The sequence below is a fragment of the Wolffia australiana genome, chromosome 19 (assembly GCF_029677425.1).
Source record: "Wolffia australiana isolate 7733 chromosome 19, ASM2967742v1".
In the NCBI taxonomy this organism is placed as follows: Eukaryota; Viridiplantae; Streptophyta; class Magnoliopsida; order Alismatales; family Araceae; genus Wolffia; species Wolffia australiana.
The window spans coordinates 4,383,539-4,527,717 of NC_135853.1; the positions used below are offsets into that span (position 1 = coordinate 4,383,539).

The 144,179-nt window shown below is 38.0% G+C and overlaps 7 protein-coding genes across 9 annotated transcripts; 4 read left to right on the top strand and 3 right to left on the bottom strand.

Moving 5' to 3' along the window:
- The first annotated feature begins 28,189 nt into the window (after window positions 1-28,189).
- Window positions 28,190-31,753, top strand: LOC144715408 (tubulin beta-5 chain). The gene is made up of 4 exons (XM_078590314.1): window positions 28,190-28,346; window positions 28,848-29,246; window positions 29,926-30,195; window positions 30,950-31,753. The coding sequence occupies exons 2-4, from the start codon at window positions 28,853-28,855 to the stop codon at window positions 31,627-31,629; spliced, it is 1,344 nt and encodes a 447-aa protein (XP_078446440.1). The 5' UTR covers window positions 28,190-28,346; window positions 28,848-28,852; the 3' UTR covers window positions 31,630-31,753.
- Window positions 31,754-41,834: 10,081 nt separating this feature from the next.
- On the top strand, window positions 41,835-49,717 carry LOC144715682 (CDPK-related kinase 1-like). 3 transcript variants are annotated; one of them, XM_078590646.1, is made up of 12 exons: window positions 41,835-42,848; window positions 43,653-43,783; window positions 43,857-43,898; window positions 43,989-44,097; window positions 44,171-44,249; window positions 44,802-45,098; window positions 45,164-45,276; window positions 45,907-46,014; window positions 47,287-47,349; window positions 47,416-47,583; window positions 47,819-47,950; window positions 49,486-49,717. In XM_078590646.1, the coding sequence occupies exons 1-12, from the start codon at window positions 42,372-42,374 to the stop codon at window positions 49,501-49,503; spliced, it is 1,737 nt and encodes a 578-aa protein (XP_078446772.1). In that variant the 5' UTR covers window positions 41,835-42,371; the 3' UTR covers window positions 49,504-49,717. The 3 variants fall into 3 exon arrangements, with proteins under 3 accessions (XP_078446772.1, XP_078446773.1, XP_078446774.1); XM_078590647.1 differs by lacking the exon at window positions 49,486-49,717 and adding an exon at window positions 48,664-48,687; XM_078590648.1 differs by lacking the exon at window positions 49,486-49,717 and adding an exon at window positions 48,015-48,240 and having other exon boundaries at window positions 41,836-42,848.
- A 1,019-nt stretch (window positions 49,718-50,736) lies between these two features.
- Window positions 50,737-56,215, bottom strand: LOC144715683 (Ubiquitin-associated (UBA) protein). Its single transcript, XM_078590649.1, has 8 exons — window positions 55,931-56,215; window positions 55,726-55,826; window positions 54,688-54,828; window positions 54,463-54,529; window positions 53,588-53,739; window positions 53,012-53,113; window positions 51,873-51,992; window positions 50,737-51,074 (listed from the first exon to the last, which is right to left on the bottom strand). Exons 1-8 carry the CDS (start codon window positions 55,953-55,955, stop codon window positions 50,913-50,915), a joined length of 870 nt encoding a protein of 289 aa, XP_078446775.1. The 5' UTR covers window positions 55,956-56,215; the 3' UTR covers window positions 50,737-50,912.
- A 2,164-nt stretch (window positions 56,216-58,379) lies between these two features.
- On the bottom strand, window positions 58,380-69,210 carry LOC144715741 (ATP12 protein-like protein). The gene is made up of 4 exons (XM_078590714.1): window positions 68,761-69,210; window positions 67,993-68,167; window positions 58,825-59,102; window positions 58,380-58,740 (listed from the first exon to the last, which is right to left on the bottom strand). The coding sequence occupies exons 1-4, from the start codon at window positions 69,133-69,135 to the stop codon at window positions 58,633-58,635; spliced, it is 936 nt and encodes a 311-aa protein (XP_078446840.1). The 5' UTR covers window positions 69,136-69,210; the 3' UTR covers window positions 58,380-58,632.
- An 11,721-nt stretch (window positions 69,211-80,931) lies between these two features.
- LOC144715688 (pectinesterase inhibitor-like) lies at window positions 80,932-81,955 on the top strand. Its single transcript, XM_078590653.1, has one exon. The coding sequence runs from the start codon at window positions 80,964-80,966 to the stop codon at window positions 81,630-81,632; it is 669 nt and encodes a 222-aa protein (XP_078446779.1). The 5' UTR covers window positions 80,932-80,963; the 3' UTR covers window positions 81,633-81,955.
- Window positions 81,956-100,865: 18,910 nt separating this feature from the next.
- LOC144715715 (protein YIP4a-like) lies at window positions 100,866-104,576 on the top strand. The gene is made up of 3 exons (XM_078590684.1): window positions 100,866-101,456; window positions 102,714-102,788; window positions 104,221-104,576. Exons 1-3 carry the CDS (start codon window positions 100,971-100,973, stop codon window positions 104,476-104,478), a joined length of 819 nt encoding a protein of 272 aa, XP_078446810.1. The 5' UTR covers window positions 100,866-100,970; the 3' UTR covers window positions 104,479-104,576.
- Window positions 104,577-108,707: 4,131 nt separating this feature from the next.
- On the bottom strand, window positions 108,708-110,828 carry LOC144715777 (putative WRKY transcription factor 29). The gene is made up of 4 exons (XM_078590758.1): window positions 110,508-110,828; window positions 110,317-110,436; window positions 109,949-110,222; window positions 108,708-108,827 (listed from the first exon to the last, which is right to left on the bottom strand). Exons 1-4 carry the CDS (start codon window positions 110,555-110,557, stop codon window positions 108,759-108,761), a joined length of 513 nt encoding a protein of 170 aa, XP_078446884.1. The 5' UTR covers window positions 110,558-110,828; the 3' UTR covers window positions 108,708-108,758.
- Between the last annotated feature and the right edge of the window lie 33,351 nt (window positions 110,829-144,179).

Genomic DNA, 144,179 nt, shown 5'->3' on the forward strand with positions numbered 1-144,179 from the left:
TTACATGCAATCTTTAAAATGATATTTTTAAAACCCATTTGAATACTTTTCCACCAATTAAAAAATCTCCAAAAATATGTAATAAAATTTGGAAAGATATGCTTCGTATTACAAATCCATCTTGAAGTGAAATGCAGTGAAATTCAATCTCGTTCCTTATAAAACAAATCATAAAAATCTGGAATCCTCTTTTAGACATTTCATCAAACACTTAAATTCCAGAATTTTCCCCTGCATTTTCTCTTATAATTCGATCTCTAAAAATTATACAAAAATTTGCTAAAATCACTAATCTGCTTCCCATACCTTTATATAAAGTCCGAGGTCGAAATAAAATCAGTAAGGATATTTTCCTTTATAAATCACCATTAAATCCTTCCTTACTTTCACTTAGAGATTAAAAAAAAAACACCTAGTTGTGTTTGTTAGCCATCCTACTCATTAGTTAAGTCTAACTCTAAGAGCCAATCCCTGTGGAGACGACCTTACTCACCTCTATACATATCTGAGTAAGTTTACTATTACAAATTTTTATTTGATTGAAGCGAAAATAACAACGACAATTTACACCCCATTTTCGCCTCCATCAATTAACATGTAATTTTACTGAAAATTTTGGACCAAAATGAAAAGATTTACACATTTAACATTGAGGAAAATAAAGATAAATATTCCAATAACACTTTTTTGACTACGAATAATTCATTTATTCATTTATTTACCCATCTACATGGTTTGGAAATAATCCGATGATTAACATGGTTTTTCAAAAAAAAATTCATTGGACAAGGGATTTCTGTACAAAAGATATATTTATGAATTTTGGATATCCATTTAAAAACTATGGCGTTCTCAATCAAATTTATTGGCCTGAAATATTAAAATATGTACTTGTGATATATGGCCCTGAACTTGGCCTAAAATCAATATTTGAAATCAACCCTGACTAACACAATTTACATAATTTTTTTATATATGAAGGTCATAGAAATATTTTTACAAGGCTGAATTGTACCCTAACTGGATATTATCTTGGAACACTAAAGAATTCAAATTTTGGAGTGTTAAATTTTCTTTAATGATTGAGTTAATCAATAAAATTTATAAGACCTAGATACAAAATATCTGACTATATTCTGTTGATTAAGGGTCATCTCCAGTGGGAATGGCGATTTGGTAATTTTTAAGAGTAAAAAAATACCCTTTCAATTTCTATTTTTACGTATTACTGTTTGTACCATTTTGTTTCCTTTTTATTTGACTATTACTAGGAATATCGAGTTTGGGTTATATAAAATTTTATGCTTTAATTTAGATAGGCATATGATGACCTAAATGGAATCATGGGTTTTCAACCTAATTGTTAGCTCTCGACATCTCCTCCTCTTTACTTCTCTCATTGAGACTGTTATGAGATAAAAAATTAGGCTACTGTAACTGTCTTCTACAAGTTTGCTTTGCCTCTGTTCCTAAATCTTTCTGAGTCTCTATTCCTAAATGTTATGTTCACAATCTCTAAGTATTCCTACATGAATTAATAAATTTTTAAGTGGTGATTAAAGGTGTATAAGATATATTTTATAAAACACAAAATATGGTGAGATAAAAATGTGATAATCAGGGATTTATTTGTAATAATAAATATATGGAATAAGGGAGATGGTGGATGATTATGATGACGTATGATACGAATTAGATATGGATGAGTACATAATGACAGATGGATGTGGTTGGATGGATATGTATAGAAGGGTGTTGAGAACATATTGACGATGTGAGTCCAAGGAAATCACTATAGATCCTTTGCTCGGACCAAAGCGATTTGTTGTTCCAGGAGTCCCTCCACTTCTATTGCCTTCCAACTTGAAAAATATGTTTTGCACCTAGAAGTCTTGGTGGGTCATGAAATCACATTCTATTTCATTAGACATGCAAATTCAAGATTAAGTTGAAGATAATATTTAGATGGGATTGGGGGTCTATTTAAAATCCAAGGGTATGTATGGATAGAGGAGAGAGAGACTAGCATATCCTTGATAACATGCTAATTATTGAGCATATGTTTAGTTTCATAAAAAAGATTATATTATGTGTGTCATCAAGCATAAAATGAGTAAATTTATTTTTAGGGTAATGTTCTTATGTTTCTATATTTTTATTTTTATAAAATTTTCTAACATCATTTTCATGAAGAGAATATTTTTTTAGGTTGGAATATTTTTTGGACTGATATTACATTGGTTGAGATATTCTATTTCTAAGGCAGAATATATTTGTCTAGTTTTATGGATTTTATGGGAAAATATTAATGGGTTTTTAGTTTTTAGTTATATTTTTCCACCTTGAACATGTCACCGTTCTATTTGATGGAACTGTGACCAATCACATTTATTTTTGATGATTAGTACAGCTAGTCATTAAGCAAAGATGTAACTATGGTTATTAGGTCCATCTTCATCATCATTATTAGGTTATAACCATCTCACCCTATCATCACATCTTGTCATAAAATTCCCATCACTTCTTATACCCTTCATATCACCTTGTTTTGTCATCATACCGTTATCCCACTTAGATTAAATATTAATACCACAAGTACTTATCAATCCCCTTTTCCACGTTCTGATCTCATCATCATTATTTCACACCGCCTCTCTTAATCCTATTTTGCTTCTCTATCTCTACATCCCTAACTTATATCTTTCATATTGATATTATTTATATCTTTATAAATGTTGTCTATAACCTTCAAACTCCACCAATTTAGTCGCCTCTTTATATCATATTTTGTATGTATCCTATCTCACCTCTTTAATAATCATTTAAAGGTTATTAAATTTTTCTAACCATATTTCCTGTGGACATGATCTTAATCATCACTAACTATATATATTTATGTTGAGCAAAAATTTTTATATAATTTCAGTGGTTAAACTAAAATAAACCAATGACATATTATTAGTATCTTTATAAATAGTATGTCACCTTCATGACTCAACATTTTACTCATCTCTATATATCATATTTTGTATGTATCCTTTCTCACATATTTAATCATCATTAAAAGGGTATTCAATTCTTAATCACCATTCCTTGTAGAGACAATCTTTAATCATAACTAATTAATGATATTACTGTTGATTAAATGTTTCTTATGGAATTTCAGAGATTAAACCCTAATTTATCAACCCTCAAAACTTCATCCCAAATCCCTTATGAATGGTTGAATACCAAATTATGCAGTTAGATCATTGTACACCATTGTTTTTTTCTCTCTAATCCTCAATCCATCTGTTGGTTTGAGAGTTCATATATAGAGCGGTAGGATTTTAATAGGATTCTTTTCAAATTTGTGAGTTAATAATCACAACCTGTCGTTTGTCAATCTTCATCCATGAAATATCCCAAAAATAGCCTCATATTCCGTCACATGTCCACGCATTTTCTGTCATTGATGCATTTAATGCCATTTTAATAACAAAATATTGTCCAGTCGACACAAGTTCTGTTTTTCCTGTTACATTTATCACAATTTAAATGACCATGATTCGTAAAGCTGACATGTGTGTGACCCATAAATTTCATTTATTTCAAATAAAAGGGAATCATTTTTTCTGCCACCATGTCCTGTGCATTAAAAGGCAGTTATTAGCTCATGATTGGCCCATTATGAAATTGTAAATTGCGATGCCATATTGAACCTTTTCACAATGTGATACTTCTAAAATGAAGGTATCATTTTATATAAATTTCATAATAAAGTGCGGTTAGGCTCAATAAAATGCTCACTAACTTAAATGAATAAGTGAATATTCTTTAGTAATATTTTACTCACTATTTATGATTTTATCACTTAATTTTTGTAAAAATTAGACTCATATGAAGGTATTTATTTTACAGTTCCTCAAAAATTGATAATATTTATGAATACTGTCCTCTTTAGGGTTTGAACAATGTCAGAATTAAGTTTTGACCAATAAAAGCTATTTTAGATGAGGGAATAAATTTAAAATTGTGTTGATCTGATTAAAGTACTTTTGTTTCATATATTTTAATTCATGGGCTATAATAAAAGCACCTTTTTTTATGAAACTCTAAAAAGTAAAATATCTTAGGCGATAAAATCACGTGAGAGATATATGCATGCCATTATCAACAGACTTTAATTTAGTATCAATATTATTAATCATTTTACAACTGTAGAGAATCTTTGGACCTGAAGGGTTAGACAAAAAAATTAGGTTTAGGCAGCACTCATAATGATGTTATCTGATTTTATAATAAAATATTGAATAGCCGTTTAATTGTGACCTCATAGAGACCAAAATACTATTGGCCTCACTTGATTTAATCTGTCACCATTAATTTCCTCAGAAAGTGCCTTTTGTGCTTACAATGTCCATAATTTTATGAAATAAAATTTGTTAAATCACTAAATTTAATATTCATTTTTTATAAATATTTTTATTTAAATTTTAATATATATATATATATATAACGTAAGATACTATTAGTTTGTTTGTGATTTTTATAAGAATGGGTGTAATATAAAATAATTATAGAATACTAACCAATAAGTAATACTGAAAACAAAAAATCATTTATTGACATCAATGTTATTATGTATCCCACTCTATATTTACTATTTAGAATTATATTTATTTATTCCCCATTTTGTCTGGAACCAGCATAAAATTCAAAAACAAGCATAAGGAACATATGTACTTCCCTTGTTGCCAATTATTTCTGGCGTAATTTTTTTTAATAAATGAATAATTTTAATGATGTGTAATAACAAATTACAAGTTGATTCTTGGGGTAAAGATGATGGCCAATAATCGAAGCACTTTGATACGCTTCCCAATTTAATGAGGAAGCAACCTATATAGAAATCATATACTTGAATGTTGAACAATGAATAAATTTCATAGTGCTTAAGGACATCTGATAAAATAATATCTCAAAAAAATTTCTATTTTTTGTAACAATGATTTTTGAAGAAACCTCAACAGGGATGAGCCTCTTTTATTAAAAGAGACTCACGAATTGCTTCTTCATTTAGGGTGGTCACATATGGTCAAGAAATATGGGTCCTGGTGGATTAAAAAATAACAGAAAAAAACATGATAAACCTGGGAGATTATAAGGGATCAGTCAAATCATGGCCTTAGTTCGTAACCTAGTATTAATTTTCTTTTTTATATTCACTACGAAAATATAGAAATTATGAAAAGTAAAAATAAAAAATATTCTTGAGAAAAATGTACTCCAAAATGAGTGAATCAATAATAATAGCCATGCAAACTAATCCGCCATCCTAAGCATTATATATTTGCAACGGACTTAACTCATTCATCCATAAATCACATTAATTTTTCTCGAGTATATTTGTATTTTTATAAATATATTTAAATATGAATATTTTGTTTAAAAACTATGTCGTACTCTGTTGAGTCACATACCTTTGGGTCATATATCCGATTATATTTTAGATTTACTCATATTATTAATTTAAATTAAGAGTCTCGCTCATAATGGATCAAATAGAAAAATCTTTGAATATTGGTTAATTCTGCGCGGACTCATGTTCTCAATTGATTCTTATTTGAAACTCACTTTGCCCCAAAATTTTGTATTGTTTCAGAATTTTTCATAGAGAAAACATGGCTTAGCATAGTTTCCATAGAAAGCAATCACTTTTCTTTATATTATCAAGAAGAAATCACCATATACTTTGAGAGAGGTACTTCGTCCTTACTTTTGAATCCACTGTTTTCAGGTTGAATGAAAGTTCTAGGGGGTATCATATGGTCTATCCCCCGTTCTAGGACTACAATAGCAATTCCTGACAATGTGAATAATCATCTGAATAACCAGAAATCAAATGGAAATTGAAGACAAATTATGTTACATGAGATTTCGGCTGAGTTAGAATGGTTTTGCTTAAAACATATTTACGTATATATCATATTCTCTCTCTCTCACCTCCTTATCATAAAAACCATTAAAAATTGCTGATTTATTGCAATAAAACTCTGTGACTATTTAAATAAAATATTACGCCTGCACGCACAACTGAGAGCTGTTTTTAAGGGCATAATTGCAATATTAATTTAAGAAAACTCCCCGAAGTTTGAAAATTACTTTCACACTCTCTTTCCCTTATAAATATATCCTTTTCCTCATTAAAAATTCATTTCTTCCTAAAATAAATTTCAGAAAAATCCAATAAAATTCTAAAATCCTGGAAAATTCTGGAAAATTCTTGAAAATTCAGAAATTCATCCCCATACTAATTAACCTCAAAATTAAATATTAAACCTGCCATTTTCATTTTAAAATAATTATTTCAAGCTCAAATAAATCCCTAAAAATTCATAAAATTAACAGAAAACTAGGGAAAAATCAGAAATCACTTGAAAACATTAATTTTATGTAAATATATGATAACAACCCTGTTTAGTCTTGTTAAATGCATAAAATTGTGCAAAATTTCTTGAAATAAAGACCAAATTTAGGGTTTTATCATTGAGCATAGGGTGAGTAAGGGTCAAATCTACAGGTAGCAAGAATAGAATAAGAAAATTTTATCTTTAATTTATATTTTTGTATTTTTATATTTATTTTATGAATTGAATTAAATTATAACTATAGGAAAGTTGGAAAATATCAATCCTATTTAACTTAATTTATTCAGATTTTATAGAATGATTCTTAATTTGGAGAAATCTGAGAAATATGAGCAATCTATCTATCTATCTATCTTTCTTTTCTATCTATCTGTATGTCTATCTTTTCTTTAATAACAAATGTTTTTATTGATACGAACGTGAAAATACATTGTATTACAGTGCCCTTTAGGCATAAACACAATAGGTGTTACATTACTTATGCTGGTGTACATTGACTTGAGAATTCTGCACTTTTTTTTGCCCAAATCTTCAGTTCAATGGTGCGGCGTTTATCCTTCCTGCCAGTATCTGTCATATCATGTCACTTTGTTTTTCTGGCTGTATTGCTCTTATGTTGAATTTGCTTCTGCTCCATATCTTCTTCCTGGATATCTCTTCATTTGGCTTTAACTCTTTCTCCATCTCTTCGGCTTTATTTTTCAATTTGAAATTTGCGCGGATGTCCCTTCCGCATGCTTTGTGTGATATTCCACTCTAGACAGTTATCTGCATCAAAAACACCAGACTGAAATAGAGAGTTACTCTTAAGCAGATGAGAATAACAACTTCTACCAGACGTTTGTAAAATCAAATTGTGTTTATGATATTAATTCATACCCTGAAGAAGTTTGTGGAATAATAGCTCTATGAATATTGAAATTAAGATAGAAACATGTTTCTCCTATGATCTCTCCGGTAGAAGCCTGTATTTTCTCAACTAGTTACTAGAGCATGATTTGAACCAAAGAAAACTCATTTTGTACTCCTATTCCCCCAACTTTAGTTCCAAAATCAAATGTCTTTCAAGAAGGTTAGCTTAGATCTTTGATGAACTGGGAATCTTGGTGATACTGATTAAAGACCCTCTGCACCTAGGTATTTGGTTCCTCCCTTGTCCTTGTAAGCTTCTTCTCCTTGTCCATAGCATCTTTATGGTGTTTCTTTTGCTCTTTGGAAAAAAAAATTCCTTCTTCTTCTTTGCGCCATACTTCTGTGCTCCTCTTATCTGAAATATCTTTATGACTTTCTTTCTTTTTATCCTCCTTTGTGTGCCATACCTTGTTGAGGGTCCCTCATTTACCTCTGTTAAGCTCCTCCTAGTTTTCCATCTCTGATTTTGGTTCCCTCATTCGTGGACTATTGTTCTGGTCAGATAAGTCATTGGTGCAAGCTTACACCATGAGTAATCTTTGGTTCAGACCATGCTCCAGCTTCTTGATTGATGCATACCTGGCACTTCCAGATTGAACACAGTATACTGTAGCTTCTATCTTATTTCATATGCAATTTATCGCTGACTAACTAATATGGTGATACCATATAACCATGATGTAGTGTGAAGGAATAGTATATGATAGTTTTGAAAACTTTGATGTTGAAAAACATATGCTATTTTTGATAGTTATATTTAAATGTTGAAATAGATGTAATTAATATGAGCATGGATCAAACGTGTAATAGATCGGCTCAAAACCTTAAAGCACTACTTAAAAGGATAGATTTCACCTGGCGAAAATACTCCCATGCCGATTTTGTCGTAAAATTCCCACGCGATGTACGACTCCAAATCCCACTGTTTAAGTGATTATTAAGTTGCATATTTGTATTTCTAATTTTTCCTATGAATATTTCTGGTATGTTAGATAGTCGCAAATAGTTTTCTCAATCCTGATCTAGGAGTTGTTGGACTGTGAGATTTGGTTCTCTAATATCCATATTGGGTAGTTTTCAAATGCACCCTAGACCCGTCCAGCTTGTCTTCCAGGCGTTTACTTTGCCTTCTCCAATATTTTTATGAATAATTTCCAGCATGTCCTGCCATATATCTTTGAGTTTTTGTATTATCTGGGGTAAATGTCTATAATTTACTTCTAAATCCCAATGTTTAAATTTGGCTCTAACTAACTTGGGCCAAGGTGAGGCATTTTTGTGAAAATTCCATGCTCTCTTCATTCTTAGAGTTTTCATGGTATCCTCTAATTTTCTAATTCCTAAGCCATTTTTATCCGTGGGAAAACATATATTTTCCCATGACACCCAGTGTCTCCTTTTTTGGTCGCCCTCGCTATTGGACCATAAGAATCTGGCTAAAGTTTGATTGATAACATTCATTATTTTTTTCTGGCATATCATATGCTGATAAAGTATGCACCCGAATGCTATTAAGCACGTGCTTAATTAAGACAATACGTCCACTCGGTGACAACATCTTTCCTTTCCATCTTTCCAATTTGCAACGCAACCTTATCCACAACTCATCAAAATATTTGGATTTGGATTTTCCAACAAAAATTGGGCACCCCAAGTAAGCGTGATGAAATGTGCCTGCAGTGAATGAAGTCTGTACTTCAATTGCTACTTTCTTATTTGATGCCATCTTTTCCGAGACATAAAAAAACTCTTATTCCTATTTATTTTTTGGCGTGAAATACTTTCATACAGAGATAGCAGGAGCATCAAGTTTTCCACGGATTTTTTCTTTCCATTCAGGAAAATAATTACATCATATGTGAAGAAACAATGGGATATAAGCGGTGCCCAAGGTTTAATGTGATAGTTACCTATTCTGTTTGTCAACATGCTTTGCGTTTTATTCCTGCCCGACACCTCTTCTGCAATGATGAGTAAGCTAGGTGAAATGGGATCTCCCTGGCGGAGCCCTCTTGTCCCTTGGAAAAAGGATGTAGAATAGAAAAGTAATATGAAACACATCCATTTATCATTTCTATCCACCCGTTTGTGAACCAAACTCTTTGAAAGACTAGACTTAGGAAAGACCATTCTACTCGATCATATGGGTTTTCCATGTCCAGTTTGACAATCATCCGGTGTTACTTTGGCATCTGGGATACTGCATCTGGGATACTGCATAACATTATATTATCATCCGGTGTTACTTTGGATGGGATTACTTCCAGTAATGCTGGATCTTTACGCACCGTCTGAGAAGTAAATGTTTGTAATACTCCAAAGCCCCATTCTCCATTTGCCTTTGGTCATTCTTATAATTTTTATGTATTTGTGCATAATGATCCTTTCTAGTTCTATGATTGACTATTGAATGGAAGTTTTTTGTATTCCTGTCTCATTCTTTTTGCCAGTTTATATTTGCCCTCTGCTTCAAAAACATTTCATATTGTTCTTCCCTTCCCGCCAATTCCTTTTTCAGCTTGTTCCATAATGCATTTTTTTATTCATCCCAACACAATTCTATTTCCTTGTCTAAGTGGTCTATTTGTGCTTTTAGTTTCTCCTTCTCAGGATGTATATTTCCAAATGTTGTTTGATTCCAATAACGTAAGGTTCTTTTCAAATTGCCCAGTTTGGAAAAGAGGTTGGTCATGGGGTCTGAATCTTGAGTTGTGCTCCAATTGTTTCCTATAAACTCCATGAAATAATGATGTTTAGTCAACATCACTTGGAATCTGAATGGAGTTTTTCGAATTTTGGGTTCCCCTTGTTTTTAAGTTAGCAACATGGGAGCATGATCTGATAGTCTTTTAGGTAGTATGAGCAGATGAGTTGATTAAAATTCAATCTAATCTTTCATATATTCTGTCTGCACCTTGTCGACCATTACACCATGATAAAATATTTCCCTCGTGCATAGGTTCAATCAGATCCAGAGATGTAATCAGTGTATTAAATGCCTCCATCACTATTGGATTAGGATAATTCCCCCCTCGTTTCTCTCGACTATTCCAGATAATATTAAAGTTCCCCCCTATGATCCAAGGGTTAAGTATGTTACTGAAGCGACAAACGAGATGATTCCATAGGTTTTGTCTCACCTCCATATGATAAGATGCATAGACAAAGTGGCAGTTAGTACACAGGTTCCCTTGGTGAGTTCCATAGTAATACTTTGTTGACACTCTTCTAAAAAATTAACATTCAAGTTATTCTCCCAGAAAATCCATATCTTTCCTCTCTCTTGAGCACGGTATTTTCCTAAACCAATTTTCCTGCTATATTTATCTATTTGTTCCTTCTGTACTATTGGTTCTAGTAAACCTAGGATCTGAATTTTATGTGTTCTAATTAATTGCTTTAATCTAAGGCTAGTTTCTGCTTCGGCTATTCCTCTATAGTTCCATATCAAGACATTAAACATTCATATTTGCAATATCTAGGCCTTTCTTCTATAAGGGGCTCTTGTTTTTTGGTGATATGTGAATAGATACGTTTGTTGTGTCCTTTCCCATCGGTAATTTCTGCTAACAATGGGGTTTTGTATTAAGCTTGTGTGGAACAGAAGTATCTCTTTTGTGGTGTGACATTCTCCAACTAATCTTCTATATTTATGAATTGTGTAGACCACAGATTATTTAGGGAACTAGATTTCATTGATGGTGTATTGACTTTGGATGAAACTCCTTGTTGATCTCTGTATTTCTTTCCTTCACTATGTACCTTCCTAAATTCTGAGCTAGCTGGCTCTCTAATGACTTCCTCGTGCGAATCTGTTAAGATCTCAAATCTATTGCTCCTGTTTATGTTTTCTTGACTATCTAATATTTTTGTTTCCCGTGTCTGTATGACTTTTTCAGGGTTCGTTACATTCTTGGGGGAACTGCCGTACTAGATTTTTCTTTCCATTCAAAGCGTGGTTTTTCTCTCATCCCATTCGCATCAATCTTGTTGGTATATGTTTTCTGCACCCACTTTAGATGTATATTTTGGGGTGTCCGCTTCCCTTTTGTCTTCCTACATCTTTGTGATGAGTGACCTACTATCTGGCAGTGTGTGCCTAACAATGTTTGTTGTTCTATGATAACTCTTTGTTTGATGAGTTATTTAGACCCATTTTGGATTAATATAAATTTTGGTATTTTCTATGTGATATCGATTTCTATGCATGTCCGTGCATAACCTATGATGGATATTATGTGGCCATCAAGCCAATCATACTACCATGTTTATTTAAGTTTATTGAATAAAATATTTTCATTCATTATTATTCCATGTGATGTTTATAATGAATTTCATGAATACGTGCAATGACTTAGTGAATTATGATGAGATCATAATATAGTGATCAATAGTGTTTAAACATGTATTCTAAATATTCTTATTCGATGGATAGTCGAGACGGACATCAATTTATCCTTATAGAATAACACTAGCTGATCCTACTTATACGATAATTGTAACCAATCGTGTAGCTATTATTGTGGTAACACTAAGGACAGATAGTGGGTGCTCTTTGGAGAAACGTCAATCTCTAAATCTCTGAATGGTATTATACCTAAACGTCAATCTCTGAATGGTATTCCATGACACGCTTCCACATCCATGGAATGTGTTTTCCTATGTCGAACCAAGGCACAGAACCCAACAACCTGGGCGACTGAAATTCCTAACACCTTCATCTGTGGTTATGAAAGCACCTAGCATGGATACAATAGAACGAAAAGGACCTGGGTTAAAGAAGTGTGATCTTAATCCTGGAAAACCAATCCAAATGGGTGTTTTTGAGGATTCCTTCTCTGAGGAGAATTTTGGGGTCCATCTAAGCGATCTCATTGTGTATATCCCTAGTTTACATATAGTACGACTCCAAGCAATTTCAAAGTCTTTACTTACTTCACACCTGATTAGGATATGTCTTCCATAAAGGGCATAAACCGTAAATGTCCCCCTTAAATATATTTAGTTTCTTTAGTTCCCTATGGATTAGCTTTTTGTCTGGTCTGCCAAACGAATGTGAATTTTCCAACTACAGTGTCCTCAAAAGGTTTGGCCATTAACGCAATCTCTTCATCTGAGAAGCTAATCATTCACATTCCATCACGCATTGAGTGTGCTCTTTGGGGGATCAGATTATTAAATGTTGGTATAATTGGCATATTATGATTAGCTATCTCAGGTTGTGTTGGTTCTCCTTGAGTCTTCATATGACATTGTTCATCTAGAAGTGCTTCCTTATAGCTCTTAAAGTCCGTGTTGGTATATGTGTTGATGTTTTCTCACTCATTTCTAGATGTTTGCCCATTATCTTCAGCTTCTATATCATCTGAATAATTTTTTCCCTTCTCTCCAACTCTCATGCTTTGTGTGGAATATTTCCTTGAATTTTTATGTCGATATGTTTTTATCCAATTCCTGGCCATGTTTTTGAATTTAAATGGGAGATGAATTGTTGGCCTATGTGCCACATAACACTTTTTGTCTTTCTTTTGGAATGTTTCATTTTGTTCATGTATTGTTCTCCTCAGCTGTGTTTGGGTATCCATTTGGTTTACTACTTTTGCCTTTAGGTTCCCCTCCTCCCTTCCAAGTTCTTCCATTTTTTCAATTTTTTTGAGAACTATGTCATGTTTATCTTATTTTCCTTGGAATTCCTTGATCCTTTTTCCTTCCCTTTGTTCACTTTACTTTCTTGCTTTGTATTCTTCTGTTCATGCATGTCCTTGATGATTGCTTCAAGCCACTATTCTCATATTCATTTTCCAGTAAATGTTCTTTTCTTTTTCTTCCAGCTATTCCAATATTTTTTCCTGGGTGTTGGTTGTCATTTGATCCAACTCTAGGGTCCCTTGAATGTGTCTTGAACCCTTAAACCTTCTCTCCTTTTGGCATTTGGTTCCACCTAGAAGTTGAGGTTTTTGTGTTTATATTAACAATTGCCACAATCGGCCTAGGTAACATTTCCCTGTTTCTTGAGCATGTGCAATATCCCCTTCCATCATATGCCATAAAATTTCTGTCCATTCTATTCATACTAGACATCTTTCAGTTATCCATTTCAGCGCCATATTATTAATTCCTCCTCCTTTATTTTGAAACTCTCCTCCTAGGACATGCCAATGTTCAATCAATTCCTACAACATCGGCAGAACTTCCTGCATTCTAATGCTAAGACACTCATTTTTTTCTGATTCATTGTTAGAAATTTTTTCCTTTTCCATTCAATCTCCAATGCTCTAGCCAAGTCAGGTCCACTCAACGAGATTCTCATACCATTGACCCAGCTTTGACTTTGTTGAACATTGTAATTTGACAATAATTCAATGAAAATTTCTTTTGTCATCAAATTCTCCTTTTCTTTTTCCACTATATGCAGAATCTTTAAAATCCCAAATTCCTTTAGTACGTCATAAAATTGAGTTAGCTCAAGGCCTTTGTCTAGATTCGTCTTTAAATAATTGGTCACTTTATCCTTCTCATCTATCTGCTTCCCAGATCGAAGACTCCTTATCGTTCCTGAATATACTGGTGATGAGAATCCCAGTACCATCATAACTATTGGCACGTCTAAATCCGCTTCTCGTTTAGAACTAAGCTTAATCGATACCGCCCTACTATTCTCTCACTCACAAGTATACTATATGTCAATAGGTCTCTCTATAGTAATTCTAATGCATGTTTTGTCTGATTTTGTGTCTAACGCCAATGCGTGGGAAGTTCTTAGGCTCTAGTTGATATGTTATCAGATAAATAGATAATCCTACTTGCTATCCATTGAGCGAAAATCAAACAAAATCACCAATATATTGCTTCGACACTTAAATCATCGATTTTAAATCAAAATCACACAAAAATGAATCTCTTTGTTTTGTTAGGACATACCTTGGCATTTACGTGATTTGCTTTTGTCTCAATCTTATAAATATGTAACCCTCTTTGGTTTCCTTCTTCCACTTGGATACTCTTCTCAACTTCTGATATGTGTGGCTTCGTCAGATTTCCTTTTCTTCCCCTTGTTGTATTCCGCATTAGCTCTGCCGTTCAGCCTCCCTCCCACTCCTCTCCCTCATCCTCGACCCTCCCTCTCCCTCACCCTCACCTCTCCTCCCTTCTCCCTCCTCCTTCATCCTCGTCCCTCCCTCCACCCTCCACCCTCCCTCCTCCCTCCCTCCTCCCTCCCTCCTCCCTCCTCCCTCTCCCTCGCTTACCCTCTCCGCCCTCCTCCCTCACCCTCGTCCTCACCCTCCCTCCTCCCTCTCCCTCTGTCACCCTCGGCCCTCCCTCCGTCCTCCCTCAACCGCACCCTCCTTCGACCGTTCTGCGCCCTCGCCCCTTCCTCTCTCCTTTCTCTCCCTCCGTCACCCTCGCCCCTTCCTCTCTACTCTCTCTCCCTCTGTCACCCTCACCCCTCCCTCCTCCTCCCTCAACCCTTCCCTTCCATGACCTCGCCCCTTCCTCTCTCCTCTCTCTCTCTCCTATCTATCTATTCATCTATCTATCTATCTAACTTATCTATCCATCTATTTTCCTGTGCAGCCTTCAATATGGACACGAACCACTCGGTGTACAGACTTACAACCAGACCACTTACTGGCAGTGCAACATTGCAGACGCAGAGGAAGAGGACACCACAATTTGGGTCACTAATGGGCCAGGCTTATCCATTGAGCCCATTTCAGTGGCCGTCCCCCTCACAAAAGAAGGAATGAACTATTTCTTCTCCAGTCTATATGAGGGTGGCCAATGCATGCATGGACAGAGATTTGAGATTGATGTAGCCCATGGCGTCGGCTCGCCACTGGTGGAGGCAGCAGCGCCGAGTCCCGACGATGGTGGCGCTGTGCCAGACAATGTTGTGCCTTATGACTTTAGCCACCCTAAGAAATTGCCACCAGCAATAGTGGTGTCTGATGGCGATAAGATTGTGTTTGCTGGCCTTGGAAGGTTGTTTGCTGCAACAATGTCATGCATACAGACGTACATGCATACATCTGAGTATATGCAGACATACATGCGTGCATATATACACACATGCACACATTCATACATACATCCATCCATCCATCCAAACAGACATACATCTGCACACATGCATACATACATCTGCACATACATTCAGACATCTATGCATGCATAGATGCATACATGCATGCATACAGATGTACATGTGTACATCTGAGTGTATGCAGACATACATGTGTGCATATATACACACATACATGTACACATTCATACATCCATCCATCCATCCAAACAGATGTACATCTGCATGCATACATATATACATATGCACGCATGCATACATACATGCGCACATGCATGCATGCGTACATACATATATACAAGCAGACATACATGTGTGCATACATATGCACATGCATGCCTACATCTGAATGCATAGGTACATACACACATACAAACATACATGCATACATGCATGTGTGCATACATACACGAGATGGTTGTATTTTCTCTTGCTTTCATGGACTTGGAATGTTTTCCTCATATCCCTCAGGTGTGGGTGTTGTCGCATATTTCTAGCCCTGTACATGCAAAACCATGCATGCATCCATACCTTGATGCATCCATCCATGCGTGCATATATTCTTACATTTATGCATGCATAGATGCATACGGGCATGCATGCATATAGACATGCGTGCGTAAATCTGCATGCATACAAATATACATCTCTATGCATGCATACATGCATACATACATGTGTGCATATATACACGCATACATGCAAACATTCATACATCCATACATCCATCCATCCAAACAGACATACATCTGCATGCATATCTATATACATTTGCATGCATACTTTATACATCTGCATGCATACATACATACGTACGTACGTACATACATACATGCATGCACACATCCATGCATACACATACACGCATGCAGACATACATGTGTGCATACATACACACATATATGCATGCATTCATATATCCATACATACATACATGTACATGCATAGATACATACACACATACAAACATCCATGCATACATGCATGAGAGTATACATACACGCATATACACATGTGTGCATACATACACGCATACACACATGCACACATCTGCATGCATACATACATACATACGCACATACATACACACATATGTACACACACACATACATACATGCATGCATACATTCATACATACATACATATGTATGCACACATACATACAAACATACGCACATACATACATGCATACATACATACATACATGCATCCATGCCCCATACTTTATAATTATCTCATCTCATTTTACTACTCATGATTTAAAGAATAAAAAATCCTTGAATAAAGTTCCATAAGGAGACGATCCGCATACATGCATACACGCATACATACACACATACATACATACTTACAAACATACACACATACATACATGCATACATCTGCATGCACACATACATACATGCATACATCTGCATGCACACATACATACATGCATACATCTGCATTCGCACATACATACAAACATACACACATACATACATGCATACATCTGCATGCACACATACATACAAACATATATATATATGCATACATTTGCATGCACATACATACAAACATACACACATACATAAATGCATAAAAACATACATACATACATGCATGTATGTATGCATACTGATAACATGAATTTTTAGCACCTTAATCTGATCATATGTACATGTTTATTTGAATTAAACTACTTATATTTGCATGTTATCAAGCTTAATATGATAAAGTCTATTTTTAGAATGATGTTCTAAAATTTCTACATCTTTATGTATTTTTTGGGGATTTTTATGATAATAGATTCTAAAAGAATATAATTTTTTGAGACACACTATAACTTTTCAGGAATTTTTTGACATTAAATTTGGAATTTTATTTAATATGAATTTTAGAAGATTTTTTAGCATTTATTTTATCTCACGTCGTTCAATTCGTCGAATGACAACGAATGACATCTATCGATGACGATTGGAAACAGCTAATCATTTAACCAAGCAAACATCGTGAAGCCATGATTTCATTTATAACGAATTGATTTCTCAATTTTTCAGGGGAAGGGCGATGTGGACGAATGAAAAAAGGAAGCCTTTTTTTGAATAACTGTGCACGTGGGCCAAGGAAAAACATGACAAAAATAAAATTTTCCTTTTCTCTTTCTTTGAAGTAACAGCGGGCAACATGGCTTGATGATAAGTCCAAATTTAGGGGTTTTATGTCGTTTTTTGATTCAAACTTAGCCAACAATATTTATGAAAATTTTCCACTCAAATACTCTATAATTAATATAGGGCAAGTAAGGGGTCGATCCACAAAGAGGCAGAAATTCAATTTCAGATTTTTTTTCTCAAGGTTGGGATGAAGAAAATGATTTTAAACGTGAAAAATACAATTTTTTGGGATTTTTCTAGATTTTTAGGTAATTTTTATAATTCCCTATGATTTAAGTTCAGCCAAAATACGAGAAACAAAATCATATTTTTAAACTAATTTTTCTATTTTCTCTTAGCAAATAATCAGAAATAAATATTCTTAGAATTTTTTGCAATTAATTTACGTAAAAAAACAACTATAAATATTAAAAACGAGAGATAGAGAATTTTTTAGAATTTTTTTAGGTGTTAAAATGACTTTAAATAGATTATATGAATTTTCTAGATTTGCTCCTAATTTTTTCGGATTTTTTCAATGCAGAAAATAATTTTTCTGATTTTTTCTATTTTTTAATAATTTTTAAATACTAAAAATATGAAATTTACCTACTCCGGCGATCGCCAGAGCGGCGGTGGCGGAGCGACGGCGGCGGTGGCGGAGCAGCAGCAGTAGCGGCAGAGGCGGAGTGGCGGCGGCGGCGCAGCGGCGGCGACAGCGGCGGAGCGGCAGCGGCGGCAAGCCAAATGGGCCGGCGGGCCTGGGTTGGCCCGTAGAGGGCTGGCCTAGTGGGTCAGCCCACTAAGGTTAGCCCAATTTGGCTAAGTGAAGACTTAACCAAATTGGGCTTAAGTCTTATTGGGCTTAACCCAATGGCAAGGACTTAGCCCATTTGGCTAAGTCCTGCACAGGGCTACCCTGTGCCCTATGGTCGTGTGCGCTGGCTGCGCATGGACCGGCGGGCAGAGGGCTGTCTCTGCTGCATGGGCACCGCACGGCACCGCAAGGTGGTGGCTAGAAGACAGAAACTTGTGTTTTGAAAAGATAAAAAAAATGATATTTTAATACTATTTTTTTGAGGTTCGAAGTAGGGAATGCTTGAGGATATAGAGAGACATAGGGAGATATTTCAGAGTGAGAAACAAATGTTTTTAGAGATATAAAATATCGAAATGAGAGGATAGAGAGAGAAAATGAAGAGATAGTGTAGGAGAGTTTGAGAGGGAATTTGAAGGTGTAGATGAAGGAGATTTTTTATGAAAATTTGAGGTGATAAACTGTGGATATGGATGAAGGTCTAGAGAGAGAAATAACAGATTCTAGAGAGATAAAGGGCCAAAATGAGGAGATAGAGAGAGAAAATGAAGAGAGAGTGTAGGAGTTTGAGATAGAATTTGGATGTGCAAATGAAGAAGATTTTTTATGAAATTTTAGGGGAGTAAATATTTATATAGATGAAGGTCTAGAGAGATAAATAACAGATTCTAGAGAGATAAAGTAGAGAAAATGAGTGTTTAGAGTGGGAAAGTGATGGATTTTAAGGGTAAATGGATGGGAAGTGATGGAGAAGGTAGAAATCTAAGATCCTAAAGCCTCAATGCAAGTTTACTGAGCCCTAAATGCTTCCTCTCAAGTATGTATCCTTATATTTTGCCAGGATTAGGCATTTTTCAATGCAAACAAGAGACGAGATTAAGAGAAAACTTCAATAAACTTACATTAAGCAGGTTGAACAACCTGGATTCTGAAAAATGCCTTGTCCTGCTGGCCAGCCACTTGCTAGAGCACATCCAGAATGAGGGAAAATGAGGGAGAAAAAGTCTATTTATACATTGTGAGAATTACTAAAATACCCCTTTGGGCATTATCTATTCTCTTTTCTTACCATTTTGACTTTTTTTCTCCATTGGTTGAGAGCTTTGCCTTGTAATTTCCAGTTTATCTCTTTTGTAAGGTTTTTTCAGGCCCAATAGGTAGGTCAGGTCGTGGCCCAGGCCCCTCTGATCTCTCCTTTAAAAGCCCACAATACCGTTTCATCATTTGCAGCCCATTTATATAATCACTAAGCTCCCAAAAATCCTCCAATTTCCTAAGAATAATATCTTCTAAATCCTTTAAATTTCTGCACATTTGGAACTATAAAAATACTCATCAGTAATCAAAATGATTGACTTCATAGAAGTCAATGAAGTTAGTGAAAAATAATCATAATGTGCAAAAGTTGGAATTTCTAGCTAATGCATAAATATTTGGCTAATTCAAATAATAACATGATAAATTATAAATTAATAATACTAAAACATCTAAAATGTATAAAAATATAGGTTCATTTATCATGTTATCACTAGACGACACACCGCCACGTGTACATGTGGCCCATGCTTGTACACGTGTCACTTGCATGTCATTTGCTGATTGGAACAAAAGAGGAAAAAAGATGACATGGCGTACAATGATGCACCACCACGTCAGCTACGGGCTAGTATCTTATTTAATAAATAATAAAGTCATATTACTTACTTTTGTCTTTTTCTTAATGCAGGTACACGTGGCGCGGAAGATGAGAAGCTCTAGCGTGGAAGACAAGAATTCTGAGTACAGAAGACGAGAAGTCTGAGCATGGAAGATGAGAAGATGCAGAATTTTGAACAACGTGAGTGTTCAATCAAAAACAGAAAATGAGGAAGCGTTAGAGACAATGACAAGGAGAGAGAAAAATCAAAGATTAGGATTGATCCAACTTCAAACGGCAATATCTAATGATGCTCTGATTGAGCTGAAATTTTCAGCTCTGCTTCGTCTCCGCCCTCCTCTTTCCATCCATACCCTCTGGTCTATAAATAAAGGCCTGGATCACTGTGAAATTCATCTTGAACTTTCTTCCTACTTGTGTGGGCTGATTGAAAATAGTGTGTTTTGAGATCCATCAAGTGTGTTCTTGGTGTCCTGTGTGTGTGGGGAGAAGCATTGGAGAAGAGGGGGAGCTTAATATCACTCTAAAATCAATGTGATCATGACGGAACGTAAGGATATAAGGTAAGTGTCCTTCGCCTTACATTGCTCTTTTCCCGACATCACAGTTTGCTTAGTTAGGGTTTACTATCATATTACCTCCTTACATTTCTCTTATCTCATCTATATCTTTTCCATCACAACGTTCTTTGTTTAATCACTCTAGTATTCTTCACATTCTTAATCACACAAAATTCTATTTGCTTCCTCTTTTCTAACTAATGTAAGCTGAATTATAGCTATATACAACATATTACTCGATATTACTTTCTAGCCTACTCTAGTATTATCTTTTCTCATATCATTGATAACTTGCAAATTAACATGATTAATTGATGAATTTTACATTGTATTTATGTGTTTTAATGACCATATTTGTATGTTATCATATAAAAATGAAGATAAATGTCTTACACTTTGATTTTACTATTATTTCAAATTTTTATCATTTTTGACATGGTATTTAACCTCATTTCATTGAAGAAATATTTTTTAGGGGGCCTTAAATAGTTGGCCAAAGGTTGTTAAGGGCTTTCCTAATTTTTATGGAATTTTTCCATATTTTTATATAATTTTCTGACCAATATTTAGTTAAGAAATGATTTTTTTCATATTTGAATAATACATATTCTATTTATTTGGCATTTTATAATATATATATATATATCGAGGGGCATCCACGTCATTCGCCCAAAATTTGGGTGAATGAGTGGATGGATATTATTAAAATAATATTAAGAGAGAGAAAGAGCATTATTCCCTCATTATGGCATCGCAAATCGTGATGCCATAATGAGCAAATCATTAGATAGAAAGTACTTATGACGTCGCGCAGTCGGCGAGAAAATACATGGTCGGTTAGCCGCATGCATTAAATGCACCTACCGACACACGTATATTTTAAAAATATTCTTTTTGGCACACGTAATTGATTCGCCACGTGCATTTAGTGTACGCAGCGGTCAAAAGACGTGTGCGTTAATGATTAACGAAAAGTGGTTTTTGTCTTTTTCTTTTTAAAAAATACAGGGTGGCGTGGCTTCTTTTTAGCCGTTTAAAGAGAGCATAATTTCTCTAATGATTGTGTGCTGTGGACGCAGACAACGACATGTCAGAAAGTAATCCGATAAGGGGGAAAACGAGAAAAATTGCGGCAACCAATCAGAAAATGCCATTTCCTAGCTTCTTGGAGGAGAGATAAATTAATCCAACAGCTAGGATTAATCCTCAGTAAAACCTTGATATCTTGAGATCTAGATGTCTGATTGGGCTAAAATCTTGAGAGCATGTTTGTCTTTTCCCCCTCTACAATCCAGATGGTTGGATCTTTAAATAGAGGTCTGGAAAAAGTCAAAATTCACTTTTTGAAGCTCTCCCCAAGGATTTGGCTAGGAAGGACACAAGATTTTCTTTGGAAGTCGACAGTTCTTGATTCTGCATTCAAATTTTTAAGTTTTTGATTTGTATTTTTAACTTCTTCTTGAGAGATTCTAAAACGCCTTGGCATGGGCGAAATGTACATACCCTAGAAGTTGTTTTGAATGAAGTTAGCATTGCATTTTGAGTCTGATTCAAGATCTGATTTTAAATCTTTAGTTTTAAATAGATTTGGAACAATTCTGTAGTTTTAGATTTTTTAATTAGGGTTGGATTTCACATTTTCCCCAAATTCTTCACTTTCTCTCTCTAGGTTAATTTGTCTATTTTATCTCTCAACATTTCAAAATTTATTGTTTGTAAATTTAATTCAATATATAAAAAATCTAAATATAAAATTTCATCTAAAAATTCGTCCATCTTGAAGTCCAATTTCAAAAACCCCTTCTTGATTATTAATTCCCAATTTTAATTCATAAAAATTGTCTCAAAATTTTATAATAATTGGGAAATTAATAATTCGAATTAATCTGATCTTATAATTAAAATTATCTTATCTTGAGTGTTTTGACCAAAAAATTTTAAAATCAAAATTAAGTTTTTACTTACTTTTGATTAATTAAAAAACATCATTAAGTATAATTAAGGTTTATTAATTGCAAGATTAGTTATTCTTGAATTAATTTATTAAAAATTGGATAAAATTCTTGCTTTCTGCCTCCCTGTGGTTCGACCCCTTGCTTGCTCTGTACTTTGTATTTAGTGATTATGGGTATTTATAAAGTTTATTGTATAAGTCTAAACACTCAATCAACGACATATTTACACACCATTTTTTAGGCTTATCAATCATTAAATCCTTAATCATCATTCCATGTGGAGATGATCCATACTCATCACTAGCTAAATACTCCTAAGTACAGTTAAATATATTTTTATTGAATAATCTCAATTACCAAGGACAAATTAAATTCCCTAAATTTGAGATTATCACATACATACTACTCACAAGCATGCATGCATGCCCCATATTTTATATGTATCTCATCTCATCTCACTACTCACGAGTCACTATTTTAATAATAATAAATTCATAATTATAGTAGCATAAGGAGACGATCCATACTCCTAACTAGCTAAATTTACTTGAGAACATGTTAATGTTTTTATTGATTAAACTCAAAAACCCTAATTTTTTAGTTTAACAGTCTTACTGAGATAGGAAGCAACGATGGCATGGGCAGTGACTGGTAGGGGCGGTGATCACGGCAGTGGAGGATGGAGAGGAACAAAGAGGGACTTCTCTATCTCTACGTATAATATTGTTTTAGAATGAGTATCATCTTCAGTCTTCAGTCCCGCTTGACATGCAAACTTGAACCAGACTGAAAGTTGGGTCCACCCTAAAAAGGCTAACTCCGTGTTCGGTTCAGTCCAGTCTTACTGAACTTTGGTCGGATCATGACCTTCTGGAAGTATAATAAAGTATATTGGTAAATAAGGAGAGAGGAATAAATGATTGATATATAAGTGTTCAAAATAGTTCAGATGATAGAAAATGGGTTTAAAATGGACGATGAAGAACTCACCTCCTACCCTTATCCATATTCATTATAAGGTAATGTCCTCCGAAAATATGTTCTCTTTTGCTTTTTATCAAATTTTACACCTATAAGATATCCTCACCTCAATACGTATAATAAGTTGTTTCACTCGCCGTGATGAACAACTGTAAGAGCGATCAAGTGATTTTTTTGCACCCATTTAGGGTCCATTCAAATACATGAGAGCTTGGATATGTAGCAGAGAGGGAGACCCAATCCACTCAGATTTAGTAATTCCAGATGTGTTTCTTCAGTATTGGGGATCATCAAAATAAGCAAGAATACTACTTCTTCATCCAACAAAGTTTGAGCTAAAAATTCCTTATGTATCTCAACATATATTGCATCCAGAAGTCAAGTGGTTCTGAATTATTGTGTCAAACTTTCCAAGAATATCAGATGCAAAATTGTAAAACTCATACAATGTTCCCTGCTCACTGAAAACAAGGTTATTGGGATGTGGGTGGTACAATGATATGGCCGCCTTTTCACCATATGTCAAACATTTTCATAACCAAATATAATGAAAAAGAATATAGGAAATGTGTTGGGGATGAGATTTACTTTGAAGATTCTACCATTAGGCAAGATATTTCTGTTTGAAATAATTTTATGGCAAATTTTTTAGAACCTTTTAATATACAAATGCATGTTCATTTCATTATAAGTTTCCATAAAATGCCTCAAAATCCATGTCCCCAAAAGAATTAGAATGTTACTAAAAAATTATCCATTTTAACCTTGTAAATATTTGAAAATTGTGTATTTGATACCTAAAATAGGATAAATTATTTTTAATATATGGTACTTCTGTAATAAAATTTATGGAGAAGAGAGAAAGAGAGGGAGAGAGAGCAGTTTGAAAATGATTCAAACATGGATGATGAATGATAACATGCAAATAGAAGCTAATAAAGAGCTAATTTCATCATATTTTTAGGGCTTTTAACGCATAAAACATGGAATTTTAATGCATGTTATCATCATTTTGGGCAAAAATAATAAATTCCTTGAATTTCAAGTTAAATAATACCTTTTATCAATATTTAGGTCAATTTACACATTTAAATGATTTAATTGGCCTATTTCTATAAAAAAAAAGAAGCTAAAAATTAAAGGTCTTTTCGAAATGAATAAAATAGTTTTTTTATGCATTTAGAATGATGTTTACAATTTATTTTATTTGTTCTTTTCATAAAAAAATAAAATAAAAACCTTTTTTATTTAAACCGGCCCTTAGTGGGCCGGTTTGAGAGCTAACTGTTTCTTTTAAAACCCGTAGAACGCACGAAAAAGCGCACCGCACGCAGCGGTACATAGGCGTATCATAAGGACCGCTAGCCCCTTCGGTGCGCAACACGCACGCACGCGATTTCGTGTGTGTCGCGCACGACAGGGAGACACACGAAGGCCTGCAGAACCAATCCCGTCACGATGTACGCTCTGCTCTGTATACAACGTGAAACGGACGGCAGTTCTAACAGAATCGGAAGACCTTGCTCTTCCAATTCCGCGGCGATAAAAGGGAGAAGACGACGATTATTTTCTTCGTTCTTGATTTCTGAAGCTTTAGGAAGGATTGCCTAACTTCCTAGAAGACTCAAGACCCTTCCTAGAGAAACTTGGAGCTCAATTTGAAGATGAAATCGACGATCCGGCCGCCGTCCTTCTCACGCCTCAACCTTCAAATCCAAGGATATTCGATGTTGCTCGTTGCGCGGATTTTCCTCAAACAAAGTTCTAATCTCCTCCTGGTAATCCTAGGCACAACATAGATTCAATCAGCAGTTAATTTTGCACTCGAATTTCTCAAATTTGAATGTCCGTTCATGTTCGCCGTTCGTTTTTTAATTTCCGATCTTAGTCGTTTAATTTCGTAGATTTGAGTTCGTTTTTCGAATCATTTACTCTTAGTTCAGTATAAATTTCCTATTTCGAATCTTATCTGTAATTCGAATCACATAAATCGTGAATTAGATTCACGATTCCGCTCTTGAATAAGCAAATCGTGAATCGTATTAACGATTTGCTATTTTAGAATATATATACAATTTCGTATTAATTGGGATAAAATAAAAATATAAAAAATACTATTAAAACTAGCATAAAACTTAGTTTACTGATTATTTAGAAATAGTCAAACTCCCCTTTGAAAAATAAAACAAATTAAAGAAATAAAGAAAAAAACATAGAGTTACATCTATTTTGGAAATCAATCTCAAATTAAAAAGAACAAAAATATATATATTTCAAAAACAATAAAGATTTTAAATCAACTATAAAGATAAACTTAAGTGATTTTATATCTTTGTTATTTAATAACAGAGAATCATTAAAATTACTTAAGTTCAAAAGGATAAAATGTTAGTTAAATTTTACAAGTATTAGCTTTTGAATAAGAAATTAAAACATCTAGTCATTTAGATTTCAAGTTCAAAACCCTAATTAGAGAGAAAATTGAATATTTCCTATCGCCTCCCTAGGGTTCGACCCCTTACTTACACATTAAGGGACATAAAATTTTTAGTGGTTAAGCTTGAAACATCCCTAAATAATGACAAATAAACGTATATTTTCGAGCTTATCAATGAATTCTTGTTTTCTCTATTAATATAAAAATTTTCTATCACCTTCACTATTTTAGAACAATTGAAATATACTCAACTATAAAGCACAAATCATATGTTATCATCAATATTTTCCTGAGGTAGAGAAGACTAATAATGTTTTTAAATTCTAAACAGTTTTACGGGATATCATAGTGAAGATATTTTACTTTTCGAGGCAGTATGACGGCATAAACAAATACATGTGCATTATTAGATTTTTTAGCATGTAAGTGTAAGAGAGTGAAATCTAAGAGTATTGCATACTTAAAGCCCATGTTTTAATTCCAGTATAATGGATATTGAATTATATTTATAGTTTGTTTATCTATTACGATTCTTGATGTATTCCTAAAAACTTGATGAACATTAATGATTTTACATCATAATAGCTCTTAAAGTTTTAGAATTAGAAAAACATACATCTAATTTTAAATTATTAATCCTAAAATGATATTTTAAAAACTTATGTTGCTTAAGTTTGAAACTTTTCACTCAACATTAAATTGTAGTAATATACATGTTCCATATCAGGTTGGAAATGAACATGTCGACTTTAATGATGTTGACTAGTTTTAATATAACACTTGAGTCCTCTGGTAAAGCCAAAGATTCTGTACAATCTCTTCCAACATAAAAAAGTTTCACTACTTCCTGTTGAAGAATCTATAATATAGATGCTTACACGGTCTGAGAAAATACACATTAATATACCAGAAACTCAAACTTATATAAATTTAGCGAGCCTACCATGACTTAAAGTAATGAACCATCTAATATTTAGTGTATTGGTGCTGAATATATGCTTCCAAGATGATTTCAATGATGTACACTTATACTAGGGTCAGACAAGAATCAGATTAAAGTGAAGCTCCACTACAATATGGGACACTTAAAAAACTTTAGGCACCAATTCACACTTCCATATTCTTCGTCCAACGAAAAAATATTATACTACAAAATATAAAATTACAACTCCATTCACTAGAAGGAATGGCACATTAAAAGTGCCCATATTTTAGAATAGTCATATTTTCTTTGTCTTTATTCACACATTTAATACTGGGAAATAATGTAGACCTGCCTCAGATCTCAGTATTACAACACGTGTTGGGAACAGGTGTATCTCTGGGAGTCTAGTGTTAGGATAAAATATCACTGTGAAACATTACAATAATCTAAGCCTATAATTAGGATAAAATTAAAATTGTGCAATATTCCCTACCTGTGTAGGCCTAGTATTAAGATAAAAATATCATTTTAAAACATTACCTATTATTGTAAGCATATTATTATGAAAGATTACATATCTACATGAGCCTAGTATTAAGATAAAAATGCCTGCGAACTTAACAGTAAGATAAAATGCAACTGTGAAACATTACTGTTTTCTGTGAAGCTTCTATTTAAGATGAAAAATAAAATGATATAACATTAACCATCATAGTGAACCCAATATTATGTAAAAAATACCATTGCGAAACATTACCTGTATCTGCATTTGGATAAAAATATTAGGGTAAGAGTACTTCTTTAACTGAAAATTAATTTGTCCATCTGCCTAGATTTCTATGAATAATCTTTATTTAATTATTTCCACGTGCCATTTTGGAGATCTTCCAATCACATCTTGTCGGTGATGTTACCTATCTTAGAGTGGGACCCACATATTTCCTCGTCACGTGATGGGGCCTACGCCGAGAGTGTGATCACCGCCCTTTTTTCTTTTCTATTTTCCACCTCTCAAGGCTTTTCCTGCTCGCCCCTTTGTTACTCTGGCGGTCACCGGTGTGCCGCCCTCACCGGCGGTGACCCGACTCCTCCAATAAACCCGCTTAAATGCCTTCTAACTTGGCCCTCACGTGGAGGTCCACTTTATTGCAATTAACCAAGACTATTTCTTTTATTACAAAATCGCCCTAGCTTGAATCAACGGCTCAGATTTCCCGAGGGGGATCCGAATCTCAACCGTTGGATGGATGGGCTTCTCTTGATGGCCGTCGACGCGGATCGGGGGAAGGTGGACCGTTGGATGTTTAATGACGAGAAATCTGGATCGTCGAATCGGTGCTCCCTGGACGTTCACGTGGTCGTCGGTCTATTAAAGTGGTCTATCGCTGTCCTCAACCGCCAAACTTAGTATCTTCAGTAGGCGGTAGAGCTACCACACTGCCAGATCTCGTACTCTACTGCGGATCTCTCGCTGGTAATTTCTTGTTGTTATGATTGTTGTTGTTGTTGTTGTTGTTTGCTAGCTGTAGTCTGTTATTTGGATTGTAGCTTCTAGGTGACGTTTGAATTGTTCTAACGATGATTTTTCTGTTCTGGTGCTGACGAGAGTGTGTGAATCTGCATGATCGAGGTTGTAATCACTTAGATTGGGAGATTCCAGCTCCTTGAGCTGATGATCGCGAATTTAAAGTTCAAATTTAAATGTTATCGGCTTGATTTCGGTTGTTTTGATTTTTTAAGAATTATTTGTTTCCACTTTCGGTGCTTTAAACGGAGATCTGTGTTTTTTATGGTTTTTAGTGACTGCATTGTGACGGCGTGTTAGTTTTTTTATTATGTTTTGAGGATTTTACGTTCCTTTGGTTTTCTCTTGGTTCTTGTGGATGTGCAAGATCAATGCCTTCTGATTTGATTTAAATGTCTGGCGATCTCTTAATTTATCTACTCTAAAAGTGAAAATGCTTTGTGATTTCAGCCAGGATGAGGGAAATTCTTCACATTCAAGGTGGCCAGTGTGGTAACCAGATCGGTTCCAAGTTCTGGGAGGTGGTATGCGATGAACACGGCATAGATCCCACTGGAAGATACGTTGGAAATTCCGATCTGCAGCTTGACCGTGTCAATGTCTATTACAACGAGGCGTCCTGCGGTCGGTTCGTTCCAAGAGCAGTGCTCATGGATCTGGAGCCTGGGACAATGGACAGTGTCCGTACAGGCCCATATGGCCAGATTTTCAGGCCCGATAACTTCGTCTTCGGTCAATCTGGCGCCGGTAATAACTGGGCAAAAGGTCACTACACTGAGGGAGCTGAATTGATTGACTCTGTACTTGATGTTGTCCGGAAAGAGGCTGAGAACTGTGACTGCCTTCAAGGTATCTTTTGATAAATCTTTTCTTTATTGCATTAGAGCAATCTTTTAATCGGTTGCGCAGCTCTTTTATTTACTATGGTCATAGATTCGATTTTATGAATCTTCTTCCCAGACTCATTAAAAGAAACGAATCGAAATTGTGAATGTGGTTCCCCTGTAGTTGGGATTGGTGATCGGATCGTCCAGAATGACATCGGATCTGATCAGATTGGCTGAGTGGATAAATCAACTCGGCCAGATGGAAATTGGACCGAATGGACCATTTGGTCAAGACAGCTGATTGATTATTGATCAACGGATTGGGCTGATCGGCTTGGCCTATTGATCCAATGCGCTCAGTAAGTTATAGAGAGTGAGAGCGCGCAAAGCATTTTATTTAATTGACAGATCATATGATATATTGAAATCCCGGTTGCAGGAAGAATCAAAATCACGATCGACATATAGGTAGACGTTAAGATTGGATCGGATCCCTTTGATTGATTTTGATCGAACCAACTCCTACTCGAGAGTCTTGAAGTAGACAATGCGCTCTGTCTCTATCTCTTATGAACACACACATGCAATTTCATATTTTTCTTTCCATGGGATTTTGGGAGCTTATTGCTCACTGTCCCCAGATTGAATTCCTCTGTGCATATTGTGTTTTCCTAACGATATTTTCTGTTTAACGATTGCAGGATTTCAAGTCTGCCACTCTCTGGGAGGAGGAACCGGTTCAGGAATGGGAACTTTGCTCATTTCAAAGATCCGAGAAGAGTACCCTGACAGGATGATGCTCACCTTCTCCGTCTTTCCCTCTCCCAAGGTCTCTGACACCGTCGTTGAGCCGTACAATGCAACTCTCTCTGTCCATCAGCTCGTCGAGAACGCAGACGAGTGCATGGTCTTGGACAATGAGGCCCTTTATGACATCTGCTTCCGGACCTTGAAGCTCACCACCCCAAGCTGTAAGTTTTTTTTTTTCTGTTGACTAATCGTTCTTTTTTAAAATAAAAAAAACCTTTTAGCAGTAGATTTCCTCCGTTTTTTTCTGGTCGAGCTTTTTGGGCGATCATTTATGGGTATTAAGGATTATCTTTGAGAAGAATCTAGCCGATTTGGTGAAATAAATAATTGGGTTTAATTATGTTGATCATGGGTTTCTCCAGTTTTTTTTTTTTTCAGAATAAAGAAGCCATTCCCTGCATTAGGAGAAGGAACACATTATTAAAAATTTCCCCAAACTTCGGGTCTTTATTAATCAAACGAAGACCCCCAAATTCCATAATAACAGTTAAATAGTAGAATAAATCTAGACAGTGGGGAAAATAAATAAATCGGACAGAATTCTTATCATAGATGACCTAGAAGTTGTTTCTTTTACAGGGGGGGGGGGAATCTGTATCCCCCGATCATTAATATTATTTCCCCCATTTTTTGTGCTTTCGAGTAGACCATAGGTATAGTTTGTCAATCTTACGATCATCTTAGATATTACTTTTTTATTCTGGATGGACATCTCCAAATGGGTAGATACAGTGGGGAACTTAATCACTTGACCTTGAATCAAGATTTCCTCCGTTTTTTTTCCCCATGTCCGTTGTTTAATGATCATCTGGGAGGATAATTTATTGCATTTAGTCCATCAAATAAACTATCATCTACAAGAAAAAAAAACTCAAAATTATGATTGATGAAGATTACGAAACGGTTGGTTTTCAGTTGGGGACCTGAACCACCTGATCTCGGCGACGATGAGCGGGGTGACGTGCTGCCTGCGGTTCCCGGGGCAGCTTAACTCAGACCTGCGGAAGCTGGCGGTTAACCTGATCCCCTTCCCCCGGCTGCACTTCTTCATGGTTGGCTTCGCCCCGTTGACTTCCCGCGGGTCCCAACAGTACCGGGCGTTGACCGTCCCAGAGTTGACCCAGCAAATGTGGGATGCCAAGAACATGATGTGCGCCGCGGACCCGCGCCACGGCCGTTACCTGACGGCGTCGGCCATGTTCAGAGGGAAGATGAGCACCAAGGAGGTAGACGAGCAGATGATCAACGTGCAGAACAAGAACTCGTCCTACTTCGTGGAGTGGATCCCCAACAACGTCAAGTCCAGCGTGTGCGACATCCCGCCGAGGGGGCTGTCGATGGCGTCGACCTTCGTGGGGAATTCGACGTCAATTCAGGAGATGTTCCACAGGGTGAGCGAGCAATTCACTGCCATGTTCAGGAGGAAGGCCTTCTTGCACTGGTACACCGGGGAGGGCATGGACGAGATGGAATTCACCGAGGCCGAGAGCAACATGAACGACCTTGTCTCCGAGTACCAGCAGTACCAGGACGCCACCGCCGAGGACGACGCCGACTACGAAGAGGATGAAGTCGGCGAGGCCGACGCCATCTGAGGTCCGTGCTCTCTCTCTCTCTCTATCTATCCTTCGTCTTCGTTGGCTTGGGTTTTTTTTTCTTGTTCTTCGTTTTCGCTTGCATGTGTTTCCGATCATGGTGATGGGATGGACTGACTATAAATGATGCTGCTTAGATTTAGGGGGGGGGGATGGGGAATTCATAGATTTGATAAGTTGTAGAAAACAGATTTGGAGAGAGAGATGAGGTTTTAATCCAGGTTAGAGAGATGGCATTTCGTCACGTGCGAAGATGCCTCTCTCTAACTATTACTTTGCGCTTGAGACGTACATCTCTAGAGAGAGAGGGAGGGATAGAGAGAGAGATTCATATTGATGCTCCCCCAACCATGTCTGTTTGATGACTGTTTATGCTTTGAAACAAAAAAAAAGTGTTTCAAAACAGTATTTTGAAGATTAAATAGAAGCTGAACAAGATTTATTCTGAGACAACGTCGAGATTTGATGTTGCTGATTTTCTTAATCTAATCTCGGTAGGTTAGTGAATGTATGGTGCCATATTGATTCATGTTTTATTTATCTCCTTTTAATTATCGAAATTAACAATAATATTAGGAAATCACTGGAATTTCTAAAAACATGTATCCTCTAAAAGCTTTTTACCAACTTAGTAATAGACCAGCCATGGCTTATCAAGAGTGTAGCAAATGAGTTTCATAATTAGTAAATCAAAGAATTAAATGAGTTCTTAGAACTAAAATTTCACCGGAAGATGATATGATTTATCAAATATTAATCTAGAACTAAAATTTTATTAAATATCCCATGGTGCCTCATCTAATCTCCTTGACCAATTTTCTCTTTAAGATTTAATTTTGTTTTTTGAGAATCTTCTTGATTTTCCTACTGCATAGCTCAACCTCATCTGGTAGGTCATGGTGACCCTATTTTGCACACCAAATGCGGTAAATATATTTAAAAATGAAATTAGTTTTAGTGGTTATAGCTTCACCTCTCTGGAAACATAATCAACAGCCATTAGAATGTATTAAAAACCAATTGAATTATTGAAGGGTCACACTAACTTAATATTTCATACATAAAAATGTTATGCTCTTATGATGGGTTTTTAAGGCATATGGTCTTTCTTACTCATCTTTAAAGATGCAAATAAAAGTCAAATAAAGGCAAATAAAAGTTAAAGCATATTTAAAGAATGAAGGTCAATAGAATCCACTGCCAGTACCTGAGCAGAGTGACTTTTGGTGAGAAGTGGTCTTCACCTGGACGCGAGCTACAGAAGTCAAGGACAATAACTCAAGGACCTTCATTTGCTCTTCTTCTGGAACACATTTCTTGAGAATCTGGTCAAGTATGTTTGATTTGTTGGGCATTTTTGCCATGACAAGGAAGTTGACAATATATACATCCCAATGACAATTCCTAGTACTTAGGATATTCTTCTCTCATAGGAATATAATCAGTGGTGCTTATCCAAGATATGTGATAGGCTAAAAAAAATTTTTGCATTCCTTTTTATATCTTATTTGTATGTCTAATTCTTTCAACAATAGAATTGTGTCTTTTCAGCCTACATTTGCCGTTTTTTCTTTTCAAGCAAAAAATTTAGACAAGCACAATAAAAAAGTAATCACTTTATTATCTAGCAAATAAAGTTAGTTTTTTCTACAGCAAAAAATAGCCAGTAATTCCTTGTCTGTAGTTCAATAATTTGTGCATAGATTAAGGTCAATAATTCATTTGTGCAAAAAATAGCTAGTAATAGCTAGTAGTTCAATAATTCATTTGTGCATCGATTAAGGTCTTACTAGCACAATTAAGTTCTACATGATTCTTGTCCTTCATCTTCCCAAGACTCCATCAATAGAAAAATTAAATGCATCACAGATTAGCTAAAAAGGTAGACTCTAATCTGGATCTTGTCAAATATGTCCGAATTAGAGCATGATAATCACAAATAACATGTCATTTTTACTAGTAATTTTATATATTAATGTCTTTATTCTCATAAAATTATCATAAATGCAATGTTATTAAGCTTAAAACAAACTATTAGATGTGTATCATAAAGTTATGATTTTTCTTGATTTATGATATTTTAATAAAAAATGTAAACATTAACATCATTAAGAAATAATTTATCATTCAGTTTAATTAATTTTGATACTTATTTTTTTATGAATTTATCATATTTTATAATAATAATATAATCTTCGCACTTTTATATCATTTTAAAAGATATATATTTCAGTAAAGTGATAAAGAAAATAATTTTCTAAGTCAAAATAATTTGGAATCAGTTTAATAATTCTAGGGGTTTAAAATATTATTTAATTTGATTTCAGCGTCCAATGATTATGGTGCATATTTATTTATCACTCTTAACCTAACTGAAAATTTTAGCCAGCACAAAAAAGAAGCCTTTTCGAAATAAACGCGCTGACAATTTTTTAAGAATTCAGGACACGCGGTGGTATGCAAATAGTTGGCAAAAAAGTTACATTAACTGGACATTTGTTTTCTCTATTTTCTCCTTATCGCAGGTACAAGTGGCATTTTCTGATTGGGCACACCAATTCAAGCACAAAAAGCAGTGCAATAATTGGCTTTTTTGCAAAAAATGAGGCACATCTCAGTTCATCATTGGAGGGCATTCGAAAGTGTGGATTAGGATGAAAAATCTTTGTAAAATCTGAAGATTTTGCTCCACAATGGTGATCCATGATGAGGAGAGAAAAATATGATGAGCCTAGATTGCTCCAAATTCAACAGGAGATGTCTAACAATCTAGGAGTTTTAGGATGAAATCTTGCGTGTAATTTCTCCCCTCAATCCATCCATCATCTCAAAGATATAAATAGAATTCCGATCCATGCATAAAGTAAAACTTGAACTTTATTCATAGTTAAAATTAATGGAGTTATTTACTCATTCAAATTTTTTTTTGAGCCTGTTCTTTCATTACAATAGCAAAGGATTCAAAGAGTGTCATTCAGATCAAGACTCTTGAAGATAAAGTGACACTCATCCTTTTGGGCACATGCCATCAGGGTTAATCTCTTTTTACCATCCACATTATTGTCGTTTTCTTATTCACATTATTGTCTTTTTTCTTAGGTTAGCATCGGCAATAGCCTAAATTTTTATCATCACACATGCCACCTCCAACTTCGTCCCTCGTCAGAATATATGCATCCGCTATGCCTGTTGCCACCAGTGACAGTAAAATTACCATCACTTTCCCCCTCTCCTCTGCTTGTTGATGCCTACCCCCCACCATCTCCATCGCAATCAGTGGCGGTATTATATCCGGTCCACTCCACTTACTTCCATCGCTGTCAATTTTCATCGATAGCCCAGGAGTGCAGACTAAGATATTTAAGTAATATTTCTTATTAGAGGATTGAATTAAAATTCCCATAATTTATTTTATAAAAATTTTAATAAATTAGGTTGATTAATAAAATTATTCTATAATTACATTATAGTTATTTTGAACTATATATTTTTATTAATTTAGATTTTAATAGCGAAGATATCTATAATAACAACAGAAATCAAATGTGAAATTCATTTTTCAATTCATTCTCCTTGTCGATTCAACCCTTACATGCCATGTGATCGTAAGGAAAACTATACACATTTATGTGTAAACAAGAATATTTAAAAAATATAATAACCCTACTTTATTGTACATCAGTGCATCTTTGATATTTTGAAAAGCAAACTTTGCATTTAATTAATGACAAATTCAATATCCTAAGATAGAAGATTAGTAAGAGGTTTAGAAAAATTGGCAAAATATTTAATGAACCTCTTGTAGAAGCCAAAGTTGCCAAGGAACCCTGTAAGGTTCCTTGGGAAGAAGTAGGTTCTTGATATCTGGTTGAGTTGGGAAACAATATGTTTAGGATTTTATCTTGTTCTTGAAAGGTTTTTGGGTTATGCATCTTCTCAGAATTTTCAAGACTCTTCATTGATTCCTGAATCTTTTGCTGTTCACGTGTCATCTTTAAAATCAAATCATTGGAATTTTAAGTTTTTGCTTCTTGAAAATGACTAGAAAATGAAGTTGGAAAGTTGAGGTTTCTGATGGAAAGGAAATCTTTAATTCTTTATTTATTTTATGTTTCACTTGCCCTCCCTTTGAGTTACATTACTGCTGACTTTGATTGAAATGTATGGCATTAAACTCTTCTAATTCTTGGCAAGCTCCATCTTGGAGACCCTCTCATGACAAAGATTATAATTTTTTCCTTCGTGAGAGGATAATTATTGTTAAGAAAATTTTAAAACTCTTTCGTAATTCATCCATCTCTTTATTTCTCTTTTCATCTTGATTTGTTTCCATCCCCTTAAACGTTTCCCTCATTTAGATATATAACACCGCGTTATCTTTATTCATAATCCTCCCCTTATGTCTTAGGCCTGAATGTTGTAGGTCATTTTGTGATTGTTTCAATTATATAGAAATAACTTCATTCTCACAAGAATTAAAATCATCCTCCTCCCGCCAATGTACTTGTAGGAGCATCCAGTATAACATCGTAATAACTTGACCTAATTAACAAGATTTGATTATATTACTTGGGAATTTTATTATCTCTATCCTTTAAATATTACCCATGCTTCACTGAATGGTTCATCATGCATTTCACAGAAAATTTGAATGTCTTTCCTAGACGTATTTGTTTTCCCTAAAGGATAAAATAAATGCAGAAATAAATTTTCTGTCTCGATCGAGGAACCATAAGTTATGCTGAAGCTTCTCTACCAATATCTAGCTTTTTCTCTTAACATCAAAGAAAATAATCCATTTTAAAAATTAGGCAGATAATTTAGGAATCTGTTGAGCTGAAAACACATGAAAATTATCTAACATCCAAAGGCTCTTTATTAGACAGCCATGGAAAGTAGTAAGAGAATTAACCATATTATATTCATATTTGAATGTTAGCCCTTCCTGTAAAGTAATGTTGACCTCGGTTTTCCTTGAGCTCCTTGCCAGATTATATCATTCAAGAATGTAACTATTCTAATATTATTGAGAATGAGTTTTATCTTCTTGATGGGCCATTTCTTCAAATTTTACTTCAAATGTAGCGTCATTAAAATGAGATCAATTCTTTGCTTTGTGTTTACCATAAAACTTTTAAAGAGCCCTTTAGCCTTCTTGGTTAAAACACTCTATTAAACTACTTCTTCAAACTGAAGGGCCGTTCAAATCCCTTAATTTATTTCCATAATGGGTTTCAACTAAATCCATCAAATAAATTTATTGATAGATAATTAAAACCCTTAATTAATTAGTAATAAAATCTCTTGACTGCAAACATGTGAAGGAGGGCCAGAGATAAATCACTCATAATATGGTTCAATGTTAGGAATTCCAATAAGACGTTTAGGCATAACATGAAATTTATACTTCTCATTAATAATTTAAATGAATAATTATTATGGTATCAAAAGGCATTTCCCATGAAATGGAGACTATTATTAATCTACTGTTAAATTATTAAAAAAGATGATAAGCCTGGATATTGATAATTTATTATTAAAGAGATGATATTGCTGAAATTTAAAGACTCGGTGCATGTAAAATTATAAAAACCATTTAGTTAATTTATCATGTCATCCGTGGACTATATATTTTAGGGCTATTATGTTTATTTCCATGATCAATGATAGGAAAAAGTTCAGAGTACTCTTATGAAATATACCAAACCTATATAAAACAGGATATCAACCCCCCTACGGTTGGATTAGATTGACTTAGATGATATTTACTTGGGACCTAAACGTTGTTTCTAATTTACCTATTCGCCCCCCCTACGGTTCCTGTAGACTTTAAAAACTGAAAGTGAGGCTATGCAGAAAGTTGCCACAAGTTGAGAGTATTTAGACTATGTAGAATAATCACACAACTTACAAATTATAAGTTCATGTATCACTAGATAATCATGGATTTCTCAAGTCTGGTTTTGAGTTTTATTGGATTTCAACTCTTATAATTCTAATATGATCTTGTAACATTTTAAAGTTTAAACTCCTCCCCTTGTCATCAAATCTACTTCTGAATTATAGTTCAGTAATTTGAGATATGGAGCAACTTGAATCATTTTTTTTCTGTTAGCTTCACTTTAAATTTAACAAAGGCATGTCTAAGATTGATATAACTTTTGTGACGGGGACATTACTCTAAAAAATTCTCCCACATTATATTCAACTTCAAGTACCCAAAAGAAGCTCATCTGCTGCCAAAAAATGTGGTTGGTGGCAAGTAGCTAAAGTTGATTTAAAAATGTTGTAAATGAGAATCCCTTTCTCCACAACAATGGTAAACACAAATTTAATAAGAGCTTGCCAAAAAGTTATCCTGAAATTGAATCTATTTACTCAATCATTTTGTCCTACTATTTATCAAATATTTTTAATTATTGAGGACTTTAGGTTGAAATAGGTATACGAGACAATTCTAAACCAATAAAATATTTTTTCCCTCATGGATAAATTTCAGTTAAAAATGGCTATAACTTAAGTTTAAGTTGAGAAATACGTGACCGAAGATAATACTTGTAAATCACATAATATTATTTTTACGATGTAACATATTAAAATTCAGAATAAAGTTGAATATAACAATATTCCATATTTTCTTAGTTAAGAGTGCTTAAGTATGAAATCGAGTTATCAATATTATCAACATAGAAAGAGTGAATATGGACAGCTGATATGATGGACTCTTTGATTATATGCAAAATCGAACAGAAGAATTATATTTCAATTTTACCTGATGATTTCAGATACAACTAATTAAGTCTTGATTAATGATCCCACGAGGTACTGAAAACTAAAGCAAAAAACATTTGGAATGTGAAGTTTGAAAGACTGATGCTAAAGCTTTAAATACACATGAGTTATTCAATTATGACATGCTAAGGATCTTTATCGATCGTCAAACATGTTCCACAAAACCAAATTTAATTTTTTAAAAGTACTGAACATTGTCATTAATACTGCAAGATATTATTCACCACTATTATGAGAATGTCAATGTCTTCTTGTTGTTCCACAAATATTTGAAAGAAATCTTTGAAATATTGCATTATATGCAAAAAATAACTGAATGATTATATTTTAATCTTACATGATAATTTCAAATACAATTAATTGAGTCTTGATTAACGATCCCACATGGGAATTATAAATAAAGAAAAAAACATTTTTCAGTACTTTGATTGTAAAGTTTGAAAGACTGATGCTAATGCTTTTAATAATCATGAGTTCTTCAATTATTACACAAGAACGATCTTCATCGATCATCAAACATGTTCCATAAAACCGAATTTAATTTCCACAAAATACTGAACATTGTCATCGATGAGCTAGAACTGGGATGATATCTAATAGTCCATTCATTACCTTCATATCCATTCCCATTACATAAAACGCAAAAATCAGGCAATTAAGGAATTATCTTACCAACCATGATTTCCTAATCAATCAAAATGATATTTATCTTTTTGGCATAAAATATTAAACTCTTACCATATATTCATAAGCACATGGCCTTCTTTATTGAAAGTCAACGTTCTTGACTTGAATAAATGCTTATCTTGGTTGTAGGTGCAAGGAAACTTCCAACAAATGAGATATGTGGGGTCTTACTCCTATTGTCATCCTTGGTTTTGAAGTAATTTGATTCACACAAGCAACAATCTACATGGCTGTCCCTTGCTCCGATCTTTATTTGCTAAAATTATGTGAAACTTACATCTATCAACGACATCGGGGTCAATAAAATAAATAAAACAATTCAAATTAAGAGATTTTTACCACAGTATTTTTCCCAAACCATTAACTAATCATTACCTATAACTAACTACCAATTTCCTGTCATCTTATTTGTTTTTCTGCAACAATTCTCATTAAATCCAACGTGTTACCTCGTCCTGGCACCGTAATTACATCAGTTTGGTGCAATTTTTGCTGTTTGGGGGTGAAAAGTTAATTAGTTGCATTTTTTAATCCGTATGATTAGTCAAACTTGTAGATGCAAATATAATATATTTTCTTTATAGCGCTGCTGACGCGCATGATTATTTAATTGCTCTAAAGAAGTAAAAAAATATTAATTAATTCAGCGGTGAAGCTATCTCACGCGTCTTTGACAAATTGGCTGGCCCGTCTTATAATCTCTTTATCTCTCTCTCTAGCTTCTCTCTCCTAAAACCCAGATTCTCTCTCTAGAAGATCGGCAGGTGATCTGTCCTATCTCCTCTCTCTCACTAGCTTCTCTCTCTACATCTCTTTCAGTCTCTCTCTAAGTCCCTGATTCTCGCTCTAGCTTCTGCCTAAATCATTGACTAGATATCTATATCCTCTCTCTAACTCTTCTCTCTAAACCTCACATTCTCTCTCCAGACACTGATCTTTCTCTCTCTAGCCCCTTCTGTCCTTAACCATTGTCCTTTCTCTCTCTCTTTCTCTATTTTCTCTCTCTATCGCTCTAGACCCCTCCTTTTTCTCTCTCCATATCCTTAGTTCTCACTCGAGACGTCTTTCTCTCTCTTGTTTCTCCCTCTTCGTCGCAGTAAATCATTGGTTTTTTCTCTCTGCCCTCTGACTTCTCTCTATACAGTTGTCTCTCTCTAGTCTCTACTTCCCCCTCTCTCGTCGTTTTTTCTCCCTCTACTTTCTCCCTCTCTCGCTCCAAATCCCTGTTTCTAGCACTTTCTCTCTCTATTTTCTTTCTCCCCATTCTCCCCCTCTGAATCCCTGATTCTCTCTCTCTATATGGCTCCTTTTCTCTCTCTACTTTCTTTCTCTACATCCTTGATTCTCCGTATATGCCTTCCCTCTCTTTCTCTAAATCCTCTTCTCTCTCTATATGCCTCCTCTCTCTACTTTCTTTTTCCCCCCCTCTCTAAACCCTAGATCTCTTTATACACACTTCCCTCTTTCTCTCTCTACTTTCTTTTCCCCCTTTCTCTCTAAACACTAGACTCTCTATAGTCTATACACACCTCCCTCTTTCTCTCTCTACTTTCTTTTCCCTCTCTCTCTAAATCCTAAATATCTTTATACACACTTCCCTCTTTCTCTCTCTACTTTCTTTTCCCCCCCTCTCTCTAAATCCTAGATCTCTTTATGTTCGATCAGATCGGGCATTCGAACGATCGTATCCGAACACCGATCTGTTCAGTTCAGATCTGATCCAAACACGATCTGCACGTCTGTTCGGATCGGATTGTCTGAACAAGATGCTTGTTCGGATCGAATGTTCGAATACGATCCGATTCGAACACGTTTGAATCGGATCAAATCGAATGTTCGAATCCAGCAGCCACCAGCGGCGCCCAGCAGCGACCGCCAGAGAGAAAGTCGCTGGCGGTCGCCGGCGCCACTGGCCATTTGTTCGAACTTGTTCGAACAAGTTCGAACAAATGGCAATCGAATTCGAACGAACCAAATTGTTCGTTCGAAACTTTCGATCGAACACAAACAAAGGCTCTGTTCGATCGAAATATTCAAACAGATAGTTCGAATCAGCGTTTGTTAGTTCGAATCTTTCGATCAAGGTTCGAACGATTTGATCCGATCCGATCCCCGATGCCTACCTCCCTGTCTCTCTCTACTTTCTTTCTTCCCTTCTATCTCTCTAAATCTTTGACTCTCTCTATACTCACCTCCCTGTTTCTCTTTCTAATTTCTTTCTCCTCTCTCTCTCTCTAAATCCCTAATTCTCTCTCTATATACCTCCCTGTTTCTCTTTCTAATTTCTTTCTCCCCTCTCTCTAAATCCCTAATTCTCTCTCTATCTGCCTCCCTGTTTCTCTTTCTAATTTCTTCCTCCCCTCTCTCTCTAAATCCCTAGTTCTCTTTCTACATGCCTCCCCTTTCTCTCTCTACTTTCTTTCTCCCCTCTCTCAAAATCCATAATTCTCTCCCTCTATATGCCTCCCCTTTCTCTAATTTGTTTCCCCCCCTCTCTCTAAATCTTTGCTTGTCTCTATACATAGCTCTCCCTTTCTCTCTCTACTCTCTTTCCCCTCCCTCTCTCTAAATCTTTGATTGTCTCTATACATAGCTCTCCCTTTCTCTCTCTACTTTCTTTCTCTCATCTCTCTCTCTCTAAATCTTTGATTGTCTCGACACTTAGCTCTCCCTTTCTCTCTCCACTTTCTTTCTCTTCTCTCGCTCTACATCCTTGATTCTCACTCCACTGCCCACATCTAAAGTCTAAACAACCCACTCTCTCTTTCTCTCTCTCTCTACTTTCTCTCTCTCTCTCCTCTCTCTAAATCCTAACGGATTACGTCTTTTTCTCTCTTCAGAACTGTATTTCTCTCTCTTCTTTCTCCCTCTTCCCCAAAATCCCTGACTCTCTCTCTCTATATAAACTCTCTCTCTCTCCCTCTCTCTAACTCTCTCTCTCTTCCTTCGTCGCTCCGCCATCTCGTAACGGAGTAAACGAACAAAGCCAGGCTTCAATTGGGCGTAGATTTCCATTTTTTGAATTTTTCTCAGCAATCTTCTCGCAGGAATCGTCCGGATTTCGTCTCGATCGGTCGATTGGGCGGCGATTGATCTCCGATTGTCCCCTTCCCGATCGGGAATGGCGGTTCCTAGTCCCGATCTGAAGTTTTCCGCCGAGGATCACCTTCGATCTGCCGTCGAATTCACCGGTGCAAGTTTCCTCGTGTTCTTCGATTTGATCCCTTGCTGCTGATCTTTTTCCTCCGCGGAGATCGAATTCCATGGGAATCTGCCATGGAAAACCAGTTGAGAGCGCCGTCCGAGAAGAAGAAGACGCTGAGGTCTCGGTTTCGGTGTCGATTCCGTCCAGTGGAACGCCGAAGCCGCCGAAATCGCCGTTCTACAGCCCGAGCCCTCTCCCGAGCTCCTACAAAAGCTCGCCAGGCCACGTCGGGACGCCATTGCGGAAGATCTTCAAAGGACCGTTCCCGCCGCCGTCTCCGGCGAAGCACATCAAGGCGTTTCTCGCTCGAAGGCACGGATCGGTGAAGCCTAACGCGGCTTCGATCTCCGAGGGATCTGAGGCGAACGGAATCGGATTGGATAAGAGCTTCGGATTCTCCAGGCAGTTTCGATCGAGGTATGAGATCGGAGAGGAGGTTGGCCGGGGGCACTTTGGTTACACCAGCAGCGCGAAGGCGATCAGAGGGGATTTGAAGGGGCAGGAGGTGGCCGTCAAGGTCATCACCAAATCTAAGGTTAGATAGATCTCTGCAGTCTGCCTGCTTCTTCTGGCTGAAAATTTAGGGTTTCGCGACTGTCGCAGAGATCATCGGAAGATTACTGTCTGAAATAAATTCTCTTCTTCGACTGTTCTTCAGACCTCAATCAATGTCTCCTCTTTAATTGTTCTTCATACCATGATTTCTCTTCGTTAATTGTTCTTCAAACCTTGATTTCTCCTCTATAACTGTTTTTTGGCCCCCATTTTCTCCTCTTGAACTGTTCTTCAGGCCAAAATTTATCCTCTTTAACTGTTGTCCAGGCCGAAATTTCTCCTCTTTTACTGTTCTTTCGCTCTCTAACTGTTATTCAGACAAAAAATTCTCAATAATTATGCTTTTGTCTTCAATGTCTCCTCTTTAACCGTTCTTCCGACCGACACTTCTCGTCCATAATTGTTCTTCAATTCGAAATCTCTCCTGTATAACTGTCCTTTGGACCTGAATTTCTCCTCTTTAACTGCTCTTCAGACCTAAATTTCTCCTCTCTGTTCTTCAAACCGAAATTTCTCTTGTTTAATTGTTTTTTCGCCCCATTAACTATTCTTCAGCGCTAAATTTCTTCTCTATAACAGTTCTTCGGACCAAAATTTCTCCTCTTAATCTGTTCTTCGAACCGATATTTCCTTCCACAGTTATTCTTCACGCCGAAATTTCTCATCTTTTACTCATCTTCGGACCACAATTTCTACTCTTTATTTATTCTTCGGACTGGAAGTCTCCCTTTCGATTTTCTTCTTGGTTGAGATAACGACTGATAGCCTTGAAATTTACTGATAGATGACAACGGCGATCGCCATTGAAGATGTTAGAAGAGAAGTGCGAATACTGAGAACTCTGTCTGGACACAAGAACCTGGTCCAGTTCTACGATGCCTTTGAAGATGACGAAAACGTCTACATAGTCATGGAGTAAGGAGAAAAACCATGAACCGACATTCATGATTGAGCAGACTTGCTCACCTGAAAAATCTCTGATTTGCAGGTTATGCAGAGGTGGCGAACTCCTCGACAGGATTTTAGCTAGGTACATTTTTAACATATTTTTTGTCAGTTTCTGAAAATTAAACGGTGATTTTCACAAATTGATGGGGTTGGATTGTTTTATCATTTTTAGGGGAGGAAAATACACTGAAGAAGATGCGAAAGCTGTACTTGTCCAAATTCTTAACGTTGTTGCCTACTGCCATCTACAGGGAGTGGTACACAGAGATCTTAAGCCGGAGGTACTAAATTTAAATGATTTTTTTTTTTGGTATAAATTGGATCTTTTACAATATGGGTTAGTGTTTTCTGTAGAATTTTCTCTTCACCTCGAAAGATGAGACGGCTCCATTGAAGGTGATCGACTTTGGTCTGTCAGACTTTGTGAAGCCTGGTTAGTGAGGAAACTCATGCGTTTGGTCTTTTTTTTAAACGTAGTAATGATTAGACATCAGTTCTAATTAGGGTCGGATAGATTTTTTTATCAGATCAATCGGGTCAACCGGCAGATGTGATGATGATCAATCAACTGTAAATTTTGAAGGATCAATCTTATAACGACGTAGCAGAATGTTACTGGATGAAATTTTGTATCAGATGATGATACAAAATGATCATGAATAATTTAAATTTTTTTAATAAATGGCAGCACAGGCGGATCCCGTGGGAAAAGTCCCGTGCTGCAGCCTGCTCCCTCCATCAGAAAAACAACACCGCAGCATTGGCTGGGAGGGAGAGAGAGATTAATCAAATCTGCCACGTGGCGGGGCTTGATTGGACTAGGTGGCCTATTCTAATTGGACTGATCAATTGTGATCCAGATATTCGATGGATTGGATTGAAAAGATCAGATCACGACCAGGGCAATCTGATCAATCAAATTTTTATCTGATCTGGGTCATACTATTGTGGGCCTCTAGTTCTTATTAGTCACTCTGGAATGCAGATGAAAGGCTCAACGACATAGTTGGAAGTGCATATTACGTAGCACCAGAGGTTCTTCGTAGATCTTATGGGACTGAAGCAGATATGTGGAGCATTGGCGTGATCGCTTATATCCTGCTTTGTGGGAGTCGCCCTTTTTGGGCAAGAACAGAATCTGGAATATTCCGCGCCGTTCTTAAAGCTGAACCAAACTTTGAGGAGCCGCCGTGGCCGACATTGTCTCCAGAGGCGAAGGACTTCGTTAAGAGGCTGCTGAACAAAGATTACCGAAAGAGAATGACTGCTGCTCAGGCACAATGTGAGTGCGATTAAATATCTTTATTCCAAAAAAAAAAATTTAAATTTTAATTCTGTCACCTTCAGGCCATCCCTGGATTCGAGATCATCCAGATGTCGTTGTTCCGATGGATATGGTCATCTGCAGGCTCATCAAAACATACATTTGTTCATCCTCTTTGCGAAAATCAGCGTTGACGGTATGTCTTTCTATCGTGTGCCCTTAATGTAGTGTTGATTAGCTTTCAAATCTTGATAGGTACTCTGGTCAGTGGTTAGAATCTCTCTTCAATCTTTCATGAAAAAAAAAGTGGATCATTTTATCGGATTGGATTCAGTTTATACGATGGGTTGGTAATATAGTTTCTTGGCTGTTTCCCGTATGCCAGCTTTGTGGCGCAAAATTTATGTATTAATGGTCTTTTCTTTAATTCAGAGAAATGTTCAAATTTGAATAAGTTCTGGTGTAATCCACTTGGTCTGAACTTAGAAACTTGAAATCTAGATTGTTTGGATTAAATTATTGTATTGAGGGATTATATTGGGTTATTATTTTGACAAGTTTTGTGTTTAAGCGTCTTTGGTTTGTAGCTAGACTTTATCTTTCAGAATAAGCTCTGTTCTATGGAATTATTATTTTGTCATGAATTTGCAAATTTTTATCGAGTTTTTTATTCCATCCAACGAATTTCCAGTGGTTAGAAACGTTTACTCAAACCCATTTTCAAGTTTTCCATCATCACTTCTTGTCATGAGCATTGATCAAGTTTCTATGGTCATTGAAAATATTAAAAATCTTAAAATTTGTGATTTGACTTTTACGACACCAGGCCCTCGCCCGGTCATTGACCGTGAACCAGCTCTTCTACTTGCAAGAACAGTTTTCCATCTTGGGTCCCAATAAGAGCGGCTACATTGGCCTTCAGAATTTGAAAACGGTCTGTGGCATCTTGCTTCGTCTCTCTCTCTCTCTCTCTATCACCCTCACACATGCTCTCTCTCTCCCTCTCTCTCTCTTTCACAAATGCTCTCTCTTTCGCACATGCTCTCTCTCTGTTTTACCCATGCTCTCTATCTCTCTCTGTCTCTCTCTTTCACCCATGCTCTCTCTCTCTCTCTGTCTCTCTCTTTCACCCATGCTCTCTCTCTCTCTCTGTCTCTCTCTCTTCACACATGCTCTCTATCTCTATCTCTCTCTCTCACTTTCACACATGCTCTCTATCTCTATCTCTCTGTCTCTCTTTCACACATGCTCTCTATCTCTCTCTCTCTTTCACCCATGCTCTCTCTCTCTTTCACACATGCTCTCTATCTCTCTCTCTCTTTCACCCATGCTCTCTCTCTCTTTCTCTTTCACACATGCTCTCTATCTCTATCTCTCTTTCACCCATGCTCTCTCTCTCTTTCACACATGCTCTCTATCTCTATCTCTCTCTCTCTTTCACACGCTCTCTATCTCTTTCTCTCTCTTTCACACATGCTCTCTATCTCTTTCTCTCTCTTTCACACATGCTCTCTATCTCTCTCTCTCTCTCTCTCTCTCCTTCACTCATGCTATCTCTTCTCTCTCTCTCTCTCTCCTTCACTCATGCTCGCTCTTCTCTCTACCCTCTCTCTCTCTTTCACACATGCTCTCTATCTCTATCTCTCTCTCTCTCTCTCCTTCACTCATGCTATCTCTTCTCTCTCTCTCTCTCTCCTTCACTCATGCTCGCTCTTCTCTCTACCCCTCTCTCTCTTTCTTCACATCTGCTCTCTCTCTCTCTCTCTCTCTCTCTCTCTCTCTTTCACACATGCTCTCTATCTCTCTCTCTCTCTCCTTCACTCATGCTCTCTCTTCTCTCTCTTTCCTTCACTCATGCTCGCTCTTCTCTCTACCCCTCTCTCTCTCTCTCTCTCTCTCTCTCTCTCTCTTTCACACATGCTCTCTCTCTCTTTCATTCATGCTCTCTTCTCGCTACCACTCTCTTTCTTTCACACGCATGGCCTCTCTTCTCTCTGCCTCTCTCTCTCTCTCTCTCTCTCTCTCTCTCTCTCCTCTCTCTCTCTCTCTCTCTTTCACACATGCTCTCTCTCATACATGCTATCTCTCTCTTTCAAACATGCTCTCTCTCTCTCTCTCTTTCACAAATGCTCTCTCCCTCCTCTTTCTCCATCTCTCTCGATCTTTCTCTATGCCAAGCAGCCTCTGAAAAGGTTAAGTTTGGCAGGTCCTACTAAAGCATGCTACAGAGGCGGTCAAAGACTCCAGGGTCGTTGACTTTGTCAACACGGTGAGTTGACCAATTGACTTATCTTAAACGGATATCCATTTGACCTGGAGTCATGAACTGGGCCAGGTCAGCTCTCTCCAGTACAGGAAACTGGACTTTCAGGAGTTTGTGGCGGCGGCGGTCAGCGTTTACCAGCTCGAAGCCGATGACAACTGGGAGCAGCTCACCAGCTCGGCGTATGAAATATTCGACAAGGACGGAAACAGGCCCATTATGATCGAAGAACTCGCCTCGGTAAATCTCTTGCCGTCGCCCAAAATTTTATTTATTTAATTAATATTATTAATCTTGACACTCTAAACTTACATGAATTTGTACCAACTGATTCAGTGGTCTAGGGCGAATCTTATTAATTTATCAATGGAGATGTAGAAATTTTCTATTAAAAAAAAAACTAAAATTGTATAACTAGTTGAATTATGAATTTAAATAATCTTAGGAAACAATTAAAATTTAAAACATGTTTCAGGAGCTGGGGCTCAGTCCCTCTGTGCCGATGCACGTTGTTCTCCAGGACTGGATCCGGCATGCAGACGGGAAGCTCAGCTTCGTCGGCTTCGTCAAGCTCCTGCACGGGCCCTCGTCCCGGACGATGCCCAAGGTTTGATCCCTCTTTCTCTCTCTAGGTTTGGAATCTTTTCTGTTTTCTGAAATGACGCGATCAGTCATAGAATCTCTGGGTGGAGGGGAGAAGCAAGGAATGGAGAGAGAAATAGAGGTAGAAAGATGGGGGGATAGAAGCTTCCCTTCCTGGCCTTCCATTTTTAAGCTGATGATGTAGAGAGAGAGAGATGTTCAGAAGGGCTGTACAGGATATTAACTGGGGCAGCCATACATTGATGTGCATGTCACTTGAATTATCATGACATCTTAGAGAGGATGGTGATGTAATCTTTCTTCCAATATTTTAGAGAGAGATAGATAGATATATATAGAGAGAGATGACTGTCAGGAGAAGTTATGGATATAGTTCCGGATTGTCCCAGACGTGGACGATGGATGGGACGGGACGAATTTCGTGCCGTTCGACATCCAGAGTAAGTTCAGGGACGAAGGACGGGACGGTTTATCGTCCAACGATAAAAAAACCGTCCCGTCCAATCATACCGGGACGGTTTTTCGTCCCGTCCAGTCCTCCCGGGACAGATTTTCATCCCGAAATTCGTCCGAGACGAAAAACCCCTTTTATATATTTAATATATTAATGTAAATTTTTCTAAGTTTTAAGGGAAATATGGAGTAGAGAGAATGCAAATAGACATAAGTACAATTAATTCTGAGCAGCGTCAGTTTGAACTTGCGAAAAAAATACAGGGACCTTGATGCAAATTGTCATAGCGAGGCCACGTGGCGAGATCTCAACCGTCGGATGTGAATTCGACAGTTTTTTGTCCACATCCGTCCCGGGACGAAAAATGTGATGAGAGAATGCATGAACTTTAGAGGTTATGGGAGGGGAAGAGAGTCAGATTAAGCTATTAATAGCAGCCGTTCAGAAATTTGGTGAGATGGAGAGAGAAAGATAGGCTAATCTATTAAGAGTTGTTTTTAATGCATGAATTTAATAAGTTTGGCAGGGGAGAGAGAGAGATAGATATCTGCGAGTAGCTGTCAATTAATGAGTTTTAAAGGGTACAGTAGTTGCTGAGATGCATTTATTTAAGAATTTTTGGTAGGTAACCAGATTAGTATGTCACATAATTGAAATTAGAAGGGTATGAGAGAGAGAAGTTAAGAGCAGGGACAAATAAATGATCTTTTATCCTATTTGGGAGATGGTTTGTATTTTTCTTCAATCTGTAGAAAGTTATGAAGTGAAAACTGAATTTTAACTGACAACAGCAGATTAAAAGAAAACAAGTTTGCTACTTGAATGAGTGAAATTTCCAAGTTTGGGATGCGGTTTAAACTTTCTTAAATCTCTAGTGATGGGGTTGTTGGATACAGAAATGACTGACAGATGACAAGTGGGTAAAAATAAAAAATGAGGATGACGGATGACGGATGATGGACTAATAGTAGTGTTCTAAAATATATAATACATTGAAAACTTCAAACTTATATATCTACAATTATTTTATCTTACAATGACGACAATGGAGAATGGAGATTGATGGAAGCTAACAACATCAACAGAATGGTTATCGACAATGACCACGCATATTGTTGAAGACAAATAAGACTATTGTTGACAACATTCCCCGTTGAAGAGGATGATGAATGTCAGAGGATGGCGAATGTCGCAACGAATGATGATTGACAAAGATGATATTTTTTGTCGGCGACGTTGATGGCTACTAGTTTATGATGATGCCAATTGAAGTGTTGTTAATGAGGATGAGAAATGTCATTGATGATTAAATTTTTATGGATGTAACTGTATTTTATTACAATGTGGATGATGTTGTGAGAAACATTATAGATGAGGACATTGTGTCATTGATGAGGACAACAACAATCGATGCCATGTAAGGATGTCAACTATCATTGATGATAAACTTTTCTAGATGACTACTGTGGTGACTATTTTCACAATGAGGGTAGAGAAACTTAGTTGACAAGGATGAATACTGTCATTGACAAAGACAAACTGTTGTGGATGACGATGCTCATCAATGATGGCAGTGGCGATCGTCAACGTGATGAGAATGTCAATGAAGAATACAATTGCCATAGCCGATGAATTTTTATTGATGATGACTGTAGTCAACGTAGACATCTGATGTTGACCAGAATGATAAATGTTGTCAATAATAATGTTTGTCAACAATAATGTTTGTCAACAATAATGTTTGTCAACAATAATGTTTGTCAACAATACAATGACTACTATTTCTACAATGGCAATGTCAATGGACATCGTCTACAAGAACATTGAATGTCATTATTACTATTAATGGCAATGTCTTCTGGACGTGGAAGTTCAGTCCTGTCTGGTATGTCCAATAATGCCATATATCATGTCTTCCTTGCTCTCACATTCTCTCTCTCTCTCTGTCTTTCTCACTTTCACACACTCCCTTTTCTTTGTCAGTCTTTCTCACTCTCTATGTCTGTCTATCTCAATCTCCTTCCCTACCTTTCTCTCTCTCTCTCTCAGAGTCTTTCTCGATCTTTATATGTTTATTTCATCATCTGTTCAGTTCTTCGTCATGGACGAATGATGGAGCGAGACTGATGATGGAATCGTGATAATGACTGATGATGAAAAATGAACCCCACGAACGGGCCACTGAATGAACGGTCATTCAGTCCTGTACCATCTGTCCAAATCCATCATTTGTCCAACAAGCCTATCTTGAGGGTTACAAGGGCACAGAAGTTTAACTGACAATAACAGCTTTTAATGAATGAAGTTGGACATTTAGAGAGAGAGAGAGACTAAACTTTCAGAACCAGCAGATCAATGAATCAATTTTTCAACTTTGCTTGATGGTTTACACCTCGGGCAGTCTTAGCAAGAATTAGTTTTAAAAGAACTATGTGCGGGCATATAACTGAACGCAGATTCTTGAGACAGATAATTCATCAAAGAATTATCATGCTGTCTTATCTATCATGGGTTAATGGGAATGAGCTTCTAAAAGGATGTTTGTGGCGGCGTTAAGGTCGTTCCTGGCCTGCATCAAAGCTTGCCTGGCAGCGTTTGTGTCGAAGCCCATGGACACGAGCATGGCAATCGATTCCTCTGGTGGGTCCGAGATCGGCGCAGAGGGTTGACTTACCTAAAGGATAGAAATATTTTATTTTCAGATGAAAATGAAGCATGGGTAACAAAGTGAAAACGCGCAAAGCAGCAAGATAGATAAATTTTTTTGAAGGGGAGAGAGAAACAGGGAGAGTTGACTTCCCTAAAAATGGAAAGAAAGTTTTTTCCCAGTAAAAAGAAAAAAAGGGTTAACTATTGAATGGGAGCACAGTAGGAAGAGATGATAAGTGGAGGGTTGACTTCCTTAAACTAGGAAGAAAAAATTTCGTATAAATAACCAATGTGTAAAAAAACTTGCGTATGAACAAAACAGGAAGAAAGATAAAGTGCTCTGCAAAGGAGAGATGAACAGAAAAGGGTTACCTTATCTAAAATAAAAAGAAAGCATTTTTTAGATAAAAGCTTGAATATGAGCGAAAACAGAAAGAGAGACAAAATCCTCTGCAGAGGAGTGATAAACATAGCGAGAGATGAAAAGCAGAGGGTTAACTTCCCTAAAATAGATACAACAGTATTTCAGAAAAAAATAACCCATCGTAAAAAACTTGAATTTTTTTAAGATAAAAATAACCCAGGGATAAAAAAGAACTTGAATATGAGCAAAGCAGGAAGGGAGCTAAAATCCTCTGCAGAAGAGAAAGAAAGAGGGAGAGGGATAAAAGGCAGATGTTTGAATTTGCTATAATAGAGAGGAAGTATTTTTTATAGATAAAATAATCCAAGTGAGATGAAATCCTGTAGAGGAGAGAGAAGCAGGAAGAGAGATTATGTGAGCTTGGCATCTACAATGGACGTTGGAGAGAGGAAGGCTTGCCTCTGTTCGTCTGTTAGAATGAGAAGGGATGCTCCCCACTATGCTCCTGCCTGATGCTGGAGGAGTGGCCCCAGAAGACAACGTCAACCGAGAAAAGAACGAGGCAACAGATTTTGGGAACTGAAAAATAAATGGAAGATAAGATGTGTTAAGTTAGATTAAATTTTAAAAAATAGGCGAGTGAAAAATTTGACAAATATTTTTAAAAAATTATTATTTCATTGATTAGCATCACCCTATGTTTATTTTGTATAATTCATTTTGTTTATTAAATTTATTTGATTCATTTTAACCTGTTAACCTTCTGTTGTGAAACAAAGAACAGAAGAAAGAAAATTCAAATGAAAGAAAGAATCTGAAAATTAGGATGGACTCAAGGACTTCAGATATTCAAGGAATGTGAAAATTACATATTTCCTTGTTTATTTTCAACTCCAAGATGCTTCTGCAAAAGCATCCGGCGAAAATAAACTGGACAGTTCTTTTGGTAAGAATGTGAAAATTATGATGGACTCAAGTTTCAAATTAAATAAAAAGTGGGATGTTTGACGAATGGAGGGGTGTGATACATTTTCTTATGACAATTCTTTTCGCACAGAAAATTATACTTGAATCTTCACTAGGAAGTAGGATTCAACGGCTTGGTTGGGATGGCCAACCTGACCCTTGGGTTGACTAACCCAACTTAGCCAAGGGAGAGGCCTGGGGTTGGGTCAACAGGTCGGGTTGAGTTACCAACCCCAGTCTACCCTGCCTTTTTTTGCCTGGGTTGGTAGGTTGGGTCAGGCGACCAGATCTAGCTGGATAATTAAGAATTGATGTAGTACACATAATACTATATATTGATGTAGCTGGATATAGTATACATAATACAACATATATTTCAGAATTGATGCAAATAAAAAGGAAGAATTCTTTGCATCGCAGAGCCCTCACGCAAATACATGACAAGATCACTTGACCTGACCTGACCCATTGAGTGAGGAACCGACCCAACTGAAATGCCTGGTTAATGGTTGGGTCGACTTTGGGTCAAGTCTACAGGCCGACCCCGCCCAACCAACTGATTCCGACCCTTTTGTGCAGAACCACTAATGGAGATCATAAAAATAGAAAACAAAAGAAAATTTTAGTTAAACCTTGATCCTCCGGATCCCAAACAAATTGAAACGGTAGATGGCGCCGGCAATGATTCCACATAAACCAGGCAGAAGTGAATGCTTCCAGGAAAATAATAGGAGCTGCGAGCATGATCTTGTTAAAACAGAAAAATAAATGTATATAGATGAGGTAGGGTCGAGATGAATATCAGAAATTGGGTTTGGAGTCATGATGACAATAGTGAGTGGATGATGCTATGTCAAATCGTCATTATCAAAAATATTCGTCCAAGCTCAAACATGGATGATGATGATCATGACAAGATTTGGGGATGACGATGTTGAATCCATCATCATCTGCAAACCATGGTGGATGATAACGACAAAGTTGTCATCAACATCGTCACTTGTGCAAGCCCAAATATCGTCGACGATGGTGAATTCATTATCATTGACCAACAATTGTAAACGATGACAATGACAAATTGTCATCATCTTTGTCATTCGTCCAATCCCAAACATGGATGGTGATGACAATGACAAATTCATCATCGTCTGCCAACCCTAGTTCAGTAGCAGCAATGATATCAAAGAATTAGAAGAAAGTAAACTAACCTGAGCACCAGCCAAATATACGAATGACTTGTCAGTCAGCTGAACACCAAAGATGCGAAATCTTGATGAAACCGGAATATCAAAGTAAAAAGGGACAAAGGAAGCGAATATAACACCATAGGGCCCAGATGCCAAAGTAGATAAATTGGGGTCTGCAAAAATCAATATTCGGTATTATAAGTTTCTGGATAATAAATTTTCAGTGTTTTATTTTTCTAATAGATAGATGGAAATGATTAATATCTTGGCTTTTTTTCCAAGAAATTGATAAATATTTCATCCCATGCCAAAATAGTTAACATCATGGAGGAAAACACGAATATATTTAAGGAAAGAGAGAAGGATTTTGAACACAAAAGAATAGCGATGCATCAAAAGAAAGAAGAGAACTAACATCTTCTACTAGTTTGTAATCATTGAAAAGAAAGGCAGCATTTTCCGTTTGAAAAAAGAATTGATTTCTACGACGATATTGAAGAGATAGTAGTAAATTAGTCAATTGAAGTTCATTATCAATCGGCAACTAGATGAATAACGCCTCCTGGGTTAAAAGTAACCCTGGAAAACAAAAGAAGAAAATAAACCACTCGGAATAATTGACAACGCAATTCCAACAATGAGTTATCCTTCAATCCAGATTCTCCTTTAATATTAAAAGGAAACCACATTCTCTCTCCACAAACATAAAAGAAACAATTTTTTTATAAGACTATAGAATCATATGATGTCACATTTTCTAGCATCATAAGAAGCCTCTTATAAAAAAATAAAATAATCATCTTACGGAATTTTACAACAATTACCGAGATAAAGTATTGGCAAAAATACAAAAATAAATATTGAAGAATCAAAATTGACATGACCGTTTCCTTTACCTTTTAGCACAGATAGAGTGATAATCTGAAATAACGACGAAACTGTGACAGAGAATATGGCAAACACCTGCACAACAATATACTGTATTTGAACATCCAGGTCTGAGTATAAGATAGATTTGATCAGAATATTAAACCAAGATCTTCAACAGTCTAAGGAAAAAAACCAAGTTCTTAATTTTCTAGCAACATATTGATAACATGGAAAAATACACATTGACTTACGGAATACTTATTGGAGCCAATCTGTCGCTCGAATACCCTGAAGTAGTAGAGTAAGCAAAGTCCGAAGACCAGTTCAGGAGTTGACGAGAAGCCAAGAATGGATGCGAACAACTTCCATAAATAAAAGTTTTTGAAGACATCCTGCAAAATTAAATTCAACAATAACTCAATTCCTCAAAAGCAAAAAACGCATAAACTTCATACTTCCTTCATTGAGATTAACATTTCTAGAACGAGAATTAGGATGGCCGTCAACGCCACATTTTGTTATCACCATTTTCATCCACGATCGGCTTTTTTTTGGAAGAAAAATTGGGGAGATCGCACAAAATCAGTGACCTTCCCAATGTGATAAATAAATATGATCCCATGGGTGACTCTGATGAATTTTATGACAGTGTGGAAATAGTCATCAATGGATGCCGATGAAATTATCATCTGCTCATCGTTATCATCATTGATGACGAACAGGGGTTGATGGCCAATGACCAATTCTTCCTCATCATCCTTGAATCTTGTCGCATATGCGAAAGACGAGACATCATCAACTAATTGATGCGACCAAGATTTGATGATTAGTCATCTTTGATGTCAAAACCTACTGAGATTCATGGCAAAAAACTTAAATAAATGACCGACATTCACAGCAAAAAAGGAACACCCAAACATTTCAATAAGGTTAAATTTGAATTAATTCAAACTAATAAAACATATTAGTTTAAGCTAACTAGGACATAAGATAGTTTTGGCGGTGAAGAATCTGTACGCAACTTTGTCAGCCTAGATGCGCGAAGAGCAACACAAAACGATAAGTGTGCGCTACTGCGAGCAAATTAATATATGAAACTAAAGTCAGGGATCATAATGCGACCTCCATAGAGACATGGAAAATTTTTCATACATGGATCCTCAATTTAATCAACAAAGAAATAAAAAACATGCAACAACTAGCGTTGCAGAATAAAATATAGAAAGAAAAAACAGAGAACAAATCAAAGGAAAAAAAAAACGAGACAGCAATCCAGGACATGAGAAAACCTGATACGAAAGCCCAATTGTCGAAGAACGCCCTTGAACCCCAAACAGAACAGTGGTGACAGCGCAGGCGAAGACTACCGCCCGCGTGAAAGGAGCATTATCTATGAAATTCACAGATCCCCATGAACGAGAATCATTAAAAGATGACAGATTTATTCAGAAGTAAATCCAAATTAACAAGTTTCTCGAAAGAATTGGCACTTACGGAAACCAGAAGTCCCCCCACTCATCCTCAAATTTGATGGGTAGGCCGATTTCGCCAAAGAAATCTCGCCCTTACCCACGAACACCGGTCTTTGAACGATCGATCGAAACGCGGAGAAACTCACCAGAATCCCTCTGCAAGTCCTCTCGGTCAACGGGTTTCGAGGGTTGGCGACGAGGTGAATTTCTAGAAGGAAAGTGTCGATCTTTCTACAGGTTATGCCCAGAAATCGGCATCCCTCCGGATTTCACCGGCGATCAAAGCTTTCTCCAAGGAGAACAGTTACATCGAATATGAAGGGGCTAATAACTACAGTTTAAAGCATAATTAAACAAACAACTTGATTTCTTTAAAAAAAAACAAATTTGATAAATTTTGTACTTGGATAATTTAATTCTGAAGCATTTAGAATGTAAATTCTTTTTATTGAAAGTTAAAAAAAATTACTTGACTTCTGGGTATGTTAAAGTATAAATTAACCACATTCAGAGTTTTACACTCACATGTTTTGACTTATTTATTTTTTGTGATTACGCTTGAACCTAGCAGAGATCATAAATATGATAGGGTGAATTTTGGAAAGTGTAAAATATTAGCCACACTACATTATTTCTGAAATTTTGACTGTTTTAATTATCTGACAATATCATATCATAGGAACTTAAGTTTTCATTGTCATTTTTAGCTATGTAGAAAAAGAGGATTCATTTTTTCCTTAATTTGTAAGTTGTGAGGTTTTATCATCCTGCCATAACACTTGGGGGTCAATAAATATTAATTTACCGCAGGGATTTGTCTGCCTATTGAGGATTAAATGTGATATCATGTTATATAACTCATATTAGTTTTGCTGGTCTATTTAAATTAGGATCTGCATAAGCATATCAGAGAGACAGAGACTTCTAAAAGATGAACATGAAAAACTCTAGAAATTAAAGCAATACTTTTGTAAACTAAAAATCACAATGGTGTATTGCTTTTGAGAGTGATGTTTAGAATTAATGGCCTTCGTATGATGATGTTGACTATGCCTTGATGATTGTCTGACCTTTTCTTACTCGATTTAGCTCTTGGAGAGTTCATGGTCTGCATAAATATTCATTAAGTGAAATTTAATTCTATCACCAAAGACGAATACACTAGAAACTGAGTTCATCTTGAGTATATATAAAATGAGAAAATGGGAGATGACCCATTGATATGATTTTCTGTTGGGTACAGAGTTTATGATAATGTAAGACATTGACAAGGTAGGAAAGAAATTCAGTGTAAGATAGAAGTAGATGATACAAAAATATATCCTTTCATAAAATTATCAACCTGAAAATATATCTACTTTTAGGTAGTACATGAAAAAGTCAAAGGTTAAGCATGCTTTTGTAATTATATTATCTTTCTTTTCTAGAGAACGAGTATCCATCAACTTAGAGGCATAACTCGCTGTTGATTAAGGTAATATCACCTATTTTACCAAAAATCAAATAACAAGAAAATAAATTCTTCAATTTGGTTTCATGAGATCTTATACCTCCCATGGTACTCCATGTCGTTCATTGATAAGCTACTCCACTTGATATCATCAACTGATCCTTGCTCAAGTATTGCCTAACTTCCAATGATCTATGTTGGTTAGTAATATTTTTAATCATTTACAAACGATTTTCTGAAAATTGTTCCACCAAAAAAATTAACATTTAATGGAATATCGCAGCAAAATTCACACACGTTTGTAAATATAAATGTTACCAAACCTCAGCATACATAAGAAACTAACTTAAACTAGAGAATAAGTATATTAGGCATCCCATTTTGAATCAAGAGGAATTTCTAATAAAATTATATCCAATTTTTAAAATTGACAAATACTACCCTTTGATTTAGGTAGCTAGAAAATAAAACATTATAGTTTTCCTATGTTTTGTTCATCTTATGAAGCCATCAAACTGAGACGCTGATATGATATTTTCAATAACTGAGAACACAAGAGAAGGGGTGAGCTTGTTTATGTGGAAATCCTTTTAATAAAGCACAGGAGAGAAAGAGGAGGCAGGGATTGGTCGAGATCGGTCAAGACAACAGAGAGGACGGAGCAGCAGGAGAGATCGCGTCCAAAGGGCTCCATAGAGGGGATCCTCAGTTCTCCTTTTCGATTAGTATCTACCTGTGTTATGTATGAGATACATTGGGAATTACCCAATTTAGTATTCTTTTGAAGTCGATTTACCCAATTCAGTATTCTTTTCCCTACTGAAGATCTTGATCTAACTGAGATCATATCCCGCATTCAAAGATGCTCCAAAGTCAAGAGGCCAATAAAAGATGACAACAAAAATAAACGTAGAGATCAATAAATAAATCAAGAAATATTCTTGATCAACAAAATAATATTTTGAGGATCAAATAGATAATAAAAGCAGACAATACAAGAAAACCAGTAGTTGCATAAAACTTCAAATCAGAAGTAAGATATATTTATTCCCATAATCATCATAACTAGTTAATCACAATATTATCAAAAAGAAAATGTGAGTACCGCCTAAGGGTATACATCCTGACCAATGAAAATGACCGGCAGATATTATTTTGAGGATGGATCCTTGTAGGGAATTAATCAAAGTCCACAGCAACAAACAAAGCTAGACATGGTTTTCGAACAGATTTGGCAAATTGCTAGAGAGGTTCGTAGAACAAAGGAAGACTGCTCATTGTCTCTGCGAAAGAGATAGAAATACTGCTGCAGAAGATATCTGAACATGAAGATCAGCAATATCAACATCATGCCCCCCTTCCACAAGACCCCATTTGTCAACCTGAAATTGAATCGCCAAAGAAGCTCAAGAACAGTAATCAAACCCAAAAAACCATCAAGCTGAAATTCAAAGTTCTATTAAAACCTGCAAATCTTCTTCAAGTCGAATCAGTTTAATAGCCTGCTGGATGTCCAATTTTCCATGAACAACGCCAAGAGGGATGATGAGAGAATGAGCAGCCGCTGCCATGGCATCAACAGCAGCAAGTTCACAGTCTTTGGCCGCCTTCAGCACATTAGTGACAGCTTCCACAAGACCATCAGCCTGTTTTCCGCCGAAGAAGTCTGAATATACCACTGGCTTAAAGCCAAACTCAGACTCTACCCAATCGAGAATAGGGTCTAGACTCTCAATTTGTTTTTCTGCCCAAAGTTAAAAGGCGCAAGTGAGCATGATAATGATACTGTTAGATACCTTTAAGCAGGTCTCTATCGAAGATATTGGAAGGGAAGAGAGAATAATAGAAAAAAATGGTTGAAGATGACAGTGTCTATAGGTCCAGAGGGACTTATCAGGAAAAGGCAATGGATGTTTAAAGGGGAACTACTCAAAAGGTGAAGAACGAAAAATACCCCAGACAGAAATTGGGGATCCTGTGGTAAACTATCCCAAGACCCCCAATCTGCGCTCGTGATGAATTGATTCCAATCTAATAACTTTTTGTCTGTCCTCCTTTGAGAATGGCTAAAATCATTTAAAGGGAAGTAATCTAACAGCAAATGGTAAAAGTATCCTGTCGAGGATCCTAACATATACTATCCCCAGAGCGAAGGATCTAACTGATAGTTTCTTTGTTGGGTTCAGCTCAAAGAGCTCAAAACAAAGCAATTGGAACTCACTAAAAACTGAGTTTGCAGCCGAAACAGAGTTTGCGTCTACAATAGTTGTTTCCTAATTCTATCTTAGAAATCCAATGCAAATGTCACGTGCTTTACCTTCTGCAGTATCGGAAACCTTTTTCGGGAGAAGCTCTGAGACTGGATTAGCCACAGTTGTGGATGGATGTGCAAGAGAAACACTCGACCAACATGACTGATAAACCGGTGACATTATTCATTCGGGATAACATGCACTTTATAGTGCATAATGGGTTTTGATCCTAAGATCCAAATCTCAGTTATTACAACAGTAAAATCACTAGACATAACATGGGTATAAAAAGGAGTAATAAACAACCAGGGTTATGATAGAACCCCCTTCTTGGTCAGCAATGAGCGCACCGGGATGCCACAATCAAGCAATGTCAACGGTTGGCGATATGTTATACAGAAATGGGAGGATAGAAGGTAGGGAATGGAAATCTCTGGGAGGTTGCAGTGGCTCACTTGTGTCGCTGTGAATGCCTACGTCCCCGCCATCAGATGGAGGTGGCCACAGGGTGATAAGTTCTTTTCAAAGAAATATAAACGACGGAGACTTAAACATACAGTCAGGTCCACATCAGCTCGAGGTGACTAATAGGGTCAACGACCCTATGAATAAAGACAGGGACAAGTTCACAGCAGGAAATTCTTTTCAAGAAGCATCTGGTCCTGTCAAGGAGCGCAGGAAGGGCTGGAGAGCAGGAGAAGCCTGCGTCTAGAAGAGGGGTCGCGAGATCCTGGTTTGATATTCTTTTCTTTCTCTGTTGCAAGCTACATTGTCTTCATTGTAGGAACTCAATCTCGATCTAACTGGGAATTGAATCAATCTGATATATTTCTGACTCTCGCAAATACAAGGAGAGCCCTATTTGATTTGTTTTTATGGATCATATCACAGGGGAAAAGAGGGAAGAGGATTAGGGTGGAGCCGGCAGAGAAGAATGCTAAGGGGGAGGAACGCAGAGACTTATGAGGGTTTTTCCCCCCTGTTCGATCAGTCTCCCCCTTCTCTTATGACTCATGATGCACCCCCTTGTTTTTATGGATCATATCACAGGGGAAAAGAGGGAAGAGGATTAGGGTGGAGCCGGCAGAGAAGAATGCTAAGGGGGAGGAACGCAGAGACTTATGAGGGTTTTTCCCCCCTGTTCGATCAGTCTCCCCCTTCTCTTATGACTCATGATGCACCGTGAGGCATAACACTTAACGGGCTGGGCTAGGTTTGTGTTACGCTCCATAAAAATGAGAGATAATACTGAACAGACCTTGAACCAAGAATTCAAGATTATTGCTCCAAATGGTAACAACTTGATCAATGAGTCAGGGAATAGAGTTCTTGGAAGAAAGATACAGTGTAGAAGGGAAAAATACAACCAGACCAGATGGGAAGGGGAGGATCTCTGCTAATGATAAGCACCTCATGAAGACTTACCAAAGAAGAAGGGGCGTCACACGTACGGGTCACTAGAGGCACGTGCGAAGATTTGAATAAATTGACGGGAAGGAAGGTTATAAATAAAGAGGAAGCGAAGAGAAGAGGCATCGAGCAGAGTATTCTATCGCAAGGGCGAGGGGCTGGCGGGAGATCCTCCGTGCCAGAGGGAAGGGCCGATCCGGCCTCGATCCATTGTGTTCTTCTTCTTGATTCTGTTTCATTCTATTCTTCACTACCTATTCCAAGACGTTCTCCCTTCTATCCTACTCCCTCTCTCTATAACACGAATTTGGGAGGGATTTTCTTGAGCGCAACCACTATTTCATGAGTTGATCTAATTCTTGGGAAATTCTTGATTGCTGATTCTTTGAGATCTTCGGCGGGATCCTATCAGCTAACCAGCCAAACTGGAGCTTCAGATCTCCGCCAGCTCCCTCCAAGAAAGTCTGTTTTGTTCCCCTTGTTCCATCTTCCCACCTTATTTACAGCATCGAATCTTGTCTATAATCATCTCCCGTGCGCAGCTCCGCACGAGTGGGCCTGGCATATTTCTTCCGTCGCATGGATGTGCGTGGAAGAACCGTATCAGTTTAGCCCCCTTCAGGGGCCGAAAATTCAGAGGGGCGTTTGGCCCCTTGCTGCCTTTGATACAGGTAAAAAAAAAAGAGTGAATTTTCTGGATTCTAATATTCCCCTCAACATGGGAATGAAGACAAGCTGCTTCAGCGAAGGTCTGTGGATTCCCTTTGTGAGAAGATCATCACATTGTTCTCCAGAGTTGACGTGATAGGTACAAATCATGCCACCCTTCAGTTTCTACTTGATTAAGTGTCACTCAACTTCTACATGATTCAACTGTCTAAGTGAATTATTGTCACAAATCAGCATGATTGGCTTGGTATAAGTTATCTGGAGTTCCTCGAGCAGATGCTTGATCCACAAAGATTCACAGATGCCAAGAGCTAGCACCCGAAGCTCTGCCTCCGTACTACATCACAATATCACAGTCTGCTTCTTCCTCTTCCACGAAACGAGATTACCCAAAGAACTGCACAGTACCCTGAAGTGGTTTAAAAAAATCAGTACACTGAAGTGGGACTGTTGCTCAACAATATTATCTGCATAAAAAGCATTAGTGTAAACTTCCGGGTTATTATTATCTATCGGTTTAAAAACTATTCAATTCACTATGTTCCCTACAGATATGAGTAGACATGGTCGTTCTGTTCTGTTCGTTTTAAACGAACAAAAAATTCACACAAAAGAACCGCACAGGGCCTTGTTCTTTGTTCTGTTCTTTTTTTTTGCCAAAAACGAACAAAATTCGCACATTCTGATAAGTTCTTTCCAAGAACTTATAAAAGGAGAAGGGGCAACCGCTCTAGTCATGCCACGCTATAAATAAAGGAGGACGCCAGCAAAAGGGGTATCGAGATTCAAGAAAAGTCAAAGGCCCGTCAGCGCGCGGGAGGGCTGGAGAGCAGGAGAGGCCTGCGTCCAGATTTCGGATCGAGAGATCCTGGTTTGATATCTTCTCATTTCTCAATTGTATCAGACAATTCCCACCTCTGGTGGAACACTATCCCATTCTGTGGTTTTCTTGATTCTACATTTCCATATCTGGCTATCTTGGACCGAACGGCGTTTTGTCCGAATCAATATTGCTCTCGGATCCTATCACATTCACACAAATTCGCACAAAACTAGAACAAAATTCGCACAACGCAAACAAAAGAATTGCACACAGGTCTGTGCGATGTTCTGTTCGAATTTGTTTTTGTTCTGTTCAGAAAACCGAACAGAACGAACGATTCGCACAAAAAGAACAGAACGACCATGTCTAGATATGAGACATACTGCACATTCATGTACTTCACTGGGATTCTGCATGAATGGACTAGCCAATCCAACAGTGTAGGAAATATATGGCCAAGTGTGAGTTAGGTATATCAATTAACATATCAATAGTTGATGATTCCCTTTATCAACTGGGCCGCTTTCCAGCCCAAGGCCTAGATTATGGTTTGGATCAATTGGCGTCAGCGGTGGTTTACACTAGCTAACCTGTTTCCTTTAACAAGTCCGAAGTATGCTTCAGCTGGGAGAGAACTATGCCTTGAGGTAAGTAGGCCACTTCTAAGCATAAACAATACCCAGCTATTTGATTTAAAACTCCTTAGCGAGTTGTTCATCCACCAGAATTTCCTATTGACAGTCCCTTGTAAAAATCATATTGTCAACATATAATAGTAATAAGCCTATTCCTTTGAAAGTATGATCTAAAATCAAATTGTGGTCCCCATTACTATGCATATAGTCCATTGACATTATAGTTTTGGTCAACTCTCCAAACCAAGCCCTCGGAGATTTTTTGAGAGCATATAAAACCTTGTTTAATCTGCAGGCCAAGTGGCTGTTTAGGCCATTTTTGAATCTAGGGGGAATATGCATATAGATTTCTTCCTCCGAAAGTCAATGTGGGAAAGCAATATTGACGTCCAATTGGCATAGATATCGCATCTAGATAGCGGCAAGGGAAATAATTATCCTTATCATATTCATCTTTGCCACTGGGCCAAAGGTATTCATCATAGTCAAAATCAACTATGCCAAAAACTAGTCAATACCCTTGAAGTATATGAGATCCCAGTTTCCTCTACAGGTGCTATCTCTCTGACTCTGTTACCTACAAGGTGTTTGTTTCTGCTCTGCATCTGTGATCTTGGCTTTTGTCGCAATTTTTTCCTTCTTGAGGGAGAGCTTGTCTATACAGCCATAACCCTTTCTGTGGCTAGGTGTAAGGTCCCAAAGTATGTGGCATTCTCGCATGGAGGCCAGTGCGCCAACTGCATGGAGTGCGCGGGCGGTCTGCCATGGACTTGCCCAAGGGGAAACCCAGGATACTTGGACTCAGGATCACGGAAACCAAGTTTGTCCTGTAACCACAACACGCACCATGGGTGGTGAAGCCCATCCCTGATCTCTAAAGCCAAGGCCGACATGGTGCTCGTGCTCAACAACGTGCACACGTGGCGGATTAAGGGGAAGTCAGGCACGGGCTGCCGGTGCCCACACTGCACCCACTAGCTTCTACCCACATGAGGGCGGAGCCGGACACCATTAACGCCAAGGTGCGTGGGCTCTGTAGTGACTGAGGCCGTGGCGCGCGGAAGGGCCGAGATGGATACAGGAACTGTGGTGTGTCCCTGCGGGTGATGTTGCGGCACACGGGTGCCATTGTTTGAGGCACCGAGCTGGGTGCCGCTGGCAAGTACAAAAGTGGAAGATGTGACATCATGTGTGCTGGAGGTGTGTGGACTGTTAAGGATGGGCTCTGAGCACGAGGTGCTGCATGGTGGACGTCAGGGCATGTGGTACGACTGACCGGCAGGTGCGCTGAGGGTGCACACCTTGAAGACAAGGCTGCTCAACAAAGAGAGTACTACCCCCGTTGTAGAAGCTGTGAAGATGAACATAATAGAGGAAAGCTGATTAAACTCTCTGAGCGGTCCTGACTTCACCCGGGTGACCACCAGTTTCAGCTCCAAATCCATTAGTCACAAACCCTCCTCACAGGGCCAGACTTCTTCTCAACCACGGGAGTTGTCAACCCCATGGACAACCCCAAGGCCAAACTGTGGAGCTCTTATCAGAAAAATAGTCATGTTCAAAAACATGCAGGAAACTACATGATAAACCTCAACTTGGGCAGAGGAAAGCCTTCATTAGGCAAAATGGAGAAGGGTCTGTCTGGACGTTTGTTCAGTCACAAGGTATGCCCAGGGATTTCTCAAAGGTGATGGCCCATCCTTTTATGGCACCTCCACAGGCCCATCCATCTCTGGACCCTCCTTGATTGCTCTTCGGCTGAGGACGTGGCAAAGCTGCATGAGGAACTGGACCACCTACAACAGCTCCTGACTGCTACCTCCATAGGTGCCCCTTCTCAAGCTCTTACAAGCTCACTACTCAACTTACTAAATTGATGTCTCCTCATACTGTCCAGAAGGGCGATCTGTGGTCCCTACCAATGGGACCCACAGACAACCTCACCACAGAAAAGGGAAAATATTGTGGTTCTTACAATTCTAAAATTTACTCCTCAAATGCCACAGACCATATGACTCCTACCAAGAAACTTTTTATTCATTATACTCCCTCCTCTCAGGATAAGAATGTACTCACAGCTGATAGAAACTTGGTTCCTATTACTGGTTTTGGTACAACTCTGATTCATTGAATTGAGAGGTTTGAACACGTCCCTCATGTCCCACATCTATCAGCTAATTTAATTTCTTTTGGTTGATTAAGAAAGTCACTAAGACTGGCTCTCTTTTTGGAACCAGAAAACGTGACAGCAAACTGTGCTCCTCATTGAAGAGAGGCTGGGTCTGTATTATCTGGTGGAACGGCAGGCCATGGAAGAGCTGCCACAGAACCCAGCAGCTCTCTGCAGTACTGTTCCCAGAACTTAGAAGCCAATTTTATAACACCATCAGCCTGGGAACTGGGCATTTCCTACCTTGCCATGTTTAGTTCCTTAGCTGTCTCATGTACTTAAAAACTTTGATTTTCTTGTGACACTTGTCAGAGAGCAGTGTACCTGTTTTAGGTGCCCCCATGGATTTCATCAATCTCTTTCTCATTTTATGTAGATTTGTGGATTTCATCAAGCTCACAGTGAAGTCTAGGGTCCTCCCTCCTAGAAGGGCACGGTATATTTCCTTTATCCATGATTGTTTGCGGATGACTTGGGTCAAATTAATGACCCACAAACCAGTCTACCCAAACCATAGTTAGTTTCTTCAAAATGATCTTATAATGATTCGACTAAGGGATCAAGCACTTTGGATCGAACAATGAAAAATTTTACATGAATGACATTAAAACTTTTTTTGAGGATCAAGGGGTAATCCATGAGACATCCTGCGTCAACACAGCGAACAAAACGGGGTGGCTGAAAGAAAAAAACAGACGGCTACCTGAAGTTACTGCGGCATTAACGATTCGCCATCATGGACTTCCTCTGGGTGAGGCCTTGTTAATTGGTACTCATTTAATTAACCAGTGATCCCAAAGGTCCTAAATGGGGCAAGTCCTGTTGAGGAAATGGAAAAACATATCCCATCAGTAAGGTTGCAATCCAATCTACCAGTAACGGTCATTGACTGTATAGCATAAGACCATTGCTACACTGTAAAGAAATTGTCCGTATGTTCCCTAGAGTGACTGTTCCTTGGCTACTCGATGACACAGAAAGGCTGCAGTGTTATGATCCCCTTGACAAGATGTACTATGTCACCAAAAACATCACATTTGATGAGAAGGCATGCTACTATGGATCTACAGACTTGCAAGGAAAGTCATTAGCCACAGGGACAAAGGGAATGGGGATTCTGAGCTGATAGACTGTGAGGCAGACACAACTTCTTGTCCAGAGAACTTGGTCAGGGCAATCTCTGACTTCCCAGACAATGGGCATACCTTAACCTCCACTTATCCACCACCCATTATGGGGGAGCGCTGCTATACTGTGGTGGATTGACCATCAGAACAACCTTCCAATAGGGAGGGCAGCATCATGCTAATTACTGAGGCTACCAGGACTCTTGCATCAAAGGCATATCAATGCAAGGTTGATGTGATCCGACATCGCATCTACGAACGTCGGCCCAGGCCCACGTTGGAGGGCCCATTAGCGGAGTCTACTTAACCCTACCGGCGGAGGAAGAACGGGACTTTTGACTCTGGTAAGTGCCTATGCACCCTCCCCAATTCGAAGGTCCCAATCTGATCTCCCTCGTTGCAGTCTATCACTCCTGCACGAGGGCAGCTCACCAGGCCGAGCCAGGCGTCGTCAACCCCGTCTGCTCGGAGGCGTTGTCAACCCTGCTTCTCGTCCTCCCTATTCCTCTACCTCCCTATCTTCTTCTATCTTCCTCAGACACGTGAACTGTTGGACTTGTTAAGTTCTATTAATATTGGAGTTATTATTAGAGTTACAAGGAGCTTAACAAAGGTATAACTGAAGCATTAGAAAAATTCAAAGGAAACTACACAGTAACCTCTCCTTACCCAACTTGAGGGCGAGGGAAGGAAGTCTCACTATCCACTTCAGAACTATGTTTCTCCAAGTAACTTGTCCGTCCAGTATCAGGCATTTATATCAAAAGTAGGATCCATTCCAATTTTAACAAATGTGTTGAAGAGCTCACATATTTTGATTGGAAGACCAGCAAAGATACGGGAGTACATGCTTTGAGTAAGAATCACGCCTGGACACTAGTCCCCTACCCCTAAGGAAAGAAAACTGTAATTTGTCGTTGGTTTTTAACTGTTAAGTATCAACCTAATGAAGATAAAGAGAGACATAAGGCGCGCTTGATAGCAAAACGGAATAAGCAGCAATATGGCCTCAGGGCCAAGGTTGCAGGTTCAAATACCAGAAACAACACACTGCGTGCATGGTTCCTGAAGGAGACTTAACTATAGCTTTTAGCATAGTATCAGAGCTCTAGCTGATCATTCAAAAAGAAAAAAATTCAGAGCTCTAGCCGATAGCTCAGTTGCTATTTTCCCTCTTAAACAGCGAGTTCTTCAACATTGTTGAAGACAAACTCCACCTTAATTTAGAAAAGATATCCAGCCTTCAACATAAAGATGCTAATAATGGAAAGGGAAAAAAATGAGCTCATTGTCCAATAGAGCCCATACATCTTTTCTTGCCAACCATACCATTATGCGCGAATGTTCACAACATAGTAAAAAATTACCTCATTTTATGAACTTCAGACTCTTGGTTTCTCACTAAAAAATTAGACCATCTAATGCTGCCAATATTTTCCAAGAAGGAATGCAATAAGATCACCAGTCCCCACATGAGTATGTACTATATGGATCCAATAAGGTTGAAGAAATGTCTAGAAAAGAGACGAGATAAGTCGGAAGGCTTACCAAGAATTCCCCGGTTCAAGTCACTATCCCCAGGAGACCGACAAAAAACCAAGTCCTGGTGGAATTTCCTCATCAAATTCTCCACAATCTTTGCACGTGTGAGAGGAACTCTCTCAAGAGCAGTACAAGCGAGCTTCATTAGAGGCATCGTAAACGGCCTGATCCCATCTGCATGCTACCCATCAAACAAAACAATCATCATAATCCCCCACCATCTTCAGCACCCCGTTAAACAAAAAAATCCCCATGATCCACCACCATTTTCATCAACCCACCAAACTAACCAATCATACTAACCCACCACCATCTTCATCAACCCATGAAACTAACCAATCGTCATAATCCACCACCATCTTCAGCAACTCATCAAAAAAAGCAATCATCATAATCCACCACCATCTTCATCATCTCATCAAACAAAACAATCATCATCATCCACCACCATCTTCAACAACTCATCAAACAAAACAATCATCATAACCCGCCACCATCTTCATCAACCCATCAAACAAAGCAATCATCATAACCTACCACTATCTTCAGCAACTCATCAAACTAACCATTCATCATAACCCACCACCATCTTCAGCAACCCATGAAACTAACCAATCATCATAACCCACCACCATCTTAATCAACCCATCAAACACACCAATCATCACATTCACCACTATCTTCATAAACCCATCAAACTAAACAATCATCATAACCCGCCACCATCTTCATCAAACCACTTCCATAACAAGCAATTACGACAAAAACGCCCACCTGGTACTCCCATTCAGCGGCGATGGCCTTGGCGAGGGCGAGACTTCGGATCTTTAGCGGTCTCTTGGAGGGCGTTTTGAGGGTCCGATAGTCGAGCATGACAGTCCACCCGTTACCGTCGTCGGCCATTCTTGTCGTCACCTTCTTGTAGAATCGCTTACCCACGATGGACCCGGTCATGAACGACATGGGCATTGTCACCGAGGTGTTGTCTCGTGTTCTATCATCTTCTCTCTTCAAATATATCTTATCGTCGCTTTCAACTTGCTCATCAGCGATGTGGGTCGAGGTGAAACGGGCAAATCTAGCGATGGACTTTGGGAGGATGTGCACGGGACTTGGGTATCGGCGCAGAATCCTTGAAGGAGCCACCATGGTGTGCCCTCTTCGTTTCTTGATCGCTGGATTGAATAATTGTTTGTGGGCAAGTGTTTGTTTCCTCTATACTGCTTTAATTTTTGTAACTTTTGCTCTTGGGTTTTGAGAAAGGAGAAAACTTCAGAGTTTCAGAGGCCAAACAAGGCCAAAAAAAATGATGGGTGATTGAGAGTTGAGGAGATTAATGACTTAGGGTGAGATGAAGGAACCTCAAGTTTATTCAATTTTTGTTATTGAAATACCTGGTTTCAAAATGGGTTAGTTGGGAACGTCAAGGATTGGGATAAGAGACCTTGGATTAGAAAATTCTCTTGAGTGAATTTAATGAAAAGAAGAAGAGGATATTGATATGAATGGCTTTTGGAGATTAAGAGAGAGGATAAATTGGATTAGGTTAGGAAGAGAATGGAGGAAAAACAACACATTAAATTTAGAAACAATATGTTTCTAAAAAATTATAAGATATGACTAATAACGGAGTTTCCAACTCCGTTCATACTCCCAGTTCCGTTCAAGGCGAGTGAAGGTCTTCGGATGACCAGGTATGGGCCAATAGGATTAAACATAATAACTAGCTAGTACATGAAGCCACGTACCCCTATACTCGTTAGAGGAAATAGTGAATAGGATTAAATATAAGTTTAAATATAGATTGCTAGGATTAAATATAGATAGGATTAAATATAGCCGTTAGGGTAAAACATAGATAGGGAAGATCCAACGAATAGAATTTGTTTAATTATAGCCGTTATATTCTGTTATAATGGCTATGATTAAAACATAGAAACCGATTATATAACAGCTACTATTTTACAATATAAATAAGAACACATTGTTAAACTAAAGATTCTATGGATTAAACATCAAGATTTCCAACTACTCTGTTTTCTCTCTTCTCCTTTTCTTCTACCCCCATTCTTGTAACTGCTTCACGAGAAGCTCGATTCTCTTCAATGACCACTCAATTTATAAGCAAAGTTCAAAATCCTCAGCAAATCAGGAGAAGATGAGATTAAGATATTACCCCTTTGAAACTAGTGAATATTTTTTGACTTGTGAGACTCCTAACCTCTACTCCACGTCCCAAATGCAAGTCTGAGCAAAGCAAAACATGAAAAACGGACTCCATGCATGGATAAATCTCTATATTTTCCTCTACTACAGGACATGACACCCAATAATATTTGAACATCTTATGTTTCAAGATGAATGGAGAAATAAAAATTGTTGGGAGACTTGGATATCATAAAGAAATTTTAGATCTGTGATACATGAGATGACAACCAAAATCCATCAGATCATCATCAAACCACCTTAAGAACCATTCCATTTATTTGTTTCCCCCTTTTTTATTAATCCTTAAACAATCATCTTAAACTGTAAACATCAAACATGACCAGTAGGAGGTCACTAATGTCATCTGATGCTTGAGATTCAAACTCCAGAATCCTAAGATTGATTAAGTTATGTTTGTCAAATATTTTATCATCACGACTACAGTTACATTATCCTTGAATGCACACTCAGATATGTGTCACCGGATCTTCTTAAACATAGGTCCAACTCTTTGATACAAAGTCTTTGACCAGAGTACTCATTCCATGATGACATTTGATAGTCACACAGATATTTCATCCCTAAGCCAATAGGACGCATTACAAATCTCATATGCCTATTTCATCTTGAAGAATCAAATCTGGGGCAGCAAATTAGATTGCATATTTAGTGATTTGACGAATGGTCCAAGTTATTCTTTCTTATAAACCATCGAAATGCAATATCACCTAGGTTAAACCATGTTCAAACAATTTTTTATATGTCAAAAATATCCATGATAATAAATGATGTAGAGAAAAGTGATTTTCGAATAAATGAGTTAAGTTAATGCCTGCATCTTCGTGATTATGAAGATAATTATCTTTTGAAAGCAATTTTCTCACACCATACCTTGAAGTTTATATTTTAAAATTTACGGATATGGAGCTATGTCTTGTATCAGCATTACACACACACATACATTTTTGAACCACTCAATTGTCATGATTGATGCTCCATATGTGAAAAGGTAACTTTAGAAGAAATATTAAACATAAAATTACTGAGAAAAAATTTAAATGAAATGGGATCGACAAAAATCATATCTAGTTTACACATAATTTTCATTATACTTATTTGATGATTCCATAATTTTTTGCATTTATTTTCCCAATTTATTAGTTAATAAAGTACATCTCTAAAGTAGAGGCTTGAGGCAAATATGTTTGGTAAAAATGACTTTCTTAGTGTTTTGGTGAGATATTAAAAATTCCAGAGTTATAAATTTCATGTTCAATGCTGATGTGATTCCAAATATGCATATACAAATGCTATTCTCAGCCAAAAGGTGGCATTGGCCCCACCCAAGCCAAGCCAAACCTGAGAAACTCTAAAGCCCTTTAGTGTTCCTTTCGTACCTTCAGTCTCTCTCATCCAAACTTACCGTCTTCTCACAAACGAAGATCCTCAGATGTGAGGGGGGACAAGTGGTCATCACAAATAACATGTTAATTTTGATAGTAATATCATATATATTATGTTTCTTGCACTTAAACGAACTTAAACACATATTATTAAAATTTAAAATGATCAATTGTATATTTAGAATTAACTTCAGAGCTTTCAATTTTATGGTATTTTAATAGAATTTTCTTTCATTAATTTCACATATATATTGAATCAGAAAATATATACTTAGATTTATTTCAACATTTGCAGGGGTTTATTATGTTTTCAGAATGCAATTCTGATTTTCTTAATTTTCAAGTATTTTATTGAATTTTATGGCATTAAATTCATAATAAAATTAATGTATGAGAAAGAAATAATATTTTTATATGTATTTAAAAATTTTAAGTGTTTTTTATATTTTTAGAATCAAAGTATGGTTTTCACGATCTCCCTAAAATTTCTTATCATGTTGGAATTCCCCCACATAAATCATGAAGAGAGAAAATCGAATGACTCAACTTGCTCCAAAATCAAAGGAAGATACCTAACGATTGATAAGACAAAAATAGGGGTCAATTTTACCAAATTTAATCCCTTGTCATTGTAAATTTTAGCTTATACAATTAAATTTATAAAACCCTACTTAAGATGTGTAGTGATAAGTAAAGGGTATCGTCCAAGGGAAGCTAATAAGTTAATTCAATTGATTATATACTTGAATAATTTGACACTAATTAGAGTTAAATTTATCTTCAATGAAGATCAAATCACCCTAATTAGATGAGAAATTTAGAAAGGGGGGTAAAGAGATGGGATGAATAGAAGAAATAGGGAACTCTAAATTGGCTTCTTTGATCCAAAGAGAAGGGTCAAAGGGGTCAATTAGAGAGGTTGAGAGGGAAATTTTGATTTGGTTTGGTTGTTTTTGCAGGTTTGATAATTCAGAAATAACTACACTATTAGATAATAAAAAGAGAAATTTAATCTCCTAGAAATTGAGGTTTTTATATTTTTTTAATGTGCACTTGGAACAGCTAGGTAAATCTCTCAATCTCTCCTCTCAATCTCAGTAAGGGCTTGTACATTTCGCTCAAGCCTAGCGATTTAGAAGTTCAGACCAAGATCAAGAAGAACGAAGAAGGAATTTAACTAAAACATCATCCAAATACACAAAAAGTTCAAATACAATGAAGAAAAGATACCACATAGGTTGATCCAAGTTGGAGCTCCTCTCTGTCTTGCAGATGTGATAGAGCACCATCCAGAATGAGCTCCCCCTCTTGAAATTCAGCTTTTATACTTAGGTTATATGGTGAAAATTACCATTTTACCCCCAATTAGTAATTAATGTTTATCTATCAATGTAGGCTTGATATAAATGATCTAACCATAAGATAGAAAGAGGAGGTCAAGACGAGAAAATCCATAATAAAATCATCTCAATTGGATCTCAGGATCAAAAGTTATGAATAAATGAATTTAAACCAATTTTAACCATTGGATTCAAATCCATTTATTTAATTATATTTTTTTAAACATGCAATGATGTGTCGATTTCTCATTGGCTGACGACTTTTGAACTTCAAGCGGCCTGTTCGTTCTCGTTGCTCCACGTGCCCCTTGGCCTGGAATAAAAAATAAAGAAAAACAATATAATACTTAACGCTTTGCACGTACCTCTACGCTCTTTATAATTTAAGCCATTCACAAGATGCCACATCACCTTTAGTGCGTGCACTTTGCATGCACAACACGGGAGGTGAGCTTACCTCCCGGAGAGAGACTGGCCTGCATTTTGCAATCAATTCCCTCGTTAAATACGCATATGCAAAAGGTCTCCGCCCAAAAGTATTTACGTATATATCCTATTCACTCTCTCTCTCCTCCTTCTCATAAAAACCATTAAAAATTGCTGCTTTATTACAATAAAACCCTGTAACTATTTAAATAATATATTTACGCTTGCACGCACGACCGAGAGCTGTTTTTAAGGGCATAATTGCAACACCAATTTAAGAAAACTCCGCCTAAATTTGAAATTTACTTTAACACTCATTTTTCCCGTACAAATATATCCTTTTCCTCATTAAAAATTCATTTCTTCATCAAATAAATCTCAGAAAAATCCAATAAAATCCTAGAAAATTCCAGAAAATTCTAGAAAATTCAGAAATTCATCCCCACACTAATTATCCTCGAAATTAAACATTAAACCTGGCATTTTCATTTAAAATTAATTATTTCAAGCTCAAATAAAGCCCTAAAAATTCATAAAATTAACAAAAAAATAGGGAAAAATCAGAAATCACTTGAAAACATTAATTTCATGTAAATATATCATCAGAATCCTTAGAAAATATTTCTAACCCTCATTTCTAACCGTAATTCAATTGTGAAATAACAATGTTGAGTGACATATATCTGATTTGGTTCATAGTGAAATATTAACTTATTATATTGGATTTTTTGATATTTTCAAATTCATTTTTTGTAGAAAATTATTATTATTATTTATATCCATACATATAAATTTATAATATTGACTTCAGGTTCCAATGGGAGGGAGCCTATATCATGAAGATCAGTGTCAATGCATCCTTGTAATCCTTCTTATTAAGGCCAATATCATATTATTTTTAATAAATATTTTATAATATAAACATGGAATATAAACCTAATTAAAGTAGTAATGTAACTGGGAGCATTTCCTCAAGTTTTAAATTAACATATCAGATCAAATATCACATAGATCTATTAATCATCTCCTCTTATAATTCACATTTTTTATAATTAATCTATTATATATCAGCTTCCATGGAAGTTCAAGATGAATATCCTCAAATTTACTCGTTGAGGTAAATCCAATAACAAAATATTACATTTATTGCCTCACATCCCAACACCTCACATAAAATTTGTCAACTCTATCATATGTTTCATATTTCTTACGACAAAGGAAAATTATAAGGGGGGAAGGGTGATAGTGAAAACCTTAGTTTTTATGTATATCATGTTTAAATTATAATTAAAGAATGAGATAAAACAGAAGGATCTTGAAAAGCCATAATACATATTATAAAGGTTCAAGGTATTATCTACTCTTCTCTAGGTTTAATCTCTTTTTCCTATAGCTTCACTGTCACTATGCAACTGTACAATATTTTTGGTCACTAAAGTCATAGGCATGTGAATAAGGGGAAAATAAAATTCACCAAAAACGTATTTGATTTTGGCTTTTAAATATGAAAATGGATCAATTAAGCTTCCTGTTGGGTTTTTAGCCCTAGATTAAATATTGGAAAACCCTTTTACATGTATTAGAAGATGAAATGAATTCAAAATTAACCTCCAAACATAAGAGACTTAAATTATGTTGCAGGAAACTTGTTTGACACTTGAATGGCTCCCTAGGAGAGTGCTTTCAAGCCATTCACATGCCAAACTACAAGATGTAACCCCATGATAAAGGTACTGTTGGATCTCCTCTTGTTGTTATCTAACTCATCTTGAACATATTCTTTATCTACTCACCATCAAGAGCTAGTGGAACAAGTGGATATTAAACAGAGAATAAAGGGGGGTGCCAAGGTCTGGCTGGCATTGGGACCTAAAGTGGGTGTCCCTCTTATTTATACTTCTTTTATCACTTTTCTGAAAAGCCCTTATGAAGTAACTATATCTACAATGCCCTTGAATCCTTTATCTAAAACTGTGCATCAATCTAGTTAATATCTTTTATACCCCAATAACATTTATTGACCAACCTTATTTATTAACTCAATCGATACGTCATGTTTACAGCCCATGGGGTGCCAAGATGCAACTCGTGCTCTTGAAGAAAGTACAAGTATTTGACTCTCTCAAGAAACCTCCACCATCATCAGGTATTCTATATGTATAATCCTTTGTTATCACGAGGCTCCCAAATGACTTAAGGTATGGTTAGTTGCCAAACCTTAATCTGTCATTCAGTAAGTACTTGTGTAAGGGGGATCACTAGAGAAAGCCATCTCCAATATCCCTACTACCATAGATATGGATTTGATGCATCTTCTTCCTCTAGTCAATCTCCTCTTATATTGAGGGTAACCAATCCTATCTCGACCATTCAACCACCTTTGCGTATTTCTTGATATGTCTGAGGTCAGACACGGTTGAACTATATTGTTAGAGACTCGTACATCTTAGTCAGAATATGTTCATCCATACACATTATACCCTTGGTGCCTCAAGCCCACGGGAGCACTTATACAAACATGATATGATTCAACCTTATTGGTGTTTAGATATAATACTATGATGGGATTCATGTGGGTGTCTTTAGTGATCTCTTTCTCTAAAAAGCACCCACCGCCTGCCTTATTGTCTCCAAATTAATAGACACATGATCAACCACCCTATTCTATCTGTATAATTTGATGTATGTATCATCCAACTAAGATGATGTTTAGAATAGACGCTTGAATACTAGAGATCACTATATTAGGATATCACCATAATTCATGTGGCTATTAATACTAGTCCCAATCTTGATGTCTAGATCTTTTTGGATAATTTCATTACATCAACATGAATAAAGTGGTTCCTTTTCGTGTGGTTGGCAGCAAATCGAGTGCTCCCTGGAAAAAAATTCACAAGGCATTATATTTAATCTTTAATTATAAATCCGCTGAATGTAAAATTATTAATAAGTATGTCAAATCAATGCTACCTCTCTTACTCTACATTATCTCTAAAATTCAAATTCACTAGAAGATCAATTTTAATGAATGGAATCCAAGCACCAGTATGTCTTATTATCCCATTTTGAAGTCAATAAGCAATGTATTTTACCAATTTCTATCATTTTATCTCGTCTACTCGGACTTCCAGAGTAGTTCTTTTAAAACTCTGCATATAATCCTTCAAAATCCAAAATTAATGCTATATTATATTTTTTATAAAACAAAATTAAAATTTTACCTCACCTTATTCATTTATTTCATATTTTCTCTTACTCTTTTTCCTTTTTTTTCAGAACTGTTCAGAACCATATCATAATCATTGCCTTAATGATGATTATTAATGAAATGATAAAATCATTTGATTATCAAGTTTGTACTTATAACATGCTCTGTATTTAATTTTTTATTATTAATTTTTGAATTCTAATAAGTTACGAATTAATCTGACATGTATGTTGTCAAATTCAATAATAAGGAAAAAAAATGATTCTATTAAATCCAATTAAGAAAAATTCTACAACATTAGTATTAATAAGATCATTCTATAGATTTTAACCCTGAAACCATTTCATCAAATTCTGATCAGTGTTTCTGTATTTTGATATATATCATCAATATTGTTAAAAAATAAAATAAAACTGCATGCTATATTATTGAATATTTTTGGAGTTTCATCAATCAGTTAGTATTAATTCAAGAGATAGAATACATATCTAGATAGAGATTTATCAGTAATCATTTATTTTTTTAGCCAAAATGACCAAATGTCAATGTGCTTTGGTCATTCAATTGGGAATAAATCTGATTCCCAGTAGTTTTATTGGGACTCTTCCACACATAATTTGATTTAAAATGAAAATTAAATATTTATATTTAATATAAAAACTAAATATCCTTTTTGAGATAGTAATTTGTACTTTTTAAATTATGTTTAAAGATATGGCATTATCATACCCATTAAATTTATTTTTTAAAATATACCATCAAACAATATAAAATTTTAGGTGAATAAAAATGGTTTCATTGATAGGTATTGAAAAAAAAACTGATCATTCTAAAAACTAGATTACAATATAATTTTTAACAAATAATCTTTAAATTCATGAGATGATCTTTACCTTTTCAACATTTAACTAATATAATATGCTTGATCATCATTTCCCGGGGATAAAATCCTTATTAATCGCTGACTATTTTAATAAAGGTTTTACAAATATTAATTATTTAACTCAAATACCAACGCCATAATTAAAACCTTAATTCTGAGTTTATCATACAGTATTATCAAAATAACCTTCAATGTTCCAGCAAATTCATAAAAGTTTAAAGAAGTTAAATATGATATAAAAATTATTTATTTGATGAGACAAATGAAATTAGAAAAGTTTTTTTAATATTATAAATAAAATTTAAAATTTTCAGTTTAAATAAAATTTATCTCATTTCTCGGGTTGTTATAATAATTATCTAAAATAATGATTTAAATACATGGTTACAAGAAAATATTTAACGTTTATTTTGCATTTTATGAGTGAATTATCCATCTATCATCAAATCTTAACCATATAATTACATTTCTTGGTTGGCTCAATAGTGCACCGGTAATAAAAAGTAATCAACGACCATTGATGCAACCTTAGTTTAGCCATTCTTAAAAAAAGAAATACATTCCCTTTCTCTCTCTTTGAATGAACGTATGATTGTGAATACATGTTAAATGAATAATGTGTTATTTTTCAGTGGCCATTGAAGAATCAAACAATTTGTGTGGCTCTCTTGAAGAATCAAATAAAATATTTGTAATCAATCTGGGTTGCATGCCCTTCCATTCATGGGACTTTTTGATCGATTGCATGTCTTTTTAGTCTCAATTCTTTGTTCCTCTGAAATCATATTGGTCGTTCCTATTTTACATTCCAGCGTCCAATAAATTTTTAGATTTGATTTTTATTCTTGATTATTGACTTTTGGACTCGTTCTTGATTAATTTTTTTTATCATATATCCTTTAGCTTCTATAAAGATTTTTTTTTTATTACCGTTCATTCATATTTCAAAAGAGTTTTTGGAATCAATCATGTGCTATTTTTTATCGAAAAAAAGTAAAATTTCTTCTACAGATATCCATGTGTTAATCAGACTATTGTAACACTATTCCAAATTTTCCCTACTGAAAGTTCAGAATCACATAAAGTCGTAAATATTTCTAAGGAACATTCAAAAAGTTCTGAGTATGATATTTTTGTATGCATGGCAAAAAACATTGTTTTTTAGTAAGAATTCTACATCACTAACTGTATCAAATATATGAATATTTAAAATACTTTTCTGTAAGGATTCCTATCATTAAAAAGCTTCAAAAATGTGGATCATACAAGAGTTTTTCAAGACCTATAACTCATTTAATACTTTTGAGTAAATATTATATATTCTCATTTTGAACTTTGTATTGGCTTCCAATATGTATTTTATTATTTAGTTTTTATTTTGATGCCTTTACCAGGATTAACTACAGAATCCCATATCTGCAACATAACTAATTAGGGATTTTATGGTGCTATCAAAATTTTCTGAGAGAGTATTTAATCTTTTTAGCCCATCCTAGAATGGGTATTTCGCATATAAGTGATTTATCATCTAAATTTCACTATCGTTCATACATGAATACATTCTTGTGGCGATTGAATAAGTATCATAATGAGTAGAATCTGTTTCAGCCATCCCAAATGACCATTTAATATTTTTAATAATCGTTAATTAAAAATACACCTGACAGGGAATCCATTTTTAGAGTAGTTACTTTATTTCGTTATGAGATACGGGTCCATCAACAGATGAATCCCCCTACACCCTAAATGTTAATGACCAGCCGAGGTTAAATATTTTGAGAAAATTATTTTAATCATTAGAAAGGATTGGGAATAGGAATTACATGATACCTTGAGAGTTATAACGGATTACAAGGACCTTATAAATATCTCCCTGTGATTATTCATATCTAGGGCAAAGCAACCATCTGCCTTCCAAGATCGAGGACCAAGTTTATTGGACGATCTAAATGCACAATCTAACTTCAGGTATATTAGAAAAAGGTATACTTCAGAGCTCCAACAGTTACAAAGTGGGCCCTATGAAAGTTATGTACATACATGGCTAAACTTGAATCATAAATTCTTTATCGAAATCTGAAGGTCATCAAAATATATGTAGGCTCAAACTGGAATCTAGATATCATGGACTATTGAACCAGTTGTTCATGCGATTTTTTTTCAGAATTTCTCACTTTTTTCAAGAGATTTATCAAAAGTCTTACTTTGGTTTGATCTCTGAAACTAGCACTTCTTAAATTCTCTCAGTATTTGGACCAAGGAGAGGTGGGAGTCATCTCACAGCAGTTTCTCCAAAAGGAGCAACATTTGAAAATTCTTTCAAAAACATAAGTTAAACGCTCTGAACCCAATATTTCATAGCTTCCGAGAGTTGTGAAAACTCTTACCACGGGAGTGTAGAAGCACATCATATATCATTTTGATAGATTTCATGCTCTATACTCAGACCCACCTCTGTCTTTTCTGAAGAAATCGAATATCGTACTAGATCAATTTCCTCCAAAAACTTGGCGTCCTAAAAGGACCACTGTAGAACAATTTCCCAATTTCTGGCGCTTGAATTTAATATCCCCCACTGTTTCAACCAAAGACACTTCCAAGCAGCGAACCATTGTGCAATCAAGAAAGATGATTGAAACCACTCTCAAGCACCGTTGCCAATTTTGTCAATTCAAAGTAGGGAAAACCCATGCCAAAATTAAATTTACCCCCCATTTCAACCATTCGTAAACCAGAAAGATAATATCAAAAACAGTCTCAAATACCATAACTAATTATGCTAAATATATCTCGAAAACCAACGCTAACCCCCCATTTCAATCATTTGTAAACCAGAAAGAATATAATATGAAAACCAGTCTCAAGTACCATTGATAACTATCAAAATGTCTCTCCAAAGCCAACACTGGCCCCCATTTCAACCATTTGTAAACCATAAAGATAATATTAAAACGAGTCTGAAATACCATAACTAACTATCCACAATGTCTCTCCAAAATTAACAATACCCCACATTTCAATCATTTGTTAACCAGAAAAATAATTCTAAAATCAGCCTCAAATACCAAAACTAATTATGCAAAAAAAAATCTCTCCAAAACCAACGCTAACCCCCCACTTCAATCATTTGTAAACCAGAAAGATAATTCTAAAACCAGTCTCCAATACCACAACTAATTATCCAAAAAAAAAAACTCTCACCAAAACCAACACTACCCCCCATTGCAACCATCCGTAAACCAGAAAGAAAAATATCAAAAAACCAGCCTCAAATACAATTACTAATTACGCAATCTTGAAACCAGGGAAAGCCCACGACCTTTCCAGGAAACATCAGTTACCCAAAAACGACGGTCAGAATTCCTCTCCTCTCCTTCCCTCATGCACGACCACCCCCACAATCACATCCCACTAAATTCATCTATTTATAGGAACAACCCACCCCCTCTTTAAATCTCTCCTCTCCGGAGAGACTCTATCCAACTCCCCCTCCTTCACAAACCAAGATGAAGACACCAACCTCTCTCCTATTCTCTCTCTTCCTCTCAATTATCCTCTTAACAGCGGAGGCCCTCTGCGCGCCGCGCGCAGTAGGCAACCCCGTCTACCCTTTCCTCGGCGGGCCAGCCACAACTCCGCCGGCGGAGCCCTCGCCATCGCCGCCACCTCCGCCGGCGCCCAGCCAGCCTCCCGCGCCGCTCTCCCCCGCCTTAACCGCGATCCTTAAACAACTCTGCAACCACACCGATAATCCCGTCCTTTGCTTCTCCTCCGTCGTACCCTTCATCGTTCCTGGCCCCGACAAGGCCGTAGACGTCTCAAATCTGCTCGAAATGCAAATCAAAGCCTGCGCAGCGAAAACCCAGGAAGCGAGAGAGGCTGCCACCAAGATCGCCGCTAACCCCGCGGCGGGAAAGTTGCTTGTGGCTGTTCTTCAGACTTGCACTGATAGCTACGATGACGCTATCGATAATCTTGGGAGTGCAAGTAAGGCGTTGGCCGCGCGTGATTTGGGCACGTTGAACAGCATGCTTAGCGCGGCCATGACGGATTATTCTACTTGCGAGGATGGGTTTGCGGAGACGCCCGGGCTTATTTCGCCGATGGCGGGGTTCGATGATGTTCTCGCTAGGTTGAGCAGCAACTGTCTGGCTTTGTCTGAGCTCCTTAAGTGAGGATGGAGCTCTTTTCTGAACCTTCTCTCTCGCTCTCTCTATCTTTTTCTGTATTTTTTCTTTCCTCTCCTGTCCTTGAGAGGGTGGTTGAAGAGTTCAGTGTTAGAAATATCACGGGGTTTTTCCCTGTTCCTGAATGGGGAAGAGAGAAGGGAGAGAAGCTCCCGTTACGCGACGCTTCGCAAGAAGGATGAGAAGATTTATAGAGAGGGAGAGAGAAGTTCTTTCTTCTTCTGTCCCTCTCTCTCTCTCTCTCTCTCTATCTTTTTCTGTATTTTTTCTTTCCTCTCCTGTCCTTGAGAGGGTGGTTGAAGAATTCAGTGTTAGAAATATCACGGGGTTTTTCCCTGTTCCTGAATGAGGAAGAGAGAAGGGAGAGAAGCTCCCGTTACGCGACGCTTCGCAAGAAGGATGAGAAGATTTATAGAGAGGGAGAGAGAAGTTCTTTCTTTTTATGTTCTTGATGGAGTGGTTGAACAGTTAAGTCGTAGAAATCGTGCGGGGTTTTTCCCTCTTGCTGAGTTAGAAAGAGAGAAGGGGGAGAAGCTCCCATTACACGACGCTTCGCAAGAAGAATAAGGAGAGAGGGCCGGAGAGAGAGAGAGAAAGAGAAGCTCCTGAAGTGACAATGGAGCTCTGTTCCTGCACTCTCTCTTTCTATTTCTTTCTTGTTGTGTTCTTGAGAAAGTGGTTAAACATTTCAGCCTTAGAAATATTGAGGGGTTTTTCCTTGTTCCTGATTGAGAAAGAGATAAGTGAGAAAAGCTCCGATCACACGACTATTCGAAATAAGAAGATTTATTGAGAAAGATAGAGAGTTCGGATCACACAAAGGCTGTTCACAAGAATAATAAGTGAGAGAGAGAGAGAGAGATGAGGGAGAGAAGTTCCGATCACACAAAGATCATTCACAAGAAGAATAAGAAAGAGAGATAGAAGGGATCGGATGAAATGGTGACCACCGTCCAATTTTAAAAGATGCGAAAGTTCTTAGCGGAGAAAGTTTGGGAATTTGACATATCGGACTTCTTTCTATCTTTGAGTTCTGCACTTTCAGTTTTGATGAATTTGCATGATTTGTTAGATTGAATTCAACGGGAAAACCATTCCAGAATCTGTCGATTTTGGTTATTTTCTCTCTCCTGTCAATTGGAGGCTGGGAAAACAGTAGAACCACAGAGACATCGTGGCGGTTTCCGTCGGGCCTGTGAGAGAGAAGGGGAGATTTGGACCGTTATACTAGTAAATTAGTAATATACGACGGTGAAGAGAGATATAAAGACAGAGAAAGAGGCAGAGGGAGATAGAGAACGAGAGAGAAGGAAAGTGAAGAGACGGAAGAGGGAGAGAGAGTAGAAAGAGAGTGAGGAGGGTGCGAAATAGAAAGAGAGGGAAGTGAATATAAGAAAAGAGGGAGAGATAAGGAGAGAGAGGGAGGGAGAGAGATATAAAGAGAGGGAAGTGAAGAGAAGAAAAGACGGAGACACAAAGAGAGAGAGAGGAGGGAGAGATATAGAAACAGAAGGAAGTGAAAAGAAAAAAGATAAAAATAGAAGGGGAGAGAGAGAGATAGAAAGGGAGGGAGAAAGTGAGTGAGAAGAAGAGAGGAAGAGAGGGACAGAGGGAGTGAGGGAGAGATAAAAAGAGAGGGAGAAAGTGAGAGAGAAGAAGATAGGAAGAGAGGGGAGAGGAGTGAGGGAGAGATAAAAAGGGAGGGAGAAAGTGAGAGAGAAGAAGAGAGGAAGAGAGGAGAGAGAGGGACTGAGGGAGAGGTAGAAACTGAGAGAGAAGAAGAGAGGAAGAGAGAAGGAGAGAGCGAGAGTGAAGGAGATAGAAAGGGGGGAGAAAATGAGAGAGAAGAAGAGAGGAGAGTGAGAGAGAGGTAGAAAGGGAGGGAGAAAATGAGAGAAAAGAAGAGAGGAAGAGAGGAGAGTAAGGGATAGAAAGAGAGTGAGAGAGAGCGAGACAGAGAGGGAGAGAGATATATAGAAAGAGAGTGAGAGAGTGGAAGAGAGTGAGAGAGAGACAGAAAGAGAGAGAGAGAGTAGATAGAGAGAGAAATAGAAAGAGAGAGAGGAGTGAGAGAAAGAGTGGAAGAGAGTGAGAGAGAGACTAAAAGAGAGGGAGAGGACATATAAAGAGAAAGAAAGAGAGAGAGTGAAAGAGAAAGGGAGAGGAAGTGTGATAATCACAAATAACATGTTAATTTTCATTGTAATGCAACGTATTTTATGAATTCATTATCATTGGAATTATCACAAATCCATATAAATTAGATTTAATATGATTTATTACATTTTTAGAATGAAGCTCAATTTTTTAATCTATTTATGATAGTTTAACATAATTGTCTAATATGTATTTCATAAAACCTTTATTTGTAGAAATAAAATATAATTTTAGATTTAATTAATTTTTTATAAGGGCTTATATACTTTTAATTTTTTTTTATATTTTTTTCCACTTCTATAATTATGTGCCACTATGGGAATTCGCCACATATCTCGGAGGAGAGAAAATTGGATGGCTTAGATTGCTCCAAATTTAAATGATGATATCTGATGATCCAAAAGGCGTTGCAGATCATACTTTGGGGGTAGTTCCGTATTTATCTCATGTATCTACCAACCATCTTGCATCTAAAAATAAGGTACCCTTGGATTTTGTTCCTAATTATGATTAGCAGAGTGATTTGCTCATTCAATATCTCCTTTGGGTCCGTTCTTGCACATCAAGAGTGAGGGATTAAAGAAATGATGTTCAGATCAAGACACTTGAAGAAAAAGCACCACTTGGCCAATTGAACACGTGACAATGAGGTTAGTGTGATCTTCGTCTTTTTTTTACTTACATATTTGTTCCTTCTTTGAGGTTATCGTCTCCAATCACCTTGCCTTTTGCTTTTTTACCATCATGCACGCCACCTCCAACTTTTCCACCTCCATCTATATCTTACCAGCGAAGATAAGAATTTTATTACTCTCTGCCGCTTGTCGGTGCTTATCCACCATTATCTGTGTTGAAACAAGCGTTAATATATCTTTCATTTGTTCCACTTCACTCAGATCCATCACTGTCCTTTGACACTCCAGAAGCGCTAGATCAGAAATTAATCTATCAATATTTTTAATTTCTATAAAGTTTGAATAAGTTAAATAGGTTAAATAGGATTAACAATTTATGACCTTTCTATACTTATTTTGAATTACTTTTCCTTGGTTTTATTTTCATTAAATTTTATTTAATTCCTAAAATAAATATAAAATCCAAAATATAGAAATTAAGTATAATGTTCACTTATTCAATACTTACTCCCTGTGGATTAGACCCTTGTTGCCTTGTTCTCATACGAAGAACAATATAAATATTGTTGCATAAAATAGAGTCATTAACCAACATTGCTAACCCTAATTTCTGCTTCTTCAAAAGGTGAGAGAGATAGAAAGAGAGAAAGAGAGAGAGCGAGAGAGGGAGGACGGAGAGAGATAGAAAGAGAGAAAGAGAGAGAGGGAGAGAGGGAGGAAGGAGAGAGTAAGGATCGCCATTTTTTACCTAAATTCGGTAAAACCGGACCGAACCGATACCGTCAGTTCGTTTTTCATGGTTTTACGGAAATTTCGGTAAAGGTTTCGGTTCAGACCGCAAACCGGACCGAAAACCGAACCGAAAATGAATATAAAAAATATTACAATTTATTTGTGGGAACCAGGATTTGAACCCTGGCCTCCCTTTCCTCATCGCCCACTTGTTACCATCTCTGCTATAATGCTGTTGTGAAGATAGAAAATAAATAAATAATATATTCATATAAAAATAAATTTATTTAAATTACAGATCCGAGAGGAAACAGTTTCCCACCGTTCTGGCTTCTAAGGGAGGATCTTGCACAAGTCATTGCTCGTGATCGCCGCCTACATTTTCTGTTGCCACCACCAGTTTTTTTCGCTCTCAATAGTGTCGCCATCAACATTGTCATCGTTTGATCTCTTGTCCCGGCTTCTTGTTGTCCATTCTTCAAAGTATCACCAACTTTGTCCATGGATTTGAGAGGAGACCAAGTATATCCCATATTTTTATATATTTAATTTTATTGATATTGAGTGTTGGATGTATTTTTCATTACATAGTTTCCATCAAATCATGCCCAAATCGAAACTAATTTGCTAATGACTGAAGATGAGAATTCCCACCGCAAGAGAGTTTCACCTGTCTTGAAATACTACATAAAAAAGAGTAATGGAGATTATCGATGCAAGCTTTGTAAGGAGAAGGAGTTGATTGTGAAAAAAGACAAGACAGGCAGCACAATGAGGTTATGGACACACTTGAAAAAGTTTCATGCTGTTGTTCATAGGCAACTTGAGCCCTCATCTAGTCAGAAACCTGTATCAGATTATTTTCACTCTGCAACAGAATTTACAGGTAGAACACCGGAGCAAACAAAAGCAGAGCTATTAGATCTCATCATTAGTACTGATATGCCATTATCGATTATTGAACATCCAAAGTTCAAAAAAATGTGTGAGTACTTTGCACAATGTACTTTGAAGCTACCAAGTGCCAAGACAATTTGGCGTGCAGCGAATGAAAGATTTGAAGAAGAGAAATCACAATTTAAAGATGAGCTTAGCCGGGTTGATAAAGTCTCACTTACACTGGACACTTGGACTACCGCCAATCGTGTGGCTATCTTTGGGATGACAATTCATTGGATCGATGCCGAATGGAAGCTCCGTGGATGAGTTCTCAGTGTAAAGCAATTAATTAGATCACATGAGGGCTCATACTTAGCAGAGATATTACACTTAGTTTTGAAAGATTACAATTTGACTAACAAGGTATTTGATATTTTCTTAGATTTTTTCCTCTTAATCACTAAATAATTAACACTAATTTTCTCCTTTTATAGGTGTTTGCCATCACAACAGATAATGCTACAATGGTTGCAACCTTAGAAAGGCTATTAAAGGATACTGACTCCAAGTTCAACAAGCAACACCATGCACCATGTATGGCACATGTTTTAAACTTATCTGTGCAGCGAGGCTTGAAGGAACTAGGTATTTAATAATGGTAAACTTTTATTTCATTAATTTTTTAAAGTTATTCTATGAAAATGTATAAAAGTGTTTTTTTATTTCTATGTATGTGCCAAAAATATAATTGAACAGGGTATTGAGCAACATGAAAGTACAATTGAAGAAAACATTCCAAGGTCATTCATAGATATTCTCTATAGACTTCGAAAACTAGTCATTGCTGTTGGAGCTTCACCGCAACGTCTTCACCTCTACCAAAATATATGTGATAAATTGGGCATGGAAAACTGCAATCTACTCATTGAAGATGTCCCTACAAGATGGAACTCAACATATGATATGATTGAAGCAGCTTGGGAAAAAAGAAGAGTATTAGAGAAGATGGCGAGTGACTATCTCAACACCAACAAATTGAACTTTTTCATCACAGATGAAGAGTGGGATCTACTAAAGCTTTTTTCAGGTGTACTTCAAGCTTTTCATGACATAACTGAGGTAATTTCAAAGTCCAAGTCTGTTACATCATCAACAGTTTTAAGAGCTTATGAATTTCTATCGAGAAAATTGCAAGCATCAATTGAAGGTCTAGACAACCCTCTTCAAACTGAAGTAAGGGTACCCCTAAGCTTTGAACAATCAAGGTCTCTTAAAAGTGCATATGTTGCCATGAAGGATAAATTACAAGAGTATGAGGTTCTCTCAAAGACTAAGCCTCTGTTGTATATTGCTACAATGGTCGACCCAAAAATGAAGTTTGCATTCATTCCAATAAGTGAGCAGAATTCTATCATTCAGTATGTACACAGGTTTCTTGAAACTACTTTGTTGACTTCAAATCCACTTTCAGTTGTTGAAGATAGACCTGTTCCAAGTGCCAAACGATCAAAGGTAATTATTGCGTTGATGGAGCCAGAGCAAACAAACACAACAATGGTACCAATATCTACTAGAGAAGAAGTGGAAGGTTATCTAAGTGAACCTCGCATTGGTGCTGAGGATGATTCACTTGAATGGTGGCATCATATTGGATCAAAAAAATACCCACGTCTTGCTATCCTTGCAAAACAGTTCTTATCAATTTGTGCATCAAGTGCTCCATCGGAGCGTCTTTTTTCTGCAGGGCGAGGAATTGTGACATTTAAAAGAGGAAGGTTATCTGCAGAAACAATATCAATTCTTATGACTATGAAATGTTGGGCTCGTGATGACCATGTGGATGATGAGCTAATAGAATCTGAAGCAGACGATGATGCAGAAGAACTCAAATGAGTCATATTTTATATTTTTAAGGTGGCATTCTTATCTTTTTGAATTTTTTTTTTGGTTTGTGTCATCTTACTCATATATTATGATGCTTTTGTATGAATTTTACAGGTTAAGAACATAGATCATGATGCATGGCTCGAAGCGATGTAGTGTCACATTGGAGTCAAAGCAAGAAAAGTTAGGAGCAAGCAAATATAAGGAGCCACGTGTTGTGGGATCTCTTAGAACAAAAACTTAGCATATTTAACAACTCAATAACTTATCTATATTTAGTAATTTTTTCCTCGTGAAAATTTCAAATAAATAACTCTTAAAAATTTTATATGAATCTTCTTTGATTTGTGATGAATCAATAGCGAAGATGATTTGATTACATTCTAAAATTGATTGACTCAGTTTTTAATTAAGCATTTTACCTATATTTTGATTTTAATTTTTTAACTTTGATCTTGATTTTGGGTTGGTATTCATATACCGAACTATAGGTTTTACCGAACCGAACCGATCTTGGACCAAACCGAGACCGTGCTGAAGTTTAGGTATAGGTTTAGGTTTTTTGAAAAAACCGGTACCGAGACCGACACCGTCGTTCCCTAGGAGAGAGATAGAAAGAGAGAGAGAGAGAGAGCAATAGAGAGGGAGAGATAGAGAGAGAGGAAGAGAAGATATATATATAGAGAGATAGACGTTAGGAGGGAAGAGAGAGAGATAGATAGATAGAAAGGGGAAAGAGATATAGAAGAGAGGAAGGGAGAGGGATAGGAGAGTATGGGAGAGAGAGAGAGAGAGGAAGAGAAGATATATATATATATAGATAGACGTTAGGAGGGAAGAGAGAGAGAGATAGATAGATAGAAAGGGGAGAGAGATATAGAAGAGAGGAAGGGAGAGGGATAGGAGAGTATGGGAGAGAGAGAGAGAGAGAGGGAGAGAAAGAAAGAGAGGGAGAGATAGAGAGAGAGGGAGAGGAAGAAAGAGAGTGGGAGAGATAGAGAGAGAGAAAGGGAAGAGGTATAGTGTTGTTAAGAAACAAAACAGTGCAAGGATAAAGGCAGGAAATGATACCAGAACATAGACGAAGGGAAGAAGAAGTAACTCAAAGAAGGCAATAATATTCAAAGAAAAGGGATACAAGGATTGTCACATGCAACACAATTTATAGTGTTATCCGTTTGATGTTTATCCCTTTGATGAAAAAGCTTCCATGTTTATCCCTTTGATGGTGCTCCTTGCTTCAATCTTATCAGGTCGATAGCGCTCCCCATAAAATCAGAATTAACATATCACCCCATTCACCGAAAATAGTGGAACTCCTACAGATTAATAGTGGTAAAGCCCAATAAGCTGCTGAGAAAGGTCAAATTTGTTCTCAGTTAATGGCTTGGACATCATATTAGATGGGTTCTTGATAAATGGATTTTTAGTAGGGTAATAATGCAGAGTTTAGAGTTATCATATGCATGATATTACTAATTTTGTCTTTATTTTAATATAATTTTTCCCTCTATGCATTAATTCTTGAAAATCTTCAAGATGACCATTTATCTTCATTAAAATTTGATCTAATGTTTGAAGGCCATTTTTTTATTCCATGAAAATATTTTAAAATTGTAATGGCTTTAAAGTTTCAGTGGTCAAATTGAAGTGGCCAATTGCCCGCCAGCGAGAGCACAACCCTTAAGCTGGCTAGCAGCTAGGAAGCACGTCCAACACTATGAGCTCAACTGCTGGCTCACAATCTCATAGGAGGCACCCACACGCAGGCCACATAGAGGCCCAACAACAGGCCCTTAGAGGCCCCAAAGAGTTCAGTTAGCACATAGGGAAGTAATTTATTTTCGATCTATGCTACTATGTGAAATTTTTTAATTGAGTAATACTTCCTAAAATTAAATTTTTTTGATATGGGACTGTATCCCATTATTTCTCTCAGCTCCGTGCCGAACCGGGCCGATGAGAAACAAAATAATTGCAGTCCAACCGGCTGCCTTATGAAACTTTAAAAGAAATACTAAATGGGCTTTGAGTTAACCCGGCCCAAAGCTCGAGTCGTAACGAGCCTTTTAAAATTGTTGACCCATTTAATAGACTCAAATATGAAATATTTTCTAGACTTTTGATTGTTTGCAGGAAGTAGACATAGACAAGGGGCCACATGAATGGACCAATCACACGGGAGATTGGTGACTGGGCATACTTACAATGCATGCTGACAAGGCGTGAGGGGTACACCAATTAAAATGGTTCCATGTCTGCGATTTAATCACACCTATTGACCCATTTTAAAGGGAAATCGAAAGGCTGGGGGGCAATATGGTCTTTCTTTGCGATAGGTTGACCCATCCACCATCCTCATTGGTCGACTAACGGAGGCTGGTGACGAGGGGACCACGGGCTGATCCAATGATAGGTTGAGTTATATCATGTGGGGTGCCAAGCTACACCTTGTGCTCTAGAAGTTTCAAAGGAGCGTATTTCTTCACACATGAAACCTTTCTGTCATTGGTTACCATGTATGTATATACCTCGGCCACTTGATGCTCCTACAATGACTTAGGGTATGGTCAAATATTTAACCCTTATTAGTTTTCCAAGATAGCATGTATGTGTTAGAACATCATTAGAGAACTCTTCACCAATTTTCCACTACCTTGGCCAAGGACTTCATCGCATCATCTTCCTTGAGTTGCCTCCTTTTATATCGAGGGAAGAAAATCACTCTTAATCACTCAATAGTCTTCATGAGCCACTTGTTTAACCTGAAATAAGATTATTTATGATTCTTTGATAAGGAAATTGTAGGCCGTAATGAAAGTACAACCGTCCATCTACAAGATGTCTTTGGTGTCGCAAGTCTAAAGACCACTTACACATGCATTACATGAATCAACATGATTTACATTTTCGTACAGTACCATTGAAATTTTTTTATGCAACAATCTTATGAACTATTTTTGCAAAAGACCACCCACTATATTTCCCTAGTTTATCAACACTAATAGCTACGTCACAGGCCATACTCATGGTACGAGTAAGACTAGATAGTGTTAGTCTACCTCGACACATCAATGTCCTTCTAAAGTATCCTTCAAATAGGAATTTTAATAACAAGGTAACAGCACATCTAGGCCGTAACGGCTTAGGCGCGACATGATAAATGATGAGTGGTGAAGGACGAGAGCATCACGTAGAGTTCATCATGTCTCTCATCTCGTCACACGTCCTAGTAGTTTAGAAATTTATGTCATGTTATTGTTACCATCACTTGAGTTTTCATTTTGTCCTCGTCCCCTGAGAGGGGAAGAAATGACATATGGACAATTGAATATTTTAAGTGTTTAAGTTTCCAACATTTTAAGTTCTCTCTCTATTTGTCTTCCTCTCTCACTCTCAAACTCTCTCTCTTTTTGTCTCCCTCTCTCACTCTCAAACTCTCTCTCTCTCTGTTCGTCTCCCTCTCTCGCTCTCAAAATCTATCTCTCTCTCTGTTCATCTCCCTCTCTCACTCTCAAACTCTCTCTCTCTCTCTCTCTCACTCTCTTTGTTTCTCTCCCTTTCTCACTCTCAGACTCTCTCTCTCTCTCTCGTAATCCCTCTCCATCTCCCTCGCTCGTAATCCCTCTCTCTTTCTCTTGAACCTCCTCTCTCTTTGTATCCCTCTCTCTCTTTCGATCTCTCTCTCTCTATCTCTTTTGATCTCTACTGCCCCCTCTCTTGATGGAATTATATGTGGCCGGCAAGCCATCACACATTCCATATCTCGTTCCATATTCAGCAATATAACATATTCATTATAATGCGCATGTGATGCTTATAATGAAGTCCATGAATACATGATTGGACTTAGTGAATTATGATGATATCATAATACGAAGATCACTAGTCTTTAATCATGTGTTCTAAATATTCCTATTCGAAGGATACTCGAGAAGGGCATTGAAGTACCCGGATAGAAGAATACTATCTAGCTTCTCTCATATGATGATTATGGTCGTTCCCATATCCATTAGTGTGGAGACACTAAAGATAGTGATGTAACATGACACGCCAGGATCAAACGGCTTGTGTTACACCATAAGGAGAGGAGGGTTGATCAGCGGAGTGGCAGAACAGGGCGGCCGCATCGGTAATGGTGACTGGGTGAGCCTCGGCTACGGCTCGCTATAGGCAACAGAGACAGGCATCGACGGCGTAGAGTGGCGGCTGTTCTACCTTCTGTGGCATGTACTTCGCGGCGGTGAACTAGTGGTGGCATGTCTTCTAGCAGATGTCTCCCTTAGCCGCCGGGCACACTTCCCGAGGTGGCCACGTCAGCCCAGCCCCTATGGGCTTTCTTTATCGGGCCGCCTCTGGCCCATCACCGCGGCCCAGACCGCGGCCTAGACCGCAACCCAAACCGCGGTCCCGCCAGTGGCCCGGACCTCAGCCCAAGCCACGGCCAGCCGCGGCCCACCCCGGCCGCCGTCGCCGACACCGACCGCTGCCACCTCAGGCCGCCGCTGCCACCTCTGGCCGTCGGCGCCACCATCGGCCGCCGCTGCCGTCACCGGCCGCCGCCGCCGCTGCCGCCGCTGACGCCGTCGCCGCTGCCGCTTCGACGCCGCGATCGCTGCTGACGTCACCGCCACCGCCGCCGCCTCGCCCGTCGCCGCCGCCCGCCGCTGCCGTCGCGCTGCCGCTGGCCAGCTGCGCCGGCGCGCCGCCGCCGCTTCATCGCCGCTGCGCCGCCGCCGCCGCTGCTGCCGCCGCCGCTGCCGTCGCCGCTGCCGACGCCGCTGACACCGCCACTGCCGTTCGCCGACGCCGCACGCCGATGCCGCTCGCCAACGCCGCCACCGCTGCTCGACGCCGCTGCCACTTGACGCTGCCGCTGCATTGTTCGCCGCCGTATTTGTCATCCGGCCGGCTCAACCTACCCGCCCACCGATAATTGGGCCCACCAGCGCCTCGATGACTATCCGTGGAGCATCGACCACATGAAGATAGAGACACCCTTCGGCCCCAACGAATTGAGGACCCTGCGCAGGACCTTTCCGGGGCACCCCCACATAGAGCGGCTGTGCCATCCAAGATCACCGTCCTCAGAGAAAGACGAACGGACCACGTTCCCACCGCATCACTTCAGCGACGACAATGTCTGGTGACGCTACGATGACGATGAGGACTGAAAGCTAACTACTGGCAGATGGAGGTAGACATTGGCGGCGACAGTAATGGTGGTTCATCTTGCGGCAGCATGTACTTCGCGGCGGTGAAGTGGCAGCGGTGGGTCATCCGGAGATTGCTCTCCTTGAAACTACTCTAGAGAACACTAGGCACACGTATGGCGCATGTAGACACGGTAGCGGCCTCAGAGGCGAGTGCAGTGGCGAGGACGGCGGTGGTGAGGACAGTAATGGCGCAGCTAGGCGTGGTGACGGGCTCAGAGGTGAGCGTGACAGCGAGGACGATGGCGCATCAAGGCGCGGTGACGGGCTCAAAGGCGAGCGCAGCGACGAGGATGGCCAAGGCACAGTTAGGCGCAGTGACGGGCTTGAAGGCGAGCATGGTGACAAGGGCGGCGGTGCAGCTACGCACGGTGACGGGCTCGGAGGCAAGCGCAAGGATGAGGATGGCCGCGGCGGAGGTAGGCGCGACAATGGCACGGGGACACGACATGGTGGTAGATGCAGCCCAGGCATCCAACTGTGGCTGCGGCTGCTACATGGCTGCGCGACTGTGTGGCTGCGGCTTGGCTACGTGGTTGCGTGGTTGCTTGGCTGCACAACTGCGCCTGCGCGGTTGCTTGGCTGCGCCTGTGGCTGCGTGGCTACGCCTGTGGCTGTGCGGTTACGTAGTTACGCGGCTGCGTGGTTGCGCGGTTACGTGGCTGCACAGTTACGCGGTTGCGCGGCTGCGTGGTTGTGGGGTTGCACCACTACGACGGTGCACTATGGCTGTGGCTATGGCTGCGTGGCTGCGGCTGCAATTGCGTGGTTGCAGCGGCGCGGCTGCATGGTTGCACAGCTGCACGTCTGCCCGGCTATATGGCTGCATGGCCCTCTACGACGGCTGCCGCTGCTACGGGCGGCTGCATCCACTCCGGCAGTTGAGGCCGCTGCGGCGGTTGCGGTTGCTGTGGAAGGCTGCGGCCTGCTCCGGCGGCTGCGACCGCTACGGCGGTTGTTGCGGCTCTGGCGGCTGCGGTTGTTGTGGCCGCTGCGGGCGGCTACAGTTGCTCTAATGGCTGAGTCCACTATGGCGGCTACGGCCTGCTCTGGCGACTACGGCCTGCTCCGGCAGCTGCAACCGACTGTTGTCGCTCTAGCGGCTTAGGCCGTTGTGGCGGCTGTGGCCTGCTCTGGCGGCTATTGGCGCTGCGGGTGGCTGTGGCTGCTCTAGCAGTTGCGGCCGCTGCGGATGGCTACGACTGCTCCAGCAGCAGAGGCCGCTACGGCAGTTATGGCTTGCTCTGGCGGCTGTGGGCGCTCCGGCGACTACGGCCCTACGGGCAGCTGTTGCTGCTACAGCGTTTGTGGCCGCTGTGGGCCACTGCGGGCGGCTATGGCCGCTGCTCGCGGCGGCGGCCGCAGCTCACAGCGGCGGCTGCAACTCGCGGCTATGACCGCGGAGCGCGGCAGCGGTTGTAGCCTGGTTCGATCGCGACGGTTGCTTGCGTGGCTAGTTGATCGGGCACATCTAACGGTGGTGTGGAAATTCTGCGGTGGCACCGTCGATGTCGGCGGCGGTGCTCTGGCGAGGGCTGCGATGAAGCCCTAACCCCTCTCTCTATCTCGGAGGGGTATTTTGGTAATCTCTAAACTCAAAAAAAACTAAATTAAAAAAAACATAAAATAACCCCAAAATCACTAATTGACTACATTTTTTCTTTCTTTTTTTCACTTGGCTTCCTCTTCTTATGATGGGCACCACCCACCCCTCTTATCGGGGAAATATGGCCTTCCCCTTTAGAAAAAAGGGAGGGCCCAAAATAGGGAAAAAATACAGATACACGACGGGCGTGCGAAAAAACATAGAAGATATGTCCTTAAGGCTGGATGGTCCCCTATCAGATAGGTAGTGGGTGCTCTTTAGTGGAAAGAGTTCATTGAATTGATCCATACGAATCCCTGCATGGTAATATACCAAATTGTCAATCATCTTGATTCACGTCACGATTGTGTAAGTAATCCTTAGACCTGAGACACCAAGGAAGTATTGTGGATGGACAGTTGTACTTTGAGTATGACCTATGTGTCCCTAATTATGGGATTCTAAATAGTCTTGGTTCGTGTGCATCTAGAAGTTCACAAAGACGATTGAGTGGTCAACATGGAATCGACCACCCTCAATATCAGAGGTTACAGCTCAAGGAAGACAACGCGATGAAGTCCTTGGCCAAAGGGAGTGAAATATCACATAAGAGTTCTACGATGATTTCCGAATGCATTAGTACTAACTCGGATGACCGATTGGGGTTGGAAAATTGACCATACCCTATGTCGTCCTAGGAGTGTCAAGAGAATGAGGGACTCGTACACGGTAACCAATGATGAACATGTTCCATGAGTGAGTTGATACACACTCCTTTGTATCTTCTAGGACGCGAGGTGTAGCTTTGCACCCCACGTGTTGGGGACTCGACCTATTGATTGAGTTAAATAGATCTGACATTAATTAATCTACATGTTGATATAGTTAATTAATTTGGAAGCCAATAAAGGTTATTGGGCCATTAGAGTCGTTAGTTAGACTGATACATGGGCCTAGAGGGTCACACGCAAATGGTTTTTATACGTTAGAAGATATACTTAAGTTTTGGGATTTTTATGAAAATACCCATTTAGTATAAATGGGGGAAGGCCCTGAACGAAATTCACCCAAGCTAGAATAATTATGGGGCATTCCCCGTCTTCTCCCTTCTCCCCATTACTCTTCTCCATGCTGATGCGATTGAGATGGCATAACCATGACAATGAAGGTTGGATGGAGTTCGTCAATGAGAAGGAGGAGATCTGACATGTCGAGGACTGCATGTATACATCTAGAGGCTGCACACATAAGCAGCTCAACTCATCTCACTCCCAGATCAAAGCAATCATGGATGCAATATGTGCAAAGGTGATTCGTTTCAACGTTTTACCGATGCCGTTACGATTTCACTAAAATCTTCCACTACGGATTGTTTTGTTTTGTTCATCCAGATCAAAGCCTCAAGAACCCAACATCTCTCACTTGGATTTGCCCTCTTTTTTGGTCTCCCTCCCTCTCCCTCCCTCTTCCGTTCAGTGTCCCCCTCTCTCACTCGGACTCACTCTCCTGCTTTCAGTCTCCATCTTTCTCCCTCTCCCTCTCCCTCTCCCTCTCTATTTCTCTCTCTCTCACACCTGCTCTCCCTCTTTTAGTCTCCCTCTCTCCCTCTCCAACTCTTTCATTTGAACTCACTCTCCCTCTTTCAGTCTCCTTTTCTCTCTCTTTCTGTCTCTCCCCCCTCTCTCTCTCTCGGACTTGCTCTCCCAGTCTCGCTCTCCCTCTCCCTCTCCCTCTCCCAATCTCTCACGCTCATGGTCAATATCTCTCTCTCTCGATCAATATCTCTCCCTAGACTCTCTATCTCTCACTCTCCCTCTCCCTCTCCTCCCAATCTCTCACGCTCATGGTCAATATCTCTCTCTCTCGATCAATATCTCTCTCTAGAATCTCTATCTCTTGCTCTCCCTAACCCTCTCCCAATCTCTCTCTCTCAATCAATATCTCTCTCTCTAGACTCTCTATCTATCTCTCGCTCTCCCTCACCCTCCCCCTCTCTCTCTCTTGGTCAATCTCTCTTGCACTCTTTCCCTCTCCCTCTCTCTCTCTCTCTCGGTCAATCGCACTCTTCCTCTCTCTTTCTCTTTCACCCTTTAGATCTCTCTCTCACACTCTCTCTCTCTTCGGCTCTCTCTTCCCTCCTCTCTCTTTCACCCTTTAGATCTCCCTCTTACTCTCTCTATCTCTTGATCAATATCTCTTTCGCCCCCTCTCCCTTTCTCTGTGATCAATCTCTCTCCCTCTTTCGATCTCTATTTCTCACTCTCCCTCTCCCTCTCTCTCCTAGTTAATATCTGGCTATCTCTCTCTCTCACTCTCCCTCTCCCTCTCTCTCCTAGATAAAATCTGGCTATCTCTCTCTCTCTCATGGTATCTCTCTTTTTATTATAATTATAGCACCATTTTATTATCCCTTTTTTTCTCTCCCCCCTTTTCTTTTTTTTCCCTTTTCCACCTTTTTTCATCATTTAAAATTCTGTCAACATCGTCATCCGTGACAACCGTCCCATCATGTCAAACATCTAAGACCCTACGTCACGTCACATAACCTGTCACAGCTATTTCATCACATCATCCGTCACATCACCATCACGGGGCTAAAAATTGCCAGCTACCATTGTCATCATCACCTCATCCATCATGAGTGTGTCACCGTGATGAATGACGTGATGGATGATGTTTGTCATTACCTATTTAGAACACATGATTAAAGACTAGTGATCTCTATAGTATGATATCATCATAGATCACTAATTCAAATCATGTATTGATGTAATTCATTGTAAGCATCACATGTGTGCTATAATGAATACATTATATTAATGAGCAATGAATGAGATCTAGAATGTGAATTGTTTCGCTACAACATATATTTCCATCATGGACGACTTTCTAATGATCTTTTCCCAGATTTTCCATGTAGCTAATTGAATTATAGCATGTGAAATATCAAGTCAGCTGTAGATCATTGCATACATCAAGCCAAAAACAAATATGTAATCTTATACATAAATTTGATTTCTTTTTTTTCTTCTAGTGAGTAATTCTGAAATCTAGAAGTGCCTGAAAAGGGAGTTCTTTCCTGTTTTTCTTTCTCCATGTCAAAATGATTGTGGACTTTCTTGATGTACCCTTTCTGATGTAAGGATATAGTTTTTGCACCTTGATCCCTCTTCTATTTCCATTTCTGCTTTATACATGGGTTCATCAAAAGAAGAAGTCAGGTCTAAATTATCAATTTCTTCAGCGATAACCAAGGCATATGCTACACAATCTTCATGTGCATATCTCAATGGAGGTTGTATCTCCCTTTGAGGTCGGTCCCTGGCAATAGAATAACTATGCTTACATGTTTCACCTTGAGCAAGAGAAGTAGATAAGACCTCTTGAGATATATGTGAGGAGCAAATTTTAAACCTCTTGAGATATATGTGAGGATGGATTTGGATTTTGTGAATGAACTGTTTGACCCACTATAGACAATCTTGGTCAACCATTTTCTTGATTCAGTGTGGATGATTCCATAATCACAGCTTTACCAAAGAAAACATCTTTGTTGTATATATTTTTTTATCCCTAGGATGATATAACTTATACCCTTTGACCCCTATTTTAAATCCAAGAAAAATGCAATTGATGGAATGGGGGGAAGATTCTAAGGGAAGAGTAATCACAAGAGAACTGGACCATAATTCTTGTGCTTTTTTTTTTTTCCAACGGCTAGAGGGGCAATTTTCTGATGACATAGGCTGTCATATTTGGTGCTTAAGCCCAAAACTGAATTGGTAGAGAAGCATTTGATAGCAGACAAAGTACTTTCTCAAGGATCATACGATTCATCTGCTCTGTTACACTATTACATTAAAATGTGTGTGAGACTGTAAGGTTTCTTAAGATGCCTTTAGATTTGCAGAAATCCTGAAATTGATTTGATCAGTATTCCATCCCGCTGTTAGTTTGAAGATTTTTGTCAGCTTGACTAGTTTGCTTCTCTACCACAATTTCCCATTCTTTAAAATGCTGGAGTCTAAGGCACTTCAGCATTTTCTGTCTGAGTGGGATACGAGACGGCCCCCAAATCTGAGGCACTTCAGCATTTTATGTCTGAATGGGATACTAGACGGGCCCCAAGTCCTGAAACCCATATATTTATTGAATAGTCATCAGTGAAAGTGAACATATTGAGGCTTCTCCATGCAATGGGATACTGGGCAGCCGCTAAATGTTCAAATGGACAGTCAAGAATTCAAGTAGATTTGTGATGACCTACTCGGAAACTGAAACAAACAGGTTTTCCGTACAAGCAATGTTCAGAGAATTCCCGTCAAGTAATCAACATTTACATAATTCAGCCATTCCTAGCTTGTCCATGTGTCCTAACTGCGTATGCCATAATTTAGTAATATCTTGTGCAGATTGTGATAAGCCAACCCCCGCCGCATCACCCATAACAGTATTTCCTTCTCATATAAGTTTGGCATCTTTCAATGGCCTCTAAGATTACAGACTTTAAGAATACCTCGTTTTACGATGGACTTGTAGCCCTAAAAGTAAAATATATTGAGAGCTATAAGATTACTCAAGAGACATACTTCACTGTCAAACATCTTGATGGAAACATTTCAGATGCCTTGAACTTTACAAGATGAATTATTTCCCATCAAAATGACATTGGCAGTAGATGAAGTAAGCGAGATTAATGCCTCTCGGGAAGGTACATGCAGGGTCCAGAACCAATTATCCTGATGAACGGGCCTCACATGCTGCTACAACATGTATTTCACCACAATTCTGAAGCTGGGTTATATTTCCTGCCGGTTGGTCAAACGAGGATGGCCGATTTGAAATGACGGCTTCCCACTTCATTGTGTTTTGGAGCTCATAACATTCTGACTTAATACGATCCTTCTATACACATCAATTTCAGGTTTTATCAGGACGGCAAGACTTGGATCGACGTCTTAAACTATGTTTCTTCCTTTTGGTGTCACATCCTTTGACGACAACGCCTTTGGCTTGAGATGCTGTAGACAACTCCGAAAACAACCTGAACGTTGGATAACCACTCCTGCTCATAAACTCGCTTTGCTCCCTTATGCTCCCGCTCCTGAACTCGCGCCTTCGTTCTTTCTAATACTGAGAAAAGGTTACGCTTGTAAATTCGCATGAATTTCTTGCTCCTAAGCGCCTTAACTCTTTTGCTCCCGTTCCTCGCGCCTTGCTTTTCATAAAGCGGAGCGGGGCCAATTTTTCGTACTTGCTCTGCTCCCGTTTTCTCGCCTTTTGAGGGTCTTTTGCTTTTGCCGGATCTATAGAGATACTACGAGTCTTCCATCCCAGATTCCCTCACCGTGGCCATCTGGTTCATCGGTACTACCAAATCATGTTTATGTTACTGCTCATGCTCACAAATAATCTCAAGGCATGTCATGTTGGCTGAAGTATGTCTTTGGGGGGGGGGTATTCTGGGCATTTTTCCTGTTGTTCACAGGGAATGGCAGCCGTCATCAGTCACGTCACACGTCACGGTAACGACAACGTGACGGATGGCGTGATGGTGATGGATGACGAACTGGGCGTGATGGTGACGCGACGGTGACGGGGGGCCTCAAATGAGTGACGTGACGGGACAGCCGTCACAGATGAAGGCCATGACGGATTTTTAAAAATGAACAAAAAAGCTTAAAAATCATTAGATTTAAGATTTCAACGGCTTAGATTTAGCCACATGGTGTCGCTAACTCAATTTCTTGGCATTTTGCAGAAAAGTCGATGCATTAATTCACACGCGCAAAAGGATGCTGTACAAAGATAATAGGATATATGCCCTTCTAATTCTCTCTTCTCGGCATGTTTTGTTCCCGTCACAAGCGACGGTGACGCCGTCCGGAGACGGGGATGCCACAAACCATGACGGTGACGCGAACGTGATGGATTTTTCAGAAATCCTCGGAGGTGCGACGGGACGGTGACGTGACGCAACTTTCATCACGTCACCGTCCGTTACGGATCGTCATCCGTCCCGTCCCGTCCCGTCACGTCCAGGACTTGTTCATAAACAAAGAGGAAATGGGCCGGCCCAGAAAAATGAAACGGGGGGCCGTATTTAATTTCTTCCTCTAGTATAAAAACCCTCTTTCCAAGAACAAGCGAGAAATCAATCAGAGGTCGATTTCTTCCCCAAACAGCTCGCGGATCGTCGATCTCCAGCTCCAGATCTGAAGCTCGATCGCTGAATTCGGCCATGTCGCACAGCGACACCGTTCCCCTTCACCCTTCGTCGCAGTCGGACATCGACGAAATCGAGAATTTGATCAACGATAGCGTCCAATCTGGCCCCGCTACAGTTCTCCCCGCCAGACCCCCGAGCCCGCCGAGGGTCTCCATACCCGTCTCTTCATCGCCATTTCTGCCCTCCAATCTCCCCCCGCCCACTTACCAGAAGGCGCCGGCGGCTCCCGCGGCGGCCGTGATCCCCGTTTCTGATTCGGGGTCTCCCAATTCTGGCCTAACTGGGTTCGGCCCGCCTCCCAACACCCTGACGGAGCCTGTTTGGGATACTGTGAAGAGGGATTTGGCGAGAATTGTGAGTAATTTGAAGCTCGTGGTGTTTCCGAACCCTAATCGGGAGGATCCAGGCAGGGCGCTGAGGGATTGGGATCTTTGGGGTCCCTTCTTTTTTATTATTTTTCTGGGTCTGGCTCTGTCGTGGTCGGCATCCGTGAAGAAGGTCAGAAATTTCCTCCCCGTCTCCCCAGAAATTTCCTGCTCTGTTGATTTGCAGATCTTGTGGACTGATTCTTGCATGGTTTTCTTTTTGTATAATTGGCCGTGAATATTCGTTTCTCAGCTCCTTTTTTCTCCTTTTTTGTCTTGGTAGCTCTTTCTATTCAATATGTATATACTTGTTTGGGTCAGAATGCGCAATGATGTGCATGTCTCTCACTGCTTGAGAGTTTTAAGTGAAAATACAAATCGTGACCTTTTCTTTTAACAAGTACAAGTCATGAATTGGCAAGGTTTTTTTATTTTTTTATTCATGAATTGGCAAGGTTGAGCCTCTCATAATCATCCTCAACTATTTTGGTCTTGATAGCTCTTTGCATAATTGTATTCACTGCATGAGAGTTTTAAGTAAAAATACAAATCATTACTTTTTTTTTAAGTAATACTAGTCATGAATTGGCAAGGTTGAGCCTGTCATAATTATCCTCAAATATCTTTTAAAAAAGATAAATAATTATCCTCAATTAATTGGCAAGGTTGAGCATCCCTTTATGATCCTCAACTAATCGGCAAGATTAAGCATGTTACTGTAGATCAGTATCAACGCGACTAGAAATTGTAGATCTTTGATGATTTTGAGCGGACGAAATTGTTTTCTTTAGTATGCCAAATTAAAATCAGTGATCTTTCATATACTTATCTTTCATGAAGCTTTTAGTTTTCTCAATGTCTAGAGTGGAAATTCAGTGCCCATTTATCTGGATTCTGTTTTTATGGCTTTTTTGTGAAATGACTGTTGGTTTGATCCAAATGAAAGGGAAAGCTTAATGCCCTCTTGGAGAACATAATGTCTCTTTAGGGTACAGCGATCTGATAGAATGGATCAGATGAGGATTGGTTGCAGATCTATCGAAATGACAATTTCATAAAGTTCATGAATGAAGAAGAATTTTTGTCCATTTTCTCATACTTTTTAACGCCTGCCACACTTTTTTTATCCTTTTTAACCAACTTTTCTTGCGACATCATTTTATTTTATATTAACAAATAACTGGATCGATCCGAGGGATCGACCAGTCAATCTGGGTCACACGTAACCCAATGCCTCTGGTTTCTAATGCCACGGACCGCGGTTCTATTGTCCCGTTCTATTTACTTGGTCGGATAGTTTTTTTGGGAGAAGACATACAACTATTATGTATTTAAAGCTCATTTTTTAAAAAATAGTTTGCGCTAAGATATTTTCTTTCCATTATTTCAGTCTGAAGTTTTTGCCGTTGCATTTGCCGTTCTTGCTGCTGGCGCTGTCATACTCACCCTGAATGTCCTACTTTTGGTGAGTTCCTCTCCCGATTCTCATTTTTGGACTTTTCTTCTTCAAAATAAAATTTACACATTGTTCATGGGCAAACCACCTTTCCCAAACCTGCTCTCTTTGTAGCCATTATTATTCCTCCCTTTCCCACCCTTCTTCTTAAAGATTCCTGGCCTAGATTATTTCTAAGTCTGATCGGGATCATAGAAAACCTTGTTGTTCATTATTCTGAGCCCCCTCAAAGCCCCAAAATATTTGGTTTGCCCGCCATTTAATGTTGTTTCTATTTCTGTCTTTTGTCCTTTCAAATTTCTGTACCCCTCCCCGGAGGGTAGTTTCTCTTCAAATTACTTGTAGATCGACCAGGGCAAGTCAATCAATGAAACTCCCTGAATTTCGTTTCAAGAAAAGATAATAGATTGTCCTAGGGAATCCAAATCGGAGGTTCAGATCAAGAACAGTGAGAGAAAACGAGGATAGAAGAACAAGAATTGGATAATGGCAATCCCTGATGGGGATCTATCTGGGTCAGCAGGCCTGATCCTGCTGTGCCAGCGTTTAAGTTGCTTCCAGCAACCAACTCTCTTGAAACAATGAAATGACCAATACTGTTTTGATACGAACCTGGATCTAGACTTGTATCAGAAGGAGGGTAGAGTGCGAGGCGAGGTAGAAGTTCTCAGGATAGGGAGGTGAAACGGGAAGGATCCGAGAGGAGGCCGAGCAGAGGGGGTTGGGATTGGCCGAGGACAAACTACCTGAAGATGCGGTGAGGTAGAGACGATCACGAGGGCTGGGGATCCTTGAGATAGATAGATATATATATATATAGAGAGAGAGAGAGAGAGAGAGAGAGAGAGAGAGAGAGAGAGAGAGAGAGAGAGAGAGAGAGAGAGAGAGAGAGAGAGAGAGACCAGACCTAGACGAGGAGAGGGGAGACAAGAACACCTACTTCATTCTTCTTCGTCGTGGCTGCCCTCCTAAAGGGAGGGAGGGCATCCCTATTTGAAGGAAATACAATGATAGCTAAATGATTGAAATGCCCCTGTGGCCTAACATGACTAAACTGCCCCCTAGGATCCCATCATGTTTCTCGCCTGATCGTGCTCTTTATAGATTCCCACACGTCCTGAATTAAGAGGCACGTGTCGTCTCTTGATTGGCATTCCGCTTCAGTGTCCTTCAATGTATATAAGACGTCTTCGATCCAAGCTTGCAGCCATTTTTATCTTTCACTATTTTCTATTGCTCTCTCTTCTATTCCAAGATCCTGCCTCCATAGAAATCCGACTCCATGGACTCTATCACAATCTTATGAAAAGTTATTTGAATCTTGTCGGAGCACAATCATCTTTTTTTCCATTTTTCTCGTGACTTACCATTTTTGGCTCAGTAATTATCTGAACCCTAAAGTTATGTTTGTAAACGTTCTGTTTTTGACATGGTCAATCAGGGAGGTCAGATCATATTCTTCCAGAGCCTAAGTCTTCTGGGCTACTGCTTGTTCCCTCTGGACGTGGGGGCTCTGATTTGCCTTCTCAAGGACCATCCGGTAGTCAAGCTCGTCGTCGTGGTGGTCACCCTGGTTTGGAGTTCCTGGGCCGCTTATCCGTTTATGAGTGCCGCCGTCAACCCGAGGAGGAAGGCTCTGGCGTTGTATCCAGTCTTCCTCATGTATGTTTCCGTGGGCTTCCTCATAGTTGCCATTTGAACCTGTACATCTCTGCTGCCCCAGGTGATTAATCGCTGTAATCTCCATCTCTATTTCCCGTTTTTCCTCTGTTTTTTGGGATTTTTACTTTTGTGTTCTCTCCCTGCGTCTCTCAAGCTCTCTCCCCCTCCCTCCATGTCTCTCTAGCTCTCCCTCTCTCCCTCTCTCTCTAGCTCTCTCTCTCTGTCCCTCCCTCTAACTCTCTCTCTCTCTCTCTCCATATGTCTCTAGCTCTCTCCCTCTCTCTAGCTCTCTCTCTCCCTCCCTCAAGCTCTCTCTCTCTCTCTATGTCTCTCTAGCTCTCTCGCCCCCTCCCACACTGTCTCTCTAGCTCTCTCTCTCTCCCTCCCCTCCCACACTGTCTCTCCAGGTCTCTCTCTCTCTGTCTCTTTCTCCCACACTGTCTCTCTAGCTCTCTATCTCCCTCCCTCTAGCTCTCTCTCTCCATGTCTCTCTAGCTCTGTCTCTCCTTCTCTGTAGCTCTCTCTCTCCCTCCCTCTAGCTCTCTCTCTCTCTCTCCCTCTAGCTCTCTATCTCTCCATCCACACTGTCTCTCTAGCTCTCTCTCTCCCCATCCCACACTGTCTTTCTAGCTCTCTCTCTCTATCCCCCTCCCACACTGTCTCTCTAGCTCTCTCTCTCTCTCTCTCTCTCCCTTCCGACTAGCTCTCTAGCTCTCTCTCTCTCCCCCTCCCACGCACTCTGTCTAGCTCTCTCTCTCTTTTCATGTATTTCTAGCACTCTCTCACACTCACCCTCTTTATCCTGTCTCTCTACCTCTCTCTTCCTCCCTCCAAGAGTTGGCTGAAGTCTTTAGCTAATTGCGTCGTATGCATTTTATCTCATCAACTGTCAAATGATTAGTAATGAAATTGTAATAAAATAATCAAAGGATAAATTGAGCAGGTAAACCTCTGGAGTCCTCCTATGACATCTTTTTGCACTCAAAACCATACATTACTGTATAATAAAATGATAAAATTAGCTAACTCAGAGACAATTGCTCCCTAGCAACCACATTAACCTAAAAAGCAGAAATTGGGGTATACTTTGTTGTTTAAGACTTCTGATTCATACACTTGTATTTGTAGGTTTCCTTTTTAGCATAGAGGTGAAACTGCATGTAGCAAGTATTGAATAAGAGATTTCTGTTTTTATTAATTTTTTTAACAATAATAATTACCTCGCTACTAGTGCCCCCACAACGCCCAATGATGCGAATCAAAACAACTAGATCTAGCATAATGGAGTTTTATCAATGTAAATTGTGGCGGAGATGGCCGATAATATGCACCGATGAGTGGCAGAGTGAGCGAGTGGTGTGATATACCATCACTTGGTGGCAACAGAGATGAAGGTTGTTATGCGCTAACAAGTAATATAGTTGGTGGTGGCATGCAGATTGTAAAGACCTAGGCTATTGATGATGATGTTCTTGGAGAACGGAGAAATAAATGAGTCTGAAAAAGACAGTTTTTGCTAATCTCATCTTCATGTGGCCAATGGGCCAAGTGGTATTTTCTCCACTCAACTATTGATGAGATAACCTATTCTTCAATCATTCGCTCTCAAAGCTTAAGAATGAGCTTAGAAAAAATTTTGAAGGAGAAAATCACTCTGTTAATCATAATTAGGAACACAATACAATGTTTCAATTTTACGACTATTTTATATATCCAATTGTACAGATATATAAATGGGAGAGAGACGAAGCTACCCTCAAAATTTAAGCCCAGAACTCCTAGATCGATAGATATCACAGTTTGAAGTTGAATCTTTCTCAACAGTTCAATTTTATCCTACCACGATACATGAGCCAGCATGGCACAAACTTTGAGAAGGGTAAAAAAGTCAAAAAAATCCTAGAAACATTTAAATAAATCTAAACTTATATTTTATGACATGTAAAATTACTTTGTTTATGAAATTACAATTTGAAAAATAATATAAAATTGAGAAAAATCAGAGCTTGATTCCTAAAATGTAATAAATAATTTACTTTATACTTATATTCATTTATATTGATTTCAATGAAAATAAGCACATGAAATACATAAAATAACTGTCATTTGTGATAAATCAAATATTTCCAACTTAATTTTTGCTGGTTCCTTATCGGTGCCCCTTATGTTATCCTAAAATTTTCCATTCATATTGAATCAAAGGAAGACGTGTATGAAGTGTTAAAAATATCAATAACATGTTTAGCATGAATACTCCCTACGACAATGTTCACACTAGCCATATCAAGATTTTGTCGAACAACCTTCTTGGTCTAGGAAGAGAGTGATCATGAGGGCTAAAACCTACTAATCACCGGGTATAATACTATACTTGGTGAATTTACTCACTTAAATTATTTAATGGTGGGCCTCACGCCTCTTGCAAGCATGATCACTTTCACATGTGGCAGCTAATAAGAGTTTTGGGTCCCCTCCAACTTTTTTCCTCCTTGAAAGTAATAAATACACTTTCTTACATACAGTAGTCATGCTTTCTTCCTACATTATGACATACAATTTAAATCCCTTCTTTTTGCCACGTCGCTTTGAATTTTACTACAGGATGAGAGTATACATGGATTGAAATCATTTAAATATAATGGATCTAAGCTTGATTTGAGCTCTTCGATCAGGTATTATAGTTATTATATACTAGAGACTTTGTAGTTAGTTGTTTCAATAGTAGTCTATAGTATCCATTAGCATTATCATATATATTATATCTTAATTTTAAAACATCATTCTCAGTTATTTTCCCATTTTTTAATCCTTTAAAAGAGTCATCATTGCCATCATCTATAACTATCACGCCTCTAGAGCATTCCATCAACTATGACACCAACATTAATCAAAAAAATTATCAAATCAGCATCATTATTAGAGCAATTATTTGGCCATCAACGATCACATCATCATCAATATTGACAATACCTATAGGCATTGATGATGATGTTGCTACTAACACATGTCAAACACTATCAAGAACAAATAAACATTTTACATCATCACATGGCATATATCATTTTTGATTTTTTTGAAAATATCAATTAATTGCTTATGTCATCAAGTGTTTGACAATGAAACAATATTGGAAATTTCTTTCACTCAGAAAAATATGCATTAAAAACCCTAGGGTTAGGCAAGATATGTAATGACAGTCTTGCACATCCAAATAAATGTGTATTTAAAATGGAAACTAAATCAATGCAACAATATTAAATTGAGTATTGCATGTTCTATGTAGACGAGGAATATGGAGACACTGCATTGATACTACAATATAATCCTCTTAAAAATTGTTACATCAGCCTCTAAAGTATACCGATACTCATTATTTGTATTAAATTGTATAATCATCAAACTACTAAACTCATATACCACAATCGCCAAAATATAGATTGTTTCTGACCATACCTTCTACAATAACACTGACTTTGTCTACATTTGAGCACTTAGTTTCCCTTCTCTTTCGAAAATTTTCTTTTCTCTAGTATGTGCATAATCTAGCATCTGCTTTTGGGTTTGCCCCAAAAAATAACGAGATAGCAGGTTATGTAGAAAAAATTAGATTTAGCACGAGTACGAAAGGTTTCAACTTTCCAAAAAAAGATTATGTCAGTGTCTTTTAGCCTCCTCACATCCATGAGGACCCAGCACATGCAATAACTTTAACTTGATATAAGCTCCGGAGAATACTGCCATTATTATTACTTTAGTTGAGATTCCCAAAAGTTAACTGAATTTTTCCACTTGTGTTCAGTTGGTTCATGGCTTCTTTTTTTTCTCTATAAGGGTGTCATAAATGTGTCCAAAAGTTATTCTTTTTCAGGATAATTAACTACTTCTGGCGGTGAACTCTGCATTATCCCCCAGTTTTCTCCCATCTATCGCTATCATCTATCCACCAACCAATCTAACTTTACGTCTATTTCAGATTATGAAATATTTTAAGGAGGTTTTCAAAATCTCCTAGATTTAGAGAAAGGAGACGGACTTCTAGCCACGATCAAGACAGAAATATTAATTGAATCGACCTCATCTTACACAATTGGGGTGTATTTTCAGAGAAATTAAGTTGAATAACAATTATCAGTCAAATCTTCACCCCCTCCCCTTCACCTTTCCTTTCAGCAATTATATCTTAGCAGATCTAATTAAACTCGGTATTGATTGGTAGCGTGAGATTGCACTAGATTAAATATTCAAATCACATCACAATCAAGACCGTTGGGAGCCGCTTAATACATCCCCACTCCCGTTTCTTATCTGATAAAAAGTTCAAACTAAGTTCCAGCCATCCAACTCCGCGTGATCTAAGACCCTCTTTAAAGCTCCCAGGCCATGACTCTATCCTCGTTGATAGATTGATATACATGGATTACAGATAGATACTCAGATAAAAACATAGATTGATGCACAGATGGATGGATAGATAGATTAATTAGCCGAATACATAAAAGGATACGTAGACTGACCCATATATACATAGAGGATACACCGATAGATACATGGGTAGATTTACAGAGAGATACACCGATATATACATGGATAGATACACAGAGAGATACAACGATATATACACAGAGAGATTCACCGACATATACATCGGCTTATAGATACATAGTGAGATAACAGTGATAGATACATAGACAGATACACATAGAGATGCACAGAGAGATACACCTAAATACATGGATAGACACGCAGAGAGATGGACAAAGAGATATTCTGATATATAGATACATAGATAGATACACAGGAAGATGCACAGAGAGATACACTGATAGATACATAGGCAGATACAAATAGAGATGTACAGAGAGATACACCGATAGATGGACAGACAGATACACGGATAGATACATGGATAGACACGCAGAGAGATGGACAGCGAGATAATCCGATGTATAATAGATAGACACGCAGAGAGATGGACAGCGAGATAATCCGATGTATACTAGATAGACACGCAGAGAGATGGACAGCGAGATAATCCGATGTATACTAGATAGATACACAGAGAGATGGACAGAGAGATACACCGATAGATAGACTGTACCTTGACAGATATATCAATAAACAGAGAGATAAGTCGATAGAGATAGAGAGAGATACACCGTTATATAAACAGGGAGATAGCCGCATTCATGGATACACGAGGAGATAGACAGATCGATATATCGATACATTGAAAAAAATTGGTCGTGCGTGAGTAGATAAACAGATAGATACCCATATACATAGACACGATAGATAGACAGATAAATGCAACGGAAGGTACCTTGACCGATATATATATGTATAAGACAGAGAAATAAATCTGGGGAGAGAGAAATAGATAAATATAGAACGATAGAGAGAGAGAGATGATCCGAGTTGCAGGAATGAACAAGGGAGAAGACAACGCCATGAACGAAGGCGAAATATCAAAAATCGCGGAGAAGAGAGAGGGGGAGAGGAAGGATAACCTTATCGTCGAAGAAGTCCCCGCTCGGAACCCAGCCGGGGAACAACTCGCCGAGCTCATCGAAGAAGTCATCCTCCGCCAACGCCGCCGAGGCCGCCGGCGGAGTCCTCCTCTCTTCCTCTCCTCCGCCGGCGACCTCCGCCGCTGCCGCCGCCGGGCTCGCGTGGTTATGCTCAGCAGTGTAAGTGACGATAAGTACAGATGGGTCTGTGCGGCATCTCTCTACCTGCTTCTTCGCAGAGCAGCCCTTGGAAGCGCTGCACCGGTAGTACCCTCTGAAACCCAACAAGTTTACGAAGCTGATCGGCTCAAAATTTGATCGAGAAGCGAGAAAGATTGAATTTTTCTTGGTGGGTTTTGGTGGAAGACCTCGGATAAGGAGAACCCTTGATGGGTTTTTGCCCGTACTTGCGCCATGACCAGAGATCCGAGGGAGGGCCCAAGCCTGTTTCCACTCTCACCGTCACCACCGTCTTCTCCTCCACCTTCCTGTTCATCCACCCAGCGTCTCATTAAACCCTAAACTTCTGGAAATTCTCTTCCCCAGGTAGAGAGAGAACCTCTTCTTCCCCGCCTGGCTTTCTTGTTTCTCCACCTTCTGCTCTTCCATTCTCTCTCTCTCTCTCTCTCTCTCTCTCTCTCTCTCTCTCTAAGTGTAAAGTAGAGAGGAAGGAAACAGATACTTCTCTGTTAGCTCTGTTAGCTTGAGACTTCCATGGAGGAACCCGTTGAAGCAGCAGCCTGCTTTGCCTATCTTCTCAAGGAACTGAAACCGGCAAGATCAAGCTTAGAAGCAAAAAGAAGAAAGAGAGGTAGTTACATGGAACTTTAGAAACCCATTTCTATAGAGAGAGAGAGAGAGAGAGAGAGAGAGAGAGAGAGAGAGAGAGAGAGAGAGAGAGAGAGAGAGAGAGAGAGAGAGAGAGAGAGAGAGAGAGAGAGAGAGAGTTGTGGGCAATTGCGGGGAAACAGATATGAATGGACCATGCAATTAAATTAGGGTAAAAAGACAGCGCCTTTCCTTCATTTTCAACCAATGAAAATGATCACCCGTGGTCCAAATAATTAATGGGCCAGCATCTTATCACTTGTTATCAAACGTTGTGGGCCTCTAACATGCCCCACTAACCAAGTAGATGATGTCAGCCATGGTATCTGCTACGTCAGAAAATGTTATAATAAAATGGAAATTACACGTGTGGCGGATCAGAAGAGAATAGAAGTACATAATAAAGATACAGGATAAAAAACTGAAATAATTTTTAATAAAAAATGTAGATGGAAGTGGATAGTTGATGTCACCCTAGGACACGTGGACAGTTATTGTTTGTGGAGTGAATGATGAAGTCAATGGGTTTTCTCTCTCTATATCACTTACTTTCATTTCATCTCTTTTTTGGTATCTCCCTTCATGGACGCTCGGTTGGAATCCCTCATGAATATAAATTAAAAATATATTGGAGCTCTCTCTTTGTCTTTTTCATTTTTTCTCTAACTCTCTCTAGGCTTGTTCTAAAGAAGTCTGGCTTGATGCAGAATGACTAGGACTGACACGGGTAGGATAGGCTAACTCAACTAGGGATAGATAAAACAAACCACAAATCAACAGGATCGACCTCAAACATTTAAATCCTGTGAAAGGTTGATGGTGCAACCCCTTTCCTCGGTCAACGGCGGGAGGACTGTCTTACAAGCACAGCGGTGAAAACAAAAGCTCCAAATCCAATCACGAGAAGATTCAAACCTATTCAACTAAGTCCGACGGCGGTGAAAAAACAGACGAGAAACACCAACACTAAAGAGGGAAGAATGGACCTTTGGCACTACAGTAGTGCGAAGAGGCGATGCAGGAAATTCTTGACGCATCGTTAGCGGGGGCGAGTGACGTGCTTTTGACAGGGAGTCGCGGATCCAACTACACGGTCAGTTGGGGGGGGGGGGGGGGTCAAGCGCCCTGAAACCTAAACGGTACATGGGGCGTGCACTTGCAGAACGAGGGTTTAAAGCCCCTGGATACAGAATGGGGGGGCCGCGTGGGCGGATGACTGCATGCGGCAGCTGCATGCGCGGGCGGCCGTGTGGGCGGATGCTCACGGCAGCTGCGTGGGAGAGCAACTGCACACGGCGGTTGTGTGGACATGCGGTTGTGTGCGATGGCCGGGTGGACGAGTGGCTGCGCGCGGCGGTTGCGCGTTTGACAGTGTGCGGCGACGATACCATTAGGCAGACCTCCTCTCGACAGCAGTAGCGACAGCGGTGGCTAGAAGCGGCGACATCAGCGATGGAGAGGAGAGTAGGGTAAAATTCTCTTAGAAGAAAACTTCAATTCCAAAAGAAAATTCACCAAGTAGTCCATTACAACATTGGCCTATGTATAGGCCTTGGGGGAAAGAGAAAACATAAGATAACTGTAAAATTCAAATCTAATTTTAAATGACGTTCGGATCCCAGTTCTGAAGATGATATTGGCGACGTATTATGACACGGGACGTCTCGTGCGGTAGTGGTGTTACATCTCGTGATAGTGCGTGGTTGCGTGCGCCGTCATGTCTGGCATCTGTTCCATCTCAATCCATCATTTGTCATCATCCAGACCAATGAATGGATGAAAAGATGGAATCCTCCCTTCATCACTCATCATTCATTCATTCAAAATGATAGATTGATGATGGGAATGATGTACGAATCACAGAGGATGACCGAAGATGATAGGCGAACAGAAAAGTGGAGAAAAATAAAAAATACAATTAACAATGTTGTATGTACATTCCATGTTTTACTCAATAAATTGAATTATAAAACTTGCATAACCCACAGTTTATAAGACTTATGACCGCAACTATAGATAATGGCCAAAGAATTCTTGATGATTCACATCGTCGGCTAAAGCCTCATCCATGAAGATGATGACTATCATTGACAAGAACAATAATTGACATCAACAAGTAACATCATTGACATAACTGTCGTCAATAGGGATGATGACTATCATTGACAAAGACTAGTTTTTGGGTTTTAGTGCCCTGATTGAAGGCCAGAAAATATTTTTCTGTGTAGTGAAAGCTGAATATGATTCCCAATCGAGCTCTAAAATAAGTCAAACATTGTGTGCCTTGAGGAGAACTTGTTATAACCTTGACTTTCTCCCTTAAAAACTATTTTGAATCCATTCGTATATATGGCCTCTAGAAGTATCCACACGATCAAGGTGCTCTCGGATCTCCACTTCTTCTCCAACTCTTCTTAAAGCTCATCTAGATCTTCTAATTGTGAAGACACTATTCATTGTTGGTGGAAGAAAATGGGGGCCTGGCTCTAGGAAGCTTGGGTGCCTAAATTGGGTACCCCTCCCTACTTATATTTTACTTAACATTTTTTTTTAAATCCCTTAAGTAAGATATATCCACACTGTCTCTATAATCTTACGCATGTGATCAACCCTCTAAGCCCATGTATCATTCTAGTGAATAACTTTAATAGCACAAGGGCAATGATTAATCAACCTCATTGATTAACTATATCAATATATATATAAATATATATCAATTAACTAAGAACCAATTTAACCCAATTGATAGGTTAAGTTTCTATCCCATGGGGTGCTTGTTGGGTTCGATATGTATGAACACAAGGATTTCATGCAGCGGAAGATTCATAGTGGAACCATAACGACATCAACAAAATTATGAAACAAATCACCTCAACATGAATCGCATCTGCGATTCCTTCGATCCTTGAATAAGCCATGTGGAGCTTCCTATGTGTGCAGCCTCCAGAAGTATCCATGTAGTCCTCAGCACATCAAATCTCCTTCTTCACAATGACAAGCTCCATTCTACCTCTGTTGTCGCCGTTACGTTGTCTCGATCACATCAGGAATGGGGAGGAGCCATGGGGAGAAGTGAGAAGAAGGGGACAGGCAGACAGTTCTGGCCTGGGTGAATTTCCTTCACGGCCTTCCCTTATTGGGCTTTCAAATTAATTAACTAAATCATCATATAGATTAATTAATATCAGTTTGATTTAATCCAATCGATATGTTGAGCCTCCAACACGTGGGGTGCCAAGCTACGCCTCGTGCTCTAGAATATACAAAGGAGGGTGCATAGGCTTAGTCATGGAACCTATTTATCATCAGATACCGTGTACGTATAGTTCCCCATCCACTTGATGCTCCTTGGATGACTTAGGGTATGATCAATTGTCAAACCCTAATTGGTCATTCGAATAAGTATTGATGTGTTTGGAAATCATCAGAGAACTCTTCTCTGATATTTCACTGCCTTGGCCAAGGACTTCATTACATCTTCTTCCTTGAGCTATCACCTCTTGTACCGAGGGTGGACGATCCCAACTTGGTCACTGAATTATCTTCGTTAATTTCTTGATGCATCCCAAACTAAGAATATTTAGAACATCATGATAGAGACTTATAGGTCATAGTCAAAGTACAACTATTCATTTGTAAGACGTCTTTGGTCTCTCAAGTCTAAGAACCACTTACACAACTATGATGTGAATCAACTTTATTGAAAATTTGGTAAAACATCATTCAGGGATTTGTACATATCAATTCAAAAAACTCTATTCACTAAAGAGCACCCAATATATATCCTTAGTTTCTCCATACTAATGGATATAGGAACGATCATACTCGTCATATGAGTGAGGTTAGATAGTGTTATTATATCCAAATACTTGGATGTTATTCTCAAGTATCCTTCGAATAGGAATATTTAGAGCAAATGTTTAAAGACTAGTGATCTTTGCATTACGATCTCATTATAATTCGCTAAGTCCACTCATGTATTCTTAGACTTCATTATATAAGCACACGTGCAAAATAACGAATATGTTCTATTAATTAACATGGAACGAGATATGGAATGTGTGATTGGCTTGTCGGCACATGGATTAACATCAATGCCAAGCTACACCTTGGGCTTTATAAGATATATAGTTTTAAAACTCTGTCATGGAACCTTCACTGTCATCAGTTTTTGTATATGTATAATCCTTCATCTACATGAGACTCATAAATGACTTAGGGTATTGATAAGCTCAAAATGTACATGTTAAATGTCGTTATTTAGGGGTTTTTCAAACTTAATCACTAAAATTTGTTTGTCCCTTAATGCTTGAGTAAGGGGTCGAACCCTAGGGAGGCGATAGGGATATTCAATCTTATCAATATAGGATTTAGAATTCTAATTTTTATTGAGATGTATCCTTTTTACTCAAAAGATATCCATTAATAGAGACTCAATTTCTAAAAAAAATTTATCAATGAGATTCAAATTTATGATTAGTTAGAAATTCTTGATAAGAATTACTAACTAATCACCTAACTAGATTTGTTAATCCTTCAATTTATCTTAGATTTTTTAGAATTTTCTCTCAATTATTTTACCCAAGAGCTAGACACTGTTATTAATTATTTTACCCAAAACATAATTCAGATGAATTAAGTTTTAGGGTTAACTAGAGATTGGGGGTGGTTTAGAAAATTTTAATAAATTCCAATTGATTTATTGAAATTATTTTGCAATTTCTAGTTACTGTTCTCACGGATTAGGAGAAAAAATGTTTTATGTTATTTTTAAAATTTACCCCAAGCTATTTCAAATTTGGAACATACCCCTAGCTCACAATCGTGCTGTGATTTATTGAGTCGAGGTGATGATTCAGCTGACACGGTGAGGACGAATCGAGCTGAATCAATTGTAAATTTTTCTCGAAGTAATTCTCAACAAGGTATGCTTAATTGTAAAATTCAACGCCTAGTAATTCTTAGCATAACCTTTTCTTTTCTTTTTTTTTGAAATTTCGAGCTACCGTAAATTGCCAAATCGTGAGCATGATTTTCCAAAGTAGTTTAAATCGAATATGAATGCTGGATTATTGATCAAATTTGATTCCAAACTATTTAAATGAGATGACTTAAGCTTAGACGACTCTAAAATAATAGCAATCTGAAAGTTAATCAGAAAAAAAATCAAAATTTAAGGCGACTCATTCAACGAAAGTGAATTATCAAGTTGTGAAAAATTGAATGCCAAATCAGTTGCAAAATGAATTTAATTGAAACCTAGAAGTACCAGTGGTGATCAGTGACTCGATTTAGGCAAATTTCACGCAACGAACACCACGATTCCAGCGAATTTTAGCTTGAATTTAGGGAAGAATGCGAAGACGGATCTGCGAATTTCTGGTCCCAATCGAGCTCCAAATCGCTCCTGGTTGATTCTTGAGTCATCGAGGAGGCTAGGTTGTCTTTCCTCTTGCTTAAAATCAAGAACATCAGCTTAATTTTTTGATTTCCCTTTTTATCGCTGCGGAATCGGAAGAACAGCTTCTTCCGATTCTGTTATTTTATTTATTTGTTTCGCGTTGTATGTTGGACATACAACGCAGCACCATTCGCTGTTGTGGTGCCGTGTACGGGTTTTCCTCCGTGCGCACCGCACTACGTGCACGAGCTTTGCATGGGCAAAACCCGCTCAGTGGTGTGCTTGCGCTTAACTCGCTGCGTCACACGCAGTGAGTTAAGCCACATGTGATTGGCCACCGCGCGACTGAATGTGGTGCTCGACACGCACAGCTCTACGTATGTGTGTGTTGTGAACCGAAGGCACCAATCTGCGGGCTGATTGGTCCACAGTGTATATGCCATATAACACCCCTGTGAGCGCCAAAACTGGCCCTTATTGGGCCAGTTTAAATAAAAAACATTTTTAATTGAAAAACAACAGGAATATGGTAGAAAATGTTTAATAATGCGATAAAAGATTTTTATTAATTTCTAAAATGCATTTTATTGTTTAATTTCTTTTTATTTATAGAAATGGTCAATTAATCATTTAATTTATTTAAAAATTTATTTAAAAATTCATTTGAAAGTGTTTAAAATTTAGAAATTGACCTAATTATTTATTAAAAGTATGATTTAACTTGAAATTTAAGGAAAATCTTATTTTAACCTAAAATCATGATAACATGCATTAAAATTAATGTTTTAAAGCATTAAAAACCCTAAAATATGATGAATTTAAGACTTTATTAGCTCTTATTTGCATGTTATCAGGTATAGTTAATAGTGAAACCTAATCCGTCACTCAATCAATACTGATGTGTAACAGATATTAGTTGAGAACTTCTTCTCCAATCTTCTCACTTCCTTGCCATGAATTGGGATGCATTATCCCCTAGAGTCAATTTCCTCCTATACTGAGGTTGAATAATCCCATCTTGACCACTGAATATCCTCTATGTATTGTTAATATATCACATGATTAGAGAGTCATACGTCATAGTCAAAACATATGCATCCATCCACATGATGACTTTGGTGTCCTGGGTCAACAGATCACAAATACACCCGTAACATGAATCAACCTAATTGACGTTTAGGTATAATACCATTTGAGGGATTTATACAGATCAATTCAATGAGCTCTTTTCCTAAAGAGCAATCAAGCTTTGTCCTTAGTGTCTCCACACTAATGACCACAGGATAAGTCATATGTAACATGTACGTACAATGAGATAGTGTTATTCTATATGTATAGTTCAATGCCCATCTTATATTATCCATCAACTAGGAAATATTAAGAATATTTTTTTAAAGATTGTTGATCATTGTATTACGATATCATCATAATTCGCTAGGTCATTGCACTTATTTGTGGACTTATTCATTATAAACATCACATGGTAATAATAATAAAGAAATATTCTATTTAATGAACATGGTGGTGTGATTGCCTTGATAGTGTTCGATTATGTGCGTTGGTTTGTCCATGGAAATATGATTCCATGGATGCAAAAGCGTGTTGATCGATTCATAATCAATCTTTAAAATCATACATTGAGTGTACCTTTTGGGGAACTCGTTCCACCATTCACTTTGCTGCTGTAAGATCGTTCTGAAGCCTTTCACGCGTCCGACTTCTAGAAGTATTCGTGTGATCACTCGGTGCTTAGATCTCTATGTCTTCTTCTTCAACTCTTCTTGAAAATCTAGATGATCTTCTCACCATGAAGAGACTATCCTTGGATGAGTAGAGAAGAGAGTGGAGAAAGGGAGGGGCTCTCAAATCTGGCTGGCCTAGGTGCTTGAAATGAGTGCACCTTCCCTATTTATAATTTATTTTTTTCTCAAAAACCCTAAAAAGTAAAATATATCCACCAATGCCCTTATGACCTTATGCGTGTGACCCTCTAAGCCCATGTATCGTTCTAGTTAATAACTTTAGCTGCCCAATAACAATTATTGGCCAACCTTATAAATTAACTATATCGACATATAGATTAACTAACTAAGGATCGATTTAACCCAATCGATAGGTTAAGTTTCCAACCCGTGGGGTGCCTGATAAGCTCAAAAAATGTGTGTTTATATGTCATTATTTAGGGATTTTTTGAGCTTAATCACTAAAATTTTTATATCACTTAATACTTGAGTAAGGGGTCAATCCTAGGGAGGCGACGGTGAATTCAGTTGTCCTCAAATCAGGGAGTAGCACTAAAGTTTTAATAGCCAAGCTCCATTTACTTTTGACAGATTTAATGATCAGTTAACATCTCTTGGCAAGAATTACTACTCATCCACTGCAAAGTGGCTTAAGTAGAATTGTTTTTAGAATACTTTCTCTTTAGTCAATTAGAAACGATTAAGAGAAGGAAATTGATCCCAATAGTTGTTACCAAATGTTTTTGCTAATGATTAATTCAAACTTATCCTGGACTAGGATGCCTAAGATAGTATTTCTCACGAAGTATATTTTTATTTGATCAATTTCTCACGGATTTAGGAAGTTTAAGCAGAGTTTTATTATTTTTATTCATTTTATACCAATTAATTTCAAATTGTAGCTATGTCCTCAAACCACAAATCGTGAATGTGATTCACGATTTGCTGAATTTCAGAGGCGAGAGATTGAAATTTTCTTGATTAAATGGAACGCAAGCGATTAGGAATAGAATGTTGGTAATAGATCTAAGTGGAATAATCTGAAAACAAACTAAAAATTCACAAGCTAAATGAGTTACGTTGGAAATGAAAAAGAACGACGGCAAGCGTGAGCTAAATGAAAATTTTCAGAAATTTAACAATGAAATACGGTGAAAAACTTAGAGAAAGATAGACCTAGATGTACCAGAAGCAATCAGAGAGTTAGTTTGAGCTAATCCCGAGCAACGAACGCCGAGTTCTTCTCCGATTTGGTTTGAATTTGACGAAGAATTGCGGCGCCGGATCTGCGAAATTGCTGCTCCAATCCGTCTCCAAATCACCCCTGGCGATTCTTGAGTCTTGAGGGAGGCCAGGCGATCCTTCCTTCAGCTTGAAAATCAAGAACAGCTTTAATCTTCCCATTTTCTTCCTTTTTATCGCCGCGGAATCGGAAGAACATGTTCTTCCGATTCTGTTATTTTCTTCATCCTTATCGCCTTGTACACGAAGCGTACAACGCATTATGATAGGTCAATAGTGCTTTTGCGTGCCTTCAATGGGTGCGCGACACGTACGTAATCGTGTACGTGTGTGTCGCGCACCGAAGACGCAGACATGCGTTCTGATGGGTCGCGACCATGTTGTGTGCGGTGCGTCTATTCGTGCATGCTGCGCAACTTAAGAAAAACATTAGCGCTCAAACCGGCCCACTAAGGCCGGTTTTAATAAAAAAAATGTTTTTATTAAAAGAAAAACTTAAAATCAATTGTAAAATTTATTTTTAAATGCATAATAAAAACTAGATTATTCATTTCGAAAAGACTTTAATTTTAGCTTCTTTTTATTTATAGAACTAGGTCAATTACAATCATTTAAATTGTTCCAATCATCATTTTAAATCATTTAAATGTGTAAATTTACCTAAATATTGATTAAAGGTATTATTTAACTTGAAATTCAAGAAATTCATGATTTTAACCTGAAATCATGATAACAGGTGCTAAAAATAAATGTTTTATGCATTAAATTCCCAAAAAATATGATGAAATTAACACTTTATCAACTCTTGTTAGCATGGTATCAGTACCAAGCTACACCTCGTGCTCTAGAAGATACGGAGTAGTGTTGAAATCTCTCATAGAATCTTTACCGTGATCGGTTACTTCATGTTAGGCATCGGGGATCGGATCGGATCGGATCATTTTGTTCAAATTTTGATAAAAATATTCAAACGAACAAATGTCGATTCGAACCGATCTGTTCGAATCTTTCGATCAAACATACCCTTTGTTCGCATTCGAATATAATTTTTGAACAAACCAAATTGTTCGTTCATGTTTGATTGGACATTTTTTCGAACTGTTTGAACAAGTTCGAAAAAATCAATGGTGGCGCGACGGGGACTGCCTGCTGCTGATGGTTGATGGCGGTCATTGAACGTTGTTGGAAGTTGCTGGCTCTCGTTGGAGGAGGCGGTCGTTGGCTGGCTCAAAGCATGACTACATGAAACATGTTTGTGTTTATCCCATATCAGAAATATGTTAAAGAAAACCACTATACAATTTTTAGTGTATAAATGGAGTGAAACAAAATCTTCATGTCGTGTGCCCCAAAACGGCGCCAACTGAATGGGCCCTTTGGATCTTTCTAGCATGCCACCAGGTACAATACCCCTTGGCCGAGTGCGGGGTGGCTTGTGCACTTTTGTTCGCTCAAATGTGGCTAAGGTTTCTAATGGGCCTTGGTCGGCGCTGGCTGGCCCAACATGCGCAATTTTTTCTTTATTGGAACATTTTACTGTACAACCCTACAGATTTTTTAATTTTATATTTACGCCTGCAATGCACAACCGAGAGCTGTTTTAAGGGTATATTTGCAACCAAATCATAAGAAAAGTCCTACGACCTTGGTAAATACTTTAAAATCTTATTTCATTATAATTCTATCATTTTTTATTTAACTATTTATTTATTTCTCAAATAAATTCCCAACAAATTCAATAAATTACTAGAAAAATCTAGAAAGTTCTATAGTTCATCTCAACGTTAATTAATCAATTAACTTCTTAAACCTGTCATTTCCATTAGAATAGAGTTATTTCAATATTAATGTAAATACTCCTTGTCATATATTTATATTTTTTAGAATATAACTTAACACATTATCAAGTTTGTTATCAAGTTTTTGTCATGTCAAGATTAAATTTTCATAAATATTTAGTGATTCATATTCGCAGTGAGTTTGAAATTTTAATATTTCTGAGAACATGATTTATTAATTAATTGAAATGTAAAAGTTATGGATCGAATTCCCACATATTTGAATAAATATGTTTCAAAATTGAATTATGCACGACCTTGCAAGAGTAAAACATCCCCAGTAATTAGCTAACACATGTCTTCTCTGTGGTTCCATCTGTCCATGCTCTCGTACAACACTATTCAGGTTCCAGAAATATGCAAAAATGTGATCATTTATTTAGCTTAAAAAAGATAAGAGGCATTAGAAAGATATGGCACTTTACCTTGATGGTGGAAGTTGGTTGTCCCATAAATCTTCATCAGTTGTACTGTTCTGAGCCCTCTGCTTTGTTTTGTATGGCCGCAACCAACACTTCATTATTTTCAATACATCAATGCTTTTCGCATTCAGATTCTACCTATTGTATGTTAGGACGGCCCGACCATCAGAGAATAGTCTCTCTGATGGGGCGAAGATTGGTGAAACTGAAATAATTTGTTTCGCTATCTTCGCTAGTTGTGGGAAGTGTCGTTCTCTAGTTTCCTTCCACCGTGATAATGTTTTCGCCGTTTGGTACAAAGTACCACATATGTATTCATCCAACTCAGTCGTAAAACAGGCAGGCCCCTGATCTGGATCATGCATCATGTAGAGCTTCAAACCTTGCTATAAAATATCACTGGAAAGGCATGGCATCGGTACTATTTCTATACCACCAATTTGGGATAGACCGCTAGTTCCTCAGTCTGCGATTATTTGTAGCATATGGCGCACATAGCTCAAGACGATGGTGTGTCGTAAATGGTCCATCGATGATAATTTCACTGTTGGGTGCGTCATAGCGGCAACATTTACGACTATGTTGCGCTTTAGCATGAATGTATACTTCGATAGCTTCGACGCCATTTGGGTTATAGTCGCCAACGTCGAGACACGTGCCACTTCTGTCAAGGTGCAAGTATATTTTGCAATGTATATAATTGATTTTTCTAGGTGTGCATTCAATAATGTGACGACACCTACAACCTCTAGTATTGTCAATGCGGTCTCCCTAGTGGCTGAACGTGTGGCCTTTGTGAAAGGTTTCAAAATACTTACAAAATATGTGATCACATCCCACTCTTCCTCAGCAATATGAAGGTTCCGGACTTGCGGATCGAAGATGAGGGCCAGGTTGAACAAGGCCTCTTTTTATCTGTCGCTGCTTCCAACATGTCATGGGTGGAATTCCACCTTGTTGTCATGTCCAGGGGAAATTTGTTGCAATTTGGAAGTCGTAGGGTTGCACATAAACACCGATATTTTTTAGATCTTCCCTTGATGCCCGTACCGTAGTGATCAGTTCCCTGACTCGTGTCACAGATTGCCAAAGAAAAATATAAGTCTGACTTGTTGTCTCATGTTCTTCGCTCATTTTCTCCCAGAGTGGCCTTCGGGTAGTTCCTGAATAGACAATACCCGGTTCCTCATCTTCCATTCAGCATCAATCCAATGTATAGTGAGCCCAAGAAGTTCAATATCATTCTATGTTGTCCACGCGTCCATCGTCAAGGAGATATGGTCAATAGTAGTTAGTTATTGGGGAAACTGAATCTTCATCTCGTGATATGTTTTGAAGAATGACACTTTGGCTACTCTCGAACATGGAATGTGTATGTCAAATTGTACGCAGAACTATGACCATCGCTCAAAACCCTCGCTGTCTGCTATGCTCCATGGTAGGTCATCGACGTAGATGAGTCGGCCGAGCTCTACTTTAGTAGCTTCTGGGGCAATCCTAGTCCATGGGGGGTCACTCCCACTACGTGGTCCAGCACGTAATAAGTCAACAACATATTTCTTCTTCTTTGGTATCCCCTTCATCTCATTGCAGATAGCACGATGATACTTCTCGAGATGCCTCCAAAAAAGTAGTGCTCCCATCATTGTTCCTATTAATGATGGCCTTGCTATTGGGGGGGGGGGCTTCGTACATAGTTTACATACTTACAATTGAGGTCATGCCTTCCTGAAATACCTGAAACACTTGTAGATTTTGAACCTTGGTTCATAATGCCTGCTTTCAGCAGTTGATCCATCCATATCACATGTCTGTTTTGTCCCTTTTCTGGTCATACCATTGTGTAGTGCGTTGTCATTACTCTGATCACCCATTGGCACCGTGGACATGCAAACCAATAGGTGACAAGCTTTCATATGTATCCTCTTCACTAACAGAATGATATTCAAGATAGTCGTATGCATGTCTATCAAAGTGCAGTGAACTAGAGTCATTCAACAAATTGAACCATCTACCAATGTAAGGGACTTTATCAAATTAAAAAAGGAAACTACTTCAATCGAATAACAAGATCAGATATTGTAAGCTACAATAACCTCTCCAAATTGACAGATCCAAAATGATGTGAAAACTCAGGATTACAATATAAAAAAACCATTCTTGCAGTTCACTAAATTCCCAAGTCAAACGTCTGCTCACTTGTTGCTGTTGAACAAGAGAACCTATCCTCTATTTACATAAGTTATATGATATTTTGCATCAAAAAAAGTGACCTGCTCTACAATTTCAATGGGTCCTAAAGACAATTAATAAATAAAGGAAGGAGCTGGAAGAAAGATCTAGAAGAAGAAGATGAAGAAATTGTTAGAAGAGGAAGAAGGAGCTAGAAGGGAAACTAGAAGAGGAAGAAACATAAGAATAAAAAGGAAGCTAGAAGAAGAAGAGGATGAGGAAGAAGGAGCTAGAAGGGGAATAAGAAGAGGAAGAAAAAGATAAAAGAAGGAGCCAGAAAAAGAAGAGGAAGAAGAAAAAGGAGAGGAAGCAGCAGCACCTAGAAAAGGAAGAAGAAGAAGAAGCTAGAAGAGGAAGAAAAGCAAGGAGGAGCTAGAAGAGGAAGAAAGAGATAAAAGAAGAAGAAGATGAAGAAGAAACTAGAAGAGGAAGAAGCTAGAAGAAGCTATAAGAAGTAGAAGTTGAAAAAGAAGAAGAAGAAGCTAGAAGAAGAAGATGATGAGGAAGGAGCTAGAAGTAGAAGGAGCTTGATGAAGAAGAGGAAAAAGGAGCTAGAAGAGGAAGATGAAGAAATTAAAGATCTAGAAGAGGAAGAAGAAGAGGAAGAAAGAGCTATAAGAAGGAGCTAGAAGAAGAGGAAAATGATGAAGAAGAAGCTAGAAGAGGAAAAAGGAGCTAGAAGAGGAGGAGGAAGAGCAAGAAGGAAGAAGAAGAGGATGAAAGAGATATAAGAAGGAGCTAGAAGAAGAGGAAAATGATGAAGAAGAAGCTAGAAGAGGAAAAAGGAGCTAGAAGAGGAGGAGGAAGAGCAAGAAGGAAGAAGAAGAGGATGAAAGAGATATAAGAAGGAGCTAGAAGAAGAGGAAAATGATGAAGAAGAAGCTAGAAGAGGAAAAAGGAGCTAGAAGAGGAGGAGGAAGAGCAAGAAGGAAGAAGAAGAGGAAGAAAGAACTATAAGAAGGAGCTAGAAGAAGAGGAAAATGATGAAGAAGAAGCTAGAAGAGGAAAAAGGAGCTAGAAGAGGAGGAAGAACAAGAAGGAAGAAGAAGAGGAAGAAAGAGCTAGAAGGAGCTAGAAGAAGAAGAAGAAGAAGAAGAAGAAGAAGAAGAAGAAGAAGAAGAAGAAGGAGAAGAAGAAGAAGCAGCTAGAAGAGGAAGAAGAGGAAGAAGAGGAAGAAGAAGAAGAAGAAGCAGCTAGAAGAGGAAGAATAAGGAGAAGCAAGAAGAAGATTCTAGAAAAAGAAGAAAGAATAATAAGTGGAAAAAGAAGAAGAAGAAGAAGAAGAAGAAGAAGCTAGAAGAAGAAAAAGATGAGGAACAAGGAGCTAGGAGAGGAAGGAGCTAGAAGAGGAAGAAATAAAGGAAGGAGCTAGAAGAAGAAGAAGCTAGAAGAGGAAGAAGGAGCTAGAATAGGAAGAAGTAGAGGAAGAAAAAGCTAGAAGAAGAAGAAACTAAAAGAAGCTATACGAAGAACAAAGGAGTGGAAAAAGAAGAAGAATAAGAAGAAGCTAGAAGAAGAAGAGGATGAGGAAGAAGGAGCTAGAAGAGGAAGAAAGAGCTAAAAGAAGGACCTAGAAGACGAAGAGGAAGAGAAAGAGAAAAAGCAGCAGCAGCTAAACGAAGAAGCTAAAAGAGGAAGAAGAAGAAAGAGCCATAAGAAGTAGCTACAAGAAGGAGAGTAAGAAGAGATAGAAGATGTAGAAGAAGAAAAAGCTAGAAGACGCTATAGGACGCATGTAATCCAAAAAAGTTCAAACATGAACTATTAGAATTCTGTTTCTCTTTACAGAATTGGCCGAATGAGTCAATAATCAAGACCAAAGTCAACGTAGTAATCCCTTTCCCAAAGAAGACGTACAAGGAAATTCTTTTGGTTTTCTTCAAAGGAACAAATTTTGCTAGGGGAAGTATTATTGGCGAGTCAAATTTTGCTTCAACAGAACAAGTCAAAACAGATGAAATGAATGAAGAAGCACAAGAAACATAAGAAGTTAAAGAAGAAGAAAAAGAAGAATACAAAGTAGAAGAATACAAACTAGTCAAGGGCCAGCAGAACGTGGGGCACGCTCCAGAAGGCACAATCAAAGTCCCGACAGTGCCTGTTTCTTCTTCAATCCACAAAAGACCGGCGATCAGCAACGAAGGGGGGGGGATGGCCGTTCGGATGGAATCCTCCGCTGGTAGAAAAGATCCCCAAACCAGTCGTGTTACTGGTGCTGGAAGAAGGGGGCGCGGCCAAATCTTGGCACTGCGAAGCCTACTTTCTTCACGACGAACAGAACCGTGAATGAATTTAGGGATGGGTGGGAAGATCCTCAGGTCTCCTCTATCCTTCAGGCTGTTCACTCCCTAAGGTGCTCCACCACGGAGTCTCTCTCTTTCTCTCTCTCCCTCCCTCTATATCATTATCTCTCTCACTGTCTCATTCTCACTCTCTCTCTCTCCCTCTAGAGCCTCTCTGTCTTTTCTCCACTATCACCGAGATGACAACTCTGCAGCTCGGGCAGGAAATGAACACCATGCTTGGAGTCGGATATTCAAAACGATCTGATCAAAAAACGTGTTTGAATTGGATCGAATATGAACAATCGATCTAAACAGCCATCTTGTTCAAACAATCCGGTCTGAACCCTATGCGTAGATTGCGTTTTGATCGGATTTGAACTGGACAGATCAGTGTTGAGATTTGGTCGTTCGAATACCCGATCAGATCGAACCTTCGAACAATCTGTCCAAATCCCCGATCCGTACCGCATATGTGTAATCCATCACCCGCACGAGACTCTCGAATGACTTAGGGTATGTTTTATCGCCAAACCCTAATCCGCCATTCGATTAGTAATGATGTGTGACTGGGATAATTGAACTCCCTCTTCAATATCCTCACTACCCTGGCCAGGATTTTTTGCATCATCTTCCTTGAGTAAATCTCCTCATATATTGAAGGCAAACGATCTCGTCTTGACCACTCAATCATCTCCCTGAGCTTCGTACTACATTCGAGTTGTGTCCTGTTTGAATCCCATGACTAGAGGCTCATAAGTTGTAGTCAAAATGCGGTCGTCCATTCACGAGATGTCTTTGGTGTGTCAAGTCATTGGATCACTTATACAAATGTGACATGAATCAACTTGATTGACTTTTAGGTATAGTACCATTCAGGGATTCGTATGAATCAATTCAGTGAACTCTTTCTTCAAAGAACACCCACTATTTGTCCTTTGTGTCGACACACTAATGGCCACTGGATCAGCTATACTTATCGTAAAAGTAGGATTAGCTAGTGCTATTCTATTCGGATGATTCAATCTCCGTCTCGACTATCCATCGAATAGGAATATTTAGAATAAATGTTTAAAGACTAATGATCACTGTATTATGATCATAATTCACTATGTCATTGCACGTATTCATGGACTTCATTATAAACATCACACTAGAGTAATAATAAACATAATATTTTATTCAATGAACTTAAATAAATTTGGTGGTGTGATTAGCTTGACGACCACATAATATCCATCAGTCACATAATATGCATCACAATTCACCTCAACAAGGATGCAACTGTCAATGATAGGAACTATGATCAGAAGTGGTCATCGCGATGTGGACGTTCAGCCCCATCCCACCCATCCAAAAACAACTATTTATCATCCATCCAACAAATACTATCCTACACATAACATGGCCATCATTGATTCTCTCTCTCTCTCTCTCCCCTCCTCCGTTCCTTTCTCCCTCTCTCACTATCTACATATTTATTGTATTTTTATTCATGGAAAAATGAAGAAACAGGACTGATGATGGAATGGAGAGCATCATTCATTCAATATGTTTATCTATCCTATTAAATACGCCTCCAAAGTTGGGCCCCCTTTAGGGGATAAAAGCGGATGTGGGGCGACTTTCTCTTTCAATTTGTGTCTTTTCTTCTTTGTATATATAGAACCCTGTACTCATTGCTCTCTGATTTCGTTCTTGGGATAATCACTCATTTTTTTATCTTTTCTCTCCTCTTGACTTGGCTTATTCGATGAATCACAGATGATGCTTTTAGAAGAAAAAATCATGTATGAACTATTATATGTTCAATCTTGCATTCATGACATTTGATTTCAACATGCCATCATCTATCCAAAATTATCAGTGTCACCATTTCATCATAAATCATGTTATTTTCATTTATTTGTGACAAAAAACAAAAGGGATGACATAATAATGATGATGGAATGGACGCAAGAGAAGAAGACCCAAGCAAGCAAGAGAAACAGAGAGTGTGAGATATATATAGAGAGAGAGAGACAGAGAGACAAGTGGGAGTGGTCCATGAAGAGAGAGAGAGAGAGAGAGCATGTGTGGTCTGGAAAAAGACAGAGAGAGCATGAGTGGTCTCGAAAAAGACAGAGAGAGCATGAGTGGTCTCAAAAAAGACAGAGAGAGAGAGAGCATGAGTGGTCTAGAAAAAGACAGAGAGAGAGAACATGAGTGGTCTCCAAAAAGACACAAAGAGAGAGCATGAGTGGTATAGAAAAAGGAGAGAGAGAGAGAGAGCATGAGTTGTCTAGATAGAGAGTGAGCATGTGTGTGAGTAGTCTAGAAAAAGACAGCGAAAGATAGAGAGAAATCATGAGAGGTGATAACACTCTAATTTATGTCTTTATTTCATGTTATTAGCACGATTTTATGCATTTAAAGAGCTTAAAATGGGGTTGTTATCATATATTTACATGAAAATAGTGTTTTCAAGTGATTTCTGATTTTTCCCTAATTTTCTGTTAATTTTATGAATTTTAAAGGATTTATTGAAGCTCGAAATAACTATTTTTGAATGAAAATGGAAAATTTAATTTTTAATTTCGACATTTATCAGCATGGGGATGAATGAGTGAATTTTCTAGAATTTTCTAGAAATTTTTACGAATTTTTAGGATTTTTCTGAGATTTATTTGAAGAGGAAATGTATTTATTCTAAGGAAAAAAGGTATATTTATAAGAAACAAAGTATTTATATAATTTTCGAACTTTGAAGGGCCTTTTTGCAACATTTCGTTGCAAAAAGACCCTGAAAACAGCTCTCGGTCGCCACTGCAGGCGTAAAGATCTAATTTAAAATCTTCCAGGGTTCTATTGCAAATACTTTATTTATTGTTTTAATGTTTTAGAAGAAAAGCGGAGGAGAGAGAATGGGGGAAGGACAGATACACAAATACTTTAGGGTGGCGTTCACTTGCAATTTTTCATTTTATAAAGGGCTTCGTCGGGAAAAAGAGCAAGGAATCTCTCGCGTGTCGACGTGGCACTTTCATGGCCGTCGGATGAGAATCCGATGGGGCGTGAAGAGGGAGAAGCTCCGGGAGGTAAGTTCACCGCCCGTGCAGCGCATGCAACGCGCACGCACGGGCGGTGACGTGGCGCATGCGGATTCATCCGTGCGGTTTAAAAACCATGTGCCACGTGCAAGCTTAATGTATACAAATAGTTTTCTTACCTTTCTATTTCTATTTTTCTTTTTTCGCCAGGGGGTACGTGGCACAGCGAGGAAGCACCCGCCTGAAGAAATTGAAACGGCGCCGCCAATGAAATGGCGACACCTCAGCGTGCGGTTAGGAAAAATAAATAAATTAATAAATGAATTAATCCAATGGCTCACATTGGTTTAAATTCATTTATTTATAACTTTTGATCTAGAAGTCCGATTGCGATAATTTTTTTATGGATTTACTCGTATTGATCCCCTCTTTCTATCTTTATTGTTGGATCATTGAGATCAAGCCAGTATTGATAGATATTAATTAATTACTAAATAGGGATAAAATGGTAATTTATTCCATTTTACCTAGGTATAAAAGCCGAATTTCGAGAGGAGGGGATCATTCATGATGGTTCTCTATCACAGCTGCAAGACAGAGAGGAGCCCCAGCCTGGATCAACTTGTTTGGTACTTTTCCCTTTCATTGTATTTGGATTTTTGTGCATTTTGAATGAAATTAGTTCAATTTCTTGTTTCTTCTTCTTGATTCTGATCTGAATTTCTAAATCGCTTGGCTTGAGCGGCATGTACAAGCCCTGATTAGGATTGAGAAGATAATTTGAGGGATTTAACTAGGCATTAAACTGCATTCCCAAAGAAAAACTCTAAAAATTAGATTTAATTCTTAGGAGATTAAATTACCCACACTTCATTTCTGAATTATCAAACTTGCAAAAACCAACCAAACTCAAATAAAAAATTCCTTCCAACCTCTCTAGTTGAACTCTTTGACCATTTTATTTGGATCAAAGAAACCAATTTAGAGCTCCCCATTTCTTCTATTCATCTCATCTCTTCTACCCCCCCTTTTTTCTAAACTTCTCATTTAATTAGGGTGATTTGATCTTCATTCAAGATCAAATTAACTTTAATTAGTGTCAAATTATTCAAGTTGATCATCAATTGAATTAACTTACTAGCTTCCCTTGGATGACACTCGTACTTATCACTATACATCTTAAGTAGAGTTTTTTATAAATTTTATTGCATAAGCCAAAATTCACAACGACAAGGGCTAAAAACTCATAATTTCTACCCCTATTTTTGGCTTATCAAGAGGTATAGAAAAATATATATATAGAGAGAGAGAGAGAGAGAATGCAGGCGAGTGATAAAAGAGAGAATGAGAGAGAGAGAGGGAGGGGAAAGTGAATAATCCAGTAAAGATATAGAAAGGGTGAGTGAGGGAGAGAGTGAGGGTAAGAAAGAGAGAGAGAGAGAGAGAGAGAGAGAGAGCTGACAAAGACTATTGTGGTCGACATCCACGTTGATCCTAGTCATTATACCCATTATGCACATCAAAAATAGTATTCCTGGTCGGCGCCGCTCATGATATTATTTTCATTCACATCAACCATGTCCACAACACTCATTGGGGTCTTCATGGTCAACATCCCTATAAATGATGGCTGTCATCCATGTCAAGAATAAAATATTGTGGTCATCATCTCAGTCAACAATGATGCATTAAATACCTAGATAGTGTAGTGGAGATATTAGATAAGATGTTATCAAATGATCCATGTTACACATCAACACCAACTGAATGATGGATTAGGGTTTGATGGTTAACCATACCCTAAATCATTCAGGAGTCTCTTGAGGAAAAAGAATTATACATATATAGTGACTAATGATGGAAAAGTTTCCATTAGAGAGCTCAATTACTACTATGTATCTTCTATTGCGGGAGGTCTAGCGTGGCACCCCATGGGCTATAAACTTAAATCTCAAATGAATGAAATCAATCCTTAGTAAATTAATCTACTTGTCAGTATATTTTATTAATAAGATTAGACAAAAAGGTTTATTTGATCATTTTTCTTATTAAATAGACTAATACATGGGCCTAAAGGGTCACACACATAAGATTATTTACATTGGTGGATATACTTAAAATGGATTTTTTATGAAAAGTTACTTAAATAATAATAAATAGAGGGGACACCCATTTTAGGTTCCCATGCCAGCTAGACAGGCATCCCTCCCCCTTCTTCATTTTTTCTCATTACACTAAGTCGACTAGTGATACGTGATGGTGAGAAGATGAACTATATCATCAAAAAGAGTTGAAGAACAGGAATGGGAGATCCATCATTGATCAATAATGTGGATGTGCCTAGAAATATGACATGTGAATGGCTTAAAGTAATCTAATTTAATGTTGTGCAAGGGATAAATCAATTCAGAATTTGCATTTTGTAAAATATTTTTGAAGTAATGTGTATAAATTTCTTTACAAGCACAGGGCATATGAGACTTGAATCGACATGGAGAAAGGATTAAAATCCAAATTTTTATTATATTATATTTTAGGATATTTATTTTTTGGAATTAAATATAAGCAAACTAGAGAAAATAACTCAAATTAATTCTAAGAATGTGAAAGAATATTAATTTTTTAACCTAAATTATCTAATTTTATATAATATTTTGTGGAATTCTCATGGAATTTTCTGCCAAAAATAATTAATAATCATAACAAAATTAGCTTAATAGATGCTTCAATAGCTCCAGGTGGCAAAAAAGTGGCAATTAGATTGAGTGCAATGGTTTGATTTTACTATCATGTAATGCGGCGGAAAGGACAGTAGAATACATGCCAACATGCAGTGGAGCAGCAAGTGATATGATCCTTCTACTAATGAAACCAAGGGATATGAAGGTGGGTACATGTCATCAATGTGCAGAAGTTGATGGCGGCATGCAGAATGGTGAAATTCTAGGCTATCCTCGACACAGATAACTTAGAAAGAAGGATAAAGAATTGAGACACAAGAACAAACTTTCCACTAATCCAGAGGTCATGAAGCCCAAGGCATCGAATTCAACTTTATCTTCATGAGTCTTGATCAGATTTTGAAGAAGCAAATTAATTCACTAAACATAACTAAGAATAAAATGCTAGGGTGCCTTTTTACAAAGAGTTAAGCTTTATTTATGGGTCCCAAACTGTATATGGGTAGAGGAGGTAAAGATAAACCAATCTCGACGTTGATAATTTTTCTCATCATCACTGGTCGCAAGTGTGCCCTGGAATCCTTGGATTCCCCTAAGATTCTGCATCAAAATCCACATTTATGTAGATTTTCTAATCAACTGATGACACATGCCGTCGATTTTAGTATAGAGTGACAATCATTTGCAAGAAATTATGAATCAGATTTTGCCACAAATAGCTAAAAAGGTTTTTTAAATGGAATCTTGACACATTTAATATACCCTTTTCCTTTTCACTGAATATTGCAATAAAAAAGTAGCGAGCGCATTTATTGAAAACTAATATCAGATTTTCTCCATTTGACTTCATTTGCCCTCGTTTGTTGCAATACATACTTTTTATATTGGATGCTTGTTCTTAATGTAAAAAGTAATAATAAAGAGATAAATTCAACTACAGATAATAATCATTAGTTGAGGCTGAGGGCTGGTTGATTCAAATCATTTGTTGCAATCAAAGATTGGATGACGTCGGGCATTAGATTTAATTCATCATCATCTACATCGATTGTAATGGTTGTCATCCATGTTGGAAATAGTTGTTAAGGTCATTATCTTCTTAGACAACAGCCTTGGAGGATGTCATCCCCACTGATGATGATCACCATTCTCGTCAATGGTAGTCGTCATCCTCGTCGATGTTGATTGTCATCTGTATCCAGAATAATCACCATCGTCATTCCCATTGACAACGTTTATCGGCACAGCCATCCAAGTTGACAACAATCATCATGGTCGGTATTCCCATCGATGATGTTCACGATTCCCGTTTATGATGGTCGTCATTCCCAACGACGACAATTATTATCTGTGTTGACAACAGCTATCCTTACCATCATCCTCATCTACAACAATCTTTATGGCATTGTCTGTTCGACGACAGTCATCATGATTAGCATTTGTGTCAACAAAGGTCATCATCATCATTAGTGAAAGTCATCCTCGTCAATGACTATCGTCAGCCTCATCAAAGACAACATGCATCCTAGTCAAGGATAAGTCATCTTCATCCATGATGGTCCTCCACATCAGTGCCAATAGTCCTTGTCGAAGACACCATCCTCAAAGACAGTTATACTCATCGTCATCATCATTATGCTGCTTATGTTGATATGTTAGTTTTTAATGATGCTCATGCTGAGAAGATTATTTTACCCACACTTCTGTCAACGAAATTATCGTCAGACATTCTCCAGCATCATTTCATCATTCCTGTCATCTGTCCATACTAATGACAACCCAAATCATGACCTCTCCAAGGATGTCATTTCTTCTTTTCATCTCTTTTATGGCATCTCAATTTTTGTTCTCTCCATACAGAGCTATAAGTCATTTTGTTTTATGGCTCTCCTCTCATTCTCTCTCTATTATTTGGCCTCTCCTATGTTCTCTCTCTCTCTCCTCAATTCTAATTTATCTCCATACTTCTCCCTATATGGCTTCTCTTTTTTTGCTTCTTCATTTCTTTTTGTCTCTCTACACCTCCCTTGGTCATATCTGTTTCTTTCTTTGGTCTCTTCTTTTCTGTTCCCCCTTTCATCCCTCTCTAGATTGTTCTCCTCTCTCTTCCTTCTTTCTCTGTTTCTCTCTTTATTTATCTCCACCTCCTCTTTAGGTTCTCTTTTTCTTTGGTTCCTCTCACTCTCTTTCTCTCTCTACATGGTTCTCTTCGCTTCATCTCTCTTCTCTGGCTGTCTCCTTTTATTTCTCTCTCTGTCTCTCTCAGTTACTCTATCGATTTTTTATGAATGTTTTCAAGCAAAAAATAAAGAGAAGACGAAGATGAACACATTAATCGATTCAAATATCAGCTTAAGATTTCCCTTGCTCGAGCAATTACATAGCATCAAACTCTATGAAATTATATGATCTTGCAAGAATATTATTTTAGCACCATGCTCGTATAGTCTGCCCACCAGAATCAAGAACAGACTAAGAATTTAGGTGCAATTATCTTTCCAATGTTCTTCCCGGAAAAAAATCAATAACCAACAGAAAAAGCTTCATCCAATGAAGTCAACAAATCAAATCTTTAACAACCAGCTCTATTGATACCTGATCAATCTGTTTGGCCAAAGTAAACGATAAATAAGATAAACCACTATCCAGTTGACTTCATCAGATCGATGTTTCATCAAATTAAAAGAAAACCAGATCTTTCATCAAAACAAAAGAAAATCAGATTTTTTTCCTTCTACTAAAATGAATACAGCTACAGAGAACAAAACAACGAGAGTAAAACCTTGTTAAGGAACTAGGTTAAAGACAATTTGCATGATGAACAAGTCCAAATAACAGAAATTTTCTATCGGTGAGTAAGAAAGGACACCCCAGAGACGATGAACCGAAGAACTTGATCTTGGTCTGGAACTCGCTGCAAGTCAATTTAGCAATCACAAGTTCAACTATCATTGAATCGTTGGGCGAGAGAGAAAACTAACATCAAAACACAATGAACAGAAGACATTGATGAACTAACAAGGAATAGAACATGTTAAATATAATAAAAACGATGCAAGCTATCATTCACTCTGATAGGAAGAGTATCAGATGAGAAGGAAAAGCTAGAAGAGAAATCAGAGAGATTCTCGTTGAATAACCAAAAACCCGGCTGCTCTGCTCAGCGCGGCGGCCAAAAATGCTGTAAAGATCAAAACTTGAGTAAGAACGATTAGAGGCTTCCCATTTCAACGAATTTCGTAGGAAGACTCTACCGCAATACATAGCCCAATTTTTAACCCTAACCTGAATTTTGCCTTGACCATTTGAGTAAAAAGCAAAACTATTGATGGACAAGAGTTTCCAGCAAAGGGAAAAGTTGAGTTTGAACTTTGTCCTTTCAGACATCATGATACACTTAACAGAACTATTAGAACAAAAGGAAATATCAGTAGAATAAATACATACAACATGCTTGTATAATGTCCTTGTTTAGGCTTTTGTTGAAGAGATCTTCATTCTTCATTCTTGATCAATTCTTTTAATGATATCACAATACTGGACATCTCACTAGCTTTTCTATATTTTGTTGTTGACATATTTGGCATAGATATTATACCTTTTCGAAATATTATGGACAAATTTTATGTGTTAGTCCTATAATTTTAACATTATGAATTGATGTGATGCACTTTGGCTTGATATGGTTGTAGGCCAAGTATTATTTGATTTGTAAACTTGTCATGAGCATTAACTTTTGTGATGTTGATAAAGATAATGTCTTATTGCTGTAAGATATTTTTATTGCTACCTCATGGAAACAATTAGCCATCTTTTCAAGATATAACTGGGGGAGCATGCCATAATTTTTTATCATCTTCTGATAATAAGCCTTGTTGGTCAATTTAGCTATGCACCGAGCATAAGATCATGGTTTGGTAGAAAACCAGGCAAATACACCCTATGATATGACACATGAAATAAACAATTTGATCTCAAAAATATTTTTACAGGTACCCCTGAAACGGGAATATAATATATATTTCCCTCAGATTCTTAGACAAGTATCTCTCATAACTGTGATAGAAAAAATATCACGCAATACACGGAATAATTCGTGTGAAATTCAGTCAGTCTCATGCCGTCTTATGCATTGGATGACAAACTACTTAATCTCAAAAATCATGACAAATATTCAGATATTTATGCTCGCGTATAAAGAAATTACAATTTTTATTTATTAGCATGAATGACATTTCTAACAATGAAAGGAATAAATCAAATTTCATGAATTTAAAATTATCCTTTATGCATGTATTTTTAAATGCTATAATTATAGTCATATGTACCTACTGATAAAATCTGTATTTCTTATTGAATAACATTAATTTATGGAAAAGTATCCCACCATATGAGAGCTACAAAAAGACAATATAAAATTCTCACAAGTGATAAATAAAATTAAAATGTAACATTTTAAAACTAAAAAGCAAACTAATAATTTAACATATATAATTTCTTAAGCGAAAAGATTTCATAATTTTTTAAATAAAATTTTCAACATAGAACTTTCAATATCGGTATATGCATCCTTAAGTCTAAGACTATCAACAATTATATTAGAGGTATGTTATTATTTATTTTTCATGTAATGATTATTTCATTAGAAATATATTGTATCGATATTTTTACTAGGCTTCCATAAGTGCCTTTATAATTTTATCACCCCATATTTATTTGAGTCGCCTATCTTCAACATTTATCATGATGTTACTCTAACATATATTACTATGTCATTCTCGAATATGATGGACATACATGTGGATGGCAAGCTAATCACACATTCCACCTCTCATTCAATATTCATTAATATAGTGTATTCATTTTAGTGTACAAGTGATGCTTACAATAAATTAAATGCAACACATGACCTTATTTAGTGAATTATGATGAGGTCATAATACAAACATCACAAATCTTTAAATATTTTTTCTAAATAATCCCATTCAGATGATATACGGATATACGGATAGAATAGCATTGTATGGTCTCACTTATATATGATTGTGACCAATATTGTATCCATTAGTGTGGAGACAGTAACAATAGATAGTGGGCTCTCGTTAGCAGAAATAGCTCGTGAAATTAATCTGAACGAATACCTGATTTATATTATACCAAAACTGTCAATCATGTTGATTCATGTCATAATTTTTTCAAGTAGTCCATACCAAGGATGGACATTTGGACTTTGACTTTGACCTACGATTTCCTAGTGATGGAACTCTAAACAGTTTAGTATAAGTGAAACAAAATTTTCATGAAGATGATTTTGTGGTCAAGATGGGATTTTTTGTCCTTGGTATAAGAGGAGATATCTCAAGGAAAAATGAAGCATCACATTTGCACGGATTAAATCTGTGATTTCTTAGTTCCTCAACTAAGCATATTCAAGCCCTTCAAATGAGTGGCCTCTAGACTTATCCCCACTATCTTCAGAGCATTATATCTACTCTTCTTACAGGAACTTTGCTGCTGGAAATGTGTTTTTCTCTCCATCTAATCACCACTAGAAGCATCACTCAAGGAAGAAGAAGAGAAGAAAAAGGGGGACATTTAAATTGACTTTCTTGGATATTGAATGGGGGTGTCACCTTATATTTATATTGTCCCAAGAATTTTCATAAAAGTCCTACATAAAATTTCAAAAAATTACATGTCCTCAAGAAAAATTAATATAAGTCCTCTAACTTAAAAGTATATACAACCACATCCAAAAGCCTTGTGTGTATGTCCTTCGAGGCCCATGCTTTTGTCTAGTTAACAACTTCAACAGCTCAATAATTTTTTTGGGCTGACCTTATTAATTAACTATATCATGAATACATTAATTAATCAATAATCGATTTAACCCAATCTATATATTAAGTTACCGACCCACGGTGGGCCAAGCCACTCCTCGTGCCCAAGAAGATGCAAAGGAGAATGTCAAGTCTCTCATGTGACCTTTGTTGTGACAAGTTACCGTGTATGTATAATCCCTCCTTTATGTGAGAGTCCTAAATGACTTATTGTATGGCAAAGAGTCAAATCCTAATTGATTAATCATATTGGTGCTAATGCATGGTGAAACCATCTAATAACACATTCTCAGCTATTTCCACTACAATGGCAAGGGATTTAAAAACATCATTTTCCATAATTCAGCCTCCTCTAATACTAAGGTTGGATGATCTCATCTTGACCACACAATCATTTTTGCGGACTTGTCGCTACATCCGAGCAGGAATGGGTTTCAATCCCTGATTGGAGATTCATATGTAATAGTCAAGACACAACAGTCCATTTACTAGGCATCTTTGGTGTTCAAAGTCTAAGGATGATGTACACAATCGTGACTTGAATCAGCGTGATTGAGCATGGGTACAATATCTTTCAGGATTCATACGGGTTCCCCAAAAAGCACCCACTATCTGTGCTAAATGTATCAACATTAACGGCTACAAGATTGGCCATACTCATCATATGAGTGGAACTAGAGAGTGTTATTGTATTCAAAAATCGAGATGTCCATCTTGAGTATCCTTGGAATATGAATGTTTAGATTACATGGTTAATGATTAATGATCATTGCATTATGGTATCATCATAATTCACTTATTCAATGCATGTATTCATGGACTTCAAAGAAGAGTATCAAATGATATTTCTCTAATGAAATTTGTATGCAGTAATACTAGCTCAGATGACCAATTAGGGTTACATAGTTGAACCTTACCTAAGTCATCCTAAGAACACCAAGAGGATTAGGTACTATAATAACAAAGTAATTGATGGCAATAAGGCTCCATGAGCCAGGCAATACACTCCTTTGTATCTTTTAGAGCACAAGGTATATCTTAGCACCCTAGAGGCTAGAACCTTGACCTATCGATTGGGTTAAATCAGTATTTAATTAATTAATCTATATGGTTTTATATAATTAATTTTGAAGCCCAATAAATGCTATTAGGCCACCAGAACCATTAACTAGATCGAGACATCGGCCTATGGGGCCATTAGAGTCATTAATTAATTTGGAAGCCCCATAAAAAAATATACGTCAAAATATATACTGAAAAAAATTCCACTTAGTAAAAACTAGGGGAATGCCTTAAATCAATTTCATTCAGGCCAAAATTGTTTAGGCAGCACACCCTTATTCTCCTTTCTCCCCATAGCTCCTCTCTGATTTTGATGCGATCAAAGAAGCTCAAAGATGATGGAGGGATAAGGGGGCTCGTCAAGATGGAGAAGACTTGACATACCAAGGATTGTGTAGATGTCTTAATGCTGTAAACATAAACATCTCAACAGGTCTCACTCGAGGATCCACATACAAGTGATTTGATCATTAATTTTAGAATGTTCTAAAGATTAAGTTCACAGTTTTCTACTGTAAGAATTGATCAAGTTGTTTTTTCAATCAAGGCCCTAGAACCCAACATAATATCCTATGTGTAATAGATTTTATAATACATGTTTAAAAATAAGTGATTGTCATATTATTATCCCATTATAATTCACTCGTTGTTGTATCTATCCTTGGACATCATTAAAAGCATTCCACATGCAATATATGAATAACTATTTATCAATGTGGATTAAATGAGATATGGAATGTGTGGTTTGCATGTAATAATCTATGAGATGATTCACTTATGGGCCATAGTTTAGATTTGCATGTAATAACCATCCCATAGTTTAGATTTGAAGTAATAGAGAGTTATCTCCCTAACTTATATGTCCTTGAGCAAGGATTTAGTGGTGGTCTTTGAAGAAGGGCTGCTGTGTTAAAGTAGGTAGGGGCAGATTACAAGGCAATAGCAGTGATATTATTTTGATAATATGGGTTTAACCTTTGTCTTCATGAATGCTCTCGCTCTTTTTATTCTTTGATCTATTTTGACTTCTCTCTCCTAAATCCAGTATACCATCATCTTCCATGTCTCTCCCCTAATTCTCCCTCCCATTTTATTTCCATTGATTACAAAAAAGGATGTTTCAATCTAAATCTGATTAGTCTTTCTGGATTTTGTAAAGTCTTTGTTCTATACCTCACTTTCCATCTGCTAATAGCTCCTCCCAATTTTTTGCTCTCGCATCTCTCTCATGTCCTCCTTTCCCACTCATTGGTTACATCTCCCAATTTCATAGTGACTTTATCTTTCTCTTAAAATAAGAAGATATTTCAGTGTGGTTTCAATACCCGTGCAATGTGACATTTGGTTCTAAAAGTTTTTGAGAAGACATTTCAATCTGGTTCATGATTGATATTTGCATCCCTTTATTAATTAACTGTTTGAGAAGTTTTTTTCTAGGTTCTAAATATTATTTAAGAATAAAAAAGGATGTACACAACAGGTTTGTTTATTTTTATTTTAAAATTTAATTTGTCTTATTGAATAAAATTATTTTTTGAGAGCATGAAAACCTTCTTATTACTTGCAAAAAAATGGAAATCTTATAGATTTCATTCGTTTTATTTTATAAAAAATATTTTATAAGAATACACTTCATAGTGGATGGATATTTTCCCCTTCTACTCCTTTGATCTGGATTGAGAAACATGGAATATTGGGTTAGTTTCCTTGGATGAGAGCCTCTTTTGTGCTTTTGATTTTGTGTTTTGTTATTTTTTCAAAGCTATTTGATATCCATATTTCATATTAGAACTTGTTAATTTCTGTTCCGTATGTGTGTTTTGAGTTATTCATTTTTTTTCTTTTGATGTATATTGACAAGAGTAATAAGTCCGTGAGTGTCCCAAATTATTACATCATTTTCCAAATTTCCTTTTTTCCAAATTATGCTTTAAAATGCATGGCTTTTTGCCATTTGTTCCTTCAAATATTGAATAATAATCATGAAATACTGAAATATTTGACTTGGATGAGAGTATACTTAATGATATTGGTTTATGATTTTTCGGGGTTTCTAACACTCCTTAATTTGTTTTAATTTTTATTTAAATGTTTCATATCTCTTCTTGATACAAGTATATGTTTTTTTTCATTTTTTACATATTTTGAGTTATATATTACACCAGTTCCCAAAAATCTTCCATGCAATGAGTTACTTGGTTTGTTCTTTTAAAAAAATTTACAAGTCCGAAAGATGCCTCTCCATTCCACTTTTGTCACTAATCCACCTCCCCCACTGATGAACCTATTATATGTCATGTATTTATACATATTTTAAGGGCATTTTGGGATAAATTCATGTGTATTTAGCTCTATTTCATGAAATATTGCATGTCATGCACTAAATAGAACAAATGATGAAAATGATGAAAATACGCATATTTTACAAATTAAATATTTCATTAGCTAAAGCATCCATTTAATACACATTTAATCGTCTCATGTTCTATTTAATATCTTTTCTATGAAATCGCAGGAGAAAAATCTGGATTTGATTTGCAGGAAGAGATGGAGAAATTTCATTTTGAAAGAAAATATAAAAATAAAAGAAAAAAAATTGTTCTTTTGGGCCAGAGGGAGCAACCAAGGCTGGGCCTCAAGCCAGCAGCCAGGCCAGCAAGCGCATAGCGCTCAAGCCAGCCCAGCCGGCCGGCGAGGCCCATCACAAGGGAGCTCTCCACGAAGCCTGCCTGCACAAGCCCACGCACAAGGCGGCCCACAATCGAGCCCGCGCAGGCCCAATTTCCGATCGCACAAGAGAGGTAAGCCATTTATTTGAATTCGAAAGACAGGAAGCATTGAGATTACAGTTTTATATTTTTAAAAGTTCAATATGGGATTACGAAATCCCATTCCTTTTAAGTTAAATGGCATTGGGCCGGGCTTTTAAATAATAAAAAAAAATGGATCGCGGCCCGACGGGCCGCGATCTTAAAGAAAACAAAAAGGAAAATAATACCGGGCTTCGAGCCGATCCGGCCCGAAGCCCGTATTCTTTCGGGCTTTCTTAAGTTAATGGACATGATCTTATCCGTCCGATCTTCTTTAAGAAGAACGAACGGTGGGGATCTGTGCTGTTTATTTAACAATTGTTTTCTATTTCTTTTAGACTGACGAAGCGCGGAACCCGGCGGCGTGGACGAATAGGAGATCGGAGTCATGACGGGGCAGCTGACGAGTTAGCTGACGGGGTCCGCTGACGGGTAAGGGACTCGGGTACACCGTAAGAGCGGGTCCACGACTGCGATTTAATCGCAGCCGTTGGACGTTTTAAAGGGGAAAATCGAACGGCCAAGGGCATTTCCGTCCACCTCCGCCCCTGGCCGTCGACTCCGCCGGCCGGAGGCCGTTCTCGGCCGGGAGGGGGGACCAGCAGTGATCCTACGGCCCGGGAGAGTTCCCAGGGCCATCCTCCTCCATCTGATGGCCCAAGGAACTCCTCCCAGGCCATTAAAAGGGGCCGAGAGCCCCGAATTTGAACCATCTTTCGACCTTAAGCCCTTTGCGGTGGTGGAGATCCCTTCCGCGTTTGGAAGCAGGGTGCGGCGTCGTGACAGCGCAGGCGGCTGTGGACAGCGGGGGAGGAGCCAAGGAAGCCTTGAAGAAGCTTGGATTCGCACCCGGACAGAGGAGAAGACCGAGAGAGACCTTAAACCGAAGCTCGGCGGCGGCGATCGGCGCCACCCATCTCGTCTTCAAATTAGGGCGATTCAGGTCGATTTGAGTTATCCCTTGGCTAATTCACATGTTTTCATATTAATCTAGACACTTAAATCCTTGAGCAATAGGAATCGTGACCGTGATTTTGTAAATTTCCATTCGAAGACTCTTTCTGGCATTTCATCGAACACCTAGTGTGTTCGATGAGCAACATTCGATTTACCTAAGTTCTACATCCTTCAATCTTATAAAAATTCAATATATATCTACGTCTCTTTCAGGCATTCTGTCGAACACCTTGCGGTCGTTCCACAGAAATACCTCTATTAAACAAAACACAATAAAAAATCTACTCCTGTCCACTAGCGACCCTCATTCAGGCATTTCGTCGAACACCCGCTGGTCGTTCGATGAAAAGCCCTCTTATCGTCGATTTCTCCTTGACTTAAACTATATAAAACTTATAAAAAAAACTATAGAAACTTAACATAAATACATATATAATCCTCTCTCGACCATCTTTTGGGAATTTGGTCGAACACCCACCTGGTGTTCGACTAAATCCTTCTATATCTTATTAAACCTATCATATAAAAATCTATAAAAATATATTCTACCACCTTCTTAACTTAGTAATATTTCTCTTCACTTCTATCTACTTACCAAAATCCTTACTTATCATATTATAGTTAGATACTCCTATATAAGTCCTTCTTGCTTCTAACTTCTTACTACTAAGTAATCTTATTAAGAACTCTATATTTATTTACTACTTACATTATCCCTATTCTTAAATATAATATCTAACTATTCACCTCCTTACTATTCTTAATATCTCTAGTACATATATATATACATAACCAAATATTTTTCTCTTCTCTTATATCCTTATTAAACTAATATTCTCTATCCTTTCTTATTATTTATCTCTTCTCATCCTTATTAGATTTAGTATTATCATTATATTTTAGTAAAGATAACTCGACTATCGAATTTAACCTAAAGGCCAGTCCCTGTGGAGACGACCTTACTCTCATCTATACGTCTTTGATTAAGTTTCAACTTTTTATAAATTTTATTTGATCGAAGGCAAATCAATTACAGCAACAATTAAAAATTTAATAACGCAATTTGCCTTCGTCACCCACCAACCTCAGAAGCCAAGCATATCCTAATCTCACCCTCCCAACCCCAATGTGCATTAGTTCATGATTAATCGTTTCCACTGTATGCCATGGTCCTGTGAATATTTCTTGCTTCCCGATTTCAGCTGCCTTGGTGTATGCAGGTAACAAAATCAACAAAATGTGTGTCATAATGTGTCGGAACTCTGAGAGTTCTTCAGAGTTTTTAGTATGATCATGAGTTCCTCTCATAAGGTGACTTAATTTTATAGGACACAACACTATAAAATATCTCTTTTTGGTATTTTCTGAAATATTGTAAAATTTGAGGGTATTTTTCAAAGAATTTATTAATTCCCTTCGGATGAAATATCTCATGATGATGATGACCCCAGTGGTCATGATGACGATGATGATTATCTGGTAATATTACTTGCTTTTATATCGTTAAATATCCTCATGGAATGATGTTTGCGAATTCTTTTTTAGTATTTTTTAATGATATCAATAATGGTGATGATCACAGTGATAAGAAAAACGAAGATAATCTTACCTTGCATGTATAGTTGTCCTTGATAGAAATAATTTGCAACAGAAGCATACCAGAGTCCATCTTTGTTTGATGGATTGAAAATAGTCTTTTGGATCACAACAGTGCACACTGGTTCCTCTAATGGATATGGACGATGGAGGGTCTCGAGCACATATTTGGTTTCTACAACCATCTTTTAAAGGCCCACATGGGCATGTCACATTACAAAACTACCCATCACAGTAATTTAACAGACCTGGTTTCTACTCATACTTGC

What these genes read in the sequence shown, in the direction of transcription:
- LOC144715408 (XM_078590314.1), top strand. Translation starts at nt 28,853, where the DNA reads ATGAGGGAAATTCTTCACATTCAAGGTGGCCAGTGTGGTAACCAGATC. An exon ending in GAACTGTGACTGCCTTCAAG is followed by an intron (nt 29,247 to 29,925) that starts GTATCTTTTGAT and finishes TAACGATTGCAG; the next exon opens with GATTTCAAGTCTGCCACTCT. An exon ending in GAAGCTCACCACCCCAAGCT is followed by an intron (nt 30,196 to 30,949) that starts GTAAGTTTTTTT and finishes GTTGGTTTTCAG; the next exon opens with TTGGGGACCTGAACCACCTG.
- LOC144715682 (XM_078590646.1), top strand. Translation starts at nt 42,372, where the DNA reads ATGGGAATCTGCCATGGAAAACCAGTTGAGAGCGCCGTCCGAGAAGAA. An exon ending in ACAGAGATCTTAAGCCGGAG is followed by an intron (nt 44,098 to 44,170) that starts GTACTAAATTTA and finishes TGTTTTCTGTAG; the next exon opens with AATTTTCTCTTCACCTCGAA. An exon ending in TGCGAAAATCAGCGTTGACG is followed by an intron (nt 45,277 to 45,906) that starts GTATGTCTTTCT and finishes TTACGACACCAG; the next exon opens with GCCCTCGCCCGGTCATTGAC.
- LOC144715683 (XM_078590649.1), bottom strand. Translation starts at nt 55,955, where the DNA reads ATGAGTGGGGGGACTTCTGGTTTCC. An exon ending in TTGGCTCCAATAAGTATTCC is followed by an intron (nt 54,530 to 54,687) that starts GTAAGTCAATGT and finishes ATTGTTGTGCAG; the next exon opens with GTGTTTGCCATATTCTCTGT. An exon ending in TTGGGATCCGGAGGATCAAG is followed by an intron (nt 51,993 to 53,011) that starts GTTTAACTAAAA and finishes TTTATTTTTCAG; the next exon opens with TTCCCAAAATCTGTTGCCTC.
- LOC144715741 (XM_078590714.1), bottom strand. Translation starts at nt 69,135, where the DNA reads ATGGTGGCTCCTTCAAGGATTCTGCGCCGATACCCAAGTCCCGTGCAC. An exon ending in CTTGAACCGGGGAATTCTTG is followed by an intron (nt 59,103 to 67,992) that starts GTAAGCCTTCCG and finishes AACTTTGGGCAG; the next exon opens with AAAAACAAATTGAGAGTCTA. An exon ending in GACTTGAAGAAGATTTGCAG is followed by an intron (nt 58,741 to 58,824) that starts GTTTTAATAGAA and finishes ATTCAATTTCAG; the next exon opens with GTTGACAAATGGGGTCTTGT.
- LOC144715688 (XM_078590653.1), top strand. Translation starts at nt 80,964, where the DNA reads ATGAAGACACCAACCTCTCTCCTATTCTCTCTCTTCCTCTCAATTATC.
- LOC144715715 (XM_078590684.1), top strand. Translation starts at nt 100,971, where the DNA reads ATGTCGCACAGCGACACCGTTCCCCTTCACCCTTCGTCGCAGTCGGAC. An exon ending in GGTCGGCATCCGTGAAGAAG is followed by an intron (nt 101,457 to 102,713) that starts GTCAGAAATTTC and finishes CCATTATTTCAG; the next exon opens with TCTGAAGTTTTTGCCGTTGC. An exon ending in CCCTGAATGTCCTACTTTTG is followed by an intron (nt 102,789 to 104,220) that starts GTGAGTTCCTCT and finishes ATGGTCAATCAG; the next exon opens with GGAGGTCAGATCATATTCTT.
- LOC144715777 (XM_078590758.1), bottom strand. Translation starts at nt 110,557, where the DNA reads ATGGAAGAGCAGAAGGTGGAGAAACAAGAAAGCCAGGCGGGGAAGAAG. An exon ending in AGCCAGGCGGGGAAGAAGAG is followed by an intron (nt 110,437 to 110,507) that starts GTTCTCTCTCTA and finishes GTGGATGAACAG; the next exon opens with GAAGGTGGAGGAGAAGACGG. An exon ending in GGGACTTCTTCGACGATAAG is followed by an intron (nt 108,828 to 109,948) that starts GTTATCCTTCCT and finishes CAACGAGGATAG; the next exon opens with AGTCATGGCCTGGGAGCTTT.